This window comes from Serinus canaria, chromosome 9 (assembly GCF_022539315.1).
Source record: "Serinus canaria isolate serCan28SL12 chromosome 9, serCan2020, whole genome shotgun sequence".
NCBI classification, from domain to species: Eukaryota; Metazoa; Chordata; class Aves; order Passeriformes; family Fringillidae; genus Serinus; species Serinus canaria.
In genome coordinates, this window is record NC_066323.1 from 14,765,259 (window position 1) to 14,889,944 (window position 124,686).

The 124,686-nt window shown below is 37.9% G+C and overlaps 1 protein-coding gene across 1 annotated transcript; it reads left to right on the forward strand.

The window, feature by feature from the left end:
* Nucleotides 1-4,959: 4,959 nt before the first annotated feature.
* Nucleotides 4,960-111,815, forward strand: DNER (delta/notch like EGF repeat containing). Its single transcript, XM_050978183.1, has 13 exons — nucleotides 4,960-5,202; nucleotides 48,838-49,134; nucleotides 59,770-59,864; nucleotides 62,235-62,401; nucleotides 76,203-76,348; nucleotides 82,062-82,215; nucleotides 84,192-84,305; nucleotides 91,206-91,430; nucleotides 98,104-98,226; nucleotides 100,431-100,544; nucleotides 101,543-101,674; nucleotides 105,293-105,539; nucleotides 110,736-111,815. The coding sequence occupies exons 1-13, from the start codon at nucleotides 4,960-4,962 to the stop codon at nucleotides 110,845-110,847; spliced, it is 2,169 nt and encodes a 722-aa protein (XP_050834140.1). The 3' UTR covers nucleotides 110,848-111,815.
* The last annotated feature ends 12,871 nt before the right edge of the window (nucleotides 111,816-124,686 follow it).

Sequence of the window (124,686 nt, forward strand, 5' to 3'; positions counted from 1 at the left end):
AAGCCTTAAAAGCTGTCAGTAAATTATATTCTTGTTTGTTTGTTTGTTTGTTTTGGTTTTATGAGGGGGGAAGAAAGTGGTAGGGTTAGGTGTCTCTTGGCATTTTATTTTTCCTTTTTCTGACTTCTAATGTGTAAGCTTTCCAGTCAACCAGAACACAGATGTCACATCCTCTGCCATGCACACCTTGAAATTTATAGAAAAGAAAAGTCATTTAATTGCTAGATATAAATATAGCTCTTCTTCAGATATCCTGCTTCCTTGAAGTTCCTACGGTCAAATACTTTTCCTGATTGCTGCCATATTAAGCACAACACTTCAATTAGTGAAACATCTCTATAAATTCTAGGATGAAGATTTAAGGTAATTTTGACATTAATTATGATCCTGTGCTTTGCACTTGCTAACTAAAAATTATTGTCCATATGAATGATACCTTATGAATGATTTTCTTTACCTCTACTGAAGTTGTAGTTACATCAGATCATTATTTGAAAGTTGAGGTCACAGCTTAAGAATAGAGCAGAAGATTGTAAATGGCAAACCCTATACATTCTAATTACTCTGTTGTATCTACATCATAGGATTCAAAGACCTTAAGCTGTACCTGTATTTGTTGCATCATCTGCTTTGTGAGAGACTTTTCCAACAAGTGAATTCAAACCTGGTATAAATATGCAGAATTCTACTCAATGCAGTTTGCTTAGAGGTAGGTCCAGATCAGTTTTTTCCTACGATAAATTTCTCATTTTATGATGCACAGTAATATTTGCTGTGGTGTCACACAAAATGGTGATAAAAAGCACTATGAGAGTATAAAAACCACATCTTGGCTGAAGAGTGCCTGTGTTCAAAGGATGTGTACAGCTTTTTGGTGAAAGTTGTGCTAGCCATTGAGAAAATCTCTGTTAACCCTTAGAGAAAGAGCTTTTTTAGATATCTGAGAGTTGTTCTGTTTGTGAAATAACTATACTGTGTAGATTTTATCTCATTGTTCCAAAAATAAATAAAAGCCACACGGGCTGATAAAAGTTGCTGTGAATCAGCAAACAGGTGAAGATGTGGGAAATGCTGCCACTCCTCAACTGCCTGCCACTGATAAAACACATCATGAATTTTCACAGCACAGTGGCTTTGTGCTCCCTGATAGAAGAGTTTAACTTCTGCTCTATGGATTTTGTCTTAAAGCACAATTTATGACTCCCAAGAAGTTATAATTCCCACAATGAAGAATGTTTCTCCACCTGGGCTGGCAGCTCTTGATATTCCTTGTGTCAACACCTCCCTACTTGTTCCACAGCTCCCCTGCCCAGCAGACATTAAATAGCAACACGCACAGTGGCACACAAATCTGCAGGATTATCACCACTTCTTACTGCAAAGTTAGCAAACAGAAAGAAGAAAACATGCAATTTTCAAACAGCTTAATAAAGGGGATCAAGTTAAAATAAATATAAATGCAAGAGCTGGGTAGAAAAGCAGATAAATCCCCACACATTGTCAGGGAGCAAGGTATGTTCTAGTCTGTGCCAGGAGAGAAGAAAACCAGCAATTATTCAGGTGCACACAGAAATAAAGCAGTATTTCCCCCTCTCCCAACTACAGCAGTAAATAATGTAATTTAAAAATTCTGTTTCTGTTCAGAGCCTTAAACTACCTTTCTCCTATGGTTAAAAACTGCCCTCACAAACCCAGGAAGGAGAGACAAAATAAGTTCCAATACAAAACACCTGAGCACGTTCCTTCCAAGGAGAGTATTCTGTGGGCTACTTATGTGTTTAAATTTGTACTCCAGTATTTTGATAAACTGAAGTGTGGGTCATTCAAAGTTAAATTAATAGTTTCTATTCCAGTAAACTCTATGTAGTTGGGAAAAGAAAGTAAAAAAAAAAAAAATGCAGCAAACATTTTAAATAAATGCATTTAAAGCTTATGAAACACAATGTTTAACAGTAATAACTTCTGTGATTCCAGCAATTATTTTCAAGAGGATGTAGCTTTCATTTTGTCTGCTATTCAGAATGGGATTGGGAGGACAATGGGCATTTTTTTAGAATTTGGCTTCAGTTGCATGAGTGGGGCCCTTCTGAAATTTCCAAAGTGACATTAAGGTCCCAGTCCTTGTGCAATTTGGAAGTGCAGCTCCTGAGGTGCTGTAAAGCAGGCACAAGCTAAGGGAGGCATGAGGAAAATGTAAGTTTGACAATTTCAGCTTGACCCAAAACAAGCAACAAAAGAATCACAGTCCAGATACTATTCAGAAAAGGCTCAACACAGTAACTTTCTTATATAAATTAACTCCTATGCTAGTAAAGAAAAATGCAATAATTAATAGTTTTAAAGGAATTAATCAATATTTAGAAAATAGATCATTGTTGTCATGGGAGACATTTAAAGCATGTGGCTTTCTTTTAGCAAATAACAGAGGTGTTTTTTGGTTACTAAATATTTAATCACAACAGATAAAAAAATCACTGCAAAATCTCCTTCAAGCCACTAGAGGATGAGTGCTTCTCCATCAAAATAAATAGTTAAGCTGTAATGTAGCTTATCTAAGCCACACTAATAAGCTATTATGCTGGTAATACAATTCAAATCCTAGCAAGTGTAAATGAGGGAGACAGCTTGAATCCTTATTGAATACTAAGATTAGTAATTTGTTTATGGAAACCTGACTATAAAATTATTTAAACTATGCACATTGGAACATTAATATGCATAAAAAGAAATAGCATTTAAAAAATGACTAATTAGGCAAGCATAATGTCTTCTGTTGTAAGGTTAAATATTTCCTTATGAAAATAATGTAAACATTGCTTATATATTCTGTAAAAAGCTAAGAAAACTGTGATAAAGATATGTACAATCTGACTCAGAGCACTGTGCTGTGTCCTGCTTGGTGGGCTGCATTGTTTGACCAGCTTATTTTTCAAGCTGTTATTTTCTGCAAACACCAGGCTACTCCACCAACAGAATTCATTGTCTAGTGTAGCTGTCAGTCCTGAAGCCATATTTTCCAATGCTTATCTAAAATGTCTTACTCTCAAAAAACCTCAGATACAGACCAAAATTATCAAACCCTTTGGGGGGTAGAGGAACAACTGGAAAATAGGGTCACTACATAACTGACTGTTCAGCCATCCTCTTTGTTAGGAAGATCAGTCAGCAGCTCAATACAATTAGCAGGAGCCAGGAGGAGAGCTTGAGCAGAAAGATGGGTCAAGTTCTAGAGGAGAACACTTCTTCAGATTGGTTTTGATGATTTGTTCTATAAAATTTTTAAAGAACTGGCCAAAGCTTGTTATTAACAAGTATCTTTGACAGCCTGTGCAGAAAGGTGAAGTCCTATGAGACTGCAAAAGGACAAACCTTATTGAGAAGGAGGACAGAAAGAATTATAGCCCTGCTGCTCTAACAGCAAATCCCAGAGCAACCTGGGATATATACAAGTTATTTCAGAGCACTGGGAAGATAACAGAGAGACAAGCAGCAGCCTCTGTAGACTTAGCAAGAACAAATCCTGTCAAATGTAAATGGAGTCGGTTCGAGCGGAACAGTCACCGCAGCGCCCGGGCCGCAGTCGGCGCGGAGGCAGCAGAGGGAGCCGGAGCGGCACCGAACGCGCTGCGAGGGGGAACGGGGCCGGGGGATGGAGGAGCACGGACAGCCCTGAGGAACTGGGCTGGGGGGATGGAGGAGCACGGACAGCCCTGAGGAACTGGGCTGGGGGGATGGAGGAGCACGGACAGCCCTGAGGAACTGGGCTGGGGGGATGGAGGAGCACGGACAGCCCTGAGGAACTGGGCTGGGGGGGGATATGGAGGAGCAGAGACAGGATGCAGGGACAGACTATCGTGGTCAAGCTGTTTGAGACCCTGACGAATTTTCAGTTCAGTTAGCATCACCAATTATTTCTGCTCGTGATAGAGCTTTCAGCCATACGTTAAGTGTGAAAGTTAACGGAAATTGTAGCCAGGAATCCTCCCGTACCCTGCGATAGGGATGCGAGTAGTCCTTAGTTAGGAGAAATTCAAATACTTCACTTTTGCAGAAGCAAATGAATAGAAGGCCAAAGAACAGGGGTTATCTTTCTGCTCTCTGTTAGCTGATTTACAGATCTTGTACCTTAGTTCTAGTAAGAGGTAGTAGACAAATCCCAAGAAGACTGGTAAAATAAAAATCGATTAAAAAAAAAAAAAATCAGCCGTAGGTAACCTCACTTGAGAAAACATACAGGTTCTTTGCATTATGAGAAACGATAGCATTAATGTTAATGCTTTTCATCCGACCCTGCTTCGGTCTCAACAGAACTTAAATGTAATCATCAGCGAATTTCTCTGGTGAAACAGTAAATAAGCAGCAAAGGGTGAGCTGATCTTACGCAGCAGTGTCCCCCCCAGCCGTTTGCCTAAGCCAGGGCAGCGCTGGGTCCCGCCGGGCTCCTCTGCCCCGTCACTGGCACCGGCCGCGGGGCAGGAGGCCCGGCAGCCCCGGAGCGCCCCTGGGCATTCAGTACCGCGCTGCTCCCGTTTCACGACAGCGGCCGGGGGGTAGCGCCGCTCCTGGCGCCCCGGCAGCTCGGCACAGCCCGGCCGCCGCCGCCTCGCCCGGGGTATGGGGCTGGGGCGCAGCGCCACCCGCTCCGCCGGAGCTCAGCCGGGCCCGGCGGGTCGCTGCAGACCCAGCCCCGGGGCCGGCCCCGCTGGCCCGGCCCGGCCGCGCCCCCCTCAGCCCCAACCCCGCCAGGCCCGCGCGCTGCGGCCGGGCGGCGCCCCCTGGCGGTCACTCGGCGGCGCGGCAGCGGCTCCGCCCCGGCGCGGCCCCGCCCGCCCGTTGCCCGGGGAACGCGGGCCGGGAGCAGCAGGGCGGCCGCTGCCTCCATCCCTCTATCCCTCCCTTCCTTCCTTCCCTGCCGCCGCCAGCAGCGGTGCGGCGCCCGCACCCGCACGCCCCGCCGCCATGCCCCGAGCCGTCCCGCTCCTGCTGCTGCTGCTGCTCGCCCTGGCCGAGCGCCGCGCCTGCCTTCCCACGCCGGCCAGCGCCGCGCCCCCCGGCCGGGACCCCTGCCTCAGCCAGCCCTGCCGCAACAACGGCACCTGCTCGCCGCTGCCGCCGCCCCGCCGCCTCCAGCTGATCCTGCCCCAGCCCCCGGTCGGCTACAGCTGCACCTGCCCCCCGGGGGTCACCGGCGACTCCTGCCAGGTAAGGGACGCGCCTCAGCGCCGCCCGCCCGCCGCGCGTCCTTGTGCCCGTCCCTGCCCTTGGGTGTCCCCGCGCTCTGCGGGGACAGAGCGAATGTTCCCCCCGGCTACCGCCTCACCCCTGCCCCGTCCGCGGGCGGCTCTGCCCGCCTTGCCCCGCTCCGCATCCCGCCCTTCCCGCTACCCTGCGCCGGCCCTGCCGCCCCAGTCGGTCCCGGTCCCTGGCGGGCGGTGTCGCGTCCCCCCCGCCCCGCTCGGCGGCTCCCCCCGCCGGTTCCGTTCCCGGCCGCCGCGGCCACCCGGGGCTGCGGTGGCCCCGGCGCTTCCCGGGCTTCCCGAGGGGCTGCCGGCCCTGCGGGCTGCGAGCCGCGCCGCGGGCGGGCTCCCGAGCCGGGAGCCGCGACCAAGGGCGTCAGATGGAGCGGCTTGGGGCTCCCGGCTCGGTCGGGGCTTGGTCGGATGGGGCTGAGCTCAGCTGGTGCTTGCCAGGTTAATGTCAGTACCTCAGCCTCCCCAGACCGCGCAGGTTATTTAACACTGACTTACTGGAAGGTGAAAAGGATGGTCCTTGGAAGCAGGGGCTCTATTGCATTGAATGCTAGTCCTTAAACTGTGTCTCCAGTAGTCATTTTCATAGGCTAGGAGTGCTCGCTCTCACGTTTCGGGTGCCTTTTGAATTGAATTCTGAAAGATCAGAATACTCAAAGTAGGGATAATGATCTAAAATACAGAGAAGCAGTAAGCAATATCTTTCTAATGTGCTTGGTCATATTGGAACCTAGTGTAATATAATATTTGAATTTAATTATTGTAACGTGAAATAGTACTTTTTTTTTTCTTTTGTGTCTAGCATTAAGGATCTTTGTTATCACGTTAAGAAATTCACAGACACTCAGTTTTTTCTTATCTCCAGATAAGGAAAAGCAGGTGCAGGTACACAGAGGTTTGTTCCGTGTATGTGTGTATGCTGGGGTACTTTCTGTGATAGCGGTGTACAAAAGGCTCTGTGGATTGATGACCATTGCTTTGTCAGTGCTCTCGCTTGTAAGTGCATTTGACATAGAAGAAAATTACTTCAAGTGATTTCAGTCAGCGTTGTAGTCTTTATTTTCTTGTTCCTTTGTCGTGTAGTATCTGAACTACACTGCTGAATAGATGAAAGGGATAATGCGTTTACTGAAAACTTAATGTGTAGTGGAGTGTAAGAGTCATTGTAAAGCAGGAGCGCTATGCATAGAGTTCCCTTGAAATGCCTCAGCCGGTTCAATGTAACCATGAAAGTGAAAATATTTACACTAATGAGATTCTGTAAAATCGGAGAAATGAAAGTGGATTAAATAGATTTCTCTTTGGCTATTTTAGATCTTGTCTTTGGAGTTTACTGTTTCTATCTCTACAAGGAGAGAAAGAGAGCGCTGTGTGTTTGCTTCTGCTCTTCGCTGTTAGACTTAAGTGTCGGAGATCGATGACTGAAAGATTAATGACCCTTTTGAAGACCTAGTAAAATGTAACACTTGCTGCCATCACACCTCCTGTGAAGTGTTGTGCCTGGGGATCTGGGTTTAATTGTTTTTCTAATAAAAGACATAGGCGATGTTTTCAGAGCAGTTATGCATTCTATTAACTAATAACAGGAGGCTCATGGTGTTACACATTTTGTTTCTTTTTATAAAACAGTGAGTAATGACCCCTGCAAGGAATTCTGATAAAGAAATGAGTGCCACTTCTAGCTATCACATCAGCAGTTAAATTGTGGAGACCAGGTAGTTCTGGAAAGTTAATACAGGCAGAGTTTTTTAAAGGTGTAATATGAACACAGTACACCCAGCTTTGAGCTTTTGCTCATTTTATCAAAATAGGGAATAAATAAATGTTGTATAAATGCCTTCTTGTGTTGCTCTGTCATTCAGATTCCTCAGAGTTTAACAGATGCCTAATAGCTTAAACTTCCACAAAGAAAGGTCATGTTTTCTAATTCAGTGACAGTAAATAACTGTAATGATTTAAAAACAACTCTAAGGACTTTTTTCACGTGCCATTACAGATTATGAGAAAATTATTGGCTAAATCAGGATGGTATCACTGGGATATATCTAGATACAGGTTTTTGTCTTAATGGTCTCTTAATGGTTGTTTCTGAACAGTTGGACCTCATAGAGGGAAACGCCAGGAAGGGAAGAAATAATAGGAATTACTGTCTTTAAATACTCAGACCATGGAAAGTAAGTTTGGATTTTTGGAGTTTATGGTGGAGCTGGAGTTCCCTAAAAAGATAGAATTACTTTCATGTTGCTTCTTGTAGTGAAGGCAACATTTCAATGATTCTGCTCAGATGTGTCGAGATTTCAGAATGAAGACAAAATGTTCTTAATGTGCCTGTGAGTCAGCTGGGCATGGTGAAGTTGATAATGCAGAAAGATTGCTGAGAGTCAAACCTGGAGACTGCACATCAATTTTACCTCTGAAGATTTTACTGTAACTGGTTTTGATGCATCTGTGAATGCTGGTGTTGGCCTGGGAAAAGATTAAAACTGACATCATGTACACATGAGATACTTCTAAAAGTCCAGAGCTTTCCTATCACCAAGTGATGTATTTTACTGGGGCAAGCCAATTCTATGATTTCATGTTATAATAGCTTTAGTAACTCATTATTTATTTAACAACAGAAATTACAGGTCAATCTAGTACATCCATCCCATGAATTATGCATTTGTATATACCTCACATTATTTATAGTTTGAATATACTTTGCTTTGCAAACTTCAGGCTTTTTTTTTTTTTTTTTTTTTTTTTTTTTTTTTTTTTTTTTATGGATTGTCTGCCCCCCCTTTGTGGGACATTGATCTAATTTGCCTCCATTTGTTTTCATGGCTCTGAATTTTTTTCCCACTTCTCATTACAATACTTCTAGTCTGTAAGGGAGGCACAGAATTACTGTGTTGAAGTATCTTCAACTTTGGTCTGAGCAAAGAAAACACATGTATTTCCAAGGAAATTGTACAAAAATTATAGTGAATTCAACTGCCTTTTTTCTGTGGGAATTTGAAATTGGCCATTTCTCAGGTTTACACTGAGAGAATTTGATGAAATAAACTGAAATGAACAGATAATAAAGTTCCATTCACTTTATAATCTCTAAATTTTTATTTGTGTTTTACTTTTAAAAACAATCTTTATTTTTAAATGACTAACGTAATCACTACTCTGTTACGTTTAATGATGTATAGAACCAATAATATAGTTTTTCTTGACCCAGAAAGTTGTATGTAAAAATTAATTTGTGTTAGTGCCTCATAAAATAATTGTAGAGACATAAGGCACAAGGTAAGTAGTTAGGAAATGAAAAACTTTCATGATCAACTTAGTAATTTGCTTAAAAATACAGAATTGGAACTTAGCTAATTGCATTGAGTTGCATGATGTTTATTTGATCCCATGCTAGTGCTAATTTTGTTAAAAGGCTATCACATGAAGAAATATTAAATTATTAATGTATTTTAAAATACTGTCATACATGCTTTGTTTTAGTTGCTTGTCTTGCTTTTTTTTTAATTTAATTTTTTTCTCTCTCTTTTGGTTGATAATTTTCTCTCGTTCTTTTACTTTGCTGCTTTTTAATATATTTTTAGGTTTTTTATAGATTGTCAGTAATGAAAACTAGAAAACAAATAGTGTCCAAACATACTGAAGCAGCACTCTGGCTTTGCAGCAGTTCCCTTCTCTCCAGTGTGATTAGTGATGACTGACTGTTCCACTTCTGGGCAGGACGTGGTAGCCACTGGTGCAGTGCATTTTTGAGATAGTCTTCAAGTTACTCTTTAGTACAAAGAGATCTCTTGGTCTTGGGACTGGTTTTTTTGTGTTTACTCTACTGGTTGTATTTCCACACCTAGAACAGAAAATATTTTTTAGATGTAACTGTGGACATTTTATTTATCATGGAATTTGAGAAGGATGTAGCCTGAGTTAAAAAAATTCAAGGAAATAACTGATACTATAAAAACTGTACAGTAGATTACATTTTAAATTTTGTTATTATAATAATTTTTAGAATTTTTATAGTTATTTTTTATTTCCCTCCTGAATTTCTGCCTGATTGTTCTTCTTCATTCCCTCCGTTTTGTGCCTTTGAATTTATTCTTGTCTTTGATCATAGTATTTGAATGTTTGTAGACTTTAGTGCAGGGAGTTCAGGTTTTTTTTGTCCTTTGACCTCTGCTTTTGTATTTTTACCTTGTGTTGGGTTTTTGCTTCTTTTTTCTTTGATTTTTTTTTTTTTTTGTCTCAATAGATTTCTAGTAATGTGTTTATTGCTGAATGCAGAAATCCAGACTTAAGAAAATGCTGCAGGAAGAAGGGTTGTTGTTTCTTGGCTCACTGGTTTAATACTTCAGCATGAGCAGTGTGAATTTCACTGGCCAGGTTATTTCAGGTTGCACTGGACAGTGCTGTGTAAAAGGACATCCTTTAATCTAAGTGCTAAATCACCTTGGTGTCAGTATCCTGATTAATTCCTCACATGATCCTGTTTTCTATTAAGTGCTGACATCCCTTCTGAACACTCTCTAGTCCTTAAATTAATAACCAATTCTCTAATATATTTAAAATGCTATTTTTCCCATTCTCTACTCATTAATGAAGGGTATATACTTCGAATATGTGGTTATTGTGATTCAAGTGTTTTGTGATGTGACCACTGTGTTTGCTCTTTTACCTTTAATAACAGTAACATGGAGAGTTAGCAGATGCCCTCAAATTTTCTTCTTTTATTTGGATGTCTTTTAGCCTGAGTTCTGAGGTACCATGTTATTTCCTGCTGACTAGCTCTGCTCACTCTTGCAGTACTTTCAGGATGCAGAATTTAAATATTTGCACTGATAAATATACTATGTGGGAGAAGGGTCTGTGAGAGCTCATTTTGTTTAATTTGGAGGTGACAAAGGGGATCCAAGTGCCTTTCTCAGCCACAGAATGGGTGGTCATAGAGAACAGGAGCAAGATTTTTTCCCAATGTGATCAGTCAAAGCAGAGGGGACACACATGTAATAGTAGGAAAAGTCCCAGTTAAATCTAAGGAAAAAAATTCCATGTAATGATGGTAGTCAAACACTGGAATAGGCATTTAGAACAGTTGTAGGACCTTCATCCTTGGACATTCTGGGCCTGAGTAACCAAAACTTCAAGCACTGTGACCTGAGCAGGGCTTGGAGCAGAGAATTCCCTCAGGGTCCTTCCAGTATAAACCATTTGTATATACACACCCCTGTGTATATATTTTTTTTTCTCCCCATTAGAGTTTGCATTTACCTATTAGTCTTATCCTCTTACTGCCTCCCCTTTGCTGGAAATCTGAATTATTTCCCTGTTGTTATATTTGTCTGTTTTACATCAAGCTTAGACTGTATATGGATGCTGACAAACTTCCTGCCATGCAAGCAGGACTCCTAAGATGGCAATGTTACTGTTAGATATCTGAAAAATGAATTCCAGGACACTTAGTTTACATCTCCTTTAGTCACAAATTACTATATTCACATTCCACAGTCATTGCTGAGGTTTTTTTCAATTTACAGTTGTGTGTCACATGGAAAACTTATGGGTGTAATTTGTTTTCTGTGAGTTCTTGTGGTCTGCAAGTGCAGTGTTGTTCAGGCACCTCGTGAACTCTGGTCCCCAGGGTTGCAGTGGAGCTGGGGATGTTCTGCAGTGTGGCAATGTGTGGTTTCAAACAGCACAGAATAGATAAATGAGAGAACTAGTTTCTTCACCCAATTTATTTTAGCTGTTAGAACATATGGTTTCTCTGAGTGTAGTAGAAATGTATTTCCAGTCAGAAATTTAAGCTTTTAAAATTAGCATCTTGCCTTGAAGCATATAATGTGAAAATATGTGAGAGACTACTCAGCAGTTTCCTAAGCAGTCAATAAAAAGTTGTGCTGTGATTTTTGCCATGGGATCTAAACAAATTTATTGTAAATATATGTAGAATAAAACTGGAATGATGCAATAACCCAAACTATCTCAGTTATATGAGAGGTTTTTATTTAGGTATCATCTACACACTGACCTTTGAATCTTTGTATTGTCTTTTCCAGTATCTCAATAGGCTCTCTTTAAATTAGTTAAAAATAGTTCATTTTAAAAGGCTAGTCAGGTCATTACATATAGTGCAAACTATTTAGTTCTGAAAAAATTCCATCATATAAATGAAAGTTTCATGTATTGCTTTCAATACAGTAATTTTTTTATGTTTAGAGGTTGCAAAAAGCTGGGTCAGGTGTAAAGTAACAGAATAATAGTAGAAGATATGCTATGCTAAGATGCTTCAGCTTTTCCCATGTTGTATTTTATTGCAGTTTATGCTCTTTGATCTAAGAGAATCAGTTTACAATCATATCTGCTTAAAAAGCTTCATTGTTTTACTTTCCTTTGAAAGAAACTAACTTGATGTTGTCATGTGTATATTGTGTAGCTCTGGAACTCATCTTTAGTGGAGCAGGTTCCCAATGGAAGTGGAGTTGAATGCCTTGGTTCAGTGTAGTAATTTCAGAAGTGGCATTTAGCAGGATCTTGATTGATCAAGAAATCAAGAGTCTAGAAATCTTAGAAGAATATTAATTAAAATTAAAATTCTGTTTTAATAGGCAGATATGGGTCTGCTGAAAACAGTGTCCACTTGACCAAACATATGTTGGTTGCTTTTTGGTTTTGCAGTTGCTTTTGGTGTTCTCACAGCTCACTCTGTACTTGTTAAATATGAAACTCCCAAGATATTTTGTGTTACATTTGTGTTCCAGTTAATCCCACATCTTAATTGAGTGGAAAAAATGATTCTGCTAGTTTTCATTTTCTGTCTTTCAATGTAATTGCATTCTTCTGTTGTATTTTTTCCCTTTAAAAAATGAGTTATTCCACTCTTCCCTCTGTGTGCATTTAGTGAATATTTTTCTTTTTATAATGCCCTTTCTGAACCAAGTAAGTCAGTTAATGATATTCCTGTTATTTGTTGGTTAATCTAAAAAAAGGTTTAGTCCAATGCTAAATCCCATTTTTATGTATGCTGAGAGGTCATCTGTTCTCTTGACAACTGCACTAGAGGGAAGGCTTTGATAATATTTTGGTTTCTTTAAATATACTTTTGGTTGATATGGTAAGCTGAGCTCAGGAACCTGCCTAGTGGTATGGTGATCCCCAAATGAAAGGATCCAAATTTCCAGTGCACCTGCATCAGTTGAAAGCACATTTTTGGGCAAAAGTAGGGCTAACTGCATTAAAATTTCTTTGTGGCATTTAAGTCAAAATCTGAAGGTAAAAAACAATTTATTACGTGCATTTGACACTGTAGAGCACTGTTTATTAAGAATCTTGTGTTGGTTTTTAGGGAAAAGAAGTAGTTTATTCAGCTTTTTGTTTCTGTATAGTTTTTCCAATTTGTACATTACTGGAATAAAGTAAACTCCAAAATAAATGTTCTCTGGAGTGAAAATTTTCATTTGTCAATATGAATTCACAAAACATAAATTGTAATGGTATTAATAGAAAAAAGATCTTGAACTGTGATTCAGTTGTAATTTTCCAACAGTTTTGTAACAAGAGAAAGGTATGTCAAAATAAACATTGAGAAAATAATGTTTGCTTGATCAGAAAACTAATTTTTCCACTGGCTGAGTGTAATCTCTTACAAAGAAGCACTCAGGCACTCAAAAGCTGATTTGTGTGCTGCATATGGAGCCTGGTTAAGTTCAGCAGTACATATCACTGCCCTATATTATTTTTCAAGTTGACCTTGGTTTGCTTTACAATAATATAGGCTGTGAAAATTATAATGTATTTTTAATATTACATTCTGGTGTAAACCCTGAAAAAGTAGCTGTAAATTCTATAGAAAGGTCTGGAATTGATACATAGTGGCTAGGAATGGGGAATTCAGGATTGGGTGCTTGCAATTCTCACTGCCTTGCTGAGTCACACTGGGCAAAAACTCATAGAACCTTCTTACTTCCATTTCTTCTCTGTAAATTCAGTTAATCCTGGGTTTTCAAAAGGTTAATTTGTGAATAAATATAAAGGCTCTAAGACTGCTGAGTGAGAGTACTTTATGAGGAAATATAGTATTGAAATGCCAGATTCTGAATTACACATCAGCGATCCTATCAGGATATATTTAAATTCTAATGAAAAAAGCCTTCTTATTAAAGAAAAAGAATCAACCACTTGGACTATTTTTATATCTGGCAAATATTCAGTCTAGCAGTTTACAGATTAATTTAGTTTCATAATGTTCTTTCCCACTGGAAACAGGGCAATATATCAATGACCAGTATTTCAAAGACTTCTGCAGCAAAGGTGTTTGTGAACAAGGTGCTCCTGAATAAGGTAAGAACAGAATTCCAATTGCCAGTGAAAGTAGGCTTGTTTCACTGAGATAAGGTCACTGAATGTTAATGATTTTGAGAACTTTGTTGTACCTCATGTATTAGTTGCAACAGCACCTCTATTGTCAGTTTGAGAAGACTTTGGGGTATCTGTAGGAACAATAGCTGTAAAGAAAGTAACAAGATAGGGTTCCTTTTCTTTCCAACAAGCCTCTCTTTCAGCCCAGGTAGCCCTTATCTGGTCCTTTGTGCTGGATCTAATAAAGCTGAAGCTTGTTGACACAAGTGTACAAGAGGAGGAATAACTTCACTCAACCATGCCTATTCTGAATAAATAAATAAACTCTGATTCTTTGGGAGGAATATCCATAAGTTTTGGTGGATGTATGTGGTAGTATCTTCAGTGAGCTTGAGTGTTCAACATGCAATTTAAAGATGTGCAGATAATGTTACAAGAGAGCAGAATGTTTTTCCCTTCTATAGAGCTTGGTTCCCTGAAATCACATTGAGGTAACTTCATTTACAAGATAGAGAAGGCAGAAATAGAGAGCACCCCGAGAAAGATCAGTAGTAGATATGGAAAGATTTGTTTAATGGACTACTTGTTCACTTTTATACAAACAGGAAGAGTCTGAAGGTAATCTTGTGACAAGGACAAACCCTTAAAAAACCAGTATCAGTGAGACAGTAAAATTCTTTTGGGCATCAGCTATTAATTAAATCATGTGGCTAAGGAATATAAATGGACAGTTTTTTGTAATTTTCCAGACTTGGTATATTGCTGTGATCTCCCTTTGAAATATTTATTGGTTGTGTTTGTCCATAAGGACAATAACTATCACCAAGAACCACAATGACAATTCTTCAGTTTCTTATTCAGCCTTAATGATTTGTGCATTCAATTCAGCAAATCTGTAAAAATTAATGCAAATTTTATTTTTATTTTTGCTTTAAAGTTGATGTACCGTTTCTTCTGTTGAAGAAATTAAGAAAATTGTTAAATACCTTTATCAAAATCAAATAAGTGAACTAATTTCTGTAATGACTAACCAAAACAAAATTTTTAGGTTTCTTACACCTAGCAGTCTGTTAATAACTTGTGATTGACTATATACTTGTAGTTCTATTGTAATCTAATTTTCAGGCAAATTTAAGCGTTTTCAGACAAACTGAACATTAACCAGAAGAAAGAAAGCTGTGTAAAAGTCTAAAAATAGTTTTTGAGCTAAATGCATTTTGTGTTGAGATTTCTGATTCTGCTGTCTGGTCACAAGAGAGTTTTCTGGCCTTTATTGTGATTATGGAACACCAAGGTTGTGTTCTGTGGGATCTGAGAAACTTTCTCATTTGAGAATGTCTTTGAATTTCAGGGAGTTGGGTTACATGAGGTTTTACTGACATGGGCAGGGGCTGTAAGATCAGATACTGGATTAATTCTTTTTAAGGCTACACTGTACTGTGTGATGATGGCATATGTGACAACTGAAGAAAATGGTGTTGGGTCCCCTGGGAAATTAACATGTTTAATTGAAGGAGGGACAAATTGACTTAATTTACATGACTGTAATAGACTCTAATGTTAAAATTTGTCTAACTATTGCCTTTTAAAATAATGGAAAGGTACTGAGTTGATGTTACAGAAATTCTTGTTAATCTTTCTGAGGATTTGTGGGGACCTGGCTTGTACAGAAGATTTTAAAAATATGGAACATCTTTAGAAGGCTGCTTGGGACTTGACTGCGGTATCACTTGAAGCTGATGTAAACTCATAGTAATTTTTTTGTTTATGAAAACATTAAATATAAGTTTAGAAATTGTTATTTCAGTAACCATTCCATTTCTTGGAATGTACCAAAGAAATTCTCTAAGGTGAAAGAATGCAGGAACAAGGTCAGCTGTGCCATTTGATTCCAAAACACCTTTCTCCCCAGTTAAACATCTTCCCCTGCCATCATCAAATTTCGTCATTTTCTTTTCAGCATGTGAGTGAGAAAGGATGGATCATTAGTTACAGTGATTCTACCTTTTCACAAAGGTCTGCTTAAGAATAGCAGGATAGATCTGTTGGTTTGCTCTCTGATTGTCAAGTCCTGCTGGAAGCAGTGTGTAGCAAACCAGGGTATGGTCCAAACTTTGCCGGCTTTGATTTAGGAACATGGAGGCTCTTCTGTTAATGTAACATATTTGTGAGTGATTTAACCATGTTTTATGTTTACATGAGACATAATGTAAATCCTCATACTAATCAATTGAAGGATACTCTGGAAAGACAGCTGTGCTAACAAACCTTAGTATATGACACACAGCAAATGCAAATGTAGCATCTTAGTTATTTTTGCATTATGTATGTGCTTTTCACTTTGTAATGAGCTCTGCAGCATTTTCCAGCTTCAGATTTCTAGTTCTGAGGACATTTTTCTTTTCCAAGATACATTTGCATCCAGCTGTATTCTGTATTCTCAGATTTTCTAAGCTCCTTGCCTACGGTGTGGAAGTTCACCTCGCTTGGAGGTGGGGCCTTTCCTGCCAGCAGCTATTGAGCTCTGAGAGCTGCTGGCTGCCAGGGGCTCTTCCAGGCTTCTTGGCAGTGAGCAGGGCAGTTCTGTGAAGCTGCAGTTCTGTGAAGTCTTGAGAACTTCAAGTTACCCTGGCAGTCTTATGGCTTTGAAATCCTCTTCTCTGACTTGGAGAGTGGGGCTGCACTGAGGGCTTCAAGGGGCAGCATTTCCTGATCTTGGAGCAGAACATTAGTGCTGCAGTAGGGAGGTAAAGTGTCTGTCAGAAGCACATCTGTGATTTGGCCTCCTCTGATCAGAGGTGCCAGCACAAAACTCATTTTAATCAATGAATTGTCATTTTCTGATAACCCCTATGTTCAGCTAGAAGTTCCTATCACTTGTGTTGTCTGGAAAGAAAAGTTCCTGAGTATTTAATGGTGTATTGATTTATATGCTAACCTTGCCATTACCTAATCTAATTTTGGAGATAAATGTAAAACTGTTGAATACTAGTTGTTGATCTGCACAGTGTATTTTTCTCAGTGTTTTTAAAATACAGAGATGAGGTTTTCTGATTTTCAAGGAATTGTAAAGGTGTAAGGTTGATTGCTGATCAAGCTGAGCTGATGAAACTTATCCCTCATTTTGGAAGAATTTGCTTTCTTTCTAAAGACAATCATGTCAACCCAAAGGGAACCAAAGTGTATGTAGGGATGTTCCAGTGCAGAAATGAATTTGCAATCATTCTACTGCAGTTATGGATGAGTAGAATAATAAGTCATTCATAGTCCCTTTAAACCTCATGGAGTAAGTGGGATGAAGATGAGTATGGAGCACAGTATTATGTGTTTGCATTTCTTTAGTTAAGACATGAAATATAGGTAGCTTTGGGAAAAAAAGGACAAAAGTTAAACTTTATGAATTACTTTAAGCTTGTATAACAGATAAGCTGAAATATTCATCATAGAATGAGGAAATCAATACATTCAGGCTTAATGACAAAGCACTTGTGTCTGTGCTCTGGAGTTTGACAGTTACAGAAGCTTTGATTTCATGTACACAGTCTGCTCTGAGCCAGGGAAGTTTGCATTGCTGCGTTGGCTGGTTTGGAAAGGGAGAGCTGGGCTGGGGCCCTGGTCCGGCATCCACTCCCACAGCAGTGCTGCTCCTGAGCCACAAAGCTGCCCTTGCCTTTGACTTTCACAGGGTGAGGAGTACTTTTGAGGATACTAGCTAGATGAGTAAATATGTACTTCAAACGGCCATTAGAAGGCAATCTTTTTGAAATATTCTCTAGGTATGTTTTTCTGGTTTTCCTCTACCTTTATCAGAATAACATCTGTTCAATTCCCAGTTTGTTTTATGCTTTGGCATCTGTTCTCTGCAGTTGCAGGAATGTAATTTCTGTAGCTTCTGGTGTTGTCTTTTAACTGTGAGTTGCATAAATAAAGTTAGCTGCCAAAAATAGTTTTTATTTTCTTCTTAGACAAAGAGGATTTAGATGCTGAAAAAGTCTGATAGCTTCTTTTCTTGCTTGACTTGCATTTCAATGGCATTGTGAGATTTTCCTTTTAGTACTGACAGGTCTTTAGGTATAACTAAAAGGATAGTTGGTTTGAATTTTCTGTGTTTCAGCTAGGTGAATTCACAAAATATATCAGAGAATTTGACTGCTGGCCTTTCCTCTAGCACCTGCCTGTATTCCAGGTCTGAATAAATGCATTGATGCTGCATAGTGTTCCAGGTGTCCTTAGCACTCTCACAGTTATGAAAGGATTATGAATTCCTTGGGTCCTATTATAATACTATATACCATTGTTCATGTGGATACAGCAACTCACATTATTTTTAGCCATCTGTATGGATTTTTGAATTTTGCTTCTTCGAATGCCAGCATTCTTCTTTAATACAGAAGCAGACATAGACATCTGCCATAGGATTTCACATGAATAGAAATATTAAGAACTAATTTTTGGCATTAAGGTATGAATTGGGGTATACAAGAAGCAGATAATTTAGAGAAAAAATAGTCAGTTTTCATTGATGATAAGTTTCCAAATATAATAATACTTATTCTCCTTACCTTTTTTTATTGTAGCAAATCTCATTTGCGTTTCCACAGTGTATGCTAGAGAATTAAATAGAGTGATGCAGTCAGTTTTCACTTACTCCTATTAAACTAATTTTGGACTAATAGGTAAACTATTTTTGCTCAGCAGCAATAACCTCAGCAATGACTTATCAGTTAGAAATATTGTGTACATTTTAGTTCTGAAAATTTACTGAAACTTGCTCAAGGCTTGAGAAATTTAGTAGATTTTCCTGTTTCTGACTATCTTCTTAACCGTGACTTTCACTTATGACTATTAAGTAATACTGTTATTTCAGAATGTATTTAGGTCTTTAACCTTTTAAGATCTCATTTCTGCTTTGGCCAATAGCTAATGTGGAGGTCACGTGCCTTTTTGCTGAAGTCATATTGCATAGTCATCTACATCAACTTGGAAGTGTGAGTGGATTGCATCTCTTCTTATTCCAGATTGAGTGAGAGGATTCTTCTAGAAAAGAAGTTTCTCTAAAATTCCTTTTTGTGAAATATGTTGGAAGTCAGTCTTTGTAATTCTTCACAACTGATCATTTTAAATTTTATTTATAAGATTGAATTTCTGAGGGACTAAGTCCTTTGATGATTTTTCCAGTTGTAATTACAATTTCGCAATTGTTTTACTGTTCCTGTTTATTCTGCAAGGGTGTTTCTGGAGCAATTAAATGGCTCCTATCACCAAGCCAGCTGAGAATGGGAAATGTATTTGAAAATCCTATGAAGCACAGAGGCATCATTCTCTCACATTTGTTTTCAAGATTTTACTATGAAATTAAAAATGCGTTCTGGAAAATCAGATGACAAAAGAACTCTTACTAGTGCTGCAATTCATCTTCCTGTTTTGTTTCAACTAACTAGACCAGATGGCAACTTTCTTGGTTTTCTACACTTGTGATAACTCAGTGCAGATTGATAGTGTAAGTAAAATCTGAGATTCCATTTTTGTATTGGTTTAGATTTAGAATAATCTATTGCTGAAGCTGTGTAACAATAACTTCTTTCTAGCAACATTTACAATAATTATCTACAGTGATGCATTTGAGCTTAGCAGTTGAATTGGACTCCCATAATTTATATTTATGCAGATATACCCAATGGTGTGGCAAGTGTGGTTTATTTTTTCACAGTGATTGTGGTGCTGCTGACAGTCTTCAAGAAGCTCGTTTCTCCAGGTACTCTGAAATGGCTTGAATAGAGCAGTGCAGCTCAGAGGCCTTGCTCTGAAACCTTGAATCATTTGCTATGCTGTATAGATGTGGTAAGCACAGATTGTTCTAGGTGCCCTTGGGTTTTGTGCTTTTAAATTTTTTTTTAATGTTTTCATTGTGTATCACTATAGGGTGATACACAGTTTGGATTCTGTGTGAAGATAAAATATTTTATAAGATTCAAGATGAGATGAATGAAGAAAGAAAGAAATAAGAATCTGTTTTGCAGGCATATTTAAATTCCTAATTAAAGACTGTTTCCATTGCACTCAGCTGATTGTGGATTGGATCAATAGACTGCAATAGTGATTAATATCTGCAAGACCACATTATTGTTCAATCCAGATAAAATAATTCTGGCTACAAATAATTAATAGATGTAAGAAAGAAATCCTGTCCTCACCCTGCTTGTTCTTCCTTGTCTCCTGCCTGATCTGTTAACATTGTTTTTTTTGATCTAAAGGTTTGGAAACTTGGTGTTGCAAGGCTTGATTTATAATCTGCCCCTAGAAATTTTCTTCAGCGTCAAAAGTTTCTGTATGTCTATAATGTTGGAATAAGATATGCTCACATTTCACTTTAGAAATATCTTGATCTTATAAGAAAAATATAGACCTTCAGACTACAAAATGGACTCTGTATTTTTCATTCCAAATATTGCAGACTTTTTTGTACATTTTAACAATATGGTGACCTTTTAGAGCTTATAGAGGTCTTCTTCAGAGCTGATAGGTACTGTAGATTTTTACCTGCTGATACTGATTTACTTTCCTTATTGTCCCTATCAGATTTATTCTAGAGGTGTTTTAGTAAATCATCCAGCAATCTGGTGGACTTCGGTGCCATGTTTAGTTGTGCCAAAGTCTTAGTTTGGTATCTCTTTGTATTTAGGCCTCCCTTTTGTCCCCCTTTTATTTTTAATTTTACTAGCTTACCTTGTCACAAGACGTTATTCTGGTGAATTGTTTGTTTAGCTTGTCTTAATTTCTGTAGAGTGGTTCTGAATCCCTGAAATTGTTCCTTTGTGTGGACTATAACCTTATGGGATTCTCAGTAATGGTTAAAACTCCTCTTGTTATGATGAAACATTTTCACTCAGTAGTAATAAGCACACCAAATACAAATTCTATTTTTCACTTTATTGTAGGGTTTTTGTTTGTGCATCTGTGACAATGCAAAGGTCTGCTTTCTTCTCCTAACTTCCTCCTTCCCTTGTACAGAAGGGCTGAAACTGGAATGGAACAGCTTTGGACAAAATCTTTCTCCTGCTAGTAGTCACTTTCCATTATCTGTTATTGGGGAAATAGCATACTCCACATGGAAGAAAGCTCCAGGGTACTGATGAGGATCATGTGGAGTCACCTACATTTGTCTGCGTAGAGCTGAGCTTTATTTAGAATGGTTAATGCTGATCAGGAGCTAACAAAGCTCCTGACTCCCTGCCAGTTCCATGCACAATTACCCTGGTCCCTGGAGTGTGGTGCTGAGGCACTGCAGCTGACTGGTAATGCAGCATCATGCCACAATTAACCCTGCTGAGCCAGCTCCAATGTTTTCCCCATCTGTAGTCTGCTTATTTTCCACCCAAAAAAATCTGCTAACAACTGAAAGCTGAATGTAGTCATCAAATTGTCCACATGGAATTCTATTATTTTGTATGAATAAAATGAGCCAGTTCTGATTTTGTGTCTTGGGAAGTTTCACAGAATGCTCTTTACTAATTACAGTAACCTACAGATGCAGAAATCTTTTCCTGCTCATTTTTCCCTGGCTGCCAGGTCAGCTCTCTATAAATGCTGATGCACATCCAGCTTTCTCCCAGCTGTTTGCCTACAAATTGCAAATCAATATTTGATCGTCGGCCAATTGCCTTCTCTGGACTTGGTTGAAGTAAAGAATTTTTTCTTTTGAAAATAATACATGTCTAAATAATCATTTATTTACAAATAATAAATGGCATTTCTTGGAAGTAAGAAATTCTATTTGTTATTTGTAATAATAATGGCTGTTTCTCCTTGTCCCTCTGGCTCCCATGCCAAGACAGACTTCTGTGACTTGGTGTGATGGAGAGAATGAGCCTTCTCCAGGAAACTCTCCTCACAGATAAGTGTGCATTGTCTGAAAGAAGCCAGGCTTGGTGCTTGTTGGCTCTAACAGCTTCAGGGTTGGTACATCAGAGACACAGTGTCTGTGGAAAAGGTAGGTCTTGCTCATATCTCCATTCCTCTGCAATTTAAATTCAGGTGTCTGGGTTGCTGAACGACAAAATCAGATAGTTAATCTGAAAAAAGGAGCTATCATATAGATTCACAAAGTTTATCCTTCCATCTGTTTTTCAGTTAGCAATGAGAAATACCTCATAACTTTTAAACAAAATATGCAAAATTTAGGAACCAGAATATGTATATGTAAGATACATATTCTATATATGTAACTATTTAGACAAAGAACTTTGCATAATAGGTTGACATTTGTAACAAATTGTTTTGAACTTGATGCAATAGCTGCAGTAATAGGAAAAAAATCCAATAGTTATGAGAATGTCATCTGGATGTCATCTCTTCTTTAGGAAAGCATGTGAAATCTAAAAGTCAAAAATCCAATTCAGCACATTTTTAAAATAACAGTTTTGAAAACCATAGAGTTTTGCAATTGATGTTTTGATGTGTTTTGGTTTATACACTATTCACTGTCAGGTCCTTTAACTGTTTCCCCTTTTGTGTCAGTTCAGGCCAGCTGGTAAGATCAGTAAAACTGTTCAATGATACCAGTTTTGTGGCTGGTGCCCTGGGAGTCTTTTAGGTCATTCATCCAGCAAAATTACCCTCACATTGCAGTAACTTCAAGTGTCCATGAGTGCTGAAGTGTCCTAATTAATTTGTCTTCTTAGAACTAACATAAGAAGATCCTGTTTCATTCTGAATATGGGTAACTAATTGGTAACAAGTACTTCTGTTTATCTGGCTTCTAAAATTAACATTTTTCGTATTATATATAATTTATATAATAATATTGTTGTTGCAATACAGTGAAAAGCACTGAGTGATAAGCATTGCTCTGTTTATCTTGAACCAGAATTCAACTCTGTTTCCTAGAAATTCAGAACCATCTTATTCCTGTAAAAAGCATAATATTTTATCTATGTTTGCATTTTGCATGTATGTGAAATTATGAAGTAAAAGTATTTTTTTGGTTGTTGGAAATAGAACCATATGATGATAAAAAGGGAAAAAACCAATTTGATTTCTCAAGAGAAATGCTTCTTCACTAGACACATAAATGGACACTATATATTCTTATCTAAGTTCCTTTGGGGAAATTATTGGTGCTGTCTTAACTGGATGGTTGAATGCTTAGTTGATTTTTTAAAGAATGAAATAAACTTTCTCCCTTGTAATCCATCATATGAAAGAATTGCTTATAAATGCTCTGGTTCTATAGACATCCACAAAGTAAGTTTTAAAATATGCTTGAAAATAAATGTCATATTGATAGTCCAAAAGTATAAAAGTGATACCTGTTAAAGCCTAGGATCATAGGCATGTTTTCCATGTTTTCTTTTTTCAGAAGACACCCTGAATGGTTTCAGACTGCATGAGTCCAGTTGAGAATCATTGCTTTATTTCACTAGATTTTTCTGGGTTCTAAAAGGATGGAGACTAAGCAGCACCTCTGGCTCTTAATTGCTGAAATCATTCATGCATTAAACAATGCACATGCAAAGCAATTAAATGCTGTCAGTGTGAAGTCTGTTTATACAGTTTTGTTGTAAGACCTGGAGAAGTACTTAAAATAGCAATATCTAATAATAGAGAATGTATAATAGAAAGACTTAATAGTGTGGAACAATTCTTTCTGCAGAGGGTTTTGCAGAAGACACACAGACTGTCTCTCAGTGCCCAAGGTACTAACGTTGCTGAGCACCAATCTTGGGCAGCTGCTGTGGCTTTTTGCAGCCACGCCTTTACTCAAAGTTGGCCCTTGGTGCTGCTCGATGCAGGAGCGCCTGTCCTGCCCGAGGCTCTGCAGTCCAGCTGTTGCCAGCTGTGGCCCTTGGTGCAGGAGCGCCTGTCCTGCCCGAGGCTCTGCAGTCCAGCTGTTGCCAGCTGTGGCCCTTCAGCTGCCCCAGCAGGGATGGGATGGGATGGGACGGGATGGGATGGGACGGGATGGGATGGGATTCCCAGGGCAGGTGCCCGGGTGGGTTCCCAGCCGAGCTGCCCTCCAGCCAGGGCAGGGCCGGTGTTGCTCGGTGACATCAGCGCTGTCCCTGTCCCCAAGCTGCTGATGCCCAGCAATGGGACAAAAGCCCCGTGCTCAGGGGCACAATTCAGTGATGGACAAAAGCCTTCAGCCTGGGAAATGCTCCCATCCGTAACACAAATCCTCGCTGCAATGCCATCTGCATCCTTTCTTTCTTACGCCCGCAGAATCCTCACCTCATTGTTTGTGTTTTTTAGCAGTTTGAGATGTGCACAGTCAGTAAATTTATTGCCACCTCTTATGTTAAAATTAAACAGAGAAAGGTTCATAAATTTAGGAAATACGGAGTCAGGCCTGTAGGTTTTCTAGCTTGTTTCTGAGTAGGAGGAAACAAGTGTATTTTGCCAAGTATCTTTAATTGTAAAAATGTTAACAGTAGATCATTCTGATATTTTTGCATGCAAGGAAAGAAGTAAGATACTATTTTACTGTTACAAATGGTTGAATCATTGGGATTTAAAATGTTTAACTATTTAATTTTCAGTCTTCTGATTTTAACAACAGAAATTTTTGGCATATACTTGATGCTTTGCAGAGATAGTTTATTTCAGTCTTCTATTTACATGGTGATCTCTTGCAGTAAAGAAAGGGAGGGGGAATGAAAAAGGAGAAAGAAGGATGAAAGTTCACTTAGAGAAAGGGCTTGCTTGGCTTACTGTGTTACTGCAGTGGATGGCGGCACTCAGAATAGGTGAGGAAGAAATTTTAGTTTAAGGAATTACATTGTCAGCTAGAACTCAAATAATTGATTAATTTCTGCAACATAGCTTACACATGTCTCTGCATCTTATTCAAAATGAGCCAAAAATATTTGTGATTTTATAGTCAGGTTTACTTTTATCAGATGAAATACAAAATTTCTGCTTTGGTCTGGAATGCTGTCCAGCTTCCTTGTCACATTATCTGAATTCTGTGCTGCCAGCAAGGGTGAGTTGTTTTGCTGGATTGCACAATTTCAGGAAATAGTGATAGTTTCTCTTCAAAACCATCGACCGTTTTAAATTATAGTGTCCATTATCAGGAAAATAAGCTTTCTAGCTTGCACTTCTTTCATGAAAGCTTAGTCTTGTCCAGATGCAGGTATGTCAGTGAACTGGTCCTTTGATGTAATAAACCAAGCATGCATTCCTAGGCACTTCTAAAAGTATGAAATCTTTTGAAGTTTTGTGGCAATTGTAAGCAAAAGTTTTTGGCCTGAAAGCTGCAGTGCTTAATGACTTGTGTGCTTGAAATTAGGGTATTGTAAGGCAAAAAAATAATAACTGATAGTACCAGCAGCATATGCAGTGACACCCTTCCTATTCCATTGCATTTCATGTGAGACAGATTTATGTACAAGAAATTAAATCTAAAGGATTTACATTATTTGGAATAGGATTATGTTAAAAACAACAAACAGGGTTTCTTTTTTCCTAAATTACAGGAAAGCAAATTTTCTGACTTTGAAACTTAGTGCCAAGGTTTTTCTAATTCTGAAATGTGTTCTTTTATTTTGCTGTCTCTTTTCTTTTGCGCCAGTGGGGTAGCACAGTATAATGTCACTTCTAATTTCTCCTACTTTGAATGATTTTCGAGATTTTTTCCTTCCATATCAAAGATGGTGTTTGGTGGCAATTCCTCATTAGTCTCAGTTTATTTATGGGTTTGCTTATCCCCTTTGATAATACTTCTCAATCTTGCTCCCCATGTTATGTAGAAACATAACATAGAAAAAATGTTATGTAAGAAACATTCTTTGCTTAATATTAAAGAAATAGTATTTCTAATAATCTAGAAGTGTATTATTTTACTCCTGTCTTTCTGTCCCCAGATGTATCTGAATCTTCATATAACACACCTGAATGTTCTTGAGGTGGTAAAATTTGCTCTCACTATCACTGCCTTGATTGCTCCAGGCTTTTAGTTATAATGTGTTGTTCTTTCATTTCTCTCTTTGCTTTCTGCTTTTTAATAGGTAGACATAAGATTAAATTTTAACATTCTTTAATAGACATGTTTGACAAGCACAGAAGTTAATGAGGTAGTATTAATAACTTTTTATCAAAGTATTTACTTGGGGTTTTAGATCTTAAAATTTACATTAGACCTGACTTTAATATCATATTTTTAATTAAAAAAGGAGGTTTAATGAAGCCATGTTTGTAACTAGGGAACATTTTCTACTATGCTGCTTTGTTTTGGTTTCATTAAAAAGTAAATGGTCCTACACATAAGATTCAATAGATAATGAATTCTCAGTTATGGCTTGTAATTTGAATAGAAATGGGGAAGTCTGGCATTATGGAGAAATTGGATCCATAGGTATGACAGTCAGGACTAGTCTTTAATTGGTTCAGTAAAATCTAAGTGGATACCATTTATTATATTGTATTTAAAAGAAAAATCCCCACAACCAACCAACCAAAAAAAAAAAAATCCTTACTTTTTCATCATAATCCACTTGAGAACTTATTTTTGAACAAAACCTTTGTGCTGATAAAAATACTGCCTTTTAGATGTGAGCATTATTTCACATTGAAATATGGAGAATTTCAATGGCATCCTTTTTTTTTTGTACTCTTAAGAAAACAATGAACACTTTCTTTGCATAAAATAACAACAACTAGATAAACAAAATTGTATGACACCCTGAAAAGAGAAATAATTTTGTCATCAGGTTGCAAACAAGAAAATTTAGATTAATTTTGTGTTCTTTGATTTGACCATCATTGTATGGATGACACATAGGTTTACACCGATGGAAAAATTCACCTTTAGGTGTATTGGAGAATTTGTAAGAAAACTGTATAACACAATTTTTATAGTTTTTTAGAATGTTTAGTGTTGAGTCTTTTTATTTCTAAGAAAAATGCATGGATGGGATACTAGTTTTAATAAAGAATTCAAAAAAGCTACCTTCAAACTTGCTTTGTTTGACAGAGAGTGAAAACAAATACACACAAAGTGAAATTTCTCCAGCATTTTTATTCTGTAAGGCATATTCTTCCAACAAGAAAGTAACCCCACTTTTTACTCAGTGATTTTTATGTTGCTGTAACTGCTTTTTGCTCACAGTTCCACAATTGCTAAAACAACTTTTAAAGTCAAACAGTTTTGTTACTGTCCTTTACTGCAGCCTTTTGTTGGGTTGAATATTAGTGTTCTTGTCTCAATTCAAACAAATGTCCCTGAAAAGACTTACTTGGTTTAATGGATCAACCTTGTAAACCAGCAAACAGCTTATAAATAATGTCCTAATACTGGGCTGGTGAAAATTTGATTGAAGAAATTAGTCCAGTCAGCATTGCCCTGTCTAAAAATGTTTGGAATGTTTCTTTAACATTCAGTCCAGCATAGTATTGATAGTGCAGAAGATTATATAGGACAGGAACTGAAAAAGTTTCCAGAAATTATTAGAAAAACCTTCAGAAGAAATTTTTTTCCAAAATCTTGTAGTGTGCTGTCATAACCAGTAATTCTTATTGTTTCAGCTGTATGCACATTTTAATGAAAATTAATTGTTTTGAAATTGTATAGAGAAGCACCTTGTCTGAGTATTTTCTGAGAAACTAAGCTCTGTCACAGGGGAAAAGTTAACCAGGAGCTTCTGAAGCTGGTAAGCTCATGACCAGAGGCTGTTAAAGGCAATGTTGCCTTGTTCTTGCTCCTGGAGCATGCAGATCCTATCAGGAGAAGTGTGTCTTCAGTTACCCCTTCTATCAGACTATCAGGATCTGATTTCTCCTATGTGGATGGGTTCATATGTCAGGATCAATTAACTGAAGGATCTAAGAGTGGGACACTCCCCCCGCCCCTCCCCCAAAAAATTCACCATCCTTTCCTAATGTTGGTTAGAGGTGTGATGGTTACCCCATATTAGTTAAAAAGTAGTAAAATGAGGGGTTATTTTGTGAATTTTCAGCCCACAAAATGGAGAATATGTTTTTATATGTAAGAACTTAATATGACAGCAGAGCTTTTGCACTTTTTTCCCCAACATGCATTAATATTTATCTGTGTCACTTTCTGACAGCTGGCTGTTTATTCTGGATATCCACTTAAGAGTGAAACAATGCTAAATGACAATGAACCCTCATCTTAATTAGGTAAACTGTTGGCTGTGACAAAATGAGTCTCAAACTCCTTGTTTACTTCCACATTTTGTGTAGGCTGCAGGTTTAAAAAGAGGATTTTTTTTTTCCTCCTAGAGCCACTGACTTCTCCCCCTGTAGATTTTTTTTTTAAATGGGTTAACTGAGGTAATTCTTGAGACATTCAAGCTCCAAATATAGAATGACCACAACAGAATTCCAAATGAAAGCTTTGAGTGGCTTCCTACATGTTTTATTTAACAGCTTCTCAATTTAGGGTCACATGTTTTGGATTCCAGCTAGTTAAATTTTTAGCAGTCTTTGAGGATGTAATGTAACATACAAAGCTCTTGCATTTAGGCATTCTCATGGTATATATTCTCAGATATGATAGCTGAAAAGCACAATGTGTTTTTTCCTCAGCTACCTTCAGATAGAACTTGTGAGTTACAAGCCTGTTCTCCTTGGATGTAGACTCCCTTCTGATAGCACTGATCAGTGAGGTGTCTCTTTCCTGGGTCAGATGGTTTTAGGCAGACAGTGTAAAACACACTTGAGAGCTCTTACACTCCTGTTGAGAGCTGTTCACATTGATTTAGTTTAGGAAAGGCTGGAGTTTGCACAGCCTGTCAAATTTGGGTCATTTGAGCTGACTGCAATAACCTCCCATATAAGATTCTGACCTTGCAGCCGTGGTAATCAACCAAGACCATCATTTTCTTGTAATTCTATGTATAATAGTTCAGGTATGTTTGTAGTATCTATGCAATTACCAGTGAATGAGAATCCTGCTGTACTTGCATAATGCAGAGGCATGGAATCATTCCTATATGAAAGAGCTTCAAAAATGGGTGGTGGGACATGGAGACCTAGAAGTATTTGCTCCATGGTTGGTTTGTCATGACAGTGCAGAAAAAGTAGGCTTGATTAGTAAGACATGAACAAGAAATATTTGGGGCTGTCTTTGGAAGTAAATGGGAAAGCTGCTTGTCTCCAGTCTAATAATCCTCCTGCCCTATCTACCCTCTCCATGTCTGCCTGCAGCAATGAAAGTGTTGGAGTTTGAAGCAAGAGCTCTCTTTAGCAGGCTTATATGAAATTCTCATAAAATGAGAACAGCACAACTTCACAGACACAATTTAAGTTGAAATAACTATTTGAAAACCTATTATAGAGGAGTCCCTGCACAAAGAATGTATTAGTTTAACAAAGCAAATTCAGTTAGCCTGGCATGACTTCAGTAACCAGATTCCATGGGAATTGCCTACATTCTGCTAACCCTGTATCAGTGGTTCATGGCCGTTGTATAAACATAATTTTCTAGTTATAGAAGATTTTGAATAAATGTAATTCCTGGCATTATTATCCACTTTTGACTAATACATGTTTTACAAAGTGCAGAGCGCTTTCCTGTGAATGGGCATCCTCTTCCATTATTTACATATTCAAATCATTGTTTCCTCCAGTGTGTATCCTCAAATGAAACCTCATGAAAGTATCTGATGAAAGATGTCAGTTAAAATACCCATTTTATTTTAAAATACCCTTACTTTTTCTTTCTTTGCTTTTACAAAGTGTAGAGGTGTGACTGCTTTGGTGAGTTAAGGCAATTCAGAGATTTTAAAGACTTTTGAGATGAGATAAAAAACCAAATTACACAGCCTTGAAGTATGACAAGGCAGACTTTATTCTACTGCAGTAAGGTATATTTTAAAAATATAAAACTCCCAGAACACAATAATTTTGTTCTTATCCAAGAGATTGTATTATTAACTGGTAATTTAATTTTTTTTTTTTTATTTGAAAGTTTGGTAAACATCCTGAGCTTTCATATGGTACTAAAAGCTGCTTGATGAAGAGGTCAGCTGTAGTTTTGGACAGTTTTTTAACTTGAGTTTTGTCTCCTCTTCCTTACTTACATACATCTGTGCTGAAAATTATCCCCATTTTGGGTCATGATGACATCTTTGTTTTGGCCATCTTTGTTTTGTTCTGGAGCTAATGTAGGTCTTTTCTGGGAACCCCATGTGAAACATACTCGAGCTGCTTTGGAGCCATGACAGAGTTCAGTCAAGATTGCTAATGATTTCTGTTCCAGTTCTATGTGAGAGTATGTTGAGACAAAGGATCTTCAAAATGTGCCATGAATGTAATGATAGGAGAGAAAAAATAGAAAAATACTAAATTTTTGAAGTAGGCTAGAGAAAATAAACCATTTATTCAAATCCACATACGTCTAAAGGAATAGAGTGGCAATCAATCTTCATAGCATCAGGAAGGTTGGGAAATAATGCAGAGCTCATAGTAATGAACTGAACTTACAGCATCTGTCTTCTCATATCCATTTCCCACTGCAGCTAAAAGATGAGGAGCCCTAAAAGAACTAATTTAAAACCACAGTTTTTAATTTTGGGCTGTGGTGTTGTTTTGCTTTTCATATGAGAACCTAATGAACCACAGCATGCAGATCACAGTTTTGTTCATTAAATTTTAGGAATGTTCATTTCTTATATGTATTTATAATAAGCAGTTCCTGTTTATAATAGGATGCAGCATGATGCTCAATATAATTTTATAAGGCAAGATGGAAATGAGTTGTTTATATCTTGAAAATACAAAAATATGTTTGAATGTCTTCTAAGGATGCAATAGCCTTGTTAGGAAAATGTACTTCTGTTGAATCAGAGGAATTGGAGCATATTCCTAAAAGGTATGCACATTTTTAATTAATAAAAAAAAGGACTGGTGTTGGTAGTCCATGCTTCAGTCCTGAAAAAGTTCTTTCTGCATTACACTTAAGTATTATCCTCTTATGTCTGAGGATGTATTTGGAAGTATTGGCATATAAATGTCCAGGTAAATATCTTTCTTTCAGAAGGGATGTATTTCTGAGGATTATACAGGTGCAGGAGGGTTGCAGCTATAACTACCTTTGTTTATAAAATATGTGTACTATGATTTATAATAAATTTTGAAAGTGTTTAAATGCCCTTGTTTACGGCAAGGAACAAGGAAAAACTTTTTTCCCATGTGTTTTTTTGTTTTTATTTATTTTAACTTAGTAGAGTTATGAAGGATGCTTTTGTGGTGATTGGAGCAAAAGTAAGGAACAAACAGATTTCTGGATCCAGTTAATGAGTTAGCTGAGATTAATTTCTGCAATCTAAGATGCTGACAAAGTAGATTCCAGTAGGGTTTTTCAGAATATTTATGGCAATTATAAATTTCAGTGTGAGATGCAGAAAGACCACTGTCTTCTTTAAGCCTACTTTTGTCCAAAGGAACTTTGAAAATGTTGCAGTCCACATTTTTTGAGAGCTTTCATACTTCTTACAACATTATTAGGGAAAAATTACTTCTTGGTCACAGAGTGGAAAAATTAGGTTGCTTTATTAAAATGAGAGTTTTGAAAGGTCATTTTTCTCTCCCAATGTTTTATACCTGCCAGTTACAAGCAGTAGCCATATCAACAACAATTTGTCTGATTTTTTCTATAACAAAATTAACTATAGAACATATTATGAAACCTTTGTTTTCATATGACACATGCAATTTAAAATGAATTCTGTTTTTTGTAGTCCTACTTAATTAGCAAAACAGCTTGTATGTGGAAAAATATAAAATAAGGCTGATTATATTAATCTAATTTGGTATCTTTTTGAGATACAAGAGTTTGGTTTTCAATGTTTTATGATAGCACACATGCAGATGACATTTGTATTATACAGTAAAAGGCTATGAAGCAAGTCCACGTTGTGCCTGTTCTGGCTGAAGTTTGATGCTTTTAGGTTGTTGCTGTCAGTACTGTTTTGTTCTGAAACAGTGAACACGTTAAAATATCCTTAAAGAATTTTTTTCTTTTAACCCCAGCTATGACCCTTCAGCATAGATTATAGACAGGGCTAAGAGTTCTATCTAAGTCAATGTTAGATGACAAAAATCTTGCTGTTTACCTTATTTATTGAAAACCCCAAATGTTTTGACATGGGTGAACTTTGTGATGGCTTCTGAATGGAAGTGCATATAACTGCAGATTTTATTGTCAGGTGTAGCCAAGATACATTCATGCACAAATACAAAGGCTCATGCTTATAGACACTTAAATACTGGAGGTAATCTCAGAAATTCTGACAAATTGTTTGCTCTTGTCAAAGCCCTGAAGATTCATTAGAATTGCCTGTACTGGGAGTTCATAAAATTTGAAACAGCAATACCCAAGTCTAAGCATAATAAACAAACCTCTTATGGCTAAAAAAAAAAAAAAAAAAAAAGAATTTTAAAATCAGAGCAGAAGGAGTTTGGAGAGGTTTCATCAGAAGTTTCTTTCACACAGGGAGGAAAGTCATCTTTGGGGTGGCTGACAATAGAGCTCCTCATATTGAAGTTCAGTCACGATAAAGAGAAAATGTAGGCAGCAAGACTGGATGGTTTTGGCATTGTAAACACTTGAAGATCAGCATGTTTGATGCATTTGAGAAAATAGTTCATGCACAATGCAGGTCCCAAGAGTACTCCAGATTTCAAGAGAATTAGGTAGAATGATGGAACTATTTTCTTCCTCCTTTGCTTTCAGTTAGTAAGATGAAAGTAATGCTCCCAGTAATTTTATGTGCTCTCAAAGACTCAGAGTGTTCTGTGGCGTGCTCTGCTTGTTCTGCTGAACAATGCTGGCCCACTTGTTAGAGGACAGGTGAAGTGCTAATCTAGGATAATCATTAGCTATTTTTTGAATGATGTCTATGTATGTCCTTTCAAGAGTTCTAGGAATTCCATGGCTTTTCCATGACTAGACTTACTCATTAATTTTTATATGGGATATATGAAGTGTCCCCTTCTGTACTCACAATGTCAACAGAAGTTACGTTTGTTTTTTTCTTCCTTTGTAAGTACGTGAAATCTGTGAGGGACAGTGCTCCTGAATGACTGCCTGGATGGGCAGAAAGAGATTAGGAGGATAAAAGTATCAAGTAGAGACTTTTTCCCCCCAAATGGTTCTTATTTTTGTATAATAGAACTTCGCATTTTTATCTGTTTTCAAAGCCCATTGGTGAGAACAGCCCATTTCTGTCTTATTTCAAAGGAACACCTTCCTGCCTGACTGTACATCTGCAGTCTCTTGCTCCAGCTGTGGCTTTGGTTCATCAATTCACCCAATTCTGGGTGCTGCAGAATTCTGATAATGAGGCTTTGCCATTTTATTTAGGTCATCACAAGGACCCAAGGACAGAAATCAGATAAGAGGAAGCAATTGGAAAGGAAATGTGAAAATTCAGTAACCATATCTTTTAATAGGGAGCTAATTGGGTAAAACTTTTAATCCAGAAGTTTGATTAGCAAAGCCTTGGTTATGATTTAAGACATTATACTTTATGGCCTTTCCTTTCTGGGTGGAAGACATTTTGTGATGTTCAAGGATTCAGACGCTTTAAAATGCAGAGGCTCCCTATGCCTGCCAGCTTTTTCCAGGGAGTCTAGGTAGAACAAGTGTTAGTGAATATGTAACATTTTTGCAGGTAAAATCACTGTGCAGAAGACTGAATATTGGAAAGGTTCTCTCCTTCTCTCCCTCATTTTAAGCATCTTCTTTTTGGTTTAGAGATGTAGTATTTAGCCGCCAAAGATATCCTGGAGTGTATGAAAAAAAATCTCTGTGGAATCCAGGGATTTCATCTAGCAAGTGGATTAGCACTATCATCAATTTGTAGAGTTTTCTTTGATCTTTGAGAGATTGCAAAATTATGATGATCCACGGAACAGAGGATCCAAATAAGATTCAGGAGGTCATTTGTAAAATAAGTGTTGATAGTAGCGCTAAAAGGCCAAGTCAGGCTTGGATTAAATGATGATTTAGCATTATATGAATACAAAAAAAGATTTTGAACACAGTCCACAAACTTAGTCTGGTGTAATTATAAGCATCTGATGCACCAACAGTAAGAGGTGAATTCTGGTAAGTGTGTGCTTGTATTAGAAAAAAATCACAATTAAATGTTTGTCTTTATTCACTGAAAACAAACTGATCTGAAGAAAGTGCAAGATTTCAACAAAGGAAATTATGGAGATGTGTGCCAATAAATATCAGGTTTTGGATGTAAATGTTGAATGCAGGGCCCACTATCAAGTTTTTACTTTACTTTCTTTTTAACCTGTAATTTAAGAATGTGTTGTAACCTAAAACATTTATGTATGACTTCTGGCATATCCTCAAAACATCACTGCATCTTCGAATTAGTGAAACAAAGTGTAAATCCACTACTGTTTATAAAGAAGTGAATATAAAAAGTCTTCCATAATTTTTTGTGTCTTGAAAGATTCAAGGACTCTGAGTAAAAAATTAAAACTTTGAAAGTATTTTAAACTGGAATACTTTCTGGGACAGATATAGACAAAGAGGTGTACTTTTTTGTTTTTTGCTTTATGTAGAAAGTTCTCTTAACCAGAGTGGAATTTACTATTGTTCCAACTTATCTATGTGAAATTATTAGAGAAGTTAGGCTGCATTTTCTTTAAAAGAAAATTGATAAACGTAAGCTTTACATTTCAAGAAGCAAATTAAAATTGTGCCTAAATATCGTTATACACAATCAGTTTGTGGAAATGTAAGTGTGCAGGTATAGCAAGAGTTGAGAAAGGGACATATTTCTACAAAGACATACTTTAAGAACTTAGCCTTGAGTGATAGGGGAGCAGGGAGAGTAGGGAGTTTGTTGTCTTTCAGTTTATTTACTCCCAACCCTTCCATCCCTAATGCAATTTCATGCTGCCAGTGCACACTATCTGGTGCTTGGCTTTTGGCCTGTGGGTAAATATTGATTGTAAGAAAAATTAAGGTTGATGTCCTGTTTGGTTCAGTTTTTTGCTGCAGAGATCAGAGAATCTGTAGTATTAAGGAGTGTGCAAACATACATTTTATATTCCTGTGATTTACCATGTGTTTGACTTCTTCATATCAATTTTGGGGGACTGTATTTAAAGAACGTGGGATATATTTTTACCTATTTCTTTCCTCAGCCTCAGGGGTGTTGTTTGCATTGTTAGGTCATTTCTGTACTGCTGGCTGCTGTGGGATGTAACTTGTCATATTTGCACAAGTTATGGAGAAAGACTTGATGCTAAATCAAGAGAATTTCTGTCATCTAGCAATGCAAGTACTTGAATACTAACAGTGTAGGTGTCATGCATTGCTTCAGTTGTAGGGTGTCAGTATTTCTTATAGAATATAAACTGCTGTCTTGTCATGTCAATAAATATCTTACTACTTGCTTTGTCAATAAGTAGCTTGTTCTGTCTCAGGGCCTGATTGTTTTTTATGGTTCTTAACTAGCAACTTAAGCTCAGTTTTCCTTCAGTATAAAAATATTTTACACTAGTTGGGTGGAGTTTGTAAATAGAACTGACACATTTTGCTAGGCGGGTTTGATGTAGCTGGAAAATGCTGACAGGCTAATAATTGTGTCTATTAGGAATTCAAAGGAAAAACTGCAGAGTTTGTGGGGTTTAGTCATATGTAATATGGAGTCATATGCATTTTTTGTCAAGAGCTCTTTATGGGAAATAAAAATTACAAGAAGAAAACGTTGAAGTATTCTCTGGGAGCAGAAAAGGGGTTAGATTAGTGTAAAAAATGTTCAGTGCATTTGCTTGTCTTGGGTAGTAATTTTTTGTCACAGAAAGGCTGATGAAGATACAGTATGTGCCTGCTGGGATGGGGATAAAAAGATAGTTTTATTTTTGGAAATATTTCAATATTTCTATAATAAGTAGAGCAAGTAAATAGGTGAAATAGATATGCTGGCTTTTATCTAAAAAAAAAAAAGAGAAGAAGAAAGAGTGTATGATAATGCTTTGTTTTGCAAGATCATTGCAATTTGAAATCTAATAAGGATTGGTGGTGAAGAACTATATTGAATTATGGGCATAATTTTCTACTTAAAGAATAAATACAGTTGCAGTTGGGTATATCCTAAATTGTGACTGTAAGTCCAATTTCAGCACTCTAGAGCGCATTTTTAGTTCCAAGCTGATTATATTGTGGGACAAGAAAATATGACTAGTTACCAACATATGGAAAGTTATTGTAAAGGAAACAGAGTAATTATTGTAGGCATTTTACCAGATGGTTTGTTATCTAAAAACAGCATTGCTTTGCGTTTATTTTTCTGTCTTTGCAATCAGAGTGAGCAGAAGGAACATACCCTAAAGAAATTTAGGATGGGATGGTGCCATGCTTCAATCTGCTTGTAATAACAGCTTTTCAGTTTCCAAATATTTATCTGGCAGATCTCTACATGTTTGTGGTGGAAAATGGCATTATTTTTTATGTGCTAGGTACCACAGCAAGGAGTTGCAGGTGCACCTACAGCACTACTTGCTGCCAATCTACTGGCTTATGAGGGAGGGGTTTCTGTGGTTGGTTGTTCAGTTAGTATATCCAATATTTTTAGTTGCATTTCAGACATGAATAACATTGACTGTGTTCCACACAAGACCAAAATTGCAATGCAAGAAAGTCATAATTGAGGTTGTGCTTTTTATCGAGATTCAAGTTCTATTTGAGATCATAAATTACAATGAAATTGCTCATTATTTTATTCTTACTTGACATTTTTGTGTGCGAGAAATGATTCCTGAATGTCTTCATCAAATATGCAATCTGTTTGAGTAATGGATAATAAAAAAGTAACAGAAGTGTGACAAACCAAGCTGGAAATATGTTGGCAAAGCAATGTCACAAAGCTTGTGCACGGGCCACGTGCTTTTATCTTACCTTTCAATCCGTTTCCAAATTCAATACTAATTCACAAGACCAAGAAGATCCCTTAAAACTTTTCTGGCTTGCAGACTTTACTCTCTTAATCTATTGAGGGCCAGAGTGATATTAGAAAAATCAAACTGATTCTGTGATTAGACTTTTTGATTAATTAATACTTCTTTCTCTTGTATTGGCAAAACAAGTTTATGTTTGTCCTGGTCAACTTAGCTTTCTTTGTTCTTGCTCTAGACTCTCTGCCTGTATTTATTTCCTATTGTATTTCATAGTCAGCTCCTTTCTACATTAAACAAGGAATTACTTAATAAAAAAACTTTTTCTTTAGAAAACCCACTCTTGTTTCCCAGAGAAATATTTTTATTAGGTCTTTAATTAAAAAATAATTTTTGTAATGCAAAACTTAAGCCAATGGGAAGAGGTTTGGCAGGTTTAGTCCCTAGACACGTCGTGGTTTGTCTCCTGTCTATAAAGAAGACAAATTAAGATAAAATAACTTTTTTTTTTTTTTTTTGTTCTCCATACTTTTGTTACTCTTTTAACTACTTATGTAAAACAAATTTTGAACCAACTAGCAGTGAAAGAACAAGGGCTAAGGACAAAATTTATACCTCAATGAGGTTATGCTGTGTTCTTCCATTTTGCAAATGCCACATTAAGAATCTACTCCATTGCACTTTCTGTCCTCAGAAGGAAAGGCAGTGATGTAGTGCCTTAAAATATCATGTAACCTGACAGAAGAAGATGTGTAGGATATGGTACAGCAGGGATTTAATGAGCCATTTTTTCGTCCATTACCAGAAACTTCCTGCAAGGCATGCCCATAGGAGTGGTTTAAAATAGTTACTTTTTTTTTCTATTTTTCCTATCTTTTAGAAGAAGTTTGTTGTAGTATAAATGTATTTGCTAAAGGTAAAGGACACAATGCTGATGCAAGATGTGTGTGTGCAATTTTCAATAATTTATAAAAAGCCTGGCATTTGTCAAAAGATGCCATCTCATTCTGTGATGTAAACACATGGAATGGTCAAAATGAATTCTGTGTTGGGCCCCAGTGACAGAGATATTGTGCAAAAGGTGCTCACTGTTTTGCTATTTGCAGTCTTGGTGTTTGGCTGCCTGTTCAAATGTTTCCTGAATCACTATCTTTCAGTACAGTTACAACAGGAGAAGTGGCATTTTTAATATTGTGACTAACACTTGTATCAGAGCTGAGCATTCTGAGAGACAGTGTCCAAGTGCCTTACTAATGCATGATGTGAAGGCAATATGCTGGGTGATAACCGTGGAAATAACCTAGAATTCTTTTACAGTGCCAGGAAATACTCACTTGAATTCTTGTAGCTGTTTGAAAAGGAGATAAGTGCTCCAGCCCCTAAAAACCTGAGAATCTGGGGAAAAAATAATATCAATAAACACTTCTGTTGCCTCTGGAGTGCTCTCAGACACTCTTATGTGTCTTGCTATCTATTATATCATAAATAAATATAGGAGAGTGCCTTTCAAAAGCCCTGATGTTTGCCACCAAAAATGAATGTTTTGTTATAGGAATTAATGGAAACTTGAAGAAAAATGCACAGAAAACTATTAATAATGTAAGCATAGATGTAGGACTCTAACAGATGAAAGTGTGCTGGAGTGATCTTCAGGAAACACAATTCTGTTGCTATTGCCTTTGTGTTCCATACCAAGTTTCCCAGAATGGTTGTGAGCTGGAGGTCCTTGCTCTCACATCCTGTTGGTCACTGCTGTCAGGTGTTGTGCAGGGGAATGGGGTCATGCAGAACCAAACCAGCCAGGACAATTTGGGCCTTGAATAGAGTGAGTAGAGTGTCATGGGTCATAGAGACAGGAGATGATGCATAGTGTCAAAACAAATGAGAATTGGTCTAAAAGTTGTTTTTAATATTTGGATTACTATGATGAAAGGGCCAGCGAAAAGAGCAGAAGAATATCACAGTACCAGTATATAAATCCAAGATATACCTGCATGTCTGGAACTCTTTCCATATCCTAAAAGGATACTGAATGAAAATAAGGTGTGAGAAACAGCTTCTAAATATCTCAGACTTTGCTCGTTTACCTCTTAAACACAGTTGTGATAGAAGACTCTTAAAACCATAACTGAATTGAAGGAGAGCAATGTATTTGCTAAATATCACAAGATAAGGCATAGAGACATATAATAAAATTAACAAATTTTAATCAGAGAGAGATCTTCACTTAGTTATTACCCTTAAGATTTTTTCAGATTCTATGAAGTATTGCATCAGAAAATTAAAGTCTAATTCATAGCATCTAATAATGAACGGATGAATTAGTATTGGTATTACTACCTACCCAAATCAGCAGATTTGAAGTCATTCAAAGAGAGTAATAATGGATTTGGAGATGTAAATAATACGGGGATTGATCTGTTGCATAGGTTTCAACTTGTCTGGATACAGACTAATTCATAAGGATAAATCATCAGAAGAGAAATTTAAGTGACAGAAGTTGTAGAATGGAATTGTTTAAAACCACTCTTGTTTCTAGAGTTTCTAGTGGACAGCAAAATGACAGCATCACACAGTGTAGTTTGATGACAGGTATAAGGCCCCTTCCTTTGTGCCCTTTCATCTAGAAGGGGCACAAATCCTGTCCTTTCTTTCAGGAACTGTTCATTAATATTGTAATGCATTTGGTAAAAGCTAGGATCTTTAGGGCAGATTTAAAATGATAGAAGATGAGTTTGTTGCTGGGCTGAACCTTGACTCTACCATTTCTGCCACTTGTCTTTCATCATAGTGAACAATGAGTATGCATGGCATCTTGGAGACACCAGCAAGAACATATAACAAGCAAGTTGCCTCTTGACATCTCTGATGTGACAGTGAACACATTGAGAGGCAATTCCCCTATTTATGATGACAGGCTCCCTGACAGGCTCCCTGCAACTTGCTTCAGGAGACCTGAGATTGCATGCAGCTGTCCCAGAGAGGGAGGCTGTGCACCAAGTTTTTATTTCCCTAGACCCAGAGATTCTTGAATTGTTCTATCAGGAAGCATATTCCTCTGCACTAAAAAGAAAAATCTGTATATATAACCAGAAGGTGTGAGAGTGATTGAGTAGCTGAAATTAATAGAAAGTGATCAAAACCTAGCGTGAGAAGAATTGTGCTGGCATAGGCTACCAAGACAAAACCTGGAGCAATTGTAACTGGCATAGGAAAAATTATAATCCATTTTATTTTAATACAATTTTAGAACGTACTTTGGATCTCAAGATAAACTTATTTAAAAAAAAAAATAACCCCAAAAAGGATGTTCTACTGACTAGGCAAAACTGCTATTTCAGATGAGGCTAAAAGAAGCATTGCCTCTCACCACTGACTATAAAGACCTATTTTATGGCTCTGCAGACTGGCTTATTCTCAAAGTTCAGGCATATGCTGCTGTTTTCATACCTTAACTAAGTGCTGTGAAGTAAGTGAGTTCACCCAGGCTGTCATAAAATGTGAGATACAGCGTTGTAGTTGAATGTGCTTTCACAGAGAGGGATGGTGACAATGGCAGTGAGTGCCAACATGAGTGAGTGATGGTGTTTAGAAAGTAGGAGCAGAGAAATTTGAGGTTTCTATCTCCATCCCAATGTTGTTCAAATATTTAATCCAGTTACTTTTTGCAGTAAAATGGTAAATTCTTCAGGGATGAGGAGGTGGATGTTGATTTGAAACTCTCTGGACATCCCTCTCTATGTGTGGGCAGGTGCTTTGTTATGAGATAAAGATGCCTCCAGCCCTGCCTTAAAATTAAAAATCACTTTTGACCAGAAAACAGGTTCCTAATCCAGAAAGGAGTGCTTTGAATCCTTGTCTGCTGTAAGAACAAGAGAGCTGAAGTCAGTTTCTTTACACTGGCCTCTCTTTTCACCTGCTCTCTGTAGATAGAAGATCGGACATTCCTGCAATTGTCCTGCAGATGTACAGTGTTGTTCAGGTGTATTAGGTGTATTAATTAAGTGTATTTAGTAGTCAGTTTAACCCCCAACAACCATATAAAAATGTAGCTGGGTCTTGGAATTCTAATCACAAGTCCCGAGGATTAAAATCAAGCATGTATTATATAAAGGAAAGAGTTTTTAAAACAGAAATAATGGGGAGTAACATAATCCAACACAGAAAACCAGAACTGTGTACTGAGAGAAAGTGTTCATGGGTTTGCAAGTTTCTTCATCTTTCAGTATTTCTCCAGCTAGACAATATTTTAACTTTGGATCTGAGAGGATGTTTAAGTATGAGAAATAAGCAGAAAATCAGCAGAGCATATATCTGTGATTTACTGTGCTGTCAGTAGTACTGGATGCAGTGCAGGAATATTGGTTGTTTGAAAGCACTGGAGGACCCATCTCATGCTCATCTATTTGACTTGGTGCATAAGCATTTGAGCATTTGCTGTTTTATTGATTGCCAAATGCCTCAACTGCCAAAACGTCTCCTTTTTGATGTGTTGTGGCTTGAAGCGATAACAACTGCTTCTTTTCAATGGCCTCAAATTTTAATTTTCTTTTTCATACTTGATTTGGAGAATGTGACATCAATGAACTGCTGGTTATATCACATCTCCTAGGTACCTTATGGATGTGTTTGTTATCTTTTCCTGTTTTCACAGCCTCTGTGGGCAAAAAGCTATGAGAGCAGCCAGTTGTCACATCTGCTGAGGTTTTCAGGATTTCATGTCCTACTGATGGTTCAACTGCAGTTTTATGCACGGCTCACTGTGTTATTTAGTCCTGTCTTGTCTCTTTTCTAGACTGTGTGTCTATTTTGCTGTAGCTCACCTAGAAAAGTGTGAAGTCTCAGACTTGGAAATTGAGAAATGCCCTGAGTACTTGAACTAATGAAGTCTATTTTGTATGAATTTGTGTCTTGAGGTTGATGTTGATGCTTAAGAAAATGAGAATGCTGTTGCTGTTCTGTTGTTGAACTTTGGAAGCATGCTGTGTCTTGTAGATAATTAAGTGTGAGCTTTCCCTGTGCACTTTTTGTCACACAGAGCACCTGCATAGGCTTGATCCTTGATCTGGGTGCTTGTTCATGCAATGAAGGTAAAATTTTTAATTATTTTGTAGATTTCTAGAAAACTCTCAAATTTGTTTTGTTCAATGTTTTTAAGGGTGGGCATACATGTGAAACTCAGCATTCCTGTAGAGAGATTATAGAACACTACTATTTTTAAAACAGCTGAAATTTTAGGAATTTAAGATCATCTTACTTTGAGTACAATAAGTAATTTCATTAGTTGCAGATCTTTGGAGATTTATTAATACTTCTTAGGTCCTTTGTCTTAAGTAGTTGACCCATCTTTGGGATAGATATAATTCTGGTTTTTTGAAAAAGTGTCTTTGCTGAGTATGGGTGTTGCTGAAGAATGCAGTAAACTTGCTTAGCTTGTCTACTAGGAATGTAACGTTAAATCTGTTGTATGTATAAAAATATCAAACAATTTTAATGTCCTTTCACAACAGGTCAAAGGCAAATATATATTTAAAAATTATATTGAAAATAATCTGATGAGAAAAGCAGAGAAAAAAGTAAGGTGCTTCTCCATAATGTTTATGTACATGCTGACATCTGACAGTTTTGAGTGGTTACTGTGAAGCAGATACTTTCCTGTCATTAAGGGAGAGGGAAAATGATCTCAATTGACTTTGAAGTTATTTCAGGATACCTTGAGGTAAGAATGTGCCTGAGGATAGGTAGAGCAAAGCAGTTGGTGTCTGGTAACTTATTACACAAGGGTAAATCAGCCATTTGCTGGAGCTCTGTTTTGAAAATCTATCACGCTGTTCAAATTCTGCCGTGTTATGTTTGCTGGTTTTTCAAATAGATTTGGGCAGCCATGCTTTGGTTTGCAATTAAACAGACAATTTCTTTAGGCATTTTTTTTCTGCTTCACTGAAGTAAAGAAAAATGTTTTATATCCATTTATTACATTCACTGGCAGTTTCATTACTCTGAATATTCAAAACTCATGGAATGAGAATTGCAGCTTGGAAGAAATCCAGTTCTCATTGTTAATGGTGTTTCCAAGAATCATATTCTGAATTATCTGATAAAGGTTACACTTTATTAGATTTATTGCTAGCTTTCCTCATGGGTTGGGCATACGGTTGAATTGCTAAATGAAAAGAGTGTTTGCTTCTAGAAAGAAGTTGCTAATATTCTGTTTTTAGGATGACACAGTTCTTGGTCTTGGCCTTCTAAATCTTGATTGATATCAATTTTGTCTTGTAGCTTGTAGACAGTTCCTAATGATTGAAGATGACATAGTTGCCCAATTCTTGTTTTATGTATTAGAGAAATGTCTTGTCCTGCTTACACTTTTTTGAGGGGAGCCCTGATTGCTCTGGCTTCCAGGACCTCTGTGTACAGCACTTTTTATTACTTTGTTGTTTTCCATTCTGTTAAATCCCTGATACTCAGGTCTCAGACTGGTGTAGTTTGTTGCCCATGGGCAGCTCACAGTACGAACGGCACACTGCTGGCGCGTCCTTCCTTCTGACAGACTGACATTCCAATTCCTGTACAGCCTGGCTCTGCTCACTGTGGTCACCCTACCTTGTCAGGCAAGGCAGTGTGTCACTGTGTCCTGGTGCATGTGGCAGAAGAATTCCTTCTGGAGAGTGTCCTTAAATTCTCACACAAAGGACATAGCAGGCAGCTTTTAGGGAGCAGCCATTTAAGGCGGCAGTACCTGTGTGATCATGGTGCTGATGGGGTTCTGTTTTTACATCCTCATGTGACAAAAAGCTCTCATTCATCCTGACTCTCCTAATCAGGGTGTTTCAGCCACTTTTATTTCTGTTGTGTTCAGTCTCAGTTGGAAAATGAATGTACTCTTCAGCACATCTGTTTTGAAGCAAATATTGTTTTGAAGAACAATAGTGGCTAAAGATGCAATGTTAAGATGGTTTTCCTGTCTATTATGGGTTAATTAGAAGAGCTAATATAACTTAGGATTTTTTTCTTGACTTTAAAGTTTGCTGAATAATTCTGTAAATGCTTCTGTCCATTTGAGCAAAGAAATGTTCAGAAGAAACCAGAATGGCCACAGAAAGAAACAAAAAAGAGAGAAAGACTAAGAAACAAACCTAAATAGGTTATATATTTAGCCTTGCTCTACAGGGATGTATTTCTTGATTGTATTTATTTGTATTTCAGTGCTGCTTGAGAGTTCCTATTGCTACTGTCTCTGTGGTTCCCATCCTGAAAAAAAATTGCTTTCTAACCAGCCAACACTGGCAGTGTGAGAAAGGAAGTGTAATCCCCATTTTACAGTTGGAATGAGGCAGAGATGGATCTGGCTGTTCTCAGCTCACACAGGATGTCTCTGGGAGAGCCAGAAATTGAACCCAGATATGTTGCTTGAGTCCTACTGAGTCTCAAAGCAGTCTTTTCTCAAAACTAAAGAAAATGCATTTATTTGATATACTCATCTCAATGCTTTTCCTGTGGATACTATTTGGAACATCTGGGGGTTTTTAAAATTCAAATTCATCTTTTTTCCTTGCTTTTCATTTCATATTTAGCACTAATATTTAATGTGAGATGGAATGGAATTTACAGCTTTACTATGTGAAGGATTGCATTAGAATAAATTTTAATAATAGTTTGAACATAATTAAACAAATTTTTTCAAAGAGATTACATTTTTGATAATCTTTATTGTCATTGCTATGTAAAAGATTTAAATCTGCTTCCATCTCTTTTTCATAAATTGATGCATATGCAAAAATAGATGATATTTCAGATGCTTAAAAGGAAAAAATATTTTCCCCCTCTACTTTTTAAAAGCAGATAATAACTTAGACTGTAGGTTTTAATTATTTTCTTTCTAAAGTATTCAGAAGTCGATAACTTTTAATGTACCATGTGAGTTTTGAAATTGGTGTGTGAATGTGGTGGATCTTTCCATGAATTCATCTGGGAGAGAAGTTGTTTGCTTTTGTATTGGGGAATTTCTTCAGCAATGTAGGAGCAAAACCAGTTTTATTTTTACTGATTCGGATTTCTCCTAAGATCTTTTTACTAGAACACATGAAGAGACTTGTCTAAGTCCCAGCCACTTGAATAACTCTACATATTTGAGAACAACAGCAATTTATCCTGTAACTGGAAAAGCTATCTCAGTGAGCCATGGAAAACTTTGGGCTATGTTGTTTTTTAATATCTGCAGGGTGTTTGAGGTAGTGAGTGCTTCTGGCTGCATATGCAAGGTATCAGCCTTTGACATGATTGTGGCAGCTTGGCTTTGTTAGCAGGTTAACATTCACCATGTAGAATGAATTTAAACAATCTGCTGAATTCTTAACATGAGGACTGGATCTACTGGTTTTTCATTTTCTGTATTTTACTGAAATTGCAAACTGGTGTAATATTGTCTGTGGCTGTAGGCAACAGCAATAAAAACTGACCTAAAAATTGGTTTTCTACTAACACATCTAAGAGGAGAGTTGCAGGTGGAAGAGAGGTTTGGCACAGTGTTTAGGAGCTCATCTGTAGCCTTGGCTTTAGACTTACCATTCTGTTTTTTGAAGCTCTCTGGAGGATCTACCTGGACTGTCTCCAGGTGGAACAAGTAGAACCACTTTGAAGAGAAGGTGAATGAGCATCAACTGACAAATTGGTGTCATCACAAGTAGTACTGGCAGAAAGATCTTGCAGATTTACATCCTGCAGTGTTTTATCCTGAATTGAAACCTTAGGAAACAACTGGACTGGCTGGCCAAGGACCAAGGATCCATGTTTGGAATTCTTAAACAAGCCCAGTTTGTTACACCATATTCCATCTGCCTTTGGAAAGTTAACTATGACCTGAAGGGCACCTTGGTATGCCTGTGTCTTAAGATTCTGTTGGAAAATTTCTCAGGGATTACAGTTGTCCAGGCATATGGAATAGTAATTGCATGCAAATACATTTTATGCTTTTTAGCTTGGCCTGTCAGCTGCAGCGGCTGGCTGTGCCTGTTTAGTCAAGGGATATATTATAAAAACAGACGGACTATTAAGTGAAAAAATGGGGATGAAAACAAGAGGCTGAAATACAAAACATACTTTCTTAATAGTGACTATGGAAATCCTGTACCTAAAACAACCCTGGATTTTTTAGTGGTGATCATACTGATTTAGTGTTTATTCATGGGCTATATGGATTCGTGTTACTTGCTGCCTTCTTTTCTCTGTGCAAGTCTCTGAAGATATTGTGAACTGCATGAGGAGGGGCTAAAAAAGGAGTTTGTAATTGTGTATTTGCAGTTTACTTAGGTTCAGCTCTTAGTTATGAGACCAAGGTGTTTTGATTTTTTCTTTTGTTTTGGTTTAGGGTTTTTTTTTGTGAGCTTCAATAGTTTGTTGAAGAGTAAGCCTTGAAATTTTGCTAGCTTTAATTCTGATGTAGCCATGCTGTGCACTGTGTCAAAATGCTTCTCAGATCACTTTGCTAACCATTGGTGCCCCCTTGGTGAGGACCAGAGAAACCACAGAAACATCACAACACAAATTAATCAATTTTATTTGCTCATCTCTTTTTATCTAATAATTAAAATAGGCTCTTTAGTTCAACAGAAAACCTATGCACAAATGACATTGATTTGTTTTGATAGGCTTATTGGAAGACAAATGAGCTTTTGAATTACTAGTAACTAAGGAGTGAGAATAAGGATAAAATCCTGTGAAGTGCTTCATAAAACTAAGTTCTGAGGAAGTCTGTGGCTGAAGTTCAGCATCTACTAATTTTTTTCATTTTTCATCTAAACTTTTAGTTATTTTCACTTCTACTCTGTCTGAAAGGGTAGAGGTGGTTCCTAAAGCACAAGGTGTTCTTCAGTGCATGGCAGGGGCAGCACTGAGCAGGACTTAATAATTAATTAATCACATCTGTTTCCAGTCAAGCTCAAATCAGTTTTCATCAAATAGAATGGATCACACAGCATTTTTTATTGTTGTGCTTGTAAAGTGAATGGATGCATTCAATAATGGGGGAAGTGTCCCTTGTGATTGAAAACTGTATTTTTTCCTTTCTTCTTACTAGGCTTGCAGAAAATAACCTTAACGTTTCAGGTGTGACAAGAACAATTGAATTACTAACATAAAATGGGCTTATTTTGAATTCGGATTTATTGTGAAAGCATGAGTAAAGAGCTTATCCTACAAAAGGAAATCTGCAGTTCTTTGAAACTCAGATCTAGTCCAAGAAACTAGAATATGAAAAAACTGTTGCAAGCAATTTTTGAGCTGGGCTTTGTTCACATGTCAACACATTTTATCTTCAGTACTCTTAAAGGAAAAGAAAATTTCTATGAATATCTCTGGCACTTGGCAGTGGAGCAAGCTTAAAATGTAACTGACAAACCGTGGAACAGAACTAGCTCCTTCCTGAAAATTGTTCTTTTCTGTCACTTAAATATTATTTTGGGGAGAAGAGATGTAGAGATTGTTCCTTGAGAACTTAGGTATTCTTTTGATTTGCAGGGGAAAGAGACTTTAAGGAGATAAGCCCTTCTGAACATAAAGCCCCATATTTCCTTGATATGTCAAGTATATATATAAACTTGCCATATAGCTGAGTGTTAAAAATGAAGAAGAGGCTGAGCTTGACCCTGATGTCTGATGTATCACCTTATATGTATGAGATGTGTCCCCAAGTAGAGTAAATAACACTCTGAACTGTGACCAAACCACAAGATAAATTAATAGACCATATATTTTGGACTGTCCTCTATGGCGTCTAAGCCTTCTATATCAGGACAAAATCTGACATTCATCATTGACTTCTCCAAAATTAACTTTCCTAATAATCTTTAGTCTATTTTCTGTCCAAAAATGTTACAGAGTCTGGGGTATACAAAAATTTGAGCCAAAGAAAGAATTCCAGCTGAGGTCTATAATAGCATTGTTTTATATAAGGAGGTTTTAGGACTTGGTGTCCCTGATACCAGACCTTTGGATTAGTGGAAAGATAAAATTCCTAGTGTAGACCCAATACTTGTTTTTTTACATTAATGATATTTAAGGTTCATGTAATTCTTGAGGTAATTATAACAAATATTTAATAATAAATAACTGTGCTGCTATACTGAGAAATGTAATATGAGGCTCTGCTCATGCAGGGATATTGTACAGGAAAGAATGGAGTAGCCTTTAGGACTGGAGCACTTGGGTGAAATTTGCATTTAAAGATGAGGAAATGTCTGATTCCGGTGATGTGTTTTCCCTTTGATGTGAAGACAAGTGAAGGGAGCTGCCTGATGGTCTTGGTTGATGACAGCAAGCCAGCAGTGTGATTTAGCTCTCATTAAGGCAAGCATTTCTTCAGTATTTTCTTGGAAGCTGTTTCCAGGACAAGCAAAAGTATTGATGCTTTTGCAAAAGGCAGTGCTAAACTTTGGAGTCCCAGGTGCAAAAATAAACATGTGTCTGGAGGGATGGGCTTGTCTTCCCCAAGGAAACAGGGGAAGTACAGCTAATTTTTCCAAGAGATTAAACTTGGAGTTTGTAGATGTAGATATACATATCTATAAATGCATTATGAATGTAAAATTCAACAGAGAAAAGGGAAGACCTTTAACCTGAAAGTCAGTGATGGCATAAGAAACAACAAAATAGCTGTAGGTAAATTCAAGGTAGAAATTAAAGGCATGCAAGGCTCGGACAGCATTTTTCCTGAATCACTGAGCTTAGTCTTGTCCATGCTATTACAAATGCTGTTTTAAAAACAGGCACAGTTTTGCCCCTGCTTTCTAACTCCAGTTAGGAAGCTTTCAGCACCCAAATGAATTGGGCTCTGAAACTGCTGTCCACAAAATGAAGTGTAGGTAAAAGGCCCAGCTCTCTTACAAAGGAAGTTGTGTCCACAAATAGGAGTGTGTGATGTGATTAGCTCTGACCACACAGAGCTGCTCTGTAACCTGCTGATCTGTACGAGTGCTGTGCCCTTTCCTATTTCTGTTACTCCCTTAAATTCCAACATATCTGATGTTTTCTCTGAATAGGTTACTCTTTTAAGTCTGTTTTTGAAAATTCCTGATAATGAATGGTGGTCACGTTCCTTTTTTGTGTTTATCCTTTTGCTTGAATGTGGCAACAGTGAATTAGCATAAATGGTCTGAGGAAAGTAGTTAATATAATTTGTATTCTTCTTTAATCCTTTGAATTTACCTCCTTGAAGATACATCAAAGATGAGTTTGGTTCATAAATATGTTCAGAAGATGAATAGAATAGGGGGAAAGAATCCTGTTTTATGGTATTTTTAAAACCAGAAATAAATCCTTTATAATCAGTAATTGACCTATATGATGTTTTTTCCAGTTTGTTTCAGATCCTTGTGCCAGCAACCCCTGTCTCCATGGTAACTGCAGCAGCAGCGGGGATGGCTACCTCTGTGTGTGCAGGGAAGGCTTTGAGGGAGCCCACTGTGAACACTCACCCCAGAGCCCTGCAGCCTCCCAGGGGACAGAGGCCACCTCACCCCAGCACAGCAGCCCAGCCTCATCCACCCTGGAGCCTGACATTGCTCTGCCCCGCTCCAGAGCCACTGTCACGTTACCCACGTGGCAGCCAAAGGCTGGACAGAGAGTTGTGGATCTCAAATGGGATGAAATCGAGGTGAGACTGTTCGGTCACAGTGAAAATTCACTGACAAAAAACTTTAAAGTGTTATTTTTGGGTTGTCATTTCTGCGTGGTTTCATGATGCCCTCGTGAGAAGACTGAAGATGTGATATCTGCCCTGAGTTAGTATGCTGATAAACTTAAAACAAAAACCCATCTGGTCCATGTTATGAGTAATGGACTTGAGTTGGCTAGTGTGTTGTGTTAGATACTTCTTTGAAATGGGATATTAGTTCTTCCAGTCAATTGTGTGACAACATATCTCCAAACATCACATAAATTTAGGGAATGCTAAAAGTTAAAGCAATACCTTTATATTTTTTGGTATTTGCTGTTATAATCACATTTTGCTACTTGTTTCTGCATTATTAAGACAACATAGTCACTTCAGGATTGGAAGTGGTAGCTAATACATTACAAGGGCACAACTCTAGGGATGCAATGACAGTGGTGGAAACTTTTAAATGTTTAAATTTTATGCATTTGTTGTAACTCCTACAAACAAATCTCTGACAAAACTTTCAATTTCTGGTAAAACTACAGCTGGAAAGCACACAATATATGATCCTTAAGAAATGTGATCTTTGCTTTCCATTCTGTTGCACTCTGTTTGTAATGCTTAAATGTTTTGCATGGACTCAAGTATCTGCAAAAATTAAAAAAACTATCAAGCTTAACCAAGTTATTGTTAAAGTAACGATCAGCTTAGTACCAAGGGCTATTGTGACATATTTTTCTTTTTAAGAAAGGCCTTGTAATATAATTTTATTTCAGGTTATTCAGAGATAAATAGGTAAAATGTCAGTTGTGTCTTTTTTTTTAATGTTCCAATGAGTTTGATTCTCTTGAGGTGTTTTAACATACTGCATAATGAGAAAGTGAGCGGGCAGGAGTTTAATCATGGAACAAGTGTATTTTTCATCACTCTTTTCTAGCCTAAACATATTTGTTAAAGTTTCCACTGTGAATTTTATTTAATCAATTTAATGAAAGTAGAATCAGACCATGTAAAATATATGTTTGGTGTGTTAGGACTCTGATTTTAGCTGAGGTAGAAGTATTTATAGGGCTGTGTTCCATTTCGGTGGGAGTGCTGGTGGGCAGTGTCTGGAGCATAAAGCTTTATTTCCTGGAATTCCATCTCCCATATCTATTACTTTACAGTAGAACATATGTCAGCCACCAAGGATGGAGTTTGGAGAGAGCACTGAAGCAGAAACAAACAATGATCTGCTCTTATGACTTAGTTTAAATGCAGCCTCATCTCTGCATGGGTGGTCCACATGTCCTGATCAATTAAGGGCATGCTCTTCCCTGTACCAGATTTCCCTGGTGTGTCTTCCTCAGTCTGTGGTCTGCTGTTGTATAAGGAACATTTCTGCCTGGTTTGCATTTTAGGTAGATTCAGTAAGAATTTCAGTCAAGCAGATAATTCACAAGTGACTATTTCAATAGCTGAAATTCACCCTTCTGCATGTCTTCTGTTACCTAAGAAATACAGATAGGGCATCAATTGCTATTGCATGACTAACACTAGCATGGCAATTACTTGCTATCCTATTACAAAATTGCTTGTGTTGATATGTTTTAACATTTATATGTGATGGGTCTTGTATTTTTGACAAGCTCTCCAGTGTGGCATAATGACCTTCCACCTTGTTCTTTGGAAGTCACAGTGAGAGAGATGATTATCTGGAACAAAGATTTCAGTTGCTGATTCAAGACATTGTGTCTGATAGATATTAACCGAGGACAGTTGATTTGCCTGAAGGTCTGTGCTCCAAAGTCTCTTTGGTGGAGGTTTCAAAAGTCAAATGTGTTAATAATAAAAACACTGCCTTTCCTCATAGCTGTAAAAACTTGGCAAAACTTGATCCTTCACTCTCTTAAAAGGAAAAGTAGCTGTAGGTTTTGTATGCAAAAATGTGCTCTTGTGATCTTTGAGTTTCAGAGGACAGCAAATACTGATATTATGCTGCTGTTTGTTTTTTATAACTCTTACAAGACAGTCTGTTTTCTAAATTATTCTATACTGATACTGGTGGTGAATTAATGTTCTTTCAGACCCTTTTGTCTCAGAGAGAAATTTTGCCAGACTCTTTCCAAATGAAAACTCTCACTATCTTGCAAGGATGAAATTTCCATCAAAGCTTTTCTGGGAAGTTTTGGGAACTCAAAGAATGAAGACCTGAGAGAAGTAAGCTGTCTAGGAGAGGCATGATGTTTGCTTACAGCCAGACATGTTTTCTGTATTCCTTGGATACCAGGGATACATTCAGCACTGCTTGCTGGAATCAGCTGTCTCTGTAGTGTCTGTACCATCAGGTAACACACAGATGTCTTTGGATGCAGCTTAATTGCCGAGTGGTCTTCATATAAGAAATTAATCTTTTCTTGATATGCAGATTAAGGACTAAAAACATAGATCATAAGCAAGAATTTCTTCTCTCAGTTGATTTTCTTTAGTATAATATGAATTTATCTTTGTGCTCACCCATTGAAAGATAATTCTTTTTCCTACTTGGGACAACTGGTTCCCCTTGTAAGAGAGATCCTACTAACAATCCACATTTGCCCAGTTCAATCATCTTGTGTTACAGCGTATAGGAGATATTTATTAGCCAGTAGTGGAGGGAAAAAGAAACCATCTCATTAATCCTACTCAATTAATGGATTTAATAAAGGTTTCAGTGTACAAAATCAGCGGTAAGAATAGCAGTATCATACTCTTATATACAGCTTTTCATAATAGACCTGAAATTCTTTTCAAAGGAAATCAGCTGCATTATTCCCATTTTACAGACTGAGATGCTGAAGCACAGAGCAGTGAAGTGACTGGCCAGGTGTGCAGCCAGAAATTAGAATGCTGAGCATGTGAGTCCTAGTCTAACCTTCTATTTATACTGCAATTTTGTGCTCAGATTCAAGGCTTTGGAACTAATGATTAGAGGCTACAATAAACTTCTAATTCCCCTTGCAGTGGGGACAGCATTTGTTTTATGTGTGTCCTTAGTCAGTAAATTGCAAGCCTTTAGGAGTGTGGCTGAATCAGGTGTAGAATCCTGAGAGTGTTCCTGCTCTGCAGCAATGGCAGAGTTATTCCTTAAGTATATTCTTGAAACAGGAACCTCGAAGTCATGGCTACTTTTATGTGCTGCTAAATGTTTGTGCATTTTTTTTGGTCAAAGTATGATGTGGGTGCAGAAGGAGGAACAGAATCTCAACAAATGCAGAGGAGAGATCCACTTGAGATTGATAAATACAGAATAGAAACTTTATCCTTAAAAATGGCAACTTAGGAAAAGCTTTCACATGGAAATAGGTGCAGGTTGGAGTATATCCAACCTTGTCCTTTGCTTACCCTGTTTTCTTGACATTCCCTCTTATTATTGCTGTTAAGTGCTGAAATGGGTGTGATTTTGGTTTGACTTAGGACAGCTTTTCTAACTGTGTATTAGACTTGTTTTTGAAATTTCTATAATTTTTTTTGCTCTGAGGAAAAAGATATTCTACAAACACATAAAGAGAATGAAGGAAGCACAGATTTTGGTAGAGTATTAGCTTTCTTCTAGGATAAATCTGTTACTTCAATAACTCTCTCCTCTACATTATTAATTTATGGAACTTTTTGTTTATATAGAAACATCATTTTCATAGACAACTTGATGTAAGCATCTCTGGATAGGTGCTGCTCTTTATTGTATTTATTTTCTAAATAAAACCCTAAATGGCTTTAAAAGCTCAATGTTCTTAAACAAAACTTATGTGAAGTTCATACAAACCTCATACAAACCTCAGTTTATTATATTCCATTACTAAAAAATATTTAATAGATAGTAATAAATACTAGGTTTCCTAAAATTTAAGCTCTTTGAGACAGAAATTCTAGCAGGTACAATTATGTCAAGATCTTGAAGGTCTTCTCTTCTGAAGCTATGTTGGTGGGCAGGCTCAGGATTTTTGGTTATCCAGGGCTGTTTTTGAAAAGTATCTGGATTAATTTACTGCTCCTTCAGGAATCATCCTGTTTTGAAGTCTTAAAGAGTATGAGGGAAAAAGAGGGGAAAAAAAAAACCACCCCAAAACCTGATGTGTTTACATCCTTTCAGTGTGTTGGTGTAGAAATATCTATAGCTGACTTGACAGTCTTAGGTTGAAATTTATGTCTCAGTTTATCCTCCAGTGACCTGAGCTCATACACTGCATGCAAAGATTTGACTATGTGGAATATTTGCTCAATGAACTTGTTTACACAGTGTTTATCTTTCTTTTCAGAACAGCTCCATAGACTCTGGAATAATAAATGACTATTAATTCTTGATGGAAGTAATCTTTGTTGAATGACTGTGCTGTGATCTAAGTAGAGGACAGGCAGCTAAGCCTCACATAGCCACTTGCTCACTGCTCCATCCAGTGAGATGGAGAGAGAACTGGAAGGGTAAAAGTGGGAAAACTCATGGGGAGATGAGGACAGTTAAATAATTTTAAAAGGAGAAATAGAAAACAAGAAAGGAAAAACCTGAACAAAACAAGTAATGCAAAAAGCCCTAATTACTCACCACCAAGTAACTGATGCCCAGCCAGTCTCTGAGCAGCAGCAGCTCTGGGCAACTTCCAGCCCCCAGCCCCAGCATGGCCTCCTGTGGTGGGGGATGTCCCTGTGCTCAGTTGGGGTCAGCTGTCCCACTGTGTTCCCTCTGCACCCCCAGCCTGCCTCCTGGGAGGGCACTCTGAGAAAGAGAAAAGGCCTCAATGCTGGGTGAACACTTCAGTGATAACTAAAATATCCCTTTCATCAGCCCTGTGTTCATAGCAACATTGCACTGTGCAAGCCATTGTGAAGAAAATTAACTCCATCCCAGCCAAAACCAGTATAGACTGAATGTCAGATTTTGTGAAGCTGACAGTGACTTTGGTGGATGGCTTGAAACAAGAAGGCAGCTTGCTGATATGATCATCTAGGGAATCTGTCATTGTGGAAGAGAGCCTCCTGTGCCTGCTGATGCCTCTTGGTGTGATGTTGGCATTGTAGTCTGTGACAGAAAAACAAAGTGTTAATAATGTTATCTGGAGGATTGCCATGCACTGGAGTGTGCTGGATCCTCCTGGTGCTGTGGTTGCTGACTCTTGCTCAGATGGGCAAAGCCACAGACTGCCAGCCACAGAATTTGCTGGGTGGATGTGCAGCCTCCCTTACCCCAGGTTTCAGTGCTATGATAACTGGTAAGACTTCTTCATCCGATCCTGTTTTTGGATGCAGTCTGTCAGTCTCCCCCTGGTGTTCCTCAGAGAGGCATTACTCCTACTCTCAACACTTCTGCTTTTCTCTCCCACTGGTGAGATATGTTAGATGTAAACCTTGATTTTCTTTCTGTTCTGGTTTTCTTTCAAGCATTGTCCTATCTGAAACTCTGAGGGTAGAAACAAGGGCAGTGATGTAGAGGTTAAGCTAAATGACTCTAGATTTTTCAGAAGCAGAAGGTTTTCTGTGCTACAGGGCAAGGGTACTGGAACTGCTTTTTCTTTTTTCTTTTAGAATTTTTTTCTGAGTTCAGTTTCTGTGCTAGAAATGATCCTGCTTTGTTGCTTGACATCCTGACAGTAAGTAGATAGTACTAGATCCCTCTCTTACGGTTCTATTCTTTTGCCTTTTATTTTCCTACTTCTCTTCATTTGCCAACAGCTGTTCAAGATCTATAGTTAGGATCTAACCTGGTTTGTTTCTTTTATGTATTATTTTTCCCTTGCATAAAGAAGACTGCCAAACATGTTACATTTCTTAAAAATGAGGGATACCTCTTGCCACACTTACAGGGTCATAAGAGAATAAATCCTGCAGGCCTTATTCTGATAGAAAAGTAGTTATATGTTTAGAAAAGCCAAAATTGCACTTATGAAACTTGCTTTATTGAACTGGAATTTAATATGAAATCCCTTGGAAGAAAATCTGAAAGAACTAGCATTTACAAGACCATCCCTCATATTGCATTTGTCATGACAGTTTATGTCCTACTGAAGAACTGAAAGCTTTTCTTTCATGATAACTAGGCCAGTTTTCATGGGGTCCCACCCCAGAACACAGCCTTGCTTTTCTCAAAAAACTCATTTTCTCACTCCTTCCATAACATAATGTCTTTTCAAATGTGTTTAAAATTTTAGTTTGTTTTTTTTTACTTTTAAGCACAGATCTTTGCTGTAGGATGAGTTTGTATCCATCTTTATTTAGTTCAAGAATTGTGTGCATTCATACATTTTGTTTAATTCCAGACTAATTTGCCCCACTTTGCTCTGGCTGCAAGACTGTGCAGAGTTGTCTGTTGCCCCACTTGGAGATAAAAACAGGAGAACAGCTTCTTGAGGTGAAAAAATCAGGAGGTTGACCAGAGTGAAAATTCCCAAGGCAATATTTTGGAAGAGAACATTCTCAGAACAGGAGGAAATTACCTGAGTCGTGGGTATCTGTGTGTGCACACACATGCACACATACTTATTTGTGGTTAATTCAGGGATATTTTCAAAAGAAGCACTTTCACTGTATGCTGGAGTGGGATTTAGTGAAAGCTGTGGTGTCACTGAAGCTACAATGGCAATTAACAGGAAATACTAAATAGGCAGCTGGCTCTTGGGGTGACTTTTCACTGACAGCCTCAGTGTAGGTGAGGTTCGAGGCACCTCTGGATTTTTTTTTGAGTCCAAACCCTTGCTCCTAGCAGGGTCAGCTAGAGCAGGTTGCTCAGGACTTTATTCATCTGACTTAAATAATTCAAAGGATGGAAAGTCCACAAGATAGCTGGGCAGCCTCCTCCACTGATTGGAACTATCTGTTACTTTTCAGAAATCTTTATTAATACCTTATTGATAGGGTAGTGAGAACTTTCTAAAGCACATATGAATTTGACCATCCTACTTACAAACCACTTTTAAATTTGAGGAAAGTGGGGTGCATTTTGCAAGAAGTAAAAGCTTTCTGCCATTCTATCAACTTGGGGCTGAGATACAAAAGAAATGCAAACGGATCATGGCAGCAGAATGGCTGGGTTTTGCACTGTCAGGATTAGTCTGCCTGTGTTGATAAGGCCTTGTAGAATTACAAATGTCTGCTCAACTTTTTAAGAAATCTACTATGAAATTCCATGTACAATAGCTATTTTCAGAGAACTAATTTCAGCACTGAGAGGCTGCATAAATGTAGACTTAGTCTGTATGCTCCTCTTCTCAGCCTTATTGAATTAAAGTCTGGTACACTTAGGAAAGCAATAAAGGCACTCACTCATGGAAAGATATTGCCTTGGGATTTATGTATGTATTTCAGCACTTGTTGAATTAAGTGTATATCTCATTATTCTGGTTTTGTTAGGCAGGACAATATCTGCCTAACTCATGCTATTTAGTTTCTTCAGAAAAGTTGTAATATGGAAGAACAGTTTATTTCTCTCTTAGGCACCAGTCCTGATTTTCTTTGCAATCTCTTCTATACCACTGCCATGGTCTGGTAAGGAAATCTAACAAAATCACTGCTGGCTTGCTAAGGCCCAGGTGGAGATTGTAGGAGTGAGAACTCTCAAGATTTCACTCTTGCTTTCTCAAATGATGCTGCTCTTTTACCTATGTAAAGTCTAAAAACATTTGAAGAAGAAATATAGTTTTTATATATCATGTTATATTTTAAGAAAAATATAACATGATTTAGATGGAAACTTGTGGAACAGTTCTGTAAAGAGGAATTCTGTATTTCCTGTCCACAATTTGATATTTAATAATTTTTAACTCTAATAAGGCATTGAAGAACAGTCTTGGATGCATTCTCTGTTGACACAGGAGCTTATCTTTGTAAGCAGCTCCTAAACATACTTTAGAGTCTGGAGGGTGCATGAAGGTTTTATTTTCTTTGGTGACTATTTTTAAAGTAGCTGCATCATTTGTGTAAATGTTTGTAAGTCTGTTCCCCAAGAACCTTCTTGCTGTCCTGACATTTCTGTACTAATAAATGCTTCAGGAGAAGTGTTGGATGTCATTGCAGTTATGTGATGCTTTCTTTTGATTGTCTTTAAATGACATTAGATACCTACTCTGTTTATATTTTTTTCTTTAGACTAGGAATGATCTTAATGATTTTCAGAAGACAAAAGTATATTTCCCAGTGACTTCAGTTTTAAATATCTCCTACCAGTTCTAGAAGCCTTTTTTCTTGTATTTGAGTGTGAAAATTACAAATGGTTTTCATCTCCTGAGTGTCCTTTATTTTTGTAATTTATTGGTTGTCTTTGCCCTCATTTTTCAGTAGTACAGTTGTGCAGAGTGCTCTGTTAAGACATTAAAGAGACACACTTAAAAATCTTTATAAAAATTTCTCACAGCTGTGAAAAAACCTGCAATTTGTTTCTTAATTCAGGTGTCAAAGCTGTCATTTTTTGTCTCCACAGAACTTGGCTGAAATAGGACACTGCTGAGACCATTTTTTTTCCTTATAAGAGTTACTGCTTCTTCATTTGTTTTTTTGCCTGTTCCAAGTATCAGGGTTGTTATTATATTTAAAAAAAAAAAAATCAAATTTAAGATGTTGTAAAATTTGGGTTTAGCATCCTACTGTTTTAGATGGTTATTTTACCTGATTCTTAGAGCAGGAAGTCAGGGCCACTTACAAACAGAGTTCCTAGAGAAATACATCAAACATTACAGATCTCTTAAGAGAAGAGTCAAAATCATGCATTTTGCCTTCACTCTTCTAATCATCTTTGCAATATTTCCTGTCTGTGCTTTCTCTGCTGAGTAATCCTAAATTCTGATGTGTTTGCAAACTAAAGCCTGTTTTTGTTTCATTGGGTTTTTTCCCATTTTATGAAGGTTCAATCTCAGGTGTTGTTCTGTAGCCACTTTGTTCAGCTCTTGCTTCTATGGTTCTTTTATTTTTATTCCAGTTGCAAAGACATCAATACCTTTCACTTTAAAAACCTCTAATATTAAACAGTAAGGTAAATGAAATGCTTACATTACAACTGCCCCCCTATGTTCTAAGGTAATGCATGAAATTGTAAAACTATAGAAATACTATAAAAACGAGTGTGTTATAGATGTAGTATAAGACTGTATGAGAATAGAGGTACTTATTTCTTTTTCCCCTTTGTTCCAGTAGGCATGCAGATTATCAAAGAAAAAAAAGTTTAAATGTTGGCAAATATAAAAGGAAGAGTGTTAGCCAAACTAATTTTGGATGCATTGTATTTTGACTGCCAGGTCCATACTTTTGACTTCTGTGATATAAAAATTGTAATGGATATATTATAATTTTTCAAAATTAATTTAAAAGAATACAATAAAATTGCATCTCTCTTTATTTTCATGTACTGTATGTATTCATATTATACACATCAGGGAATTCAACAATGGATTGAGTAATCTAGACACTGGGAAATCATTCACTTGGGAAATGTGAATACTGAGTATTTGTCTTGCCTGAGTCAAGATAAGCTCTGAAGGTCCTAAAAATTATTACTTGCATCATATTCTGGACTTCTGCTGTTCGTGTATTTTTTACATGTGTTTCATTACATTGATGTAATATTTAATATTTGAATTGTATTTAAATTTACAAATTTTATTCTGGCTTTTACTTTGATGTAATATTAATTCATGGAAGTGTGTCAGGTTGCATATTTGTATTTTCAGTATTAAGGTTGATGTAAAAAGTTTGCAAACATTCTCTATGGCTGAAAGAATAGCATTGCAAACTGCCTAGAAAGTTAAACTGGTTTGTTGGGTTTTTTCCAATGTGACATTTCATAGGCAAGTTGATGAAGAACATGAAAAGTTATTTTAAACGGATTATATTAAGTGATAGACTCAATTATGCCATATAAAGTATTGCTTATTTGAAATAAATGTACCCTTGGAAACACTAATAATTTTCAAACAGTCTTTAGGAAATGACTACTATGAAGATCTGAATAATGAAGGAGTTTCTGTGGTTCCTATGTTGCATGACACTGTGTATAGTGTCTGGATGTAGTTAATGTAGTAACTGATTTTATGCCTAGTAGGCATCACTAGATTTGGAAAATGTGTGCTTTGGCTCTCACTGTGATCGTCATCCTTTCTTTTCCCACCTGAAACTACTGTTTGTCCAAGCATTTTTTACTTGGAAAGAATAGTAATGGGCAAGTAGGAGAGTGTTTTTTAAAGAAAATCTGTGTTTGGAAAAAAACCTATTTCAACATATTAGAAAGGCAATGTCTGTATTTGTTAGTATAAATAATTCAGTATTGTGTAGATTAATGATGAACTATTTCTTGGATGTAGCAAATGTTAGAGCATGATTTATTATTCTAATGGACCAGAAAGCTATTCATATTTTTCTGTATATGTTCACTTTTAAAGGAAGATGCCTTTAGAAGTTCACACTTTCCTGCAGGAGCTTTTTGTTAAAACAAAACCCTGAAAGGATGGTTATCTGAATTTTCAGCATCTTTGTTGGCAGCACAAAGGTTTCAGTGAATGTTCCTGAGGATTTTTAGAAGATGACTGCTGGACTACTGGTGTCATTTGTAAAAAAAAAAAAAAAAAAAAAATCTTTTATGTTTTCTTTGGACAGATTTTGTGGTTTATTGTTAAAGAAAGTGTTTTTTATTTTCAGATAACCCCAGATGTGGCTTGTGGAAATGCCAGTTCCAATACTTCTGCTGGAGGCCGGCTTATCTCCTTTGAAGTTCCACAGAATACATCAATCAAGTGAGAATATTCTTATATGTGATGAAATACAAAAGCACTTTTATTTTCATTTAACTGGATATTTTAGACAATGGTTTTTCAGATAGGCAAATTTGTCAAATGACTAAAAGACGATGAGAGAATTCAGACAGACTTCAAGCACGTAGCAGAGCCATGATAGCTTTTTGCTTGGCATAATTTCTCCCACATACTTAATGTTTTAGAAGATGTAAGCATGTAAGCTGTCTCTGGGCCATCATAATGCGTTAGAAATTAGGGCAGATGTGTTGAAGATGTCAGTTTGGAGAAGATATGACTTAGTGCAGTGAACACTTTTTCCCTGTTTAATCTCAAGATGAGCTTGCTGATAGAAAGTGTTATTGCTGACTTTATAAGTGCATGTATATTGTGCATTTGTATTTGGTTTCTGAGTTATTGCTTTAGGTGTCCCCATCAGCTGTGAAATCTTTGTGTATGTCTTAAAAAACCAAGTTTCTCAAAAAATTTGAATTTATTCTGTTATTCACTTTTCAAAATCATGCTTTTTGGATAAAATACTTATTTTGTTATGCTTAATTAACAAAACCTGACTTCCTAGAAAGATCTGATTCTGTCACCGGGATGAAGCATTTTCTTATTGGAAATTTTATTAAAAAAAAAAAAATCTGCCAACGTAGTTCTCTGGCTCACAGCTTTGCTGCAATTTTAGACTTACATTTTCCCAAAATAGCCTACTTTTCTCATACTGTCATCTTATCTTTCAGAATCCCATGTTTCTGTTAAAGGCCGTGCTCACAGGAAAAAACAAAGTGATGCAAGCAGACAAGCTGCAGACAGTTTGGAGCAGTAACTGTTAAACGTGGGGGCCATCCCACCCTTCCCACGGGGCTTTGAATTGTGCTCATTCATGAGCCTTAAGCCTAAGTCAGGAGGAGATCTGGGAGGGTGGATGCCCTGGCTAGCTGCAGTCTGAAAGCAAACAAATGGCTTTTCTTGGAATCAGGAATAAGCCAGCATTTGTGGATTCTAAAGTTCTATTAAAAAGCCTTGATGGAGAAACCCAGTTTTAAAGGAGGTTGCAGAGTACACAGTCAGCTTTGAGCATTTTTACATTGTATATATAAGTCAAGATCGATTTTTATTTCATTTACTATCTCAAAGGCCCAAGTAACTTACCTGATTCAATGGCTATCTGTGAAAGGAGAATAATTTCAGTTTAATAAGTTGACTTTGTTTTGAATGTCATATGAAACCTAAACTGAAAAAACCAGTTGCTATCCTGTTGTAAGAGTGAGACATTCAGCTTTTGGAATAGCGATTGGGTTGTTCTTAAAGAGGGTGCAAATAATGTAAAAAATTTGCTTCTTATGACCCCTGGTTACAAGATTTTTTCAATATCTGTCGCACGTGATTACAAAACTTTGGTTTTCTTGTTTTGAAGTCAAATAACAAGTGACCAGGGATAAACTGCCTTTGTTTTTAGCAGGATTGAAACCATTTCAGTACAGAATATTGTGGAACAGAGCTTCATCTCTAGGTATTTGAAGGTCTGTTTTCAGCAGGAGAGAACTGCCAGTTTTTAGCAGTTGGATGCAGTTGTGTTTGTATTTTTGGAGGTTTGTTCAAACTCATTTTGGATTCCTTCATGGGAAATTAATGCAAATACTTGGGACCTTACCAGAAATGATATATTTTTATTGTTTCCTCATGGAGGTGAGTAGGAAAAACAGTGCCCTGTGAGTACAAAGACTGGCATAATGTAGCTCCCTAATGGAGCCAACAGAGTGGATGCAGCAGTAGACTTTATATCCAATCTGTCAATATTCAGGAAGGCACCATGGGCTCAGTGACCTTGGGAGCATTACATGACTCATTTGATTTACAAGAATAAACTGTCCTGAGTCTTCGATCTGGTGTGTCAAACAAATGAGGATTTCTACCAGGATCTGTCTCCTGGTATTGAGTGAACATTGAATGTTCTTCAGTAAACAGCAGGGCTGGACGTGCTTCAGCTGCAGAAAATAATGGCACTGTAGGATGGAGGTAATACTCAAAAAAGCATAATTACAAAGACTGAATAAGGGTCTCTTATAAGGATATACTTAACTATTATGTGATGTTTATCTAAAACTCTTCTTGGGTATTAGGATGGTGACCTTCAAGTATCAGAAATTGGGACTCTGTATGATTTACATAAACTATAATGCAAATCTTACAGCTGAAGCATTTTTAAGTTTTGTGGGCATGCTAAAGACATTCAGGATTTTTCCTAATTCCATGCTTGCTAGAGTTGAGTTTCCCATCTTTGTTAAGGTTCAGTTCTGCAGTGATGTACTTCCTAAGTACACCAACTTCCCTCAGTGTAAATATTCTCATAATTTCTTTTCTTAGAATAAGGCAAGATGCTACTGCTTCTCTCATCCTGCTCTGGAAGGTCACAAGCACTGGATTTAAGCAGTGTTCACTTATTGATGGCAGAAGTGTCACTCTTCTCCAGGCACTGGGTGGACTTGTGCTTTCTGAAGAAATGCTTGCATTAGGCAACAACTACTTTATTGGTGAGTACCATGCTGACTTTCTGTCCATCACCTCTAGGTGACAGCTGATGGTTTACTCAGCATTTAGGAGAACAAGGGACTAATTCCTTTAAGTGCTGAAAGATCCTAATGGGATATTGGGACCATGTTTCAGACATTGGTTCATTCAAACCAGACAAGAGCTACTCTAAATTCTTACACAGTTGGCACCATTCACTTTAAAATCTACACAGTCATTTTTGTCTGATACCTTGAGATGATGCAAGTTATTTTCTATGTTCTAATTTAATAAGCTTTTGGCAAATGCTGCAGTATATAATTGAATGCTTGAGGTGTTTCTTTGTCAGGAATTGTGTCGTGGGGTGCTTTGTGAAGAAGCTTAAGCCTGTAGACAGGAAAATTGAAAAAAATACATTACAAGATCAGATTTCCTATTATATTTTAATAGTGTTTAATTGCACTGCTTTTTTATCCTCTGGTGTTGTCTCTGTGAATGTGGAGCCTTAGAAATATACTATTTGTTTCACTCAGCAATTAAATGTTAAGCATCTTCGTGGAAGGAGTATAATGAAAATAGCCTGATACATTATTTTTAAGGGTATGGGAAATAACACAGATTTAGAGCTATATTTTTGCATAGACACAATAGACTTAATTAAATTGAGATTTCTGGGCAGATGTTTTATTATACCAATGACATGAAACAAAAATCATTGTAATAAAAGCACTCATTGTTGTCTGCTTGAAAAGCTGTATATTTTTAAAGGAACTATAAGCTGCTACAATCGTTATTTGAAAACTTACCATGCTAATAAATGTAAAATTAAAAACATTCTGATGTAGAAACATGGGGAAAAATTCCAAGTGCATAGCCAATACAGAAAATCCCCAAATACAGAAGTAGTACCTTGTTCTCTCCTTTTTCAGCTATCACTTTCCAAAGATACTGCTTGAAGGTTGTTAATAGAATAATTTAATTCTTATCAGTGGTTTCCATTAGTGATGTTTATTTCCTTCAAATAATTTTCCACTTTCTTTTAATATTATTATTCCTTCTAAGATACTTAGTTTTAGGCTTTTTGTTTTTTTCCTTTTAATCTTGTTTTGCATTTAATTTATCAGAGTTAAAACCTTCCTCTCATGTCTCTGGAATAAATTCTTGAATTTGCTTTTTGGTAGTCAGTGCATGATAGAAGTATCCTGAAGACAGGATAATTGGTAGCTTTAGTGCAGTGGTGAAAGTGCCTGAAGGCACAGCTTGGTCTGAGCTCCTAAGCAGAGGGCCCAGGTTGCTCTATGAAGGCTCCACTTGGCTGTACAAGCCATACAGCATAGGTTATTGATTTAGATAACTAAAATCTGTATTGTGTTACTCTTTCATAGCTTGTCTTGTCCTCTCACCTCTATAGCTGAATTTCTGTCACTGGGATTCTTTGAATTTTTTATTGTGTGCTGGGTGACATGAGGTGAAAATGTACCTTTTCCTAGTGAATATAACATGAGGTTGAATTCACAAAAATGGCTTATTTCATGCAGTACAAGTATTCTGAGACCTCTTGCTTTACTTCCATGTGGCTTTCAATACTTTCTTTGGTTTTTCATTTCCTGATAGTGAAATTCTTTGTAAAATTTTCCAGCTGCAGAAACTAAGGCATAAATTTTTTACTTTAAGACAGAGCCTCTGAATTTCCTTCTCAGTTGTATGGAAATAGTCTGATTACTTCCCATCATCAGTTTTTGTCCAATGAAATGTAGGTCTTGGGTGTAAAACTTACTTAACTCAGTTTTTTGGTGTGAAAATGAATTTTCTCTTCACTCAACTGAAATCCATAATTCTGCCAAGGCTTATAGAAAAATAATTTGATCTTTACTTCAGATTTGATCCAGATGTTGGAAGAGGTCTGTCAATTTGACGTGCCTTGCAAGGTTTTAATCATTTAGCTTTCAATAAGTCACTCAAATAAAGTTTTTGTTATAGACAAATTTCCATATTTCTTGATAGACATGAAAAACTTTTTCTAAGGTACAAAAAGTTAAAGTGGGTGATTTTATATTAAAAACCCAATAATATTGCCAGTGCTTTTGTTGATGTTATTTAAGCTAGAATGATATGAGGAGGCCACAAGATGCTGGAAGTTTCTGTAAGGAGTCACACAGTCCAGCTGTGGACCATGTTGGTTGATACATATACTTCATATAATTTCCTCCTCCTTCCCCAACTCTTTTTTTGTTTATTCAAGTGTGATTTTAAAGGTTTATTCTCTTAATTGGTGAATTTTGTACAAGGGCACTCTTTTAATCTTGTCAAAAATTTCTGAATAGAACTGTAAAAGAAAAATGAGGAAGATATGAGTGGGGTTTTTTTTGGTTTGACTTTTTTTGTGTGTGTGTATCTCTTTTTGATCTACTTCCTCTTTGAGTCATTTCTCACAGTGTTCCTTCCAAGTTTTGTTACTCAGCAAGGTACTTTAATTTCCTCTTGCAATTCTTTCTGAATAAATTATTTATATCAAAGATAAAACATTTAGGGAAATATTATTTGTTTTGTGTTAGCTTGTGGTGACACAAGTTTAAAGTTGTTTATACAAGATTGAAAAGACTCAGAAGTCAGCAGTAATGTGCTGATTTGCTGATCATGTGGCTCAGGGCACAGTGTCTAGAGGTTGGGAAGAATGCTGTTTTTGAGATCTAAAAATAGACCCTGTCAGCACAGAGCTGTTCACCCCAGAGACAGTACCTGCACTGTGTGAGAATGAAGGGGAGAGCACAGCACAACTCACCCAAAAAGAGCACTCTGTGTTCTCTAGTGGGGTTTATGAAATGGCTGCTGCATCTGCAAACAGGCTCCTGCCTCTTGCAGTGCAGGGCAGAGTGATGGTGCTGTGATTGTGCAGCAGGACTATGTGGGTTAATTACAGCATTGACCTGGCTGTGGCCAGCAGAAGACTGGCTTGAACATTCTGTAACACATTTCCTTCCAGTTTTGCTCAGAGGATTTTTAAAGAGTTTCTCTGTAAGGTTTGCTGCTACACATGTGACAGTCCTATAAAATAATTTGTTTTATTAGAGAGGGTATTTATTAGCCAGTGGGGAAGAAACCCCAGTACAGTTCAGGCTTTGAAGTGAGCAAGTGAGTTGTGTGGATGAGGAGTAGGATGGCCCATGCCGAGGTGCTGGTGGCTTTCAATGGCAGGTGACTCTAGACAGAGGTGGTGATGGCGTGGTTGGTCTGTAGGACAAGCCAGGTGAGCTGTTCCTCTCTGCTCACGGTTTGCTGCTGCAATGTTTCTTTTGAAACCAAGATTTAAAAAAGGGTGTTTAATTGAGAGCATTTCTGAACAGGAAATGTTTTTAGTATTTATTTTGTGGAGTGCTATGGGTGGGCATCAAGATTGGCCAAAGAGATAGTGAAAAAGAGAAGCAGGAGGGATTTAATAGTGTTTTAAAAGAAGAGATGGAAATTTAGGGTTCAACATTAAAAATATTTTTGAAGTAAAAGGCAGGCTTTCCATTAATTAGACTTACAGATTTTTACTCTTTGTCCCAATGTTCTTTGAAGTTAATGAGTGATTCCTGCATAAACTATTAATGGTATTTATAAAATGTCTCATCAGTATTTGTTTTATTTCTGGATCTTCATATATTCATGCTAGTAGTAATGTACTAGAATGTTTGAAAATGAGTTAACTGCAAAACTTTACATTGTAAGAGTCATACACCTATTCTTCATTGCAATATATCTTGGAAAATTGAAATCAGATGAAATACATTTTACAAGTCTGAAAAAGTGAGATAAGAGGTCCCTGATGCACCATCAGTTGGTGGAAGAGACTTTCAGAAGTTCTCATGAATGCTAATAGGTTACAGCTAAGGATCTCTGGGGTGAGTTGATATTGCTCCTTGTTATATGTTTTGGGGGAAATCTAATCTCCCCAGCACTGTGCAGTCCTCTCTTTCAGGGAATAGTACACTGGATTTTGGAACCTGTATATATTATTCTATACTAGATTGTTGCAAACGCAGATTTACTGAATTGATTAAATAATAGCTGTATTGAGAAAAATTAAGCATTAACATTTTTCTTTAAAAAATAAAAAAAAGGCTTTGAAGAACATTCTCAGCTTGCCTGGCATCTCCCACAAAAATCCTTTATGATTTGTTGTGTGCATCTCTTTTATCCAAGCATGCTATCATGCTGTGACTGAGAACTGGAACATTAATTTTGAGAACATAGGTTGCAGTCAAAATACTGAAAATAACCAAATTCAATGCAGAATAAAAGCATTAAAATATTTCTTTTTTTAATGCTCACATTTAGAAGTTTTACAGTGATTGTACACCATCTGTTTCTGCACGAGTCAGGTAATTTACCCTGGTGCTAAATTAATATACCTGTTTACTAAGGCAACAGTTCTGTGCTTCAGGTGTATCCAAAGGTACACCTGTGACTGGCAGACTTGCAGTCAGGCAGGTCTAATTTCACACAGTTTCCATTTTGCTTGGAAAACTGGTATATACACACCTGTGTGGCTGTACAGACAGCAGATCATATTTAACAGTCCAGTTGACAGCTAGGACACAGAACAACCATAGCTTCTTTTTAATGAATTTGGAGATGGGGTAATAATTCATTGAATCACAGAGTATGCTGAGTTGGAAGGGACTCATCAGGATCATCCAACTCTTGGTCCTGCACAAGGCGCCTGAAGAATCCCACCCTGTGCCTGAAAGCATTGTCCAAACACTTCTTGAACTCTGGCAGCCTTGGTGCTGTGACCACTGCCCTAAGGAGCCTGTGCTGTGCCCAAACACCCTCTGGATGATAAATCTTTTCCTAATATCTGACCTAAGCCTCCCCTTCACAGCTTCATACCATCTTCCTTTTCATACCAATACAAAACTGCATATTATATGATTACTGTATGATTATTAGTTAGTTTTAAGAAGTGTTTGGAGGTTTTGGGCATAATGTAGAAGGTGGAGCTGGCACTGTTGACTCTGTGTGCACGCAATCTATTTCCTTTCTTTCTCCTAACAGCACTAAAAAATGAAATTATGTTTTCAGGTCTTTATGGTGGCTGTTAGGATATTATTTTTTTTGAAAAAATATCTAATCAGCTTTCATGAAAAAATGTTGGAAAAATTGATCTTCTGCCTCAGTGTGCCCAGAGCTGAAGCAGTAATGATGGGAGCTCCTTCAGAAAAATAGTAAAACAAACAGTTGGGCATTAGTATTTTGCTTCCATTTCCCCATAGGTAATATGATAGAAAATTTGTATATAATTGTAAAAAAAAGTGCTTGTAATTAGCTTGAAATGACTTGCTTTTAGACTTTGTGCTTTATTTAGCACTTCCACGGTGCTGCTTAAGCAGCTGCTTAAAAAGCAGCTTTCACGAGATATTGCTACATTAGCTTTTTAGCTTATTGTCTGCTTATAAAATCAAAGGAAGACATTTATAAGCAAAATTGCTATTTCTCAGATAAGCCCTTGCAGATTATAAGGTAGAAAGTTTAACATTTATTTTGAATTAATATTTTTATCTGAACAGAAAATAAGTCCTCCAGCATAACCTTTAAATTATAATGCTTATTTTCATCACAGCAAACAGAACCTGACGTAGACTTGTCAGTTGACATTGCTTGGCATGTCATCTGGTTTTCTCCAAGATACCCAGCCTTTTAGATCAATACAATATAATTAGCTGCTTTAAGCTATAATTATCAAGTATTAAAAAAAATTCCTTAAATAAAATTGGTAGCTGTACAAACTCACTTGAAAATAGGTGCTCTAGCATCTTTGTGGTGAGATGAACAGTACTGATGCCATTCAAATGCCAACACCTCTAAGGCAGCTTGCTTGAATTCCACAAAACTTTTTGATGTTTGGCTTAAAAAAGAAAAGTAATGCTTGGCTTCTGAAGCACAAAATATCTGCTGCTTTTTAATAAGTGTGGGAGCCATATGGTTCTATGTCAGGAAGGATAATATTTTCCAATCCAAAATGCTGTCCTGCCTTTCAAATGCAACAAATTATTTTCTTTTCTAACTCTGCCCTGAGCAGTTATTTACTCTTCTGTTGTTCTTTGATTATTCAACGAGTTTCCCTGCAAGACCTTGTCGTGCATTAACGAGCAGTCACCGCCAATACTTGTGCAGCTATATTGAATAGGCAAAAATGAAGCAGTATAAAAAAATACTATGTGAAATAAAAATAATCCAGAGAGATATTGTGAAACAAGTTGGCCTTTTCTAACTCTTCTCGTCTGGAAATAGGATTTCAGATTAAGAAGCAAATTGTAGCTCGGGTTTTGAGATGTGGTTTTTGTTGTTACAGGCATCTAAAACATGCACACATTTCTGTCTAAAGAAAGCAGTTTACTGCATCTTGAAATTGTTTTCACTTAAGCAAAAAATTAAATAGGACAATTTTATTTCATAATAGGAGGTGTGTGAATTGAATTCACTGAAAGCCACATAATCAGGTTACTCTAGCTTTAACAAGTTGCCATGTATCAGCTGAGCATCTGTGTGAACTCCCAGTCCATGGCATATTGCAGTCATTTGACTGAACCCTCGTTCACTCTGGACCTAATTAAATCTCCGTGCCCTGCACACTCTGAGGGATGTGCAGAAGCCCTGTCCGTGTGCGTGACTGTCCTGCTCCTTTCGTGCAGGCAGCCTCGCTGGGGGGAGTTGCTGGCAGCTGCTCCAGTGAGTGGGGTTCTCAATTTTAAGTGTGTAATTTGCCTGGAAGGGCCCTATTGTCTGCAAATTTGAGAATTGTGCTCAACAGAACATTTCCCTGGGGTTCTGGGCACAAGAGCTAACTTTGCAGAAAATGCCTTTTGGTGAGCAGTAGCAGCAGCAGCAAAGTGTGAACTGCAAGAAAAACATAGTGAAGTGTTAATTTCAATGATTTATTTTAAAAGATGGCCTTTCAGCATTCAGCTGAAATGCAAACCATTCTGAAGAGTACTATTGGCCTATATAAGAAAGGGTATCTTTATAAGTATGATAAAATAAATATCCTGTCCTTTGTGATCAAGTTGCGTGTACCTCATCTCACATATAAATAGATGTAAACATCAGACTAGTTACTATTTTCACACATTGTTTTATGTTTTAAGCTAGCATTTAAATAAGTTTAGAGTCATCTTTATTAAATTAGTAAATTATTCAAAATTAATTTCTATTAACTTCTATTTCTAGCAAGTAGCAATGCGAAATTATTTTTCTAGTCTGTCTTTGGAGGTTCATCAACTCAAATTTGTAATGTTTGGTGAAATAGTTTTTGTTTGTTTCTCTAATTTTAAGATTACTCTTTCTTCAAATATGACTTCTCTGACCAATTCACAATCAAGATCAAGATATTTATTTTAAGTTGATCACATGGTTGTTTGCATGATAAGATCTTGGGCAGACTGCAGAACCTGATCCATGGAATATGGATACCAGTGCATAACTGGTACATTGTCTCACCAGTGTGAGACACATTTTAATAATGCTTGTAAAATGTCATGAGGTCTTCAGCTGGTAGTGTAACATGCTGTAATGTGTATTTAAAAGTAGGGTAGCCACTAATAGAGCCTCTCTGTTGAAGCAGTCACTACAGATATATCCTAGCCAACCTTGCCATCCCATCTTCTGCAGCTCTCCTTAGAGCAGTCCCAGCTGCACCACTTGTATTCCACCACACTTAACTATGTTTGCCAAGTGTGGAATCAGAGGCTCTAGTGGTCTACATTTGGGCCCAAAATAGTTCTGTGCCAGCTTGGCAACTTGGCTGAAATGCTGACAAATAAGATACATTGGGAAATTGGGATACAGGAAATCTTTCAGAAGAATAGTCTTGTCACCCTTGCTGGGCTTTCACCATTACTGTGGACTGTAAGCAGAGTCCTTGAAGCTGTGGGAGAAGGTCACATTAAGGTACTGCCACAGCTCCTTAATAAGCTGAACGCAAGTGGCTTTGTAAGAGTAAGTGCACTCCTGCTAGCTGACTTGAATAATTCTGTCGTGGGGTTTGCTCCAGTCAAGTTATTAAGCTGGATAATTGTTTAAGTAACAGTGAAATTCAGAAATTGACGTTTGTTATAGAGGAAATGTAGTGGAACACGGGACTTTGCTATGCTAAGTGAATTCAACTGTTTTGCTCAGTTCATAAATATATTTTTACTACCAGTCCTGCAAAACTTGAGCTCCAGCTTGAGAGGCAAGCTGTGTGCTCTTTCTTCCCAAAGTTTTGGTAATAATTTTCTGACACCCAAGTTTTGCTTTCTCTTACACCAGTGTAACACTACCATTGTCAGTCTGCCTCTGGTAGAACTGTAGGATTGTTACTGAGGATATAACTTGAGCAGCAGCACTCTTACCTTTTAGTGGTAATGCCTGAGGAGAGAGTGTTTGATTGCAGGAGCCCAGGCTGTTTATTGTTGGTAGCAAAGGAGGAAAGCATATACATCTAAAACTGACTGTGGCAATGAATGCAATTTGGAGAAGACAGTGAATGTGATGAGAAGGTTTTCAGTCACCTCCCAAGAAAAATTCTTTAAATTGCTGTTTCACGTGAGCTTGTGAAAAATAAAATATTTGAAACAGTTCTTGAACTGATTCTCATTAGAATCTATATATACTTTCAAAAGCAGTATCTGACCAAGGCTTCTGTGAATAAAGCACAGTAAGCATGCTGATCTATATAGAATTTGGGAGAGTTGTGCCACCTATAAATAGTGCTATTTGTGGACAAAATAGCAATTTTGCTATTGCAGCTGTATTTTTGTATCCCCAGATGCTATGTTGCCTAGCAGCATCATTAGAGAATGATCTCAGATGTTCTGTATGGTGCTGATGGCGCTGATGTACTGCATCAAAGATTGCAAATGGCATTGATTACCTGTTCCTCACTTCTCATTTTCTTATGTATGATAATCATCCTGAGGCAAACTAGGAAAGGATTCCTGACCCATTTTTCCTATTCTTTAGAACAGTATTGGTGTCAGGGTCCTTAGGGGATTGGTAGGCCTTAATGACCATGAGTATCAGTGTCATGGGGGGCTGGGGGTGGGTTTGGTGTTAATGTTTGTCCATTTGTAAATCAAAAGCAGGCCTCTGCTACTTGAACATGTAAAGGTAAATTTTCAAAATTGAGTGCATCATGAGAATATCCTGTCATGCTTTTTCATTTGTTAGATCTCTAAAATGAGTTGGACATGGGTTGTATGAACAAGAGAAGGATTGAGCTTGCTTAGATTTGATAGATGGAAAACTATTTGAGATTGTGATATACAGTGCCATAACAGAGGGAAATTGGTTCATAGAGTAAGAGTAGATTTCCAACTTCATGCTTAGATCCAAAAAGGCACTGAACCATGGTGGTGATTAGTACAGACCTCTGTTTTCATAGTAATTTTCATGGTATTGAATGTTAACTATATCACATGACGAGGACATGAAATAGTCTTTGGATAAATTTTGGGCATCAAACATTTTAGGAGGTAGAACTAGAATTAATTCCTTTTTTTCTTTTTTTCTGGTGGGTACTGTAATAAAAATATAGTTGTCTTTCTTCCCTAGCTTCCTTTTTTTCAAGTGTTCTTATGTCTGCAAAGTTTAATGGCCATTAAAAAAAGAGGTTGAGTATATTGACTATTCTTGTTTAGCTTGCTGGATAACATTTTCTTCTGTGGTGGGAGAGATGTGGTCAAAAAGAAAATTCCTCTGGACTCTTTTACACTTTAGGTTATTTCTATGACTTTCCATCATCTGTGGATGAACTATCAAATATACCTATGTAGCTTCTATCCTGCACCAGTAAGGTTTATAAAGGATGCTCATTTTGCTCTTAACAGCAGTGTTTTTTCTAGAAGCTGAAATCTGGTCTGGAGGTATCACAGCTTCACTATGTTACTGCATGAGAAGAACTGAAGCTGTGGTGCAGGCACACCAAGTATTGCTGCTTTGATCCTGAAGGACTGATATGATCTGGGTTTCTTCCATTTAACTATATCTCAGTTTCCCATTTTCTAAGTAATGAATAGGTGACTATACTGTACATGGGGAACGGGATGGAGACTCTACATCACCTTATTCTGGGGCTCTTTTTAGTTTTCCTGCCATCTTGACCTACCAATGCCCTTGGTGCAAGGGCTGCTTGCTGTGCAGGGGAGCTGTAGGCACTTAGTGTCTTTGAGAACTTCACTGATTTGCAAAATGTTGAAGTTGGCTACTGACCCCAAAAGCTTTTGGTGTGGGAAAGTGTTGAGAGAGAAAAAGAGAACAGATGGAAACTGATAGACATCCCACTGCTGTCTCATTTCCTTGGGAAACCAGGCTAAAAATAAGTTGAAAACTCGAGGACTGGTACTTTGTTGAGTGCCCAATCCTGCCTTGGCAGACATTCTCACTCATCTAAGAAACCTTTAGGTGAACTCAAAGATCTACTCTTCTGTGAACTGGAACTAAAAGGATAATTACTGTTTCAGCCAAAGGTGGATGTCTTTGGAATGCATGCATTCACTGTGTGGAATACAGAGAGATACATTTGAGCCAAATGCAAAAGGTGTTGGTGTGTGTTAGAGCGTGTGGGGTGCATAGCAAGAGTTAGTGAATGATTTCTAGTGAAGTGTTTTGCCTTTTGCTAACATTATATGCAATATGATAACCTTCTTGGTGGTCTGTTAGCTTCAATCTTCCCTATTTTGACTGTCCACTGTGGACCAGCTCACTGACCTCAGACTGTTGTGCTTGGAAGGAAGGTATTGCTAAGAAATGGGGCTTGTGGGGGAAGCAAATCAGTTTCTCTAGTCTAGAAAGCATACACTCAGTTAATGTTTCAGTACTGGAAATCTGAATGGCATGATATGATCTTCTGAAAGTATCTGGGCATAATGATGACACCTGTTATCTTTTAGTTTGACTTTATTCCTTTTTTTTTCATTCTTAACTTTATTGATGCAAGTGAAACAGGAGCACCCATACCTTGTGCTCCTAGACATATGTCTGTGGAACTGCCAGGGAGGAAGGAGCTGTAGTGTATTTTACCATGCTTTCTGCCAAGGAAATTGTGAAGGCATTTCCCAGACTCTCAAATGTGTGTGCAAAAAGCTTGAAAATGCCTCCTCTGCAATCTATAACTACTCACATCACATTATGATTTATTAGGCTTGAGAATTGTTTCTGTTATATTACTGTAAATAACTCAACCCTGAATTCTGCAACTAAAAATGCTTTGATGCCATTATGTTTTAACTGGCTTTAGAAAACCAGCAAGGTTGAACTGAACAAAATTACCTTTTGGTTTAAACTGCTGTAATATTTTTCTCCAAACCTAAGATGAAAGGAGCTGTAAATATGGCTCTGAAATTATTCTCCCATCTAGAAGTTAAAAATAGAACTTAGAACTCACTGTAGTTCAGTTGCTGTTATGGGAATTGGGAAAAGAATTAATTGAAGTGCTATGACCTGAGTTAAGCAGGGTGTTATATTTAGATGGTCAGACAAGCTTCTTCTAGCCTTAAAACCTAGAGATCTCAGCACATTATATGCAACTTCTATAAAGTGAAAATAAATACCCATGTTTGTATGTTTATAGTATTTACAAATTAGGTGAGATGATTAGAAATTGCAGGAAAATGTGTGGCATTCCAGAGAGAATAATGATTTTTCAGTGGTTTGCCTAAGGGCTTTTGATACCAAAATAGTAACAAGATTCAAAGTACAAAGAAGGTTGATTTAATATTTCTTTAGGGAACTGTCCTGAAGAATATGTAACAATCTGCTTCAGACAAGGAAATGTGAACCCAAAGACATTTTCTAAATACCACATTCTTCCAAGCATTCACATATAATTGCAGGACTGCCAGTGACAATCGCATTCAATTGTTACAGAAAAATTCTGGCTGCATCTTTGAACAGATGGGTAAAAATGGGGTATGTATTGAGGCCAGAATAAATTGGCCTGCTTTGAAGAGGTCATCAGATTACAATAATCTTCACTAGCCAAAACAGACCATTAGGCATTTGGAACTATACCCAATACATGTGTTTTTGGTTTTTTTTTTTTTTAATCTGATCCTTTAGAACATTCAGCTAACTTGTCGAGGCTGTACTCAAGCCAGTGGTGTCTATGTAGGACATAAGATTTTCCTGTTTGAAGGCAGGATTTAGGGATCATAGACAACTAACAGCTGAAGGAATGCAGCATTTAAAAAAGTGAAATCTAAAAATGAAGAACAAAGAATTCAAGTCTTCCACGTGATTTTGTGTGGAATTTGTAGAATTAGTCATGCTTGACACTTCCTTATGCAAAATGTAAGTAATGCTTAGCAGCTGTTCTGAAAGAGAATTCACTTGAAGTTCTGTTTCATTAAACTTTTGTCTGTTCCTGTTCATTAAAAATATTTTGTTTTATTTTTTTCCTCATGACTAAATGTTGTGCTATCTCCAGTCTATAATGCAAGAAGCTGAATTGCATCTTTGAAGCTCCTTGGAGGTTTAGGCTGTAAATGGATTTTGCAATTTAAAGTGGAAAATCTAAGAAAAAACATTCTATGTCATACACTGCATCTGTTTAGTGTTGTTCTTTTAAAAATTAAGGATATTTGTTTTAAAAAAACCCATCAATTTTTGCTTAAATTCTCTCTGTATTTTCCAAAGAAAAGGAGAATCATGGAATAGCTTTGTGCCTGCAACATTCCATTCTGGTCCTACAGTCTTAGACCCTTTGGAGTCTGCCTACATGGAGGACAGTGAAATTAAGGTTTGACAGTCTATGAAAGGATCTTTGGTGGTTTGTATGCATAAATTCTGCATACAGTATATAGACTATACCAAACCCACTTTTTTTTTTGTGCCAGTGCACATTTATTCTCCCAAACAAAACAATTAATTGATGCCATTCATGGAAGGGCTGTGGTGCAGGAGTCTAATCAGTGTGTTGGAGTTCAAGCACAAGTGCAGGAGCAGGGGCTGTGTATTTGGACATGAACTCTGACTTTATCCCATATATCATGGACTGTGTGTGTGCCCCATTTTATCTTTCCTGTCTGTCTTTTCTTTTGCAGATAAATCTGTTAGGAATATGTGTGATAGTGAAGTTGTTATGCTCCAGTGTGTTTTAATAGCTTCCAACCACAATTTTTTTTCCTTCTGTGCAATTACAGGTGCTAGCAAGAGATGCATGAATCTCTCTGTTCCTTGTCCAGTGTTCCTGTTTCCATGTTTAGTTCATCTTTACCTGCCATACCAGCTTACAGAGACATCAGATCAGACATTCAATAATACTTGTATTGCAAATACACAAAGAAATGCTGTCAAGTGGTATTAGTATATTCTTGCAAACTTCATAGAAAACAAAACCAAAGGGATTCTCAATCTTTTACCAATGTAAGGAATCTGGCTGCTTTTTAAATCTGAAAGTAACTTTTATGAATTCATTTAAATATATTTCTCCACAAAATTTTGTTTTCATGTTTCTTGTCATTAAAGAAATAAATATATATTTTAACTTTTCAAAAAGTAGCAGGCAAAAGCATTTATTTTTGAAACATAAATGTAGGTTTGAGCTCTGGAAGTAGATATGATTCACCATCCTGTCTTCCTTTTTTAATCAATATAATGAGGTTTGTCTCCAAAGTGTATTTTTATTTTAATTTGTATTTACGTGCCTTGCATTCAGAGAGGTTTGTATTAAGTATGAGCAGTTTTGTTCTTAGTTGACAGTTTATTTCAAATCACTTTTATTTGTTTGTCTAGCTGCAGAGCATTAACAGTATCAGCCTATTTTGTCATCTAACAAGCATATTTTCTTTTGTTTTTTAAAAGGTTTTTTGAATGATTCAGTTACCAAGTGCATTGTGGCTCTGCGCTTGACTGTGGTGGTGAAAGTGAGTACCTGCATGCCTGTGGGGAGCCATTCAGACAACTTCCCATGCTCAGGGAAAGGGAAATGCATCACCAAGCCACAGGAGGTAAGGTCAGCTCACCAAGACATTCCTGTCATGTGGCAATTCTGTGATAATTGAAACACAGGGTAAATTGTCCTTGGTGTTTATACCTTGCAGCTGTGTAACAGGCATCGACATCCCCCAGGTGCCACTAAATAACAACAATATGTATCTGCTATACCTGACAAGCAAGCACTTGAAGTAAGAAAATAACAGAAGTGAGATGCAAAGATTCATACCCTACCCTGGCTATAAAAACAGTGGTTCATATCAGCTGTAAGGGAATTTGTACTGCATCTTAGAGTCACTGTAGGAGGAAGTTCCCCGAAAGGAGGACCACGATGTTGGCACTTGGGATCTCCACTCTCCAGACCAATGTGCTCAGATTTGTTAAGTTCTCAACCTTGTCATAGGTTTTAGGTCAGCTTTAATCTAGTGCTTCTCTCTCCACCTCTTAAAAACTGCTTACTCAGAGTAGACTGACCAGTGCAGTGGAATTACCTGACCATAATTATGAGAAGAAGCAGAATGGAGTAATTTGATAGTGGTTGCAAGGTTTCCTGTACAGCTTTGTCCTTTACATAATACTGCCCTGAGGGATTGCAATGGCAATTCCACTGGACACTGGGGATTTTGTGTGATCTAGCAACATAAGAAAATAAGAACCAAATCTGTCAAATTTGCAGTCTGTTCTGCTTTTACAAAACCAGACTGGGCTTTTGTGATTTAGCTACTGTATACTCTGTTACCTTCTATACATGTTATTTTTTATTTCATGGATTAAAAGTCATTTACAGCACAAATATGCACAGTTAATCTTTGGTTTTATTGTTATTCATTTGGGAGATAAAAGCAGTAGTAACTGTTGAGTAAATATTAACAGCTGTGAGCCTGCTGTGAGCACAAAAAAATTGGCATATTGAGCGAATTCACTTGTAGTTCATCTGCTACCAGTTTCTGATTTAAATTCTCAATAAGCTTGTTTGATAGAAAATGGTGTTTTGAATTGTAACAACAATAATTAAATTGCCACAGTAATCTATACATACGTGGCAGTACTAACATCTGGAGTAATTATCTGTTTTATTTCTCAAAAATGAATTTGTAAAATGCTTGAGGTAATGTGTGAACATAATTATTGCAAGATGAATTTAGAAATAAATGCTGCTTTACTATACCAGCTGGCTGGTATCCAAATAAATTATTCATTCAGATACAGTGTTGTATTTCATAGTCCAGTTTAGTTTTTGTGCTTTACTGTATTTATAATTTTTATTTTAGTAAGTCAGTGTTTTGAATTTGACTTACATAAATAAAATGTTCAAGTTTACTATTCATAACAGCATGTCAGAATATTGTCTTTTTCTATTTTCTGTCAATTTGAGTGTTATATCTTTTGATAGATTGCCTCATTTAATATATTTTTGTGTTGTTTGTCCATTTTATGACTAATTTCTTTTTCTTGTTGCATGTGATGTCACAAAATAAGAATAAATCGTTTCCTATATCTATGCAGAAGAATTAATGCATTTCTGTATTAAGGGAAAGCATATATGGCCTATAATAATTATCCATGTGTTATTAATCTTTTAAGATGTAGAAAATAAAGTAAATTTTTCTTTAAAAAAGACAGATTGGCTTCATAGTAAGAAAGAGAAGCAATTATTTAACTTAAAACAAAGATAAACCAGTATCTGTAGGTTCCTACCTGTAATCTTGACATTGGAAGCTTTCTGTGTAAAAACCAGAACAGTGAGGGATGAGACAGCCCTGCCTTGTGCACGTGCAGGCTGCTGCTTTCCCTGGAAAGTGAATAGAAAAAATTAGGACTGTTCCTATCTTATCACTATTCTTTCTCTGAACCTAATAACCAGAAAATTTATTAAGGCAGTATTTTTGGTATAACATGCACTAGGCTGTAGTAGACCTGTGGCTGAAGCTGTGGGACACACAAACCATGTCTAAATCAACTTCTGAAGAGTATCTAGTGATTAATGGCAGTCAGAGATCAAGAATTAGCAAGATTCTCAATATTTCTAAATATAAAAAATTATAAAAATTATGTAAATATATAAATATCTTTAATAGTCATATAAATATATCTTCAAATCAAATTTTAACTTCAGAAATGCAATTGATTTTATTTTTGCTGTTATTAACTGCTCCTGAGTTTTCTAGAACCTGAATAAATGAGGAATGCTTCCAGTGATCCTCTCAAATGCCATCAAACCTGTGCCAGGTGCCTGCTGGGCTGGGGTAGTTTGCAAGAACATCAAATACAGTGACCAAAAGGAAGTTAATTTATATCCAGTCTCCTACTCCAGGGGGAATGAAAATGCCATGTTGTCTTTTTGCCTGTCCTGTGCTTCTAAGTCCGTGAGCTTTCCTTGCTCTTTAGCCTATACTGGTGCATCAGAGAACTTCAGATAGGACCCTGATTCATGCCCAGCATAAGATAAAAATAGAAGGGCATATTTTATTAAGTAGAATGTTTTTGCCATTGTTTAACTGAAATTAGGTGAGATGTGCTCTAAAATGTCTTGATGATTTCCCTAATGGTGGAGCAAGCGGCTGCCAAAATTGCGTGCTTGACATGACAGCCATTGTGTCTGTTTCCCATAAGGCACTCCTTTTTGCAGAACATAAACTTTAATTTTCTTTAAATTTAAAATGCACCCTTTGTGATTTGCTGTTTGTTTTTATCCATAATTCATTCTGGTTTTGCACAATCCAGTCTTGCAGGATGCAAACCAACTTCTTAGAAGAATGCATAAAAGGCCCAATGCCATGAGCAAGCTCAGAGCTCTGCTGGCTGTAGTCATTGCTTCCAGTGCCAAGAAGATTAATGCTTGTCTTTGAGCTTTTATGTACTTCACAGTTTTATTTCAAATCTAGTAGAATGTAAAAGAATGTAGGAACACATCTGCTTATTGGGAAATTTAAATGTAGTTAACAATCTGCAGTGATATAAGCACGGGGGGTTACTGTTATGTATAGAGTGCATATAACTATAAACAAATGAATTCTGGTCTAACCTGGGAGTCTTGGCCAGTTTTTACTCATTCCTTGCTGATCTATAACTTGACTTCTACTCAGCTAGATGCTTTTTATAGAGCGTGGTTATAAAAAGCAAAGTTCAAATGCAAAGTTTTGTTTTCAATTATTGTTCTTTTCAAAGGAAGAAAAATTCATCACTTTGAGTGAAGTTCTGTGCAGTGAGGTGATGCTGAGCTCAAGTGATGCCTTTTTCTTCCTTTATATGAACTTTGTGCCTGTTCTGCTGCCATGCTTGCTGCTTGTCCACAAGGGAAACAGGAATGTGTCAGATGTATAGCACTGGTCTTGGCATCATCACAACATAAATATCACTCTCACATTCATCTAATCACCTTCACACCAGGATGAGTTAACAGTTAGCAGTTAATGGAAGAGAAAAGTTTTGTTGTTAACACAAAGAAGGGGAGAGATTTGTCTGGTGTGGATTTCTGATTTCATGAATTTCATGAAGATTTTGAAGTGAACTCGGGCCATCCATTGATTGTGAGTGCCACAATTTTGCTTACATGAGAGGTTCTCTCACAGATTGCTCTGTGCCATAACTTTGACTGTCCCATAAAAAATGTGGATGGTCTGACTGTTTAAATATGAATTTTTATTGCTAGATTTAGAACCCATGAGATTTACACAAAAAATATCTGGCCTCTGTCTGCACAGAGAAATAATACATTGAATTGAATAGCAATTGTTTCCATGTCTTCTATGCAAGCTGGAAGCTTTGGGACGGATCCATTTGATAATAATCTGTAAAAAGGCAAATTATAAAACCCCTCATGTATACCTGAAGGTATGCTGTCCTGCATACAGACTTATTTTCGTAGGTACAGTATGCTCTGGAGTATGGAATGATCATGCAATATTTTGCTCAAATATTATAGTAACTCAGTCTGAGTTGTACTAAATACTGAAAGTCTTTCTCAGTAAGAGAGAGTAGACATTAGTTTTCTTCTGGTCATCTGAACTTCTTTGCCACAGTAAAAATAGGATTTATTACTCTCCTAATTAGACTAGCAAAAAAGTACTATATTCCAGCTCTATTTATGATATGGTACAGGCTGCATTATAGCAAATTATTTTTAAAAATTTTTTTATTACCTTCCAAAATTATTCTATATATTTGCACTTCATCAAGTAAAATAGATGATCTTTTGATTGATGGTAGATAATTTTGGAGTTCTTACTGACATTAATTCTAGCATAGTGGCAGTGTGGAGATGCTTCTTGACTTAGTTTGGCTCAAATATACTTAGTGCATGTTATCTATCTGAAAAAAAAAGTAGTATCAATTGGGGTAAGTGATAATAACCTAATCTTCTCCACAGAAGATCTGTCAGCATCTCAGAACTGTTACCTGTCATTAGATATTTCAGATTGAAGTGTTAAAATGCTTTTCTTTTGCAGCTTTCAAGCCCCATTTTGTTAAGTACTCTCTATGGTAAATTGATCCCTATATCAAACTCTTGGATAAAACTTTAAAGATAGTTACTGTGCTATGTGAGTAAAATAATTTTGACTCTCTTTTGCTTGACTGTCTTTCCTTTCTGTTGAACTACAGCCTTTTTTGGAAACCTGTCGCTGGTGTGTGAGATACTCAGAGCTGTTTGGTGAAGGGGCTGGGGTGAATTCCAGAACATGTGTAGACTGTACACTTAAAAAGGGCTTCTGGCACTCCTGATAAATAACATAGTCATGGATCTGAGTTTTGAAGATGTATCATATTTATTCTTGTATAACTCTACCAGTGTGATATTTGTAAGGAAGAGTGAAATCTGGAGTTCACTGAGTGAAGTTTTTTTATTTATGTGAAGATGATTATTTTATACTTAAGTAGAAAGCTGATTATTCATATGAAGCAAAACCAGAAGCCCCAAATCTCTTTGTTTCTAGTTCCATGCGTGCTCTGCACTTGGCATTCCGGTGTTGGTGCATGGGACAGCTGCGTTCCAGCACCGAGGGTCTGGCTTTGGAATAGATGAGAGTGAGTGATGTTGCCATCTAGTGTTTGAAAAACAAAGATTCAGATGTCATCTAAACGCACACCACAGAGGAGAGAGCTTTCCCTGCTTCTTTTCTTGGAGACTTCCTTAACAATCATAGTCACTTACAGAGTTTTTAAATCTGATTTGAATTATTTTGTTACCAACACAAATGTGCCATATCATGCCTCCTGTAGCTACTTTTAAGCCTTCAAGAGGTGTAGTGGTCTTGATTTTTATTAAGCAGCAAAGTTTAGAAAAGGTAATGAATACACTCAGAAGAGGACATATTTTTACAGAATTGAAAAGGGAATGTTACTGCTGAAGTACCACTCTGAGACCTTGTCATGTGAAGAGTGCCTGTCTGTAGTAGGACTCTGCAGTAAATTTGCACATTATTCCGACTGTTATTTCAGCCTACAAATCTAATTTCTGGAATGGAAGAAAAAATGTATAATGATTTAGATATTATGGATCTGATCCCAGACTCCTTGTCTAGATGAAATGACCCAACATCATTAAAAATTTGAGCTGAAGAATTGGTGCAGGTTTAGTATTTCAAGGAGTAACTTTGTTCAGTTGATGTGTTTGTGGCAACTACTGTTATGAACAGGAAAACCAAACCACCTTTGTTCAGAAGTGTATGAAATGAAAACATCATCCTTGAAAATGTATTGTGAAGTACATATCCTCTTTGTTTTTAGACAACATTTTTTTGTGAGTGTGAAGATGCATATAAGGGTTCCCTGTGTGAAGAATTTGATGCCTGTCAGAGCCAACCTTGCCAGAACAATGCAACCTGCACTGATGTAGCACAGAAACACGACAGGAACAATTTCACCTGCAGCTGCTTGCCTGGTAGGTTTTGAATTCTTGAATAATGCAGCTTTGCTTGACATTCAGAGCATCTCTTTTTGCAGAGCAGTGAACTGTGCAACTTCTGATACCAGAACAGACAGAAAATGCAACAACAGCATAAGGGCAGTGTAAGGTTCTTCATTAGTGAAAAATAAATGCCACGGGAAAGCACATGTCTGAACATCAACCCTGTGAGGGAATTAATCATAACTAGTGGAACTTTGCCTACTAAAAACACAGGAGCAAAATTTAGTTTACATCAGCTTTTTCTTTGTCAGGTTTTGGGTTTTTTTTTTTTTTTTTTTTTCAGAAGTGTTCTGTGACCACCACACAAAAATTTAGGTTTAGCTTTTTTTTTCTTGTAATAATTCTTAATTTTTTAATATCAAATGTATGACATCATTCAAATGGCTCAATCACTGTTAAGTTTAGTGGTTTGTGCTTCTACCCATAATTATTGTATCCACCAAAGTTTGTGTCCACACATTAAAAAACAGTCTGGAAAACTAACTGTTGTCATTTAACTTTGAATTCCTAAAAAAATATTAATTCCATATGAGAAATATTAGAGAAAGTTGAATGTGAGAGTTTAATTATCCTATGTGTCTCCCTATGCAAGTTTCAGAAACTTAAATGTGAACATGATCATGTTTCCCAAATTCTGGTAGAAGGAAATGTTATGAAGGTAAATATCAGCACAAAATGTAGAGGTGTAATGATTCTTAGCGTGTACCTCACGAAAATCTGCTTTCCCCCCTTCTCTGGTGATTGTTTAGTACCTCTGCATTTATAGTCCCTGCAACGTATTTGGGATGCTATTCCTAAATCATATTCTCTTTCAGATGGACAAAACATCCACTATAGTTGGTAATAAGATAGGACATATTTATTTTTATAAATGATTGCATTAAAAATAATTATTTCATAAAACTATGGGTGTTTTCCCCCCAAATTGTTTAATTTGGGGGGGGAGGGGTTTCCCCTTCATTTTCCTTTTTTCTCCCCTGCATCAGCTAAATCCTGTCCATGTATGTCCCCTGTCTCACCTTGGGGTCTTTCTCTTCTACACCTGTTCATAGCAGTGATAGTCATAGCTTGCTAGCCTTTAACAGCAGCCATTCAGGTACATATACTCATGAGGGAAGATTATGAATAATTTTTGTAGAGTTCCTTTTAAAAAAATAAGACATGCCTGTGTGTAGCATGTAGTTTTTTCTTCAGTCATGCGTCCAAGATATTTTCTTGAAAGTAATTAAAAATTAGGGAAGGGGAATGTGTGGTATTTGTTATAAGATTTAGGTATGGAGTGTAGAATAATTTAGATTGTATTTTAAGTTTGTTCATTTTTTGGGGATGTGTTACAGACATCAGACATATGGAACAAAGCAAACTTATGGTCAAACAGTACAGTACACACAATCTGTAGCTTGTGAACTTATAGAAGCTTATTTGGAAGAGTTTGCAACTGTGCTGAGCAGTTCTTCACAGCTCCCACTTAAAATAAACACTCTTCTTGAAGCCCAGAAGTAGGAGCAAATGACAGTCATTCAGCATATGCACAAATAATTCACAGTGTTGAGTTCTGTTTAAAGCCTTGCTAAAGATTATTGACTTGGGATTCAAGTTGCATTTGAAACCCATACAAAAATTACTTTATTTTTTTGTTTGTATGAGTACCAGTGAGGACCCAACATCTATTGCCAGTTCACTAGTGATGTCAGAACATTGCTGTTGGTAAAACACCACAGATGTAGTCTCTAGAGTTCTGCTGGTTTTGTATGCTTCTCCCCTGAAGTATACATTTTAATTAGAAATCTCATTTTGTAAGAAATGAGAGACTGTCCTGGATTCTATTGCTTGTATTGGTTAATTTGATTCAAGAAAAGGAATGGTACTACTTGGATGGCTGAGCAGTATGTTTAGTGGTAAACCCTTGTTTTTGCTTCATCTTCTGAATGCTGTGAGCTGTTTTGTAGGTTACACTGGAGAGCTGTGCCAGTCAGAGATTGATCATTGCAGCCAGCAGCCATGCCAGAATGGGGGGACCTGCTCATCCCACCTCAATGGATTCAGCTGTCAGTGCCCAGAAGGTAACCAGCTAACTCCTCTCTAGTACCTCGTAGAAAGTGCTGGTTTTACTCTAAAGTTTCAATTATATTGACATGTAGATATGCATATTTAATTTATTTTAAATTGTGCCTTAGTTTGTAATTGTAGGCAGAAAAGAAAATGAGATGGGAAATCTTGGGATAATCAGCAACAGGATATGAAGTGTTGTACGAGTTTAGTGTTTCAGTGTATATGTGGTGCAGAAATGTTCTCTATTTCTACAACAGAGATCAGGCTCCAGCACTGATGAGAAAGGTGGATTTGAGGAGACTCAGGGTATGATCTGGTTTTTATGTTGTCCATTAAATATGTGAGAAAAAGATGTCTCCCTTATAGTATTTGCACTTTTCTGCACATGGGCCAGTTGGCTAAAATGTGTGTAAAAGTAATAACTAAAGGAATTATTTCAATCCCCCAAAATTTTTAATTAATTCTCCTTTCCATTTGGACATTTTTCTTTCTTGACATGAAAGCTTCTCGCTGATTCTCACTGGTAAATCTTGTAAATGTGAAACAAGGACACCCCAATGCCAGAGTGTGCTTTCATAACAGTGTGCTGACTGCAATGACAGATCCCTAAATTGCACATGAAAAAGTCATCATGAGTGGAAGTTTTCAATTATGAAGCCTCCTATTAGTTATTTATAATTAAGATTGGAACTTTGAACTAATTATACTTCTGTCCTTCCTTGATCTGTGAATGTTGGTTTTGTTCTACCAGTACTTTAATGCTTGCTCTAAGGGTCCAAGTCTTTGATAACTGCTCTGGTAATATCTCTGTGCTTAATAATGAAGATTATTTGTAGTTTCTTGAGGCTGATTCCTTGCTTTTCTAGAGTGCTATGCTTTAACACTTAACTGCTGTGTAGAAACGGACATATTGACAGCCATGCAGATCCTGCATGTGGAAAATTTTTGGAAATTGTTTCCCTTATAAATAGTAGTGAAACTGAGGAGAAAAAATATTAGATGTTAGACTTGATCTAAAATTTTCTTGTAATTCCCCAGAGAAATCTGTTGAAGAATCTTTAGGGAAGCAATGCAGGCAATGATTTTTCCAATAATGCTGGGAAGAGCAGCTACTGAGATTTTTGGTTGTTTTATGTCTGCCATACGTGTTTCTGTGCGTGGCTCATTAATTGCTCGCTCTTAATGGCCTGTTAATGAAGATGCTGATAATAGCCCAGCTTCTCTCCTGCTGCCCATGGGGCAGGGTCACTGCTGGGCTCAGGGCCCTGCAGGGCCTTGCTGGGCTGTCGTGCTGGGCACTGTTGCTTCTTCATTTTGCTCTGGAAGGTCTAATGCCAACGAGCTGAAGAATTCAGATATCTTATGGAAGGAAAGTTGATTTGACAAAATGTATTGTCTGAGTTTACTAATGACTGTCCCTTGATCATTCTTACATCTTTTGAGGTGTTATCCTTTTACAGAGGCGGAATTTGGGAGCTTTTGTTTGGGTTTTAATCTCTGAAGAGATTCAGTAATTTTTGTAAATACAACAGAGCAGCTAATTGAAAACTGCAGATGGAGTAACTTGGAAATTTGCCTGCCAACCCCCAATTTTCTAATTTAAGTGAGGTCTCTTGCTCTGCTGCTATTCTGCTCTGCTTAATAGTGATCACTTGTTGAGAAAAGGCTTTTCTTTCTGTAGTGCTAATTCAGCACAGTGGGGAAAGGTAACCAAGGAGCTTGTGTTTGAGTGGGAACTACAGTCTGCAGATATAACATGGCTTGGAAAAGGATGAGAACATGGAGCAACTATCACACTTAAAAGAAAAAGATGGCAGATGAAGGAATCAGATGGAAACAATGAAGAATGATCTTGAGATTGTGCTTTTCTTTTACAAACGAGATCTGTGGTTCATGAAAAAGCACATGATAACTGACTGAAGGCTAGATCTGAGGCCCTGAAAAAACAGCCTGTCTCAGATGTGAATTCATGATGGCTCTTTAGACAATTTTACTGTCTTAAGAGTCCTGTAGTAAAGAAAAGTTCATGCTACTTACAGATTCCATTTCCTGTGGGATGCACTGTATGTTTTAATATCCAAAATATGTCAGAAAATAAACTCTTCTATGATGTTGTGGAATCACCTGTAACGAAAAAATTGGATTTTGTACTTGCATTTGTAGAGAAGAAGCTTAAGCAATACTAAAGACCAAAGAATTTATTTAAAATTTTGACACTGTTACTTTCAAAATAATGTTTTGATCTTGTACTTGCTTACAATCAGATAGGGGTCTTTGATTGTTTTATTAATTTTATGTCAATAAACATACATTTAGTATTACATTCAAATGTTCATGCAAAGGAACATTCTAAAACCCTACATGTAGTAAACATGCCAACCTGAAAATGAATATTTGAAATTTATATTCAAAATCATTCCATCCTTATCACTCTTGAATATCTCCTCTCATTTTCTTCCAGTTATTGTAGTGTATAACACACTATTGTATTGACAGAAACATTAATAGATTTTATTTAAACTGCTTGGGGTACTAATCATCAATTTGGAAATTTGGTTTCTCCATTTTCTTTAAGCTTCTGAGAAGTTATGTGTATTTCCAAAATACACAAATAATAATTGGAAACTTAAAAACCCCTGGTTGGTATAAATAAATGTAATTATAAATTAATGTCGTGTTAAATTAATAAACACATATAATTAAATAGATCAATGTAAGTTTTAGAGATGTTGCAGCTAGTGATCCTTATTTATCAAATTCACAGAAATCTTTGTTGAAAGTTAAAATTAAAAATACCCCAACTGCATGGAAATTAACTGATTGTGTGGTGAGGAAATGTGTTCCTTCCAGACACAAATTTTGTAAAATTAGATAGAATGAAAGACTTGGTACTTGAAGTACTTGAAGGTACTTCACCCTTTGTGAATTTTGCTCATATGATAATATTAAATTATTTAGTAGTGGGCTGTGGTTTAGAACAAAGCCAGACAGTAATAAGCAAAGTGCAGATCAATTATAATAAAGAAATAAACTTCTGTTGCAGGATATTTCTGAAGTTCTGTTCCATGCAGATTTGATGTCCTGATGATAGGTATAGATTAACAGCCTTCAGTGTTATAGGAAAACATTAATCTTTGATAAAAATGACTTGCATTCAGCTGGCCAACCCCATCAGACTGGCCTGGGTTCTTGGGCTCTTCAAACATGCTTTATGAGGAGGTCACCAGCTTGGACAGAAGGGGCAGAAATATTTTAATTTGGCTTAATATATTTTTGAAAAATGGCAGCAAGAATGGATGTCAGTCATCCTCTAGAATAAAAGAAGACAGAGCGAAAACAATGCTATGATAAAGAGTTTAATATATATAGATTACTTGAAATTCACATTTTAACATTGATTTTATTTTAGTTTTGACAGTTTGATTTGAGTAGCTGCAGGTAACTACTGCTGGCAACATACTGAGCAAAAGTGTCTTGAAATATCTGCAGGCATTTCTGAAAATACTGGAAAGCAATAAATTTATGAATGCTCTTATAATGGCTTCTGTGGTTTAGAAAATAAGAGTTTGATGGCTATAGAAGATGCTAAGTTGTGATTCATATGTGTTGATTTGCAGTAGCAGCTAGAAAATGCACATTGTCACCATGCATCTTAATTGACTGAGACAACAGAAATTATTTACTGAGACTAAAAATAGTTTAAGTTTCAAGGTTTTCACTATTCTCTCTGCTTCATTGTTCATGTAAAAGCCTTTTTCTCTAGTACATCTTGCAGATGTCATTCTAACTTCTTTGGGTTTACATAGAATAAACCCATTTACAATCTTGATCACAGGAAACTGGGTCACACAGCTGTTGCATATAGAACATTTCCCAAGGTTACTGGTGATGAGAATGCAGAATTTTTCATATTACCATAAGAGAGTTTAATTTACCTGAAGAACATTTTGTCGTTAATTAAAATTCTTATGGCTGTTTAGTTTCTGGTACTTTCCACTAATCTAATGTTTTTACCTGGCACCTTCCCAAATTGCTCCTTTTTTTAATAGACTTCTCCTTAATGCTTCAATGGGTTTAGCCTCTATTCATCTTCATCAAGAAGGACTTAGCTAGAGTGAATTTCAATCAAAATCTTACAATGTTTTAATGATTTCTTGATCCTTCTGATTAGTAACTTTTTTCCTCTCTACAGAATTCTGATGGAATACCATTTATTTCTATTTCCTCACAAGACAAATGTCTATAGGAAAATAATAAATTGCTTGTATTTCTTTTAGTGCTTATCCCTGCATTTCAAAGTTAAAAGTTTTGTAGTCCTGAGCCCTCACAATTCACAGACCTAATTTTTCACCTACTTAGAATTCTTGGAATTGGGTCTAATGTAACATTCAGAGAAGCTGTTCTACAGGCTGTATAAAAGGCAGTTCTGTGGTGTCTTCAGAAAACGTTTTACTTCCTTGACTTGCACATGGCTCTTTTGCTTTCAATAGCCAAATAATTAAAATCCCTCTGTGGTGAGAAATTTGGCTTTTATTCAGAGCTTTTCTGTCTCTGAAATCTGATCTAGTGTCTATCACTGACCTGGAGTCTGTAGCAATTTATAAAGCATAACACCTAACTTAAAACTGTTATACTTGCTGACACCTAGCCAAATCACTCTCCATGTAAGCACAGACATTGTACTGTGGGTTTTACCAGTAGAAATATTTTCTATTATTGCCTTTCCCCTTTACCTTCTGTGTTATTCCTTGGTAAATTTTGTATTCAATTCTTGCTAATTACCACTAGACTTTGCATTTCAGTCATGTCCCTTTTATGCCAGCAATGACCTACAGGCAGGGTTGGGTCCATTTTAGCTGGCTGAAGGGCAGTTCAGGGGATACTTTTCTGCAGATAAACAATGATGATTTTTTTTTGTCTGGAATTTGGTTCTGTTTTCAGTCAATACTCTGAATTTGATTTTTATAGTTATTGCATTATTTGCTTTCAACAATTAGGCTAAGTGTACATTTAGAAATGCCAGAATAATAGGTTTCCATATTTCCTACTTTAAGTATTTTCAGATATTTGACTCATGCTTGAGATTTGAACTTCCAGAATCACCTAAACGCATTTCACAGTGCAGTCAAAGATAGCACAAGGGCAACATGTTTTGGTGTATTTTAAACCTGCATATGTTCTTGAAGTGCTTTGTCACTTGAAACATTAGCCATCTGCCAGTAACCTCCTCTTTGGAGGAAAGATTACTGCAAAGGTTGTATTAATGTCATTGTGTGACCTCAGATCTCCTTAAACCTTTTTAATCTGCTTTCAGAGTTACTTGAGAGATTTCACTGGACTCAGTGGCTGATCTCCTCCTGGTTATAGTTAAAAGTCCTTGCAGTTTCTTTTAAATCTGACCAAGATTTTATTACAGCAGTGCAGGCTTTGTTAATTGCTAGTGAGCCGTTGCTGGAATTACATCCTTGCTTTTGGGGTTTCTGTTCTTTGCAGTTCCTGATGGTTAATTATCATCTGCAGGATGGGCCTCCAGTACAGGATTCCACAGTGTTTGTTTTTAGGCTCTCCCTGTTCAGCGTTGCTGAGCAGGTGGTCCTGACAAAGCCCATGAAGCAACTGAGGCCATAGGATAACAACATGGGGAGGACAGCCTGTTCTTCAGCTGTGCCCTGCCAGACCTGATTTTCTCTCCTGGTCTGCTGCAGAGTTTGTATGACAGAACTTAAAAGTCCAATCTGTAGGTTGTTTCTTTTCTTTCCATCTTTCTAGCTACATTTTTTTTTTTGTAAATTAGATTATTTTTTCCATGCTTTTCATTCCATAACTCTGATGTCTAAGGGAGATGCAGCATTGAAAGTCATTTTTCCGGTGCCTAATGTTTTGAAGATGCCCCTAAAATCCTGCTGCCAGTTGTGACCAAAAAAATCCAGAAACTCTGGCACTCACAGAGCAAGTGTGGCCTCCCCATCTTTTCTTAGTTACATTAATATAAGTTTTGTTAATTCTGTGAGTAAATCTCTGTAGTATGCTCTTTGTGGGTTACTCACCTTTGTTTATTATTCTAATTTAATGTTAAGAGCTTTTTTACAATGTAAAATATCCCAGGGAATTTTAAGCCTGAAAAGTGATGGTCTGCCCAAAAGAACCAAAAACTTATTAAAAGATATATAATGGAATGGAAAGGACAGTTGGTTCTTTTATTTGGAAGGGTTCTAGAATTTAAATATGCATTTCTGACTTGCTTTAGGATACAATAACCATGCATTGTGCACTACATACATGATGTATGTGTATGTATAGATACAAGGTGCAGGTACTGTAATTTATTAAAACATAATTCTTCACTACATCTGATTAAAAGTTCCCTTGCAAGAATATCCTTTTCCTTATGTCTGTTTTTGGCATGGTGTTGCTTTAATAAATCATTGTCTCTCCTGCTAACGAGAAGTTTTTTCTTGTAAAAGATATTTCAATTAATGAAACTCAATGAATGCATATTATATTTAAGAGGTTGTTACATTTTACATACGCATTAACAGAGGAAAAATAGGTCAGTTTGGGCTTTTTTTCTTATTTTTTTTAGGCTAGGCAGCTCCTGATCTTTAGAAAATCTCCTCAACTTTTCAAGCCAGATTCACTCAGAAAGCAGATAAGCACTGATTCAGGAACATATTTTTGCAATTCACTGCCGTAATCATTTATAGTATATTAGCTAAAGCATCTCTTTTCAGAGAATGTTAATAGGCAAAATTAGAGTTTATTGTGTAAGAAGTCTGTATTTTTATAATATCCATAGAATTAAAAAAGAAAGGAATATAGATCTCTCTATGGCTTACTTTTAACTTGCTTTAGTTCTTAAAATTGTATGCATATCAGCATGCTTACTTACCAAACCCATTTATTTCTTTTAGGGTTTTTAGGAACCACTTGCGAGGACAAAATAGACCCTTGTGCATCATCTCCCTGCCAGAACAATGGAACCTGCTATGCAGACAGACTTGCCTTCTCCTGCAGCTGTAGTCCTGGCTTTACAGGACCTACGTGTGCTCAGCTGATAGATTTCTGTGCTCTGAACCCGTGTGCACACGGCATTTGTCGCAGCGTTGGAACCAGCTACAGATGCCTCTGTATCCCTGGTTTGTACCAAGTTACATCCTCTGTAAATCTTCTAATATTTTTATATGCAGGTTCCATATATAGCTTAAAATGACTTCCTTTTCTTCTCAGTCTATGAAACAGATTGAGCAGATGTTCTGTCTGTTTAGAGCAATGATAGGAATCTACACATTGCACTTGGAAAACCAAAAATTGCAGAGTGAGCACTGAAATACCCACTGAGATCCATATGGCTTGAGTGAACTCTACAGCTGTATTACAAAACTGTAGTCTGCAGGATAAATCTTTCTAAGGCGAGGCATCAGCACTGTTGGAATTACAAAATTTGGTAGAGAGAATGGAAAATGTGGCACTGATCATTAGGGAAAAACAGACAAGGTGGCTGAACAAAGGTAGAGAAGGAAAAATATTGGTTATTCCAAAGGGTTGAGTTCTCTGTCCATATTTACATAAATTGTGTCTCTAGAGAAAATCCAGCAGGGCTGCTCAGGTGAGTCCAGTGAGGAGACTCAGCTGGGAACTGTTTGACAGCACAGCCTGACATTCACGGGGTCTGTGTAGCAAAGGGTTTAGCTGCAGAATTTTTTCATCCTTGTACCAACATAACAGGATATTGGGGTGCTTACAGCTCCCTTTATCCATTTTAGCAATGATAATTAGTGGGTGAAGTAGCAGTTAAAATGTCTGATAATCAGTGCTACACATCCACTGCTGTTTAAGCACTTAGAGTGAGCATCAATCTTTGTTTTTCTTTTCACTTGAATAAGTTTTGGCTTTTTTTTTTTTTTTTTTTGTCTGTCCCTATGAAGCTATTAGCTTAAAAACTGAAGAAATTAAGGATAAAACCAATTTCCAGTGTACAAGGGATAAACTAAGGAGTGACATTTGATAGTTAGTAGCTCTGCTGTGACATTCACATTGTTCTATGCTCCTTTCAGAGGAATATCTTCTCTCTGCTGCTTTCCTTGTTTTCTGAGAAACCAGTCATAGTTCTTCATCTCTTCCATCTCAGTTTTCAGGATGTGCATGTGTCCCACCAATCTGTTTGTGGATATTTTGAATATGGGGATTTTATAATGAGATTAACTAATTCAGCATTTTTAGGTGGTGTCAGAATTTATCTGCTCTATAGAGACATGAAAGAGACCATCAGAATTTTTTTGGGAGGAACTCACAAATTATCAGAAGCTATGGAAATTTGTTGTTGGAGTTGACAGATTTATAGTTAAATTACATACTCTTTTATAAAGGAGAAAAATAGGAAAGTGAAATGCAGACAATACCACAGTAATGTTATCTTGTAATGCATTTGCTGACAGGCCTTGTCATTCAATAATAGTAGTAAAAACTAGACATTGATCTTTCCAAGAAACCCAGAGAAGTTTTAATCTTCTTCTTGCCCTTGGATTGGGTAATTACTGAGTGTAAGGCAGGTAAGAGCAATTAAACTTGAGATTCCTATGTTTTAATTCCTAAAAAAAAGGCCAACTAAAGTAATGACTACAAATCATAGCCTAATACATTTTTGGTATCTCTATCAAAAAGCAGTTTGCTAGAGGGGGTGAGTGATGCAGTTATGTCTCTGGGATATTAAGAAGCTGGATTCTATTTACATTTTTGCCTGAAGAGACCTTGACTGTATCTGTTACATTACTTGTAAAGTGAATGAATAAAATTTGGGTACAGTTTAGAAGCATCATCAAGGGTTAATAATAAAGATATTACCAGGAAAGAACTGGTCTCTGCCTTGTGACCTTGAGGCTTTCTGGCTTGCAGGCTCTCAGCATCTGTGCATGCTCCTAGACCATTGGCTTCTTTGTACAGGAGGCTTTCAGATATATCCCTGAGTTCTTGCACATAATTTTTTTTTTAATGGAATGGTTGTTAAATGACATTTTAGAATTATCTTCTGTATTGATTACCTGACACATCTGAAAAACAGTTTTATGAAGTTTAGAAACTGTCACACTTAATTTTTGTGTTCAGCTCTAGGGTGCTGTAGTCCTTTTTTTTTTTTAAGTATTTGACAGATAGAAATACAGAAAGAGTTTTGCTTATATGTGTGACCTGAATGGTGTCCTTCCTTTAAGCACTGTTTTACAGTGTCAGTTGGATTTTGGATTTTTGTCTGGGTTACTTCTGTCTCAAAAATGAAACAAGAGAGGAATTTTAAATTGCCCCAGTTAGTCCAAGGTCTGTGCAAGTCTCCTTGCTTGGTAGGCAGTTTGGCTTCCTTGTTTCTTTGGCCAGTGTACAGATTTGAAGAATGATAAATGATGGTGGTTATACTTGCATAGCTGCACAATTTGCAGAACATGAACAACCAGACATTTGCTACTAATTTTTGTGTGTATGCTGGCTTTCATTGTGGGCTTTCATCTAATAGCTTGTAGAGGAAAGCTAACTTGTATAAGCTAACTTGGAAAGCAGTCTAATATTTCGAATGTTCCAAATTTTAGAGTGGAAGGAAAAGTAAGTTATTTCCAAGTTGATCATACCTCAAATGTCTGCTGAGGGGCTCTGTGGAGTTCCCAAGCATGTGCAACCATACCTGCTTTGTACTGTGTGTGTGATTTTTCAATTGCACATGAAACCTTACCTTAAATCTGTATTTATATACTTACACACCCAATTATTAACACTTACCACCTCACCCTTTACAAGTAACAAAGAAATACTTAATGTTTAGACGCTAGATTTAGAGGTTGTTGCATGTTTTACTTCTTACCTCATATTAAAGAAGTAATTCTAATAAAAGTTCTTGTGCTCATTTGCTGGCTTCTCATCTGAAGTCTGGTTGGTGAAACTAGTGGGAACCCTTTGTGTCTCTTTGTAGAATGTTTATTTATTGCCTGATCCCAAATAAGTTTCTTCCTCCTGATAAACCTTTTTACTCTTTATATGCAATTATTTTAATACAGCTACCATTATAAATTTCCAATGCAAATATTTAATATAGTATTTTTAGTTTCATCTGGTTTGAAGTGGAGAAATGTAGCTAGAAATTGCATGGCTTAATATCACAGGAAGATTTTGGATATGGGTTTTTTAAAGACACAGATTTTGAAGCTGCACAGCACTGTACAGACATTAACACCTGTCCTCTATATAGATATATATGATGTCATATATAGAACATTTGGGAAAAAGAAGAGAGGAGTTTCAGAAAAAGTGCTGCAGGGTATAAAAAGTGGCTGCAACTTCAGAAGTAGTGCCATGGAGTATGTTCCCTTGATTTTACTGCTCATGCAGCTTAATAGATAGTTCTAGGAGCATAAGTTAATTTTTGTGCCTTTGCAGAGGCCAGAGCAAGATTTGTCTGCAGCAGTTGCAATTTTTCTTTTCTCTGTGTTTTCCCTTCCCACACTGTGTAACTGGGGCAGGATATGTGAGCTCAGGAAGAAATGACTTCAGGTTAATTCCAGCTTCTGACTGTCTCTGAGCCCATTATTGCTTCTGTTTCCTCATCTTGTTTCCACTTCTGCATTAAGACAACCTTCCATGCAATCTGACCATGGCTGGTGAGCATGGCTTCCTACCTTCCTGCCATCTGGGGTATTCCTCTCTCTCATCTAATTGCTGTATAAGCTGAACATATTTATTTCCTGGCTCTATAACATGCAGCTCTGTGTTAGTGAACAGCCATAAGTATGACCTGATGCTGTTCCCTGCACAACAGAGCTGGCTTGCATTGTACCCCATTAGGTCTTCCCATAAAGATGGGATTTATGTTCTGCTGCCTTGATTGGGTGAAATGTTAGGTATGGATAAGCCCAGGGAGTCACTATTGAGGGGTTAGTGTCTAAAAAGGCTAAAAAGATTTCAGCTTTGTTCTTTATTGATTTCTAAAGGGAGAGCAAGCTTTTGCCTCTTTCTTTTGTTAACCTGATAGTGCAGATATTCTTGAGATTATTCTGCTGGATCTTTTCCTCTTGAAGGCTTTGACAAACCCCGTGTCTTCTCATCAGCCTGTGTGACACAGATTGTGGGCTTCCTTTCCCATTTTCTCCTTCTGCAGTTTTTAACAGCCCTGTACAAAGACAGTGCAGTTCAGCATGCAACTGAAGGCCATGCCTGGGCACAAATGGATTTTCTCTGTTCTTCTCAGGTGTAGTTTTTTCTGCTGTTTTTATGATGTGTTAGAAAGTGATGAGATTTTATTTCTACCAAGAAAACAACCTGCTCTCTTTGAGGCACCCTTCCTGTTGCTTAAGAAAGAGGAAGAAGAATTTGGGGATCAAGAGGAGAATGGCAACAGATCTGTTTCTGCTTTTGTAAAGACCAGTAGCAGTGGGTAGTACCAGTGGGATGGTCACATAGAGGGAAAAGGGGTTACATAGGGACAACTCTATTTTAGGGTTTTTTAGGTTCCCTGTCCATTCCTCAGCCTCTGAGGAGAGCACATCAGAACTGAACCTTCATTTTCCAGTTCTGCTTGAGTTCATGAAGATTCTATTACTAAAGATTTTTCCCATTTCATGTGGCCTGGAAAAGTTGTTCTTTTTTGAAGCTGCAATGCCTCCTGTGGGTTTTTTTATCCTGTTCAGGGCACAGTAGCTGGAGAAGTGTTGTTAATGTAGGTATTTTTTCTTTCTTTCTGAATACATCCACAGAAATATTGCACACCACAAAAGATGCAAGGAGCTGCATTTGGCATTGGCTGGGAACATAAAAGCAGCAGAATCGTAACACTGCTAGAAGGAGAGCAAGCAACTTCCCTAGAATCCATAATTCTGAAGTGATTTATGACAAATGCTCCTGTTTCAATCTAAATTCTTCGACAAAAATGTACAAATTATTTATGTAGTCTTTTTGAAGATATTTGTATGAACTCAGTGTACTACAGGGTTTATAGATCAGTATAATTTAAAAGCAGTAATGCAAGGAGAAATGCTCATTAAGAACGACAGGGTACCTCTTATCTCCCTGAGGAGAAGCATGCCTTTTCCTCAGGTGGTCCCTCAGTGGAATGTTCTCCATCCAGCAGTTCCAGCAGAAGGAGGCTGCTGGCCCCGGGGTGAGGACGGTGAGGGTGAAATTGTGTGTGGGTGAGACCTGCCCTCTCGTGGAGAGAGGAAACATCTTTCCCTGGCTGTGTGCAGTGTCTGGCAGCGTGGGCTGGCTGCAGCCTGAGGAGGTGATACCCTAGTTCATATTGATTTTGGAAACCAGACAGCTATTTAGTCACAAATTCCCTTCGTTCTCTTGGAAAGGTGAGAAGTGGAAAACATTTTTTCTGAGAGTATCTCATTACATCGGTGTTAAACACTGGGAATTCCCATCTGTTTTCCTTACTGATTCTCCCATCTGATTTTGGTGGTTTGTGTGTTGGCTACAGATCTCGCTACATAAGAATATTTCATATTCTCATAAGCTAGATAAACTTCATTGTAGGCTGGCAAGAAAACACTCAACATTTAGCATAATTAATTGTTTCTTGCCTGGCTGACAGCTTTGGAGAAAGTGGTTCTGAAATGTTTCTTAATACCTTACTAGCCCAACTATTTCCTATGAAAGGGCAATTTTTTGAGAATTATAATGGATGGTATTGTCTATATATCTTGACTAGTATTAACAGTTGTATCTTCAAAAAATTTTGTTTTGAATTATCCATAATAGGGAGGGAGAGGGTGAATGCAAATATTGTCTGAAGGCAGTATTTATCCTATCTTCTATTATTCTATGAGAATTTTGGGGAATATTTAGACCAGGATGCTGAATATAGATTGATTGCAACTTACTAAGAGAATATGCCCCTCTCATGAAAGACACCCTCCTTTCATATCTGAGTTTTGCTACTAAGTAGAGATTACTTTAAGAAGTAAAATCACACTGAAGAATCTACACTTTGTATTTTAGGCCTTTTTCCTGGCATCTGTATTCATGCCCATTGCATATTTATTCATTGTAGGTTCATTCTTTTTTTTTTTTAATGTAATGAGGAAATCAAGCTTTTATAAGCACATGAACACAGTTCCAGTGTCTGGTATTATATCATAGACTACTCTAGGTCTGTAATTTCAACTACTGTTAGGGCTAATGATTGTGTGGCACACTAAGTAATGAAAAAGGTGCTATTTTCATGTGGATTAACTCCTTTTTTGTCTCATAATACAAATTACTCTGTGGCTGTTAACAGGCCATGTAGCTTTTCCCTACTTCTGCTTTCTGTATTTACCTAATCAGCCCACAGTACCTGCCTATGGCTTGGAAATAGTGTAAAGATGAAAGTGCCTTAATGCTTCTACAGTGCTTTGACATTGTACAGCATTAATGCTGAAACATGTAATCATTCTAACTACTGTTGTACAATTATCACCTCTTTGATGAGCAGTGGCTTTGATGCAAGGATCCAAAGGACCTGGGAGACTGTTGAAAGAAATGCAGGAATATTGACTGAGTGTGGGTATTCACGTTACTGCTTCTGACCTCTGCCACCAGCCTTCATCCTTGCACCTCATTGTGGTTTAGCACAGGAGTTGGGGATTCTCTCAGAATACTGTGCTTCCAATATTTTCTTGGTAATTTTCACCTGGGGAACAGATGCCTTTAAAATCAATGTCTTAACAAATATCAGTTTGTGCAGTATATTTAAGTTAACAAGCATCTGCCCACGGTCTATAGTTGCCTAATTGTTAATTTTTACTGCAAAGTGTTTCATAACTATTTTTGTTTCCCCTTCCTGTGGTTTAGGTTACCATGGCCTTTACTGTGAGGAGGAGTACAATGAATGCCTCTCTGCACCCTGCCAGAACGGAGCCACCTGCAGAGACCTCGTCAACAGCTACGAGTGTGTGTGCCTTGCTGAATACGAAGGTAGGCTGGGCTTTGCAATTGTTCTCTGCAGTTTTTATGGTGGGTTCTGTGACAGATCCTGAGCAGAAATATATCCCTCACGTAAAATTAACAGAGACAAACTTCAGTATTGATCCTGATCCTTTAATCTTTATTCAAATTACTAGTTAAGATTTAGCTCCTCTGTGAATAATGCATGCCCTGGTCTGGGCACAAATGGATTTTCTCTGTTCTTCTCTGGTGCAGTTTTTTCTGCTGTTTTTATGATATGTTAGAAAGTGATGAGATTTAAAAAAACCCATAACTCCTAAATAGATTTTTTCATCAGTTGTTGTTGGAGCCTTTACACAGAGAGCTTTCATATAATTTTTTATTTTCTCCAGTGAAGTGAGCTAAAACATAATAATAAAAGATTAGTATTTGAAATAGATTAGCACAAAGGAGTAGAAATAAAAGATTTATCTTGGTTGTTCATTTAGAAGACTGTAAATCCCAGAGAGGGTAGTAGGTCTATCACTGCTTTTCCATGTTAACTGCAGCTATTCTTAGATCTGTGTTCAAATGGAATCCATCTTCAGCATTTTTGAAGTAATTTATAAAATAGATGAGAATAGCATTTTTTTGGCTATACAAACTCTTTTCTCTCACAGATTTCAGCTGTAAACAAATTAACACATATCAGTGGTCTGTGACATGTCCTGTGGGGAAGGCCAAAGTGATACTCTTTTAGTATATTCTGTGTTGAATTGTGAGGACATTTTGCATGTAATTTTATATGCTATTAGGATTATAAACAAATATTCTGCACAGAATGACTCTGTTTTAAGGAACATTGCTCTAGCATTTCCTCATTAAGCATATCAATCCTTATCTCTGTTGATAAGTAACGCTCACTTAACAGCTGCTTGAGGCTAAATGTGTGTTTCACACTGGTGATTGCACTGCTCTTTAACTATGGATACAGAATTCATCATTTTAGAGGCCTGGTGAGGAAATGACCCTGAGCTTTTTATGAGAGTTTAAGCAGCACTTAATCATAATGTTGACTATAATGTTAATTGTCTCTTCTCACCCGGCCTGTTGGTGGAGCTGGAAGCTGTGTGCACAGCACATCACATCATGCTGGAAATGAGAGCAGGGCACCTGGTCCTGGAAGCAGCTTCTGGTGATCACTGAGCTCCCATCATTGCAGTACTTGAGGAGTTCAGTGGCACCAATGAATAGACCTGAGGTACCCAGCTCAAGATATGATGTGGGCCATCATTCTTGGCACTACCAGCCCAGAGCTGCCCCTCTGCAGTGCCCCTTCTGCCTCTGCACCCCTGGGCTGGCAGATGGACGAGAGCTGTCAGGGCTGGGCAGGGCTGGAGCTTGTGCCAGCAGCAGGTACCCGTGGGCTGCTGCCTCTGCTTCTCCTCACTCACAGGATGCTCAACTTGAGGGCTCTGCCTTTTGCTGCTAACACTGCAAATGTCAACAAAATGATTTTGGCAGGTCTGTAGTGAGTGTATCTGTATACACATAAAATATATTAATATATATACATTTTTAATCTGAACAGTAGACCCCAAGAAAACAATGTATGCAGCAGTGGCATTATAATCTCTCTCCTGGTCCTTAGGTGGGAATATGCTGTGTTACATGTTTTGTATGCCAGGTGCAGCTTGCAGTGTTTTCTGCAAGGCAGACCTGCTGGGTTCACAAGGCCTACACTGGACATGAAAGAGTGAAGGTAGTGGCATGAAGTAGAGCCATCCAGTTATGTATTTCTAACTATACATTTGAATTTTTTTTTATTATTATCTTAGTAATATTCCTCATTTGCAGAAACAAGTAATGAGAGGCATCTGAATGCTTATCTATGTTATTAAATAAGTTATTACATAAAATTCTTAGTCAAGACAATTATTGACATGTTACTGAAGAATTTTAGATAACTGATCTGCTTATGCTTCATTTTGTGTTTTTTCTTAGACAATAGTTCTAAGCAGAAATTGCCCAGCCTCTCCTAGCTCACAGCCTGTGGGAAGAGCAGAGAGGAGGCACATATGTAAAAAGTTTAGCCAGCATAAACCAAGTGGCTTTAGTGTTATGGCATCATTAGCCCAGAAGGGCAGGTCTGGAGTCTGCACAATCATCCAGGTGAAGTCAAGTTATCACATGTACTGATTCCATGCTGCCAGTATCAGTCATGTCAATGGCAATTACTGATTTTTCCTTTTCAGGAAGGCACTGTGAGTTATACAAAGATCCTTGTGTTAACATCAACTGCCAGAACGGTGGCACTTGTGACAGCGAAGGTCTAAATGCTACGTGCATTTGTGCACCTGGATACGCAGGCAAGTGATCTGTGTGTTACACAGAATATCTAGTTGTCATTGTTCACCATGTCTAGAGGAAGACAAATACCAAGTAAGACTGTGTCACCTCAAGAAATGAATTAATGTGGGCTTTGCTGTACTGTGAGCAGTCTAGTGACAATCAAAAACTTTTGATATTACTTACATCTGCTTTGAACTTTGCAGCAAAAAAGGCATGTTACTAAAGTGACTTCACAGAGCTAACAGCTGTTTAACATGGCTTATGATCTTGCTACTTGAGACTAGATTGCATTTTAAAAATAGTATTTTGAAGATTTCCAGGTAATATACTGTCCAATATACTAATTGGACACTGTTGAAACTGAAAAATGTTTTAACAGTGACCTTAGTTACTGTGTGCTCAAGAAACAGCTTATTCCATTATCTTAATATGCAATTGCTAAAAGCCCTAATGTACTTGTTATGAATCAATTTACACTTTCAGAGTACTGGTAAGAAACTCATTTAATCTTTTGGCCTTGTTCTTAGACTGATGTGATGGGCATAATCCAAATATCTGATGTCAAGATAATTTACAATCTGATGTTCTGTTAGTCATGTAAGGTAATATCCAATGTGAGAGAAATAGGTAAATCCATTCATAGCTGGTTTATAGATCAAATTGTGCCTTTTGATCTCTTCTAGTTAAAGGACATTCTTTGGAAAAGAATTAGCATATCAGAATATCCATGATCATCTGTTATACCACATTTTCTTGGGATGCAAATTATATTTAGAGAAGTGAGACAGAGTCTGTGGGAGGTTAGTCAAGTCCCTTAGTCCTCAGGCTTTATTTTCACCTGATTGAATAAGGATTATACTTACTTCTTGGAATCCTTTTGATGTTCTGAGAATAAAGATGTATTGCACTATAAGGAGTTTTGCAGAAGAGAGAAGTTAAATGACTGAGGATGTACTTGCTACATCAGGCACCTGTCAGACATAATTTTGTTTTTGGTTTTTTTTGCCTATGTAAGGTGAAGACTGTGAAATTGATGTAAATGACTGTGACAGCAACCCATGTCACCATGCTGGAACTTGCATAGATCAGCCTGGTGGTTACACCTGCCATTGTCCTCATGGATGGGTCGGTGCAAACTGTGAAATACGTAAGTTTTGGAGTTCTCTAAATGCTTCTAAAAATTGTAAGCCATATTAAAGGAACTTTACCTCTAAATACCTGTCTGCACAAATACTCTGAATCATATGTAAATGAACAAAATCACGGTAAATTAATTCTATTTTTGGCCGTAGCATTTCAAATGTGGTTGTGAAAGTTAAAAACTTTTTTCTGGGCATCCTACTTTGAGATGTGTCAGACTAGAATTGTCAGGGATGTTGTCTCAGAGCTGGGCACTCAGTTTGCATTCTAATTGTGCTCATGCTTCACAGCCCCCCTGCACACTTTGGGTCAAGTGTGTTCCATAGCAGTATAAGCACATTCCTAACAGGCTTGTATTGACTTCTGAGCACCTGCAGCTCTAGTGATGTTTCAGCAAAACAACTTGGAACTTGCTTACCTAAGGAAACTGGTTCTGTGCAATTGTTCTGTAATTTGTGTGTGCAGTCATTTAACAACTTTTTCAGGAATAACTGTTCCAGCCATAGGCTAATTTCCACCAAATTTGTTTGAAAGAAGAAGGGGTCCAAGACCAAATATTTCCAAAGCATTCAGTAAAACGTAGAGGTTCCACTGGAAGGAACACCTTCAGTGTGGTCTTCTTTCTCATTTTAGAGAGAAACTTCACTGTAAGGGCATCCTTATGGCACAGTGGAGAGTCCAGGAGAGGCAGAAAGTATGAAGTAGCCATGTGAAGATCTTTGTACTCACTGTCTTTCCCTGAGCTGTGAATTAACAAGCTGATGGGAACTTAATTCTAATCATATCTAGATAAGCCATATCCAGCTCTTTTATAAACAGGTGCAGCACTTCTGAACTCACTGGAGACAATGGCAATGGAGACTGGAGACAATGGTGCAGTGGATTTCTTTGAGCTCTGAAGTTTGAATCTATTAATAAATGTGCTTCTGTTAATCCTTCCAATTCTCTTTGCTGTTTTTATTGTGTTTCAGCAGTTTGCACATAATGGTAATAATGTGATGGAAATTAAATTTAAACACTGCATACTGACTTTGTATTAGACCATCCCTCTGAATGCTAGAAAAAGACACAAAGCCAGGCTTAACAGGACACTGGTGTTTGGGTGGCATTTGACTAAATTTGACTAACCCTAGGCAGGAAAAGCAGCCCTGGCCTAGGGCTGGTTCCAAGGAAAAAGCCATGGAGGCAGCCACGTTGTGGCAGGTTTGCTCTCCCCTTGGGATGCCTTTGGCAGCTGCAGTGTGCCTGGAGCTCTGGGCTTTGTGCTTCCTGAGACTAAATAGATCACATTTTATCCTTTGTGACTTTCTGTTACTGACCATGAAGGAGGCTATTGCTACGTAATCTTTTTTTGTGAAACCACCCTATTTATAGTTTTTTCACCAGCTGGTTTAGCTGCTTGAAGTGACTTCCTTAACAGGATTTCAGGGTTATCTTCTCGTCAGACTGTTCTTTTTAATTTCCAAGTGCTGTGTATACAACAAACTAGATAAGATGTACGTTGCCTGGATGAATTGTGATATTTTTAATATCATCTTATGATCCTTACCAGTATTAGCAATTCCAATTAAATAGGATTAAATTGGTCTTAATTATAAAGAGGATATTCTTTCTTTCAAAATGAAATGCATTTGCCTAAAAAGTTAATGGAGCATTCACTGTAAATATGCTTACAAATGTCTCATATGAATTCTCTGATGCCTTCTGGTTATTTGGTAATATCATTACCTTTGCAACATTTGTAATTATTAATGTAGTTACTGAGGTATGCCAAACCATGTGGTTACTTGAAAACTAGCATTATGAAGAATTTCTGGTACAGACCATGGTGTGCATTGAAATCTTATTCTTAATTAATTTTATGACCTTTAATATTACAACTGAAAATACTGTGATTTTGAGCTGTCATATGCTATTTCTAATCTCTGGAGTATAAAATGTTAATCTTTATATTTTGATATGGTGAGGAAAAAGGGGAGAAATTTTTCTCATCTTTGTCATCCAGAGATGGAAGACATGGAATCTAAATCAGAAATGTCTTGCCATATATCTGCACACATTAGATCTGGATTCAGCCTAGTCTGACAGCCTGACAGAAATCACTGTGTGTGACAAATGTGCTGCAGAACAGAAATAGAAGCCCATCCCAAACTGCACAGAGCACAGCTGTATTCCCTCCCTCATATCTTGACTGGGCAAACTGCAGTAACAGTGCCTTAGAAACATTAAATCACTGAATGATTCACGCTGATCAAAACTTTACTGACCTCTGAAGAAGATAAGAGAAACAAACAGCCAGTCCTTAAACTCAGCTCCCATTTGTGGACAAAGTCTGAGCACCCCTGAGCTGGGAGGTGCTCCAGGACAACTTTCACTGTTGTGACAAAGAGCAGCCATTTCTCCAAACTCTGCCCAGCTGAATCCCACATGTTACAGTTTTGAGCTTTCTCATCACCTGTCTCTAAAACAGACTTCTTTCTTTTCCTGTCCTTTTACATTCCCTGTATTTCTACTGTAGATCAAGATTTTATCTACTGCTGCTGAACTGGAGATTTCAACTCAGGTGCTTTAACTATCTGCCATCATCAGCATCCTTGAGAGGTGGCTTCTGAGAATATCTTAACCTCCCAAAGCATGTGCTTGGAAGCCCTGTTCCCAGCCTGTTTGTGACTGAGGAAAGGGAGATTCTAAATCAGTGTAAAGCAGAAGTACATTTGAAAAAGGAACAGGCACCTACTAGAAATAACTTTTGCAGAGTGCTACATTTCTGTAGTCAGGATGATTCAAGTCTGTTCCTGTTTTGAAATGAGACCATAGGCTGCCAAAAATGAACCCTGGAGGGAAGTACAGGTTAATTAGAAATATTCTGACCCATGCTAGAGAGAAACAGATCTGAGGACATAAGCAATTGATAGAAAATCTGTTTGGCATAGATACAGTTTGGGGATCAAGAATATTTATATAGAAGATCTGGAATACATAAATACAAGAAGCCTTTTCCAGATTGCCTTTAAGGTCTGCTTTGAGAATCTCAGGGAAATAATGCTTGGGAAAAGATTCCAATGGGCTCCTTTTTGTAGGACCTTATGAGGTGTCCTTTTTGTCCTTGAAATGCTGAAGTCTCTGCAGTTCGGTGGAGATAGGCATAAGAAAGTCTGTGTTTCAAATTACAAACCAAGTGTGTTTAGTACATCTTAAATAACACATTTTAGTGGAAGGCTTCACTATTGGAACAAACTGCACAAGAAAACTGGTTGTTTCCTAAAAGCTTTTGCATAAAACCAGCCTGTCTTTAGAGAGCCTGTAATATAAAATTAACATAATGCAAGAATAACTTGATTTTCTGTTACTTGGGTTACACAGGAGATCAAACTAGGTAGGCATTCCTATATGACTGTAAAAATCAACAGAAAAAAGTGGGTGAAGGTTCAACATAGTGCTATTCAAATTTGTAGCATGTCAGGCCTGGTGGTGTATCGGTAACAGAGCCTGAGAAAGTTCAAATTACCTATCTCCATAGTTTCAAAAGTCTTGGCTATTGAAAATTAGTATCTTAAAGTAGTACTGTTCAACAGGACGGATATAAATTATTAATTCATGATAATCTTTTATTTCTTATTTGCAGATCTGCAGTGGAAGTCTGGGCATATGGCAGAGAGCCTGACAAACATGCCTCGTCACTCCCTGTACATCATCATCGGGGCGCTGTGCGTGGCCTTTGTCCTGATGCTGATCATCCTGATTGTGGGCATCTGCCGCATCAGCCGCATCGAGTACCAGGGCTCCTCCAGGCCAGCCTACGAGGAGTTCTACAACTGCAGGAGCATTGACAGCGAGTTCAGCAGCGCCATCGCCTCCATCCGACACGCCAGGTTTGTGCTGGGCAGGCTGATGGCCTAGGAAGCTGTTCTCACGTGGCATTGCAGTCCATGCACAGTGCACCCAAGTGCTCTTGGCAGAGCCAGTGGGCTGCTCTGCTGGGAAAGCACAGCACTGCTCACTGTTCTCATCTGAGGTGTGACAATGCAGCAAAACTCCTTGAAAACAGACAGAGTTATTCTGACTGTATTTGGTGTAACTGGTGAAGATGCAGAGTCCTTAGCCTGTCAGATCTGTTAGGGATGTAAAATTCTTTAACTGCTATGCAAAAGTAATATGATCAGACAGGAAAGGCACATTGATTTTTGTGACTAATTTACCAGATTATTCAGTGAGAATCTCTTCACATCACTCATTTTTGTGCTCCTATTTGCCTTTCTTACTTGCTTTCCTAAGGAAAGTAATTTTTTTACTTTGAAATTTAATGGAGCACTTGCACAGCAGGGCATTGAGTGTCAGAATAATCCAAAAGTAGAAGTGGAAAGGATTTGAGAGCTCAAGTGTAAGCCATGGCACTAATATGGCATTAAATATACCTAGCTCCCTGCCAACAATTGTGTTTAAAAACTTCCAAAGGAGTTGAGTAGATTTAGAAAGGGCTTTCCTAAAATTAAACCTGGATTTTCTTTGCTATTAACCTGGCTGCTTCTTTCTTACTGCTCTTCAGGCTGTCATGAAGGATAATTTATTGCTGTTCTTATCACTTGTATATCAGGTGCTGAGCCCTGATAAAAACAAACAAAGCGAAGCCACTTTTTTTCTTTCTTAGGTTTAACTAGCCCATTCTTTCTGTATCCCCTCCCAGATCATGTCAGCTTTCTTACTGCCTTCCTGGGACACACTCCAGATTATATTTATCTTCTTTTTCTTTTTTGAAGGGGGCGGGGGTCCCTAAAGCAGGAAGTAATTCTCTGTGTGAAGATTTAGGTGCACCAAATAAACTGAGTAATCACCTCCTGCATCTTAAATATGGCATTCCTGTTCACACATCTGAAAAAAACTTGCTTGGTTTTTGGTTTTCTTTTCTTTTTTTTTTCCTTTCTAGTGGCAAATGACATACTTTTGTGACCTGTGAGACCTTTTCCTCATCCCAAGATCCTCAGTGTCACTTTGCCTCCTAGCCAGTATGGTTTCTTCTGTGTTTGACATCTCTCTTAATAGGGTGGAATTTTCATTTTTGGTGTTTCTTTTTTCCCATTTCTTCAATTTGTCAAGATCACTTAAAATTCCAGAGTATTCATGTGTGTTACCATTAAAATGCTCTTAAAACAACTGAGGGAGACATGTTCCTGTGCACTAACATGGAGAAATATGTGCATATTGGTTGGTGATTGCTGGTAATTCATTTTCTGAATGCTCCAGTTCTGTTTCAGTGAAGATGAAATAGGTTAAATTGTACCACTGCTGAAGTCATCAAAATTATCTGAAATGGGTGAGGCGTTCCCCCAGGCTCAGTTAATCACATCACAGCTTTGAGTAGTAGCTCTTCAAAGTGTTCCAACTTCAAAAACTTTTTAGACTGGGATGGATTAATGATGATTTTTCAAATCCATAATATGTAGTTAGAAATTACATTATTGTCCATTGAGGGTTTCCCTATTTGAAAAAGGTATTTCTACTTAAAGCAAATGAAATGTTTTAATTCCAAATAATTTTCAGTGCCTCCAAGAATGTGATGCCTTATAAAAATCCAAGATAGAGCTGCCAGGTAAGGTAATTCATGGAGGTTTATTGTGGAGATTGTTGTGTATATTTTGGGTTCAGAAAGATATAAACCACTGTTTGGTCATTTCAATCCAGGAAAAGGAGCAAAACTTTTATAGTTATTTTTGCATAAATTCTAAATCTACATATATAAAGGTCTGAATTTTCAGGATTGCTGAATCTAAGATATCTACTTTCAAATAACAGAAGGTTCAGCATTTTCTGAAAATAATGCCCTTTCACAGTTAGACACCAAAACTTGCTAGTAATTCTGGAAAATAGAGGCCAAGGGAAAAGTTAGTAGATTATTTTCTTTAAAGGGAAGGTTTCTGATAAAGTCAGCAGGTGTGTGGGGATGTGGATGCCTGTTGCATAGTCAGTAAATTATTTTAAAATTACTTGTTCGTGTTTCTCAGCATTTTTTTCCTAGATATTTTTTAATATTTTGATCTTTACTAATCAAGGTATTTGCTGTAAGACAAAACCAATGTGCTCAAGGATCATTACTAATAAATGTCTACTTCTAGGGAATGTTTCTAAGATTAGCAGATCAGAACTAGGTAGTTTTCTGAGCAGAAAAAGCACAGTTGTATTTAGCATCCATTATGCAGACAGGAAAGACAAAAAAATCTTTTTGCAGACAAAAAATCCTTTTATGTTAAAATTTATACATTCTAAAGCTGGAAGAGAGCAGTGTAATGAAATAGTTGGTTAATAGGCCGCTGGCTATGGCAGCCAGAAGATGGCATTGAAATGGAACCAAGATCTGTTATTGAAACAAAATTGTTCACTTTAGAAAAGCATTCACACTGAGTTCATGAATTATCTGGTGACAGACTATGCTGCAGTTAGTTCTGTGTGTGCCCAGATATCAGTAGCCTTCATGCACCACTTAGTGTAGTTTATTTAATTTTTATTTTCACATGCTGATCTGTCCTGTCTCTGTGTCAGCTGAAGTGTCTGGTTCATCAGACTCTGATTAAGTTCTCTTGTCCCAGCAGGGTCAGCTTCTCTCCACTGCATATTCTCCCATTCCTGTGGAGTTGCCTGTGTCACACTATGGTGTGCTAAGCTCTCTGAATTGGATGAGCATCAGCATGCACTCATTTCTTACTGGCATAGATCTGTCAGCTGCTTTTTTGTAGACGTGTGATCACGTGCACATTTTCTCTGGTCTCCACATCACCTACCAATTGCTTAATATACATCCTCTGCCAGGGTTAATTTTCTGGGATTATATCTCAATTTCTCTAAGCAAGGCACCACTTGCACACCTGACCTTTTCTCTGAATAATGCAGAGGAAATAAATCTTCTCATTCTCCTCCTGTGGAATCCAGAAGAATCCCTTCTTCCTCGCAATATGCTTTATTTATTTTTTAACTTTGGGTCTCTTTTACTTGTTTAAATTTTTTTTTGTGGACTTCATTTGCCAGGTGCTGGTTTTGAGCAGAGTAGCAACATGTGGTTGGTTTCTTTATTCTGTTTCTGGGTAAACTCTGAACTTCTGCCTGTCCCACAGAAGTCAGAAGATACCATTTCCTCAGGATTCAGCTGTCCAATGATCTCAAAAACCTATTTGAGAGGAGTTGTTAGGTTAATAACTCTCTATAGTTAGCCATCTCTTGAAATGTTCTAAGAAAGTGGAGGAGCTGGACCATTCCAGATGTGAAACTGATTTGCAGTGTCTGTCACACACACACACGGAGCTGCCTTTGCCAAGAATTGCTACAATGAATGTGTACTGTCCTCAGAATTGTCCCAGAACCCTCAGTTTCTCTCAAGCTACACAGGTCTCTCTAGTTCCATGCTTCACTTCAAAATATATTTTCTGATTTTTATTTCATATACTTGACTTTTGACTATCTTTGTGATGTGTAATATTGTTATATACTGGTAAGCATGTCTGATGTACACATTGGAATATCACCATCATCACCCAGGAATGCACATGCCAAAGCTAAATCTTGACCCTGAAGAACTTCCCCAGTGCTTCTGCTGCACTTATAACCAACCCAAACACATAATTGTTCACAGTATGGCATTGAAGCTAATGTAAAAATTATTTTCCATTGTGTCCCTCCAGTATTTTTCCACACTCAGTGCTTCCCAGGATCGAGATTTCCCCACACAGTTTATAGTCTTTGTTAGAGGAATAATCCTGTGTTTGGTTGCCCTGGAAAGAATCTTTATTCACTTGTTTGTATATGCTTTTGTTGTAAGCAGGCAGTTAATTGATCCAGAACACTCTGTAGCAAGAACCTGCAGCTTTTCCTCATATCATTGCCTCTTGCAGATTGTATTGATAATTGCTTAGTGTGTTCCTTTGTGCCATCAATTAGATGGCATAGCCCTGCTGTGCATCCTAGCAGATACACACCCATTGAACAGAGTTCCCATTTAACACTTCTGTCTTTAACATAAACCTCTGAGGTTGGTGATAGCTGTTTGTTCGCTGCTTTGGGCAAGGGCTGACTTCTGAACCACCTGATCAAAGCAATGTGGTTGAGCAGGTCTGTGGCTCAACCAGACCATAAATAACTTGCACATGTGCTGTGCTCTTTTCTCAGCCTTCTCTAATTAGGGGCACATGTCAACCCTGACCTAAAGGAGAAAACAGATTTTGTCCTGCTTCCATGTATGCAACCATCCATGTGCTCTGTACTGTCAAAAAGGGCAGGTAGACTGACTGAAATCTCTGGAGAATGCTCACCATCATTTGTATCTCTGCAAAGCTCTATTTCCTTTAAACCCTTGAGAGTGATGGTGAAAATGGATGATTCAGAATTCACTGCTGCCTCCACTTTAGTAAGATGCCATGACTTGATTCCTTCATTCAGTTCTTGAAATTTTATCTCATTTGTAGAAAATCAGGTTTATCCATCATGATGGAGATGAACAAATGTGACCTGTCTGTATTTATTAAAATAACCTATAGAAGAAGGCAGACATTCATGCATGGGAATGAATCTAGTGTAGCCTGAAGTACTTTGAAAAATGAAATTTTCACCATATATATCATAATGCTTTCAGCCATTTCTGTTTTGTCTGCAATTCTAAATCCCTGAAAACAGGCAAGAATGAAATTGAAAATTATGAACCCGCATGAAAGTCTTAGAAGAAAATCAAGTTAATTTTGGTTTGGGTTAAATATTATCCTCAAAATCTGAATTTTCTGGATTTTATTTTCCAGTGTGTACAATGTAAGTTAATATATGCTTAATATAGTTATAAGTGCATAAAAATCCTTAGTGTGGATGACTAAATAAATAATTCAGTTTCTGTGATTTCTGTACTGTTTTCTCTGCATCAGGTCAAAAAGAAAAAAATTCTTGACCATTTTGGCCTAATTTTCCTTTCTTTTGTTATATAGAGTTTATCTAAGCTGTCTGACTTTGTTTTTGATCACAGGCCATAACTCGCTGCGTCGTTTCTTTGGACTCATTCATGTTTCTGTTTGTCACCAAAAGTTTTCTTTTATTTCCAGGTTTGGCAAGAAATCCCGACCTGCAATGTATGATGCAACCCCCATTGCTTATGAAGATTACAGCCCAGATGACAAACCTTTGGTTACACTGATTAAGACAAAAGATTTGTAATCTAGTGTATCTTTTTTGGATTATTTTTCAAAAGGATGGGCTACTAACCTAATTTAAATATTTTTAAGAAGAAAGCATAAGTAATTTAAACTGTTAGATGCTTCAGAATTTTCTGTAGAATATTTAAGAACCAATTTTCTGCAGCTTTTAGTTTGGAAAAATATTTTAAAACAGAATTTGTGAACTTCATGATTTACATTTTAATGTACCTTGAGCTCTATAAATTATAAGCTTATGATAGTGTGTGCTTTTTTCTTGGTAGACACTATTACTAAACCCAGATGAGTTTCTTGTGGTTGTTACAGAACAGAAAACAATAATTAATGAGGAGTTCTTTATGAAATGTCAGTGCCAGCTTTCTCAGTAGAGGTAGGAAAAATGTGAAGCATAATATGATATATAATATATCCATTAATTAAAAAAGTCTAAAATGTTTGTGTTGTGAAAAAGAAACTAGTAAAAATTATTATTCCTAATCTGAATGAATTAGCTTTTGCCTTATTCCATGCATGGATAGATAACCTATTCCTCCATTATTTCCTGAAAGTTGCTAAAACATTCTCTTGAGTTGATGTTTGACATTTTTGTAATAGTTATTCAGGCTAGGCCTTGTATAATAAATAAAGTGCCTCTTGAGGCAAAGTAAGGGCATGATCCTTTAAACATTGAAATCAATGAGAGAATTTCCATTGACTTCACTGGATATGGGATTGGATCCTACAATTGGACTGAATCTATATTTTTCTTTAAAGGTTAAAGTTTTTTTATATTGTGAGTAAACTAAGCATATGGTTTGAATTGTTTGTTTCCTAAAGGTTGTTGATGTACAGTATTGTTTCATGAAATATTGTGTATTTCTCATAGTGCTTCTTATTTAGGATCAGTATGGGTTTTTTGTGGCTGTATTTGATTGCTTATGGGCGTCTTAAATTCTTGCTTATTTCAGAAAATACTGAATAAAAGTTAACCAGTGAAGATTGCAGCTGTTTCTTTGCTTTTCTTCATTTCAAACTGAAGTGTTGTTTATAAATTTGAAAGGACATGAGCATATGATGCCCTATAAATAATGCTAAAAGATGACATTCCAGCTGCTAATCTGGAAGGGGAAAAATGGTTTGTATTGTGAAGGTAATGTCTCAAAAGTAAGATAAATGCAGCTCCAGGGTAAAGGCACAGTCCTGAATGGTGCATGTGCAGGTTAATAACACCATCCTGTATCTGAATTACAGAAATGCCAAATGCTCCTCCAAAATCGAGAGTTACCTTTCCTAATGTTCTGTGTCTGCTATCATGGGCTTTCAACAATGGTGGCCCAAGACAGTAATTATTAAAAAGAGGACTGAGGAGCTCAGATCCAAGTTTAAACTAGATCAGTTCTTCAGGCATGGTTTTCTATGATAGAAGTTGTAAATTTGCATCTGGTGGCTGTCAGATGATGGGTTTTTTTAATTGGTACAGTTTTCTGCTGTACCAATATATTGAAACTTTTGTTTACTGTGACTTCCAGAAGTCTTTTGAGAGCCCTTAAGAAAGAAAAATTGAGAGCAAGCTATACCCTGTACCATTTTTGGTAACTTGAGCAGAAAAGGGGCACTGTGGTAATTGATTTGTTAATCAAAGGAAAGGAAATACTCATTTTTCAGAATTTCTGGCCTTTTCAATCAGTAAAATATTGGCTTGCAAATCTATATGAAGTAGGGAAACAAGCAACTCTGTTGTTTTAGGGAACATACATATTCATGGTCCATATTTTACAAGAGAGATGTTGCAATGAGCAGCAGCCTTTCTGCATACCAATCACACCTTGGCAGCGATTCTTGACCAACCTATATTTCTCTCAATCGACTGACCTGAAGGATAAGTAATTTGTGAGGAGCTATTTTCCTGTCAGCTTGAAGCCTCTAGCTGCTGTAAATCATCCTGTGCATCCTGTGAATTGTATTCTGAAAATTACTTTGTCTCCTTCCAATTTATTTTATTGAACTCTGATGGCATGTTATGCATGCACTTGTGAGATATTTGTGAGGCACTGCACTGCCTGCCAGATGGAACTGTCCTAAGACCTGGAGGGAACAGACCCATCTTGTGTTTGTATCCCAGCTCTGAATCTGCAAGAACAAGTTGGTTACTGTCTTTGTACACCAGATTGTGTCCTGAGAACATACATGAATGTGGGCAAGGGACACTGCTTATTTCCTATCCTTTTCCCAACCATATGAGGTTTGGTCTGTACAGGGAGCAAATACAGATGCATAGCAAATGCCACTTGCTGTTAACTCCAACACGCTTCATCTTCCAAAGGCACAATGAGAAATGAATTTGTTGAGAGGTGCAGGTAGCTTGAGAAGGAGATGAGGTCTCCATGCCAGCCAGTCCTGCTGTGGCCCCAGGGCATGCTCACTGCAGGGGCTGTGCCATGGGGTGCTCTCTGGGTGAGGGGTCCGGCCTTTCTGCAGCTGAGTGCAGACCATCCTTCCCTCCTGGGGTTCTGAGAGTCCTGCTGTGTCCCCATGCCAGGCGGGACCAGCAGCAGCTGCAGTGGCCCTGCCGAGTCACACTGGGGCACTGCCAGCCCCATCCCTCACGTGGGCAGAGAGGCAGAGGATGAAAGGCCTGGAGCTGAAGTCCTGACCCAGCTGAGCCTGTAGGAACTCTGTTTTCAGCTCTCTAGCCCTGTTCTTGTTAGTATATTAAGCAATGGGCTCAGAGGGATGCTCATGGCTGGGGATGGGGTGTGGGGACAGCACATATGAGATGAAAGGTTGTAAGGAGACCTGGGGCTCCTGCATAGCCCTGTTCATTGTCAGTCAGGGCTGGGTAACACCCTGTTCCAAACCCATCAACCTCATTTTGCTGCTCTCCCTCCACTGCAGCTGTGGCCAAATGCTACACTAGTGTGAGGGGAATGAGAGCTGAAAAGAGACTTGAGCTCAATAAGTGCATCTTCAAACAGTGAAAGTCTCTGTGTAGTTAATTCCTTTGAAAACAATGGGATTTTAAACACACCGTGTGTGATGTTTCAGGAGAAAGTGGATTGGTGTCCCTGGGCATCTAAAAATATACAAGATCTGACCATAGGAGTAAACATTGCTTGTTTTAGTAAAGATTTGTGTTGTGGCACTTCTGTCGCATAACTGATGTTTTCATCTTGTCTCAGCCTCATTTCTGGAAACAGCATGGCTTTTCTCCAGCAGGGCTTTGCTGAGAAATGCCTGAGCAGTTATGACATTCCTGAAGATGTGTAGTTTCTCCTTTGATAGCAATAGACACCTGATGTGGAATAAACTCAACACCTCTGAAAATTATTCTGGGTGAATGACTGAGAGGAATTGAAGAGCCCCTCCTCACTTGTGTTGCCAGAGGGAACTTCTTTTCCCCTTCATGTTGCTAAATCCTTCCATGTCCAAAATTTCTCAGAGATTTCCTTCTCATGTTGCACACCACCACCCAGCTTCTGCAGAGCAGACAGGCACATTGCGTCAGACTGATGCAAATCCAGCCTGTCCTCCCTTTGGGTGCCTCCAGCCTGGTTTCTGTGGGAGGTATTTGCTGTGTTACCAGCTTTGGGAAACTTTTTTTTACTGCTGCCATGTTTTTGAGGTTCATGTGCTGCTCAGGGCAGCTGGGCTGGAATTGCTGTTTGTATGGTACTCTGCTCTTGTATTCCTGACCTCACAGGGGGTGCAGAAGTACAGTCCTCCCATGGATCATGGAGGGCAGCTGAAAGCCAGATTAATTCAGGGAAGAGTTTAGTCTCTCTTGCTATGCTATGAATAGTTAAAATAATATGTTTATTACCAAGAGCTAATGAGTTCAGACATGATCCCAAAATATAAAAAGGGAGTCAGGGCAGTCCAGCGTGTGCTTAAACCTTCTCTTCCAACCTGCTGAGAGAAATGTGCACTGGTTTACAGCTTTGAGGCACCCTTTATTTTAAAACAAAATATGGACAAAATTCTTGCTTAAAATTTGTTTTCTCTCTCAGCATCCATTACCCTTAAAAAATGCTCTGCATGAGCAGGGGAGCAGTGAGAGAAGGGCAAAGCAGAGAGCTGGTGCCAAATGAGAGACATGGAGCTGATCTGCTCTATCTCCTCCCTGCAAGTTTGTCTTCTGTCCCTTGAGACTTTGGCTGAGCATCTGCCAAAAACACTGTAGTTGTGTGGGGTCAGGAGGGGTGGCATAAGGCAGATTTGAGACACTTTTATGTCCATCTTAAACATCTCATCAGGGAGATGAGAGCAGCCAGAGTCTGGCATCTGAGTAATCAGGTGCTGCTACTACCTGAGAATGCTGGAGATTGCTGCCAAGCAGAAGAGTGTGATGTTCTTTCAGCTCCTGCTCAGTCTGATGTGCTGGTCACTGGAGATGTGACCCTCAGAAATCATCTTTGCACTAGAGCTGATCCCCCTGGTGCAACTTCTGTGCTGCAGAATCCCCCCTGTAGGACCCAGCATCTGAATCCTTTACATCCTTTCACCCCCTCATGTTTTGAAATGGCTCCAAATGGGTGAAGGTGATTCCTTCCAACTGGACATGGGTCAACCAGTGAAAACAAACAAAACTTCAAAGCAGTTATGCCATATCCAACTTCATCTGCGCTCAGCTGGCTTCTTTTCTTCTGCAGTGCAAAATGGATAACAAATATGACCTCTCTGGAAAAGTCAGATTTCTCTGTTATTATGAATTCCAGTTTCAAATCCTCCTTTTAAGACGTTTATGATAAGATGATTATTGTAAATAAGCTTCCCCTTTAGCAAAGAATAAATCATCAAATAGGCTTTGTTTGGTGAGATCTCTGGCAAAGGAATGTAAATAAATAAGCTAACTGAATAAGCTTCTTTATCTGATGTGCTGAGCAGAAAAGGCAGCAAAGTTAATCATTTAGGAAAATAAGCTGGACTGCTGTGCTTTCTTCAATAATAGACCAGTCTAAGGAAAACAATCTGCTCTATCTCACTGAGCCTGGACTTTTTGCTAGCATCCCACAGACCCTGAGAGATCCTGTTTATCACTCTGGCAGCAGTGCTGTCTTGTCAAGATGTCCTTCGGCCTAAATTTTTGATTTGTTTCTTTTCCTGTGGACTGTTCTACTTCCCGTCAGAGGTAGCTCCTCACAACAGGACAGAGCTCTCTTACGAGGTCAGCTGTGGCTTCTCTTCCATCTCCTGGGAGTAGAATGCACACAGACAACAGTCTGGATGTGCAGGATCCTAAACTTTGGACTTCATTCATGTTTCCATATGAGAAAGTTTGCATGTGACTCTGCATGGATCTCAGTCCAACACCACTCAAGGAAATGAGTGTGACTGTTCCAATTTTCACCCTGGTATTTTATTGACTTATGGATTTGAAGTAATCTGAAGTAAATCTGTCTGGAATCTGAGCCTATAAGCCAAATAAAAGATGCACAAGGTAACAAAAATGCATGTAGCTTCTGTAGAAAAGCAAACAGCATAATGCAATGGAGGTTATTTTGGCATGTAGGAGCTGCATTACTAATTAGTTTGTCAGCAGAATATTTTGTTCTTGCCCCCATTTGTAATTGTTGGATATGTGATCACTGTTGGTGCAATTTGGCCTCCTAGAAGCTTATTTCCTATATTGTATTGGGACAGAGAGAGTACAATCAACACATTCCAGTTTTGGTTCTTTCTCGCTGAGAACAGAGGTATATGGATAGGTTACAGACAGCAGAAAGCAGCATCAGCTTGCTGAAGAGGGTGTTTGTAGATCCCAGTGTATGGCCTTGGTATTTATTCTACAGATCAGTCTGTGGTTGTTTGATTTGCTATGTTGCATCTGTCATGTGAATAAGGCAACCAGCCTGTAACGTGTCATGATGCAGAATAATTTAATTCAAGGATTTTGTACCTAAAATCTGCTGTCCACAATGTCTTATTTGTGGTCTGTACATGACACCAGTTCCTCCTATTAATTTAATTTGAACATTTATTTCAGTTGTTATGCCTTTGTATGGCATTTGCTAGATCTGTCAGAAAAGCTGACAGAATGTCGTGTAACTAAGGACAGATCTGCTTTCCCATGTGCCTATTATGCCATTTCACTTTCATCTTGCCATGAATTTGGACTTGAGGTTGTTCTACATATGAAGGATGATGACCAGTTATTTTTATCTCCAGTACTCATCACGTTGCTCCCCTCTTTCCCGGTGCCCTGTCTTGTCTGTGTGCAATAAGGACAAAGATAGGAGGAGATTTTTAGAGGGCTGAATTAGGTGTGGATTTTATCCGTTTTCCTCTGTCTTTTGTTCACTTCATTTCCATGGAGAGAATATTTTACAATTCCATGGAGATGCCTTAATCCCTGAGAGATTTGAAGGGTTATTTTTCTTTAATGCATGCGAGATTTAAAATGAGGTGGTAAGCTAGCAGTATTGACAGACATGTCAGGTTTAAATCAAAATGTCTCACAGCTGTGATTTACTTTGTGATATATGTTGCTGAATTGTGGAAGATTTGGTTTGGAATACATTATTCAGTGGTTTAGTTTATTGAATGGCAAATACAGTGATGCTTTAATAACATTTTGGGATTTCATGGAATAAACTACAAAATTTCTGTGAAAACTGGTTAATACTATCTAATTTTCCCTCACTTTAGGGGACTGCAATCTGCAGAGAAAACCAAAATTCACAACAAAACTATTACCCTACCCTGGCATTTGGCCTAGCATTATCCATGTTTTTCCAATCATTTTTCAAGAAGCTCTGATTTTGCATAAGCAATAAAGCCACATTCTCTTTCCCCATAAGGCAGTACCTCTCAAAGAGGGCAGAAATTGTGGACAGAGAATTATCAGACTTCAAATTAACAGTTAAATGTGGTCTTCATTCAAAAGCAACTCAGCCTTGAGATTTCTGAGAATTCATTGTCTCTCTCTTTTTTGTTTATGTGTTGTCTCTGACTTAACATCCCTCTCCTTCAAACTCTAGTGTCAAGGGTGATTTATGAGTGCAATTTTCTGTGTAATATTATGTAGCAATAGTTGGCAAATCCCTTCCCTCAGCAAGGGAATGTATTCTTCTTTGTCAGACACCAAAGAGTCACACAACCCTTGAATCTCTTTAAAAAAGACAATTCTTTTTGAAAAGACAAATGCAAATCCCATCTCATAATAACTCATAATTACTTATAGATATGTTACATGTACAAAAACTGCTCTGGCCACATGGAATTGGCATTTTCATGTGATGGATCCACTGGGAGTCCCTCTGACTGTCTCAGGTCCAGGTCTGTAACCAATCTCTTGCTCTTTGCTTGAAACAAGCTCTGCACAATGCTGAGCAAAGCCTGGGAGACCAGCTGCATTGCTGTGCTGGGCACTGTTCGTGATGAAATTTAAGCATAAGCTTAATGAAGGACTTTGGAGGTTTGTTAACTTTCTGTTATGCATTTTTGCTTATTCTAGGGTTAAAGTATTTTTGTATTTATAGAGCTCTTTGAGTTGCAAGACTTGGTAAAATCTCACGTGAAATGTTGATGGCATCAGCCTTATACTTTCTGTGAGGGCTCTATACTCACTCTGGTTCCCAAAAACTTAGAAAGGACTCAAATCCACTAAATTATTGCACAAAAGAGGGTGATTCTTGTGCTCTTCTGGATGATTTGTAAATCTCTATTTACAATCTTTATGGGTATTTGCCAGAAAATCAGTTCACCTCCACCCAGTGACACATGTTGAAATTCTTCCCAATAATGAGGGCAGTGCCCAGGTTAGGGACAAAGAAGGCAGCCCTTTCCAGCTTACCTGTCTGCCTTTTCTTAGTTGGGACTGGGGTGAATTGAAGTATAGTTTTGTCCTTGAACTCTGCTCTGTTTCCTGTCTCATCCATTTTAGTCTATGATCATTGCAGAACAGGGAATACGTGTCCCTTGTCCTACAGTGGTCTTGGGTTTCTGCCCCTTTCTGTGCTTGGCCATACTCAGCCATTAGGCTGTTACTGGTACCAGGTGTTGGCTGTGGGGACAGTGAGTGCACTAAACAAATGACACCAGTGCTGTTGCATACTCTGCCATGGACAGCTCAGCAGAGTAATTTGAAAATTACCTGGGTTTAGCTCTTAAACAATGCTTGTGGGCACAGTCATTTCCAGGGAATTTTGATTGAGCAATGTAGAGCAGCAGCGCTCTACGTTGCCATGCTTAAGGGAGGGAAGGAGAAACATCTCCTGGATTGCTACACAGCTGACCAGTCTCCCTAAGCCTATGAATAACTACTGGGGGTGTGTCACTGAAATAGGAAGTGTGGCTTCTGGTAACTTCCTATTTTAATGGATAAAATTGGGTAGCTGGGATGATGAAATCTAGATGACAGATTTCCAAATCTTCTTCTTGCTATAATGATGCTCTGCAAAGAAAAGTTGCTATTTGAGACTGTCAAAAGTCTCTTTTCTTGGTAAGTTTTCTTATTCTGAGGGAATATCCTGTGCGTGTAAAATTGCCCACAGTATTATTTATCATTTATCATTCTTCATGCATTTTTATAATTTCAGTCTCTTCTGTCTCAAAACCAGCTTATCTATATAGACATGATTCTTCTCTCTCTTATGTTGTTAAAAATCAGAAGTAATTTGAAGTCAATTCACTGAATCACATCTGTGCAACCCAGACAAGTGTCATGATCAGGAGCTATGCAGAAGCCATGGATTTTAACTTACTGTAAAACTGGTGTAAGGGTCATCAGGATCTCTGACAGATTTGTAGAGGTACATATTTCTTTTTGTCAGACAAGTAAGTACCTAATAATCATTATGGGTAATTAACAAATAAAGAAAATACAGTCAAAGGTGCACAAGGTGGACAGGGGTCTTAACAGGTCTTGTTTCAAGTTTTTCTGGACTAAGAGAGGACAAATGTATAAGCATCTGGCATGTGTCAACCCAAAGATTTTCTGGCCTTCATTTTCTGCTGCTTACAAGATTAATTGGTGCATTAAGAGCTGGACTTGAGCTGCTTTAGATTGTTCACGCAAGATTTGCTGTTGGAGGCTGCCTGGGAAATATCAGTGCTCTGCAAGGAGGTGTCTGGCCAGCAGCTGTGCCAGCGGTGACGCGGCGAGAGCATTCCCGGGGGAGGTGACGACTGATCCTCCTGTCCGTGTTCCTGTCCCCTCCTCTGCCCTGCGTGCCATCACTGCCCCCCACACCCCGGGTCTGGTTCTGCAGGAAGCAGGAAATTCTCGGGATTTTCCCCTTGTGCATCCTTGCTGCCTCTCTGCTCGGAGTGCCCCCTCCTCTCTGGAGACGCTGCCCTCGGCCCGGCCTGCTGCCCTCAGCGGGCCCCTCAGCGGCCTGGGCACGGCCGGGGCTCTCTCTCTCTCCCCGTGCGCGCCGCCTCTCGCCCGTCCCGGCGCTCGGATGGCTGCAGTGCCCCGCCGGGGGCTGCCGATCACATCCGCCGCTGCTGCTCTCTGCAGACGCTTTTCTCGCCGCCTGTGCGGCCCAGATTCCATGGCCTGAATTCCCCCAGGCCGGCTGTCGCTGCCCGCTGGCGCGGGGCCGCCAGGCACGGAGCCCAGAGGCCGCAGCCCCGCAGCGCGGCCGCTGCCAGCGCCCACAGACTCGGCCTTTCGTCCCCGGGGCTGGCCGGGGAAAAACAGCCTCGGTGCTGCTGGCCCGAGGGACCTGGCATCCCCAAAAGATCAACTCTGTGTTTGCTGGGAGGCTGACAGCCCTGCTTCCCTCCCTCACCGGGGCTCCTGCGGGGACCGTGGAGGGGCTGCCTGGCAGAGACAGAACAAAACTTGCTCCCCCTTTCAGTATCGTGTATTTTGTCCTCCGCAGAAGTGTTGTGCCCTTTTAAATGTATGCAAGACCTTTGCAGCAACCTTCCTTCTGCACTCGTTGACCTACCATGGCTTTGGTGCTTTATTTTCTCTGCTGCTGTGAGCAGAGAAAATAAAGTGCCAACATGCAGGAAAAGTAAGATCAAATATCTCTCTGCCTTTCTAAAAATAAGAGCTTTAGAGGTGATAAGAAAAAAGGGATATCACATAAACTTGGCCAAATACATCAATACCTATGCATTTCATGCTTTTATTTAATCCATCCATCTCCAAAACTGAACTTTGGGAAGAGGAAGGGAGGTAGCTGTCCTGGTACCTGGGGAAGGTGGTGGGGTAGTAAAAGCTGAAGAGGGAATCAGAAACACAAGCTCTGTGGCAGCAGCACAGGTAATTAAAGACACCTGGTCGCTATGGGAACGCCAGCAAGAGCTTCCCCAACAAATTGGGAATCAGGACCTCATTTTCCCTGGCAAGCACAATCTGGATGGCTGGGAGAGTATGGTACATCCACACCTGAATTATCTCCCTTGACTGGGATACTTACTGCTGCCTCAATTTCACAAATCATTAACACCACACTGCTTCAGGTTATAATGTCTCCTGATGCCATTTAAAAATACTTGTAAAGGGGATCGAGGCAGATGCATTGGGAGCAGAAGTGCCCTCTGCTGAACCACCTTTGGTGGAGCTGCACTCCAATGTCTGCATAATCATCTCTATGCACCTACACAATGAAAATGAAAATTATTACTAAATAACTAGGGATTATACAGTAAGCAGGGATGTAAATGAAATTCCCTTTCAAAATAGCAAAACACAATACTGAAAGGAAATCAAGGGCCTTTGAAGATAATGTGGTCTGTACTTTGCCAGTATTTTAATGAAACATTCTTACTGTTGAATTGCTGCTAGTTTAACAGTGACCATGCCTGAGGACATCCCTGGCAAGGAATCAGAACCAGACCTTTAGATGCTGCTGCTCCCAGCAAAGAGGGTATGTCTGTCACCACATGTACATTGAAGTTGCTTCTCAATAACCTCTGAACTCTGCAAATGATTGAGACCCCTCAAACCCCAGGTTTCTGCTGTCAGTTTGTTTGCAAACTGCCAGTGCTCTGATGCTGCCTCTGGCTGTATCCCATGGCTGGCTGTGGTGCTGGAGCCCCAGCCTGGCTGTGTCCTCCTCAGGTAATGCCCTCACTGCAGCTTCCCCATGCCCAGACTCCAAAGTGTGCACCCTGCCATGGGAACTAGAAATCTCCAAGTTGGGTGTTCCCTCTGCCATATTTATATGACATAAATTTGGGGCCATACCATCCTATCCAGCTTTGTCATCTGCATGAGATGAAAATATGTTTACTGTTACCTTGAATGTTTAAATGTAATAGTTGTCAGAAAAACCAGTTTGGATTACTTGGATAGTGTATTTTGGGTTGCTTAGGCACTAAAAATTTTTTCAGAGAAATATTGAAAAGCTCCGATGAGGTGTCTGGTGCCATCTATGCAGGGTAGCTGCATTTGCTTCAGGTGATTTGACAAAGTGTTTAAGAGTAACAAGTGTATTTAGATTTTGGAAGTATGCTATTAATTACAGCCCTTTATAGAACATTAAATTTGCTAATTTGGCAAACTTATTCTACAAAAGCAAATACAAGGTTAACTGAATTAGTAATAAAAAAGAGATGTGTTTAATGAGTTCTGTATGCTTTGTAAACTTGCATAATCAAAAAGAGGATCTTGGAATCAGGACTTGCGAAGTCTGCAAAATATTTGGGGAAGCAGCATTTAAATAACTGAATGACTCTTCTAGTTGTGTTTCAGTGAGAAATAAGTGCTTCTAAAGCTAAATTGAGCTTTTGAAGTAAAATAATTCAATGGGATCAGCAATTGGATGAGTTTAGTTAATTAAAAAGGCAATGCTGTAGTTAAAGCCAAAAGAATTTATTTTTCTTTTCAAACATAGAGGAGCTATGTTGCTATAAAGAACTTAAATAAAATAATCCTTATTAGGGGATGAGATGGTGCAAAAGGAAGACAAACCAAATAACTAGAAGCCATTAAAAGACACAAAATATCCTGGAGTCACACGAAATGCTTCAGATATACTATCTGAATAAAAGTAAAATTGGTCCTAATGCATCCAATACTCCCTTTTGAAATGCAGGATCTCCCCTGGCTCCAGTATTTCTGTCTTGTGAGCACTGAAAGGAAGGAGACTGAGACAAGTGGGACCAACCTGTGTAATGTATTGCAGTCTTTGGAAAGAATTGTCTTAACTCATTCTGAGAAGAGAAACATCACAATTTGGCACGGTAAAAGGAAAATTAATAGAAAAAAACCTCTGTATCTTCTTACAGGCACATTCTGGAACACAGTACATCCTGGAAATAGGAATTCACACTATTTGTTTAAGTGAAAGATCTCTGACTGGCTTGGAGCAGGACCTTACCTAATGCAGAACAGCTTAAATACCAAATAAAAAATGATGCTTGGATTAAAATATTAGAAAGTCTAGGTAGAAATGACCTAATCTTAGTGAGATTGTGACATGAACTCACCCAAGTTTAATGAATCATTTCCTGAGCTGGGCTCTGGCTGGTGTCTGACCACCCCAGCAGCACCTGGCCCAGCTGAAAACCAAGTTTCCTGCAGAGTTGTCATGGGACATGACTAAAAAGGCAAACCAGCTGAATTTTCTGAGACAGCCCATGGTGCAGAGCACACCTGGAGACTCAACCAACATGAGCAGAAGGTGCTCTCATCCCCATAGTGCCACTTTGCTGCCTTGGTGAGGCTTGGAGAGGATGCTGGTGGGGCTCAGGGGTTCACAGATTGCTTTCTAATCAACAGTTGGATTTCAAAAATGTGCAGCTGAGCTGCTCCTCCCCATGTGTGAGCATATTCCTACCTTTTTATCATACAACTAAAGCCTGAAGACTACAGAATTCATTTTCTCTTGCTTTCATATCCTTTTTTGAAATTAAGTAATTCGTTTGTTCTCATAATGTGCCACCCATTTCATAGCTAATGCAGATTTCCCTCTCAATTGTTTTCGTTTGTATAAAAGTCATGTAAACCAAGAGAGAAGCAGCCTCCAGCCTCAGGGTTGGTCTCCTGCTAATTGCAGATCCTGAACTTCCTTTGTGTGCCCTGCTGCTGACAGCCTGGGTTGTGCCAGCTCCTAGCTGGTTCAGGAAATGGTGGTGGGTGGATTTGTCCATATGGGAAGGGTCGATGAAACTGCTCCAGAGCTCACTTGAGGAAGAGTGAGGCTTTTAGAAAAGGCCCTCGTGCAGCAGTGTAGGCACCGGTTGAAACAAACAGTGGTGTGACAGGGACATGGTGTTTGGAAGGAGCTCTAGTGGGCATCTGGGCCAAGAGCTGGTGCAGAATGAGTGCTTCCCTTTCTGGAGGGGAAAGAAGGGGGTGATGCATCAGTAAATGGAGCCGCAACACTTGAATTGCTTTAATCAGGCCATCACTGCCCAGGGATGTACTGGTGGAATCTTTCCAGAAACAATCTAAAAGTTCATGTTCATTGAGACTTGCTCTGATCACATCCAGCCTCGCCCGGATCCTGCAAGGTGTTGGTCCTTGAGATGGATCCTGTGGCAGAGCTACCCTGCCAAAGGTCATGGTATGCACACAGGTGAGCCTGATGCCTGTTGTTTTGAGAAGATTCCCTTCAGTATTGCTTTTCCTTGCTATTTTAAACACTGACACAGAAAAGATACCCTGTGTCCCTGGGGTCACACACCCACAATGTCTTGGAGCCTGGCTTGCAGCCTGTGGGATATGGTGGTCAGTGCTCGGGACAAGTATGACATGGGCTCCTCTGGGTTTTTAACAAATCCTCCTGCATCCAAGCATGAGGCATTACCCAGGCAGCCTCAGGGGAGCAGGGAGGGCCAGGGGCAGCTTTTGTGTCTGGAAAAAAGGTTCTTTGGTGCAGCTTTGGAACCTGCAGAGACTTTGCTTTTTTGTGGCATTTCTGGACTCCACAGGGAAGAGCAGTGCCTGCAGACCTCTAGA

Excerpts from the sequence above, each read along its gene's own strand:
- DNER (XM_050978183.1), top strand. The coding sequence starts at position 4,960 with ATGCCCCGAGCCGTCCCGCTCCTGCTGCTGCTGCTGCTCGCCCTGGCC. Across the intron at positions 5,203-48,837 it reads TCACCGGCGACTCCTGCCAG|TTTGTTTCAGATCCTTGTGC; the intron begins GTAAGGGACGCG and ends TGTTTTTTCCAG. Across the intron at positions 84,306-91,205 it reads CAGCTGTCAGTGCCCAGAAG|GGTTTTTAGGAACCACTTGC; the intron begins GTAACCAGCTAA and ends TATTTCTTTTAG.